Raw genomic sequence first — 139470 nt, 5'->3', positions numbered from 1 at the left:
TAAAAATTAAAATTTTAAATGTAAATTATAAAATGAATAAATATACCAGAATGAGCAGTCTTTACCCACAGCTCCTGGGGCTGAGGCTGGACGTTCTGCTCCCGGCTCTGCTGGGCGCCCCAGGCCGCCCCCATTCATAAAGTCCCCCGAGTCCCGCCCCGGGAGTGGGCGGGCAGAGGTGCTGGCGGGCGGCCAGGGCGGAGCTGGTGAGGCCAGTGGCCTCCTGCGCCCACGCCTCCGTGGCCGCGGACCTTCCACCCCGACTACAGGGCCTGTGGACCCCAAACCTGCTGGCATGGCCTCAGCTGTGGGCACCCTAACACGACCCCACGTTGGGATGAAACCAAAGACCCCCCCAGCTCAGGAATGGGTTCCCCCCGAGGTGCCCACCGCCGGGCTGTGTGACCTTGGGGGGCTCACTGAACCTCTCTGAGCCTCGGTCCCCCAACCCCCAGGATCGCCAGTCCAGTGAGAAAAGGCTGGAAGGGCTCGTGCACACGGGCCCCAATCCCACACCAGCGCCTGGGGGCTCGGGCTCCGGTCCCTGCCGTGTCCCATAAACGACCTCTCAGCTGCTGCGTCCACAGGAGGCGCACACAGCCCCCAGGGCTGCTGGGAGGTTAAAACAGGGGCTCTGGACGCTGGGGGGGTGGGGGGTCCGTGTCTGCGCCCAAGGAGATGAGCCGTCCTGGCTGATCCTGGGGGGGCCGCTGGCACCCTCTGGGGGGACGGAGAGAAGGTGACCCCTGACCTCCGCCCAGGAGCAGGGAAGAGGGAAGGGACTGAGGTACCACAGGCCTCGCGGTGGGGAGGCAGATTCACACGGAGATGCTGGCCCCGCCCGCCCCCCGCCTGGCTCCCCGACTCCCACCGCCACCTGGGCACCTCCGCAGCCTGGCTGACCCCGGGGCCGGGAAACCCCACCCTTCCCTGTCTGGCCAGGCAGCTGGCATGTCCGCTGGCTCCCACCTAATCCTCTCCTGCCGGCTCACTGGTTCTGCCCCGCCCGCCCCGCCCGGAGCCCGCGAGCGAGTTCCCAAGAGCAGCCGGTGCCCCCAGCCTGCCCGCCCAGAGCCCGCCCCGCGCACCTGCCCGGGGTTGGGGGGCAAAGGGCCTGGGAGGGCCTGAGCCGGGACAGGCGGGGGGGGGGGGGGGGGGGGCAGAGGGGAGCCCTTCCAGAGCAGCTGCCCTGCCCGCTGTGCTCAGGCCACGACCTGGCCCCGCCTTCTCAGTCCGGCTGGGCTCCCTTCATCCGTCTAATGAGCTCAGGAATGCGCTGGGGGCGCCCGTGTCTGCTCTGGCCCCTCTCCTGCAGCGGCCCTGCCCGGCTCTGCCCTCCGCCCGGGGCTGCTCAGGACACTGGGGCGGCGGGAAGCCAGGCGCCTGCATCTCATGTTCTGAAGACAAGGAGCGAGCACCAGGCCTGCCCTGCAGACCCCGCGGGGAAGCCGGGCGGCCCCGCCCTGGAGCCGTCAGCCTGTCTCTGAAGGCGCTCGGGGCTGAGGCCGGGGACAGCACCTGCGAGGTCTGATCAGAGTCAAACCGATACCCGCTCCCCTGGGAGCTGACCTTCAGGCCACTTCCCAGTGGACATGCCACTCGCTTAGACCACACGCCACCTGCTAAGGCCATTCTCTCTCCCTCCGGCTTTCCCAGCACCCGGACCTGCACAGAGTGCTCCGCCCAGAAAAAGCTGCCTCGAGTCCTTTCAAACCTCTGACTCCCCGTCTGTGGGGGCTGGTGCCGTTTTGGGGCTCAGCCATCAGGTACCCAGGTGACCTAATAAATGCAGAGTTCTTCACCCCTTTGGGGCTTCTGTGTCCCTCCTTCGGCGACCCTCTCCCTCTGAAGCCACCGGCCGGCCTGGCCCGGCCGTGCAGCTCTGGCTGGGCCTGGGACACGGAGCCACGGCCGAGCCGGGCGGTGGGCCTGGGACACGGAGCCGCAGCCGAGCCGGGCGGTGGGCCCGGGACACGGAGCCACAGCCGAGCCGGGCTATGGGACCGGGACACGGAGCCGCAGCCGAGCCGGGCTATGGGACCGGGACACGGAGCCGCAGCCGAGCCGGGCTGTGGGCCCGGAACACGGAGCAATCGCCACGGAATGAGGGGGAGAGACAAACGGGTGGAGAAGCGCCTGGGTGCCCAGACCCAGTGGATGTGGTTCTGACTGTGCTCACTCGGGGCTCCGACCGTCAGGCCACAGGGGACAGAGGGAGGGTGGGAGCCGGCACAGGAGCCGCCTCGGTGGCCGCTGTGCGCAGAGGGCGGAGGAGAAACACCTCCCCAGTCTGGCCCGGGCGCGCTGTCTCCCCAGCGGACACGTGCGCTGGGCCGGAAGCGCCCCTTGTCCAGGGGCCCAGGACAGAGCTGGCGGGGCAGCCTCGGGGCCTGGAGGGGGTGGGACGCAGGGGAACCCCTGCGGAGAGGAGCCGCTTACAAACCTGCCGTCTTCTGTTTTAGCCCCGACCTGAGGGAGGCCTGCTGCTCGGGCGGGCGGGCGGGCGGGGGGGGGGGGGGGGGGGCGGTGCGGGGGGGGGGGGCAGAAGGCCCCGGGGTGGGGGAGCGGAGAGCAAGTGTGAACCTCTGCCCGGGGGACTCCCCACCCGCGCGGGGGGGGGGGGGGGGGGGCAGAGCCGGGTGTGGTCTGGGGAGTGTCGGGGTCAAACCCTGGGTCACCCCCAGGCAATGAGAACCCCAGGTGGAGCGTCAGCGGGCGATTCTAGTAATGAGAACGGACAGGCCACACCCAGGATCAGCCGGGCGGAGCCCCTCAGACCCTCCCTGTCTGTACCCCAAGCTGAGCAGGCGCTGCCGGAAGGCGGGAGGGAGACCCCCAGCCTGGCCAGGTCTCGGGTCCCGGGCCAGTCGCTTACTGTCTCTGAGCCTCTGAGTCCGCAGCCCCCCCGTGGGAACGTCCGAGGCCCCAGGGCCACCGAGGTGAGACGTGCCAACATGAAACGCCTCCGCCTTCCCCCCGTCCTGCGGGACCTGCGGGAGCCAGAGGGGGCACTTTGGGGGAGCAGCCCTGAGAGAAACGGGGGCTTCGGGGAGAGGGGCAGCCCATCCCCAAGGCCTAGAAGGAGCTGGACCAGGGCCTACGCCCTCCAGGTCTCACCTTGTCAACCCCCATCTTCCTTTTTATAATATATTTTTATTGATTTCAGAGTGGAAGGGAGAGGGAGAGAGAGAGAGAAACATCCATGATGAGAGAGAATCACGGATCGGCTGCCTCCTGCATGCCCCTGACTGGGGATCGAGCCCACAACCCGGGCATGAGCCCCGACCGGGAATTGAACTGTGACCTCCTGGTTCACAGGTCGATGCTCAACCACTGAGCCACACCAGCCAGGCTCTCCCCCGTCTTTGAAGCTGTCCAGGGGCTGGGGAGCCCAGACAGCACCCCATCCCCCACCCCGTGAGGTCTGCAGAACCCACAGCTCAGCCACCAAGCGGGGCCACGGGGGACTGGGCTGCATCCCTGGGCCCCCGCTAGGTGCGGTGCCTTCCCAGTAATTCTCCGCGTCCCGGACCAGCCGGCGCATGTGCCAGGTGTGACTGCGAACGTGCCCCGTGCCCAGGCGGAAGCTCCTGAGATCCCCGAGCCCTGGGCGCCCCGATAGGAGCCCCTCCCAGGCAGCAGGTACAGCTCTCGCCCGCACACTGGGTGCCCGCACACGGCTCTTCACATCTCAGAGACGAAGCCCCCCGCCGGCCACGGCCACGGCCACGGCCACGGCCACCGCCACGGCTGCCACGTTAGGAATGGGGATGGGCACACACCCCCTTGGGCTGCCCAGGGGGAAGCTGAGACCCAGAGTGGGAAGGCTGGCCAGGATCACGGGCGGGGGGGGGGGGGGGGGGAGGCGGGGAGTCCTCACCTGCCTCCTCAAACCTGTAACCACAGGCGGGTCACCTGCCCAGCCTTCCCCTGAGGACACCCCCCTGCCTCAGGCTCCTCTCCGCTGCCACGGGCCCCTCCTCACCACCAGGGGGCACTGCTGCCACACGTTAGTGAGACTAAACCCCTGAGTCCCTGGAGCATCGGGTGGGCCAGCGAACTCCTCCTCCTGGTGACAGACGGGGAAACTGAGGCAGTGTCCTGAGCGAGCGTCTTCCTCCTACAACTCCCGTCTCCCCCTTCCAGTCCCAAAGGCGACGCTGGCTTTCATGGGAGGTTTGGGGGGGGACGGGGCTCGGGGACAGGGCTGTGCTCCCTCCCGGGCTCCCACGTGAAAGGCCGCGGGAACGGAGTCTGACAGCCCCTGGCCCGGGCGGGCTCCGCGGTGCCGCTGCCCCAGCACCCAGGGCACCACCCCCTCGCGGCCTCGCACCCGGACCCGCTCACGTGTCACTCGGGGCCAGGCCTGGGCCGGGAGCAGGAGCGGCTGATGAGACGCAGAAGCACAGGACACGGCGCACGTGCGGGCGGGAGCCAGCGGCCCCTCCCCGGGGGCCCCACGGGGCAGGTCCAGGTGCCATGGGACCCGAAGCTCACACAGGCGGGGGGGGGGGGGGGGGTGCCTCCCAGACGCCGGGATCGGACTTGCAGCCCAAGTGCCCTCGACGGGGAATCAAACCCAAGGCTCTCCAGTCCAGTCCGCGGCCGGGGCCCTAACCACTGAGCTGGCTGGGCAAGGGCACCTCTGTATGTCCGTCACGTGTCCGGGGGGAGGCCTGGGGGACAGCGGCTCTTTACCCCAGAATTTCAGAAGCGAGCGGAGTCCAACCCCCTCCACACACCTCAACCCTCAACCTCCCTCTTCAGGCCCCGAGGGTGTCCCCCGCCCCCCCATTAGAGTGACCCCGCCCCCCCCATTAGAGTGACCCTGCCACGGCGGGGGGGGGGGGAGGGGGCCGGGGAGAAGTCTGCCCTGAGCGCCTGGCTCAGCACCAGGAGCAGAGCCCGTGTTCCCCAGGTGGGCGTAGGGTTTACCGCCTTCGCTCACGTGGACTCGCCCGCACACCGGGAGGCAGCCAGCGGCACCATGATCCCATCTCACGGCTGAGGGCCCAGCCGCGGGGCTCATGAGTTACCTCTGGGAGGAGCCTGGGCCTGCATCGGAGCCCAGCGTCCTGCTGTCCCTCTGTCCCTCCCTCCGAGGGGGACAGCACCACGGGCCTCCCGGCCCCTCCCCCCATGTGCTGGCCCTCAGGCCCCAGCCGGTCCGAGCCTGTGCACGTCCATCCCCCAGGCCTCGCTGCCGGAATCCGTCACGCCCCGAGGAGCTAGGAGTGAGCGCTCGCGGCAGAGAAGGGGTGACTGAGGCTTCCCGTCGCTGACACTGGGCCTGGGACAGCAGAACCCCCTCAAGGGGGTTCCCTCCGCCACCTCCCCGGGGCACCCTGACGGGGGGTGCTGGCCGGACGGGCACAGCAGGGCGAGGGAGGGTCGTGGTTGGAGGTGCCCTGCCCTCCAGGGGCCTCACCGAGCAGCGTCTCGCCTGCCCCCAGGACGGCACAGGCAGCGGGTGCTGAGGGCTGACTTCCTGTCACTGAGGACCCCTCTCCCGGGAGGGTCACAGCTGGGGGCCTGGGGTGGGAACCGATGGGGCGAAATCCCAGGGCAGGGGGGTCCGCGGTGGCCTCACCCGTCGGACAGGACGGGCACCTCGGGCAGCGGCTGCTCAGGTCAGAGGGCACCGAGGAGCAGGTGGCGCTGGGCGACGGGGCTTACCCCGCGTGCGCCCGCCGTGGCCTCGGGGACTCCCCCAGGTCCCGCCGCCCTCAGGCTCCAATCAGACCCGTCTCCTGCCTGCAAAGCCGGGGGAACTCCAGCACCTCCTCTACAGGCGTGGTGTGTCCACAGGCGTGGCGTGTCCACAGGCATGGCGTGTCCGTAGGCCAAGGCGTGTTTACAGGCGTGGCATGTCCATAGGCCGTGGGTGTCTAAGGCCGTGGGTGTCTAAGGCCGTGGGTGTCTAAGGCTGTGGTGTTTACAGGTGTGGCGTGTCTGTAGGCCATGGCGTGTCCGCAGGCGTGTCGTGTCCATAGGCCGTGACGTGTCCGTAGGCCGTGGCGTGTCCGTAGGCCGTGGCGTGTCCATAGGCCGTGGCGTGTCCGTAGGCCATGGCGTGTCTACAGGCGTGGCATGTCCATAGGCCGTGACGTGTCCGCAGGCCGTGGCGTGTCCGTAGGCCATGGCGTGTCTACAGGCGTGGCGTGTCCGCAGGCCGTGGCGTGTCTACAGGCGTGGCGTGTCCGTAGGCCATGGCGTGTCTACAGGCGTGGCGTGTCCGCAGGCCGTGGCGTGTCCGTAGGCCCTGGAGTGTCTACAGGCGTGGCGTGTCCGCAGGCCGTGACGTGTCCGCAGGCCGTGACGTGTCCACAGGCCGTGGCGTGTCCGTAGGCCCTGGAGTGTCTACACGCGTGGCGTGCCCGTAGGCCATGGCGTGTCTACAGGCGTGGCGTGTCCGCAGGCCGTGGCGTGTCCGTAGGCCCTGGAGTGTCTACAGGCGTGGCGTGTCCGCAGGCCGTGACGTGTCCGCAGGCCGTGACATGTCCACAGGCCGTGGCGTGTCCGTAGGCCCTGGAGTGTCTACAGGCGTGGCATGTCCGTAGGCCATGGCGTGTCTACAGGCGTGGCGTGTCCGCAGGTGTGGCGTGTCCGCAGGCCGTGGCGTGTCTAAGGCCATGATGCGAATTCATGCCTACGAAATACTTAGGACAACACCTGGCATGCCGTGAGTCCCCTGTGAGTGCTACCGTTATTGAGATTTTTTAGAAAAGAGAACGTATTAGTAATTTTAATGAGGTCGTCTTTATTTTTTTATTTTTTGTGAATCCTCACGCGAGGATATTTTTCCATTGATTTTTAGACAGAGTGGAAGGGAGGGGGAGAGACAGAGAGAAACACTGATGTGAGACACATCCATTGGTTGCCTCCTGCACACGCCCCAGCCAGGGCCAGGGAGCCTGCACCCGAGGTCCATGCCCCTGACTCGAACCCGGGACCCTCGGCTGAGGCCACGGAGCTGACACTACCCACTGAGCCGCACCAGCGGGGCCATCACTGAGATGAACGATAACTCTGCTTGGACAGGGCCTGGGCCCCGTGCGTGTCTCACAACAGACGGTGGTGGCAGCGGCTCAGCTGAATGAGCAGCGGCCCCTGTGCTGTGTGTGCAGCGCCGTTCGCAGCTGTTACCTCATCTCACTCTCCCGGAGCCTGAGGTGGGGGCGCTGTGATCACCCCCGAGCGGAGGATGCGTCGCCCCCGGGCCACACAGCGAACAGGCGCCTGCTGTGGGCAGGAGGCCCCGAGCCCAGGCCCTCCCCCCACTCCGACCCCCGGCCCCCACGTCGTCACAGGGCTGGTCCCGTTCGCACAGACGTGGGCCTCACGAAGCACAAGGCTCTCCTCCGTCACAGCCACGGCCCACGGCCCTGCGCGCTCAGCCGTTCATTCCCACGTGGGCCGCTCGCGGGGTTTCTTGTTCTATGACTATCGCTGGCCCTGGGCCCAGGCGCGCACGCCGCGGATGTGGCCGCCGGCCGCCTGCACCTGAACTGCAAGAGGCCGCTGGGCTGGCTCGGGAGCCCGCGGGCGGCGGGCTGGCAGGTAGAGTGAGCGCTGGGGTCTTGTTCCCACGGCCCACGACACACAGCCCACGGCCCACAGCCCACAGCCCACAGCCCACGGCCCACAGCCCACGGCCCATGGCCCACAGCCCACGGCCCATAGCCCATGGCCCACAGCCCACAGCCCACAGCCAGCCCACGGCCCATAGCCCACGGCCCACAGCCCACAGCCAGCCCACGGCCCACAGCCCGCGGCCCACAGCCCACGGCCCACAGCCCACAGCCGGCCCACAGCCCACGGCCCATAGCCCATGGCCCACAGCCCACAGCCCACAGCCCACAGCCAGCTCACGGCCCACAGCCCACGGCCCACAGCCAGCCCATGGCCCACAGCCCACAGCCAGCTCACGGCCCACAGCCCACGGCCCACAGCCAGCCCACGGCCCACAGCCCACGGCCCATAGCCCACAGCCCACAGCCAGCTCACGGCCCACAGCCCACGGCCCACAGCCAGCTCACGCCCCACAGCACACGGCCCACAGCCCACAGCCCACAGCCAGCTCACGCCCCACAGCCCATGGCCCACAGCCCACGGCCCACGGCCCACAGCCCACGGCCCACGGCCCATGGCCCACAGCCCACAGCCCAGAGCCAGCCCACAGCCCACGGCCCACAGCCCACGGCCCTGATTGCACAGGACCCTGCAGAGCACAGGTGACGGGACGTCCCACCTCTGCCCACAGCCACACAACATACCAGCACCTCGAGCACCGCCAGGCGCTTTGGGGCAGCATCCACTGAGCCCCGCAGCGCCCCTGTGAGGTTCCTTCGCTGGGAAACGGAGGCTCAGAGGGGTGCGCACAGCCTAAGGCCCTGAGGAGGGAGGGAGCCCGTCCGGTCTCCTCGCACCCCCTGGGGTCACCGTGGGTCGTCTTCGCCCATCGCCCCATGAGGAAGACACGCCCCTCCCCACTCGGCAGATGAGAAAACCGAGGCCCAGAGACCTCAGACCCCACAGCCTCCGGTTCTGAAAGCCCCGCGCTCCCTCCTAGGGCCCGGGCGGGGCAGCTGGGAACTGGGAGAAGGTGGGCTCGCCACCACCCAGGGCTGCCCACACCCCCTCCCCGTTCAGGCATCTGGATTTGGGCGAGGAGGGTGGGAGCCTCCATCGGGGAGCTTCCCGGGATCATCACACAGTGAGGACAGCCCCCCCACCCCCCAGCAGAGGGCCTGCCTCCCCGCCTCCCTGGGCTCTGCCAGCTCCCAGCTCAGGGGCCAGGACTCCCCCTCCACCCCCTGAATACACAGGGCTCCTCGCTCACGGGGACGCGGTGGGATGGCCCTCGGAGACCCCGGCCCCATCCCCATGGCCCGGTTGGGGAAACTGAGGCCAGAGGAGCCGCTCGGTGCTGAAGTCCCAGCGACGGGCCAGGGCTGCGCGGGCCCACTCCTGCCCAGGCCTCCAGCCCCACCGGCCTCCGTGAAGCCAGAGGCAGCAGTGGCCCTGAGCCCGCTTTTGCGTTGTTGCCATGGTTATGGGGAACGAGGCCCATGAGAGAGAACTTCCCTCGGGCCCGTTCCATGTGGACAAGCCGCCCCCCCACGCTGGGGCACGGCTGGGGGTGGTGAGCGTGAGGCCAAGAGGGTGGCCTGAGAGCGGGCGGAGCTGCCCCAGGGCCCCCCTCCCCTCCCCCCCTCCCCTCTCCCCTCCCCACCATCCATCGGTCCCCAAACAGGAGGCAGGAGATGAAGGGAAGGCTCGAAGCCTCACAGCCTGTTCCCAGTGTCAGGGAGGGCACAGAGGGGGGAAGGGCAGGGGGGGGGGACGGTCTGAGGAAGGATGGGGAGGAGAGACTCAGGCTCCGGGAGGCCTGGCTGACCCCTCGGGGACGTCCTGTGTCCCCCCGGCCTGTGATGGCGCCGAGGCCACACCAGCCCACGCCCACGGGTCATGCAGCAGAGAACCTGCGAGTCCTCGGCCAGGCCGAGCGGCGCCCGGGACAAACGCACTTTACTCCCCGAAACCCGCGTCGCAGGCAGGGGTGGCCTCGGGCTGCCGCGGGCCGACACGCAGACAGGAGACCGCACGCATGGCTGTGACCCCTGAGGTCAGACTCCCAACATCCCCACCCCCAAATCCTCCTCTGAGGTCCCCGTCCCGGCCTGGACGCCCTCACGCATCACGGCCCGGAGACGCGGGGTGGAGGGAGGCCGGTCAGCCTGAGCCGGGGCAGGCCGCCACCTCGTTGTCATGGCAACAGGATCCGCAGGCCAGTGCCCACCTGTCACCTGCACCTGCATCGGAGCGCGTGCCCCCCCCCGCCCCGTGGGGAGGGAGGAGGCCGCGTGGAAAGGCCTTGTCGCCCAGGGGCTTCAGGGGGGTTCGGGCCAGCGTTCCGGGAGCAGGGCCCCCCTCCCCGCAGAGCCTCCCAGCTCGTCTGGGTTCTTCCATTTCTTTAAATGCTGCTCCTGAGCCACTAGCTGATTTCATGGCCCCCTAGTGAGTGGCAACTCCTAGTTTCTATTTTTTAATATATTTTTATTCATTTAAGAGAGGAAGGGAGAGGGACAAAGAGGGAGAAACATCCATGATGAGAGAGAATCCTGGATCGGCTGCCCCCTGCACGCCCCACACTGGGGATGGAGCCCGCAACCCGGGCCTGTGCCCTGACCGGGAATCGAACCCTGACCTCCTGGTTCCTAGGCCGACGCTCAGCCACTGAGCCACGCTGGCCAGGTGCAACTCCTAATTTCTAAGAACCGCTGTCAACAGGCAGCTCTGTGTCCACTGGCCTCGCGCACAGTAGGTGCTCAGGAATCCCCCGTCTGACTCCCAGGGACTCCGTGCTCTGTCCTCAGGGAGCAGCGGGTCTCCTGAAGCCGGTAGACAGGGACCCGGGGGCCCCAGAGCCATGAGGGGGACCCTGCTCCTGATGTGAAGTCCCCACAGCAAACAGGTTCCGGGGGAAGATCGGCCCCGCCCTGCCCTGCCCTGCCCCGCCCCGGGAGCACGCAGTCAGCCCTCCCAGGAACACGCAGTCAGCCCTTCCGGGAGCACAGTCAGCCCTTCTGGGAGCACACAGTCAGCCCTCCCAGGAGCACAGTCAGCCCTCCCGGGAGCACACAGTCAGCCCTCCCGGGAACACAGTCAGCCCTCCCGGGAACACAGTCAGCCCTCCCAGGAGCACACAGTCAGCCCTCCCGGGAGCACACAGTCAGCCCTCCCAGGAGCACAGTCAGCCCTTCTGGGAGCACACAGTTGGCCCTCCCGGGAGCACACAGTCAGCCCTCCCAGAAGCACAGTCAGCCCTCCTGGGAGCACACAGTCAGCCCTCCAGGGAGCACAGTCAGCCCTCCCGAGAACATGCAGTCAGCCCTCCCGGGAGCACACAGTCAGCCCTCCTGGGAGCACACAGTCAGCCCTCCCGGGAACACAGTCAGCCCTCCCAGGAGCACACAGTCAGCCCTCCCGGGAGCACACAGTCAGCCCTCCCGGGAGCACACAGTCAGCCCTTCCGGGAGCACACAGTCAGCCCTCCCAGGAGCACAGTCAGCCCTTCTGGGAGCACACAGTTGGCCCTCCCGGGAGCACACAGTCAGCCCTCCCAGAAGCACAGTCAGCCCTCCTGGGAGCACACAGTCAGCCCTCCAGGGAGCACAGTCAGCCCTCCCGAGAACATGCAGTCAGCCCTCCCGGGAGCACACAGTCAGCCCTCCTGGGAGCACACAGTCAGCCCTCCCCGAGAACATGCAGTCAGCCCTCCTGGGAGCACAGTCAGCCCTCCTGGGAGCACAGTCAGCCCTCCTGGGAGCACACAGTCAGCACTCCAGGGAGCACAGTCAGCCCTCCCGGGAACATGCAGTCAGCCCTCCCGGGAACATGCAGTCAGCCCTCCCGGCAGCACCTATGGCGCCAGCCCCAAGGCCAGGGCCGGGCCCTGGGGGTGGCGGCTGCACAGCCTGCCGGGGACGGAGAGGGGTGGCCAGGACGAGGGCGCGGACACGGGCAGGTGGATCCGTCAGGCCTGGATGTCGCTCTGACGAAGGAGGGCTGAGCTCACCCAGACACCACACCGGGTTCTAAATTTAGCACAAACTCTGGGAACCTGGCGCATGGCCCCAGCGTCGGGCACCGTGGGCTGCGTGCGAGGGTTGGCTGCGCGCTCCTCCCACTCTGCCCGGCCGTCCCGATGCCAGGGACCCGCTGCTGACTCACGGGGCCGCCCGGTGGCAGGAACAGGGACGGGGCAGGAGAGACCCCTCACAGCATCAGTGTCCAAGGCCTGGCAGGTGCCCCCACCGCCCCAACCGCCCTGACTGCAGCCCCTACGCCGCTCGGCAGGGCCTGAGCTGCACCTGCCCACCCGCCCTGTGCGGGGACCGCTGGCTGAGGGAGGGCCCGGGGCTGGGCATCCATGACTCACTGCCTCCCGTCTTCCGGCCGGAAAGCCCTTCCTCCAGGAGCGAGTGCTGCTCTGAATCGCGACTGGAACTGCCTCCCCGTCCTGGATCGTCGACCTCCATGGAGGTGCTGTGTGAACCCATTTGGCGGATTGGCAAACTGAGGCTTGCAGAGGCTAAGGAACTTGCCCGCCTTGTACAGGGATCAGCACAGCAGCAGAGCCCTGGCCTTTCGGGCTCCACCCCCCAGCTGCTCAGGCTAGGCCTGGGCACGCTCACAGGCTCTCGGGGTTCAGTTTCCCCGTCTATAGAAGAGGGTGGCTTTGCAGCATGTCACCTTGGCGAGGCTGAACTACATTTCCCCAGAATTCTCTGCTCTGTGGACTTCTGGTTGGAGCGGCCACGGGAGACCCAGGGGGGATCCTGGGGGTGGGAGAGAGGATGCCTGGCCCTGGGCAGCTCACAGAGGCGGTCGCTGCTCCGGGGGTGCATCTCTGGTGTGGGGGCTGCAGTGCCCACCTCCCCGCACCCCTTCAGCTCCTCCAACTCCTAGGCCGGGTCGGGGAGTCCAGCCCCCGCAGGTGACCATTGGGGTCCCCAGCCGGGGGACCGCCTCCTCGGGGCTCGCCTGCACGTCCCCCACGGGAAAGTGAGTCTCCACCTGGTGACCCTCAGTCCTGGGAAGACAGGCCCGTTGGTCCCCTTGTCCCTGGTCACGCTTGGGGGTCTGTCTGTTCTCGCTCTGCCCCACTTTCCACCCAGCTCCCTCCCCCGCGGCTGCTCCGTGGAATCGAAGCCCAGCGCACATGCGACAAACAGCCTTATAGAGGCTGCTTAACCAGCCTCCATGTGGAGGTCAGCCCCCTGCAAGACAGACAGACAGGGGAGTAGATAGATAGATAGATGGATGGATAGATTATAGATAGATAGATAGATAGATGATAGATGAATAAATGGAAGACTGAATGGTTAAATAGGAGGATGGTGGGTGGGTGGTGGATGGATGGATGATGGATAGATGGGTGGATGGATGATAGATGATGGATGATGGATAGATGGAAGATGGGTGGATGGATGATAGATGATGGATGATGGATAGGATGGATGGATGGATGATAGGATGATGGATGGGATGATGGATGGACGATAGATGATGGATGGATGATGGATGATTGACGGATGATAGATGATGGATGAGATGGATGGATGGTGATGGATGATGGATGGATGGATGATGGATGATGGATGATGGATGATGGATGATGGATGGATGGACGATAGATGATGGATGGATGATGGATGATTGACGGATGATGGATGATGGATGGATGGATGATGGATGGATGGATGATGGATGATGGATGGATGGATGATGGATGGATGGATGATGGATGGATGGATGGATGGATGATGGATGGATGGATGATGGATGGATGGATGGATGGATGGATGATGGATGATGGATGATGGATGGATGGATGATGGATGGGTGATGGATGGATGGATGATGGATGATGGATGGATGATGGATGCATGGATGATGGATGGATGATGGGTGATGGATGGATGGATGGATGGATGGATGGATGATGGATGGATGATGGATGGATGGATGATGGATGGATGATGGGTGATGGATGGATGGATGATGGATGGATGGATGGATGGATGGATGGATGGATGATAGATGATGGATGATGGATAGATGGATGGATGGATGATAGATGATGGATGGGTGATGGATGGACGATAGATGATGGATGGATGATGGATGATTGACGGATGATAGATGATGGATGGATGGATGATGGATGATGGATGGATGGATGGATGGATGGATGGATGATGGATGGATGGATGATGGATGGATGGATGGATGGATGGATGATGGATGATGGATGATGGATGGATGGGTGATGGATGGGGGATGGATGATGGATGATGGATGGATGATGGATGGATGGATGGATGGATGGATGGATGATGGATGGATGATGGATGGATGGATGATGGATGGATGATGGGTGATGGATGGATGGATGATGGATGGATGATGGATGGATGATGGGTGATGGATGGATGGATGATGGATGATGGATGGATGGATGGGTGATGGATGGATGGATGATGGATGGATGGATGGATGGATGGATGGTGGATGGATGGATGGATGGATGATGGATGATGGATGGATGGATGGGTGATGGATGGATGGGTGATGGATGATGGATGGATGGATGGATGGATGATGGATGATGGATGGATGGATGGATGATGGATGATGGATGATGGATGGATGATGGATGATGGGTGATGGGTGATGGATGATGGATGATGGGTGATGGGTGATGGATGGATGATGAATGGATGATGGATGGATGATGGATGATGGATGATGGATGATGGATGGGTGATGGATGGATGATGGATGGGTGATGGATGGATGATGGATGGATGATGGATGATGGATGGTGGATGATGGATGATGGATGGGTGATGGATGGATGATGGATGGGTGATGGATGGATGATGGATGGATGATGGATGATGGTGGGTGGATGATGGATGATGGATGGGTGATGGATGGATGATGGATGGGTGATGGATGGATGATGTATGGGTGATGGATGGATGATGGATGGATGATGGATGATGGATGGTGGATGATGGATGATTGATGGATGAATGGATGATGGATGGATGATGGATGGATGGATAGATGGATGATAGATGATGGATGATGGATGATTGATGGATGGATGGATGGATGATGGGTGGATATCGACAGACACCAGGCGGTAACTGTGTCTGCCTCCCAGAGTTCAGAGGGCTCCATGAGATGTGTGTGTGACAGTGCCTCGCACAGAGGACGCGATCAGCACGTACTACACGCTATTGCTGTTACTGGACCAGGGTCACAGATTGCTCATGTGGGAAACGGTGGTGACCACACACTGTCAGCAAAACTCATCGTGGGGCAGTGGTTCTCGGGCGGAGTGTGGCTCCAGAGGGAGCACGGGGAGCCCACTGGGGTGCAGGCCATGTTCTGTGTTGACGTGGTGGTAGTTGCACAGCTGTGCATACACGAAGCTTCACTGAGCTGCACTCGTCGATGTGCACGCTGCACTGCCACACGACACAATCTGATAAAGCGTTAAACCCTTTCAATGTGACGGGAGAACCGGAAATCCTACCCAACACCCCTCTCCCGCCCGAGGCTACCACCCCCTGTGCTGTTTTTGAACCTCAGTCCCCCTATCTGTGAAATGGGTAGCCCGGCCAGACGTCAGGGAACGGGTCCCCTTGACCCCTCACCCCCAAATTCTCTAGCTCTCTGTTTCAAAACAAATAAGGAAAAAGAGGCAGCTACAGAGAAGGCCTATTAAGAGTCATGATGGCCTGGCCGGTGTGGCTCAGTGGATAGAGCGTCGACCTGCAGACTGAAGGGTCCCAGGTTCGATTCCGGCCAAGGGCACACGCTGGGGTTGTGGGCTCGATCCCCAGTGTGGGGCGTGCAGGAGGCAGCCGATCCATGATTCTCATCCTGGATGTTTCTTTCCCTTCCTCTCCATTCCTCTCTGAAATCAATAACCTATTTTTAAAAAAATACTCATGATGCGGTCAAGGGTCGGGGCTCCCTTTGGGGGTGCCTGGTTCCTGCACCTCCAGGGACCAGAAACCCCTGGGAAAGCACGTCAGAGAGGCTGTGATGGGGACGAGGGCGCCGTGGGGATGGCGAGGGATGTGTGTGCCCGGGGCCTGGCCTCCCCGCCTGGGAGGACGGATCACCACCCACGACCTGAGGCCGAGGCCCAGTCCTGATGGGCACCACGGGGTGACGGGCGCCGCCTCGTTCCGCCCGGTAATGAAATGGGGCGCAGACGCATGTACTAGTACGAAGGCACTGGGTGTGTGTGTTGAATCATTTGCATTTTCGCATTTTTTTCCTGCAGTGAACCAAAAATAACTCCGGGAATTTTAAAATGAAAAGCACACGACTGTCAGAGCAGCGATGCCGTCCCCTCTGAGGGAAGGGGAGACGGTGTCCGCAGTCGGGAACCGGTCCTGAGTCAGAGCGAAGGGGGCTCCGCGGGGCCTGTCGCGGTCCCCGCCGCCCGTGTCGCCTCCGACGCTGATGAGCGGAAAGCAGGCCTGCAGGCCGGAAGCGGGGAGGCTAGGCGGGGAGAGAAAAAGTAAAAGCGCCATTAGACCCCGTTGCCATGGCAACGGCACAGCAAAGCGATCTGGCGGTTAACTCCTGAGAGAAAAGGCAGGGCCGCACTTGGTGTAGTCACTGCGACAATTTGGACCAGGCGGCACTTAACCTCCCGCACCCCCCCCCCCCCCCCCCCCCCCGGTGCTGTGCGGGCATCGGCGCGTTCCCAGCAGCTCTGACGATGCCCTTGCTGCTGGTGGGGGTGCAGCACCGGGGGTGACCCCAAAACAGCTCTTCAAACCACACGGAGCAGCCCCCGGGGACGAGTCTGACGCGCAGGCGGGTGTGGGGTGCGGGCCAACACGCTGAGCTGTAACCAGGTCTCCAGCAGCTGGACAGCCGCTCCCAGGACGCGGATGAGCCCCAAGGGGGTCCCATGCGCTTTAATTCTTTTTTAAACTTCTTTATTCCGCTGCTTTTTTTTTTAAAATCCTCACCAAGGATATTTTCCCATTGATTTTTAGAGAGCGTGGAAGGGAGAGGGAGAGACCGAGAGAAACATCGATGTGAGAGGGACATGTCTATGGGTCGCCTCCTGCACGCGCCCCGACCAGGGCCCGGGCCGGGGAGGAGCCTGCAACCGAGGTCCGTGCCCTTGACCGGAATCGAACCCGGGACCCTTTGGTCCGCAGGCCAACGCTCTATCCGCTGAGCCACACCGGCCAGGGCTTTAACATATATTTTTCTTGATTTTTAGGGAGGAAGGCAGAGGGGAGAGAGAGAGAAACATCAAGATGAGAGAGAATCACGGATCGGCTGCCTCCTGCACGCCCCACACTGAGGATGGAGCCTGCAACCCGGGCCTGTGCCCTGACTGGGAATCGAACCCGGGACCCTTCAGTCCACAGGCCGACGCTCTATCCACTGAGCCACACTGGCCGGGCATAAGCCTCTTATCTTTAATCTGTATTTGCCCTTACATGACGTGTTGGCAAAACTTGGTTTTAAAATGGTTCTTTTAAAAGATAAATCAAGAACTGCTTCTGAGGTGCGGGAAAGGTCACATTCCTTAAGGAGGCATCCTGAGGGAAGGAACCCACTGCGGGCAGGGAGGGAGGGGGGCACGTTTGCAAGGAGCACCCGCAGCGTTGCCATGGCAGTGAAGGTTGGGCGGTTCTGATGTGCGTGGTGGTGGCCGGTCCGAGGCCGCTGCTGAGGGCAGCAAGCCCTGCACCGATGGCGGGAAGGGGCTGCGCGGACCGTGCGGGAATCGGGGTGTCGCGGGGCAGACACACCGTGCGGTCTGAGCAGCCGCGAGTCAGGAAGGAGAGAAACGCAGAGAATCAGAAGGGCCGGCTCCTCCTTCCCGTGGTCCTGACTGAGGACTGCGGCCCGTGGTCACCGTGACCCAGCCGGGGATGCGGCCTGCACCCACTTCACAGATGAGAAGGGCGAGGCCTGTGACAGTCAAGGTGACCCGGCCAAGGTCACAGGGTCGGGGGCGGAGTCCGGACCAGAACGCAGGCTCTCCGCCTCCACGTGGAGGAGCTCGCAGTGTGGATCTGAGCAAGTTCAGGGAAGAAACCTGTTTTCCTCCATCTGCCCCTGGTGCTGACCTGGGCCCCCTTTAACGAGAATCGGTGCCAGAGCAAATGGGGCTCCCCCTGATGGAGAGACAGAGAGGAAACAGGGAGGAGCGGGGGGGGGGGGGGGGGGGGGGGGGGGGGGGCGGAGCAGCGGTTTCCAACCCTGTCCCGCAAGAGCTTCTAGAACTCGAGATGCCCGACTGCTCAGTCAGGGCCCGAGCTCTCTCCTTAGACCAGCGGTTCTCAACCTGTGGGTCGCGACCCCTTTGGGGGTCGAACAACCCTTTCACAGGGGTCGCCTAAGACCGTTGGAAAACACATCTATAATCACATATTGTTTTTGTGATTCATCACGATGCTTTAATGATGTTCAATTTATAACAATGAAAATACATCTTGCATATCAGATATTTACATGACGATCCATCACAGTAGCAACATGACAGTGATGAAGTAGCCACGAGAATAATGTTATGGTTGGGGGTCCCCACAGCGTGAGGAGCTGTATTAAAGGGTCGCGGCATTAGGAAGGTTGAGAACCACGGCCTTGGACGGTCAGATGAAGCGATGACAGCGGCAAACACAGCCACAGCTGTTCGGTGTGAAATGAGTCAAAATTATACCTGTTTTTTGTCCGATCAGCAAAACTATAGCAGGTCTGTGGTGCGCGGGGTGTGAGTGACGAGCTGCCGTGTGCCGGGGGGCGGACAGGGTGGAAATCGCGGGCACGGACGGGCTTCCGTGGAATGGGCCACGAGCGGGGCGAGCGTTGTGTCCCGTGTCCTGCTGGGCCTCGGGCCTCCGACAGGCTGAGCACAGAGGGGCCTCGCAGAGGCTGCTGGACGGCTGTCGGGGACTCTCAGGGACGCCCGAGGCTGAGGGGCGCAGCGGGGAGCGGCCCGGGCGGGTTCCAGGTCTCCGTGGAGACGGAAAGGGCACAGGTCAGAACCAAAACGGTCCAGGACCCGACCCGCTCACAGCAGAGGTGGCTCCCGCAGTCCGTGGGGGTGGCCGGGGATACGGGCCTCCGGCGCCCAGTGACGGCCACAGCCAGCGGCAGCGTGTGTGTCCGCGGGGGGTGTAGAGTCTCAGGGACGTGAGGATGGACCCTCTGGGGGGGGGGTCTAGGACTTCTGAGCCCAGACATCACAGCCGCAGCTCCCTCTCCTTCGTCCCCTGGGAAGCCGGCCGCCTGGCCAAGCCCTGCCCCCCTCCCCCGTCCCCCTCCCCTGAGAGGGACCAGCCGCCCCGGCTGTGGGGGGGCACGGGGGGCACGGGGAGCAGAGCTGTGAGATGTCCAGGTGGCGATGCACGACAACAGTGGGTGCAGGCAACCCCCCGCTTCCCTGAGTGGGAACCAGGCCTGTGCTGCTCGGGCAGAGGGCAGCTGCGCCATCCGAGGAGCGACAACCGTGGATGGCGAGGCTGCATGTGTGTGTGGTGTGTGTGTGTGTGTGTGGTGTGTGTGTGTGTGTGTATGCCATGTGTGTGCGCACGCATGGTGTGTGTGTGGCATGTGGTGTGTGTATACGGCAGGTGGTATGTGGTGTATGCATGTAGTGTGTGTACGTGTGTTGTGTGTGGCATGTGTGCACTATGAGTGTGGTGTGTGATGTGTGTGGTGTGTGTAGTATGTATGTGTGCATGTGGTGTGATGTGTGTGGTATGTATGTATGTGGCAGGTGTCATGTGTGTGGCGTGTGCGGTGTGTGTATGTGACGTGTGGCGTGTGGTGCGTGTGATGAGCGTCTGAAACAGGCCGTGCAGCCCCCACCCCTCGCAGCCCTCCTCCCACAGAGCAGGCCTCCGCCCCGCCGCGCAGATGCCCAGGCGGCTGCTCGCGGAGCCCAGGGCCTGGTGCGGCACCGGAGGCCCGCGCAGCCTTTCCCGTCACCCGGGGACCCTCCTCTCGGGCCAGCCTCTCCTCTGGGCTGGAGCCTCACCCTCCGGCTCCCACCACCACCTCCCCTGCTGCCGCCCCAAACCGTCCTGCTCCTCCTGCGGAGGGTGCCCTTCCCCAACACCCCTGCAGGGGCCGCTGCTGGTCCTCGGGCCTGCTCTGTGGCTCCTCCCACCCCACCCCTGCGGGCGAGCTAACCCAGGACCTCCCCGGGGAGGGTCCTGATTGCTCTGGGCTTACTAAGCCATCAGGATGCTCCCCACCCCTCCAGGGACTGGTGCTGGGTTGGAATGGGACCCGATTCCGCCCCAGGGGTGGGGGGTCTGCCCCAGGGCCTGGGGCAGATGTCCTTCCCCTAGAAGGATCCGCCCAGCTCGCCATCTGCCCAGCCTTTGGTCTCTGCGCAGAGCCGCGCACACGCCTAGGGACCCCTCTCATTAACCTGTACGAAAGCTCTACCCAGCCCTGGCCGGCTGCTCAGTGGTTAGAGCATCGCCCCTCGGACAGGAGGGTCCAGGGTTCGATTTCCAGTCAAGGGCAAGTATGTCGGCTGCAGGTTTGATCCCAGCAGGTCGGGGTGTGTGGGGGAGGCAACCAATCGACCCATCGAGGTCTGTCTGTCTCTCTTCCCCTACCCCTTCCACTCTATCTGGAAATCACTGCAAAAGATATCCCCAATGAAGATTTTTAAAAATTTATTTATTTTTTAAATATATTTTATTGATTTTTTACAGAGAGGAAGGGAGAAGGATAGAGAGTTAGAAACATGGATGGGAGAGAAACATCGATCAGCTGCCTCCTGCACACAACCCCCCGCCCCCACTGGGGATGTGCCCGCAACCCAGGTACATGCCCTTGACCGGAATCGAACCCGGGACCCTTCAGTCCGCAGGCCGACGCTCTATCCGCTGGACCAGGGCTAAACATTTTTAAAAGCTCGCTGCAGCCATAACCCTGTCCACTGGCGGCAGGGCCCCCGCCCATCAGGCCCCTGGCAGCCCCGAGCGGGGAGCCAGGCCCCGGGAGGTCTGGCTGCAGGGCGGCCCTGAGGCAGAGCGGCTCATTAGCCACAGCCCGGTGTACCCTGCCCGTCTTCTGGAGACCACGCAGGGACGGCGTGTCCAGCCTGCGGCCTCCCGTGTTTGCTTTGGGTCACGAGGGGAAGTAATTCTCTCCATAAATCATGAGCATCGGTGCGAGAGTCGGCGTCTTTTGGGTTCACCGGCTACAGCTGAGGCAGAAGCTGCCCTGGGGACTCGTCCTCGTGAGGAAACTCGCCTCCTGCCTTGTGTTCGAGGAACTCGCAGTGTGTGAGGTTCGGGAGGCGGGGCACCCTGGGAAGGTATTTACTACATGACGACCCACCTTGTTCCCGTCACTGATAACAGGGGATCCCCTCACCCGGCCGGTGTGGCTCAGTGGCTGAACACTGACCCAGGAGCCAAGAGGCCACTGGCCCGATTCCTGCTCAGGGCACATGCCTGGGCTGCCGGCTCCGTCCCAGTGTGTCAGCTGATGGATGATTCTCTCTCATCACTGATGTTTCTCTCTCTCTATCCCTCTCCCTTTCTCTCTAAAGATCAACAAAAATATAAAAATATATTTATTTAAAAATATAAATCCCCTCACTTTAAAAAAAAAAAAATTTTATTGATGGATCGGCTGCTTCCTGCACGCCCCCTACTGGGGACCAGCCCACAACCCAGGCGTGTGCCCTGACCGGGAATCAAACCTGGGACCTTTCAGTCCACAGGCCAACGCTCCACCCACTGAGCCACACCGGCTAGGGCATTTTTTTCTTTTTTTAACTTAAAATATTAAAACCAGACTAATGACAATAGGTTGGCTTTTAAATTCCTCCGAGTTCCATCTCTTAAAAGTCTCTCTCTGCTGTTTTGGCCTCTGCAGCAAACATACCCCATAGAATGAACATGGGGCCTGTGAACAACGACTCCTCGTGCAGTGACTGGGGTCGCCTCTCCCCCAGCACACCCCAGAACTCCCCAGAATGTTCCATCAGGATAGGTCCACTCTCTGAATAGCTGGTGAGCTGTCTCACTCTTTTAAGCACCAGGGGTTTTTGACTGAAAGCATTTTTCCCAAGTCTGTGTGCGTGTCCCTGTCTGTCTTATTACAAAAAGTAGCAAATACAGATTAGAAGGGAAAGAATACAATGATTCAGGTCAGATCAGCGGCCGGATCCCGGTGGAGAGGGCGGTAAGCCTTTGCCGTCTTCTCCGTCTCCTCCCACATTCAGAAGTCACCCCTCGCCTTCCATAGGCAACACATTCCAACCAGAGAGCGAGGGTGCTGGAGAGGCAGGACTGCCTCGCTAGGACCCCCGAGGCCCGGAGAGCGAGGGTGCTGGAGAGGCAGGACTGCCTCGCTAGGACCCCCGAGGCCCGGAGAGCGAGGATGCTGGAGAGGCAGGGCTGGCTCGCTAGCACCCCAGAGGCCCGGATCCTGGTTCCGGCCAGCCCTGAACTCCGCAGCCTCGGGCACGTCACTCTTCCAACCAGCTCTGAATGGGGCGGGGGCAGCAGGAGCCAAGAGAGAACATGGAACCGCATGATGTGCGAGAAGAGTGTGCAGCAGGGACGCTGCAAAGGTTAGGGCTGGGAGTAGGGAGACCACGAGAGATGATGCTCTGGCCTGCGTTGGACCAGCCGGGCCTGGGCGCCGAGGGAGGAGCGGTCCCTGGAACCCGCGGCAGGGCTGGGAGCACAGCCGGGCCAACGCCAACTCCTCACCTGGTGGTGGGCCCACCGCGCATGCTCGGAACAGGTACTCCTCACAGAGGAACTCGGTACCTACCGTTCATGGGGGACTCTGCTCTCAACTCCCTGCCCATCAACCAGATGCTGGAAGGAAGACCAGCCCCACGGGTCCTTACGCCCCGAGGAAAGACCGAGGTCACAGGGTCATTAGCTCCCCAAGAATGTCCCACGCCCGCCCCCCAGGGAATCGAGGCCTGCGCCATCGTGCCGAGAACGGGGCCCCTAAAAGTCCTCTATGGTGGGTCTCTCGGTGGCCAGTGGCACGCGAGACGTGTGTGTGTGTGTGTGTGTGTGTGTGTGCGCGCGTGCCCACGCCTTTGTGCGCGCGAATGTGCGCATTTGCGCATGTGCATGCGCGCGCGCCCTCCCAGGATGAGGAACCTCAGGTTCGGTGCTGAAAGATGGGTGTCTTTCCCTCCCCGGCTGGGCCAGGCCATCCCCCCCATGCAGACCGGAGGGAGGCCGGGCGCCCCCCTGTCCCGGTGCAGCGCTGCCTCTGCGGCAGACGGCGCCGCGCCCCACTCCGGCGCCCCGACCCGCCGGCAGCCCTCCCGGTGCAGCACGCGCGCCATGACGTTCTCGCATAAACGCCTTGTAACTGTGTAGGCGAGTGAGAGCTAAAAATAAGAGCGGAAAATCTATCATTAAGGTATCACTGCGCCAGTGCAGCTATTTGAAGGCTCCCATGGTCCCCAGCGCCGGCGTGAAGCCCGCCCTCGGGCTCTGGGGGGTATTTGCAGAAAACTCCAGCAGGCAGAGCCAGCTAGACCCCGGGGCGCTGGGGTGCGCCGGTAATCGTGGCAGCACCCCAAATAAAGGCCCGCGCCCCTCCCCCTCCGCACCTCGCCCCTGTACCGTCCTCATGCCGCTGGGAAGCCACGGGAGCGGGCTGGATGCGGACAGGGAGGTGGCCGGCCGATCGCGCCAAGACAGGCACTGCAGGCACTTTCACATGCACCTCCCTCCATCCACCTGGGACCGGACACATACACAGGCGGGAGCCTTTGGGGACAATGACAACTGCGTCCTGCAAAAAGGGTCAAGGGAACGCCAACTCTGGGATGGCGAGCCTTCGGGGCTCCGCGAGGTTAACGAAAATGGATCCGATCTGCTTTTAACCCCCGGAGGGGGGAAGGGAGGCCGAGGGCGGGGGCGCAGGGTTTGCGTTGGTGCGAGCGTGTCCCGGAGAGGGAGGAGGCGCCAAGGTACAGCCTGCGTGGCTCTGCGCCTCGCCGGCTGCGTGCGTGTGTCCCTGTCCGCGCCGCTGAAACGGGCGCTTCGAGGGATCGCGTCACATGACTCCGCCTGCCCCTCGCCAGCGCAGCGCAGCTCCCCGCTCCCTCCGTTGCCCAGGTGCCAGGGGGCAGGGTCGCGCGGCATCTCTGGGGCCCGGGGGCCCTGTGGGGCGGAATGGTACCTCTGGATTGCAGAGGCCGTGGCTCGGCGCCAGATCCCGGAGTGTAGACATTTGGGGGGGAGGGGAGCGTGAGAAGGAGCCAGCCAGCCGGCGAGCGAGCGCTGGGGAGAGGCAGCGCGCCGCGGGCACGGACGAGGGGCTGCGCGGGGAAGATGTGAGCGCGTGGGGTCCGGCTGGCCTCCGAGCACCATGCAGAAGGGGATCCGGCTGAACGATGGCCACGTCGCGTCCCTGGGGCTGCTGGCGCGCCAGGACGGCACGCGCAAGGGCTACCTGAGCAAGCGGAGCGCGGACAACACAAAATGGCAAACCAAGTGGTTCGCGCTGCTGCACAACCTGCTCTTCTACTTCGAGAGCGATTCGAGCACCAGGCCCTCGGGGCTCTACCTGCTGGAGGGCTGCGTCTGCGACCGCGCGCCCTCCCCCAAGCCCGCGCTCTCGGCCAAGGAGCCGCCCGAGAAACAGGTGAGGCCGCGCCCGGGCTCGGGGCCTTCCGCCCGCCGACAGGACCCAAACTTTGGTCCCTGGACTCAGCGCCCACCCGCCCGTGGCGCAGAGAGGGCAGGGGGTGCTCGCAGGGGGTGCGGGCAGGGGGTGCGGCTGCGGCTGCCCTCCCCCCGCCACTTCGGTGGGAGGCAGGACCGCGGGGTGGCGAGGGGGAGAGGCGAGGGGGAGGGGTCCGGGGGCCTGACCGCCATGAGGAATGTGAACCCACATCCAGCCCAAAATGGTGCTCGCCACCCCCGCTGCCACCCCTCCGACCCAGAGAGCCCGACCGTCTGCCCAGACCTGGGAGGCGTCGCTCCCACGAGGTGGCGGGGAAGGCAGAGATGGATGCTCGGGCACCGCGTCCCTGCCTCCCCGCAGCCCTGCCTCCCCGCAGCCGGGAGCGGGGGCGCCTTCGCGGGCTCTGCCAAGTTCGGGGCTGCAGCCAGCAGGGGCCGGTTGGGCGCCATCGCGTGGTGATGGTCTCCCAGCAGCACACCGAGGGGTCCCAAGCGCCCCGCTGACGCGCGGGGCCGGGGCTGCGGCGGAGGCGGAGAGCGGGACGAGTGGGCGCCCTCCTCACCCCGCCCCTGCGTCTCCACCTCCGCCCCCGCCCGCCAGTCGCCGCCACCGCCGCAGTCCGGGCTCCAGGGCTGCGCTCGCGCGTTTCCTGAGCTGCCAGGCTAAGGGCCCGGCCCGGATCTCGGGGCTTGGGCCGGCGGGGGTGGGGGTGGGGGTGCGCCCTCAGCGTGGAGGGAGGGCTGAGCACCTGCAGGCCCGAGCGGGAACAGCCAGACGGGGCGAGAGCAGTTTTCAGCTGGATGCCTCTCCAAAGGCGTCTGGCCCGCCCTCCTGCCTGGGAAGGTGAAGTGAAGGTAGTGAACCCCGACCTGCCCGCGGGAAGGGGCCGGAGGGACCCCAGGAGGCCCACCAACCGGTTACACCCAGTGAGCGCTCGGAGGACACCACTTGCTCTGTGTCCTGCCAGCAGTGGGGCTGCCTCCGAGTTGCCAGCAACTCTCAGAATACAGACCCGGGGCGGGGGGACGGGGGTGAGGGTGGGGGGGCTGGACGGGCCGAAATAAAGGCACTGCTTGAAGCTGCCTCTCCCTGCCCTGCCCTCAGCCTGGGGGCGCGGGGGCGGGGGCTGGGGAATGGATAGGATTATTTGAAGGGGGTTTCCGGGGATTGGGGCCGCTAGGGGCTCCCTGATGCCAGGGCGGAGCGCAGCGCAGCGCAGCACAGGCAGCCTGAGCTGAAAAGGCACAGGGTCTAGAGGCCCAAGGGGGAGGGCCATACCCAGGCCCCGCCAGAGACGCTGCTCTCCGCTCTCCTTGACCTGCCCCTCCCCCAGCCTTCTGAGCCTTCCAGAATGTGGCCACTCCTTGCCCGCCAAAGCCCCCCACCTCTGGGTGCCACCAGTGGCCGGCAGTGGAACCCACCTCGCCCTCAGCCCCTGCTCAGAGCCCAAGCTGAGCTCCCTGGGAGGCAGGGAGAGAGGGCGGAGGAGGCTGACCCTCTGTGGGGCTCAGCCCCTAGGGAGCCAGAAGCAGGCCTGGGACTGCTGGTCAGCTCTGCAACTTCCTGGCTGTGTGACCTCAGGGAACACACTCAACCTCTCTGAGCCTCCGTTTGTAATCCACAAAATGGGGGTCTCCACACCCAGCATTCTGGGGGGTTTGTGAATACAATTAAATAACACGTATGGACGCACGCTCGTGCCGCATATTGGATGGATCTAGATCCATCTCAGTGGGGTCTGAATTACATCCACCTGGACAGGGAATAAAGGCCTGACACAATGTAACCCCTGAGAGGAACCTCAGACACGCACCGCCCTCCTTCCCATTTCTTTATATACAGACCAGAGGCCTGGCCAGCCATGGGCAAACTACGGCCCGCGGGCCGGATCCGGCCCGTTTGAAATGAATAAAACTAAAAAGAAAAAAGACCGTACCCTTTTATGTAATGATGTTTACTTTGAATTTATATTAGTTCACACAAACACTCCATCCATGCTTTTGTTCCGGCCTCCGGTCCAGTTTAAGAACCCATTGTGGCCCTTGAGTCAAAAGGTTTGCCCACCCCTGGGCCTGGTGCACGAAATCCGTGCAAGGGGCTCGGCCCTGCAGCCCCGGCTTCGTCTGTAAGGTCCTTCAGCTGTCTGGTCTAATTAGCATATTACACTTTTATTATCATAGATCTTTTTAAAATTAATTTCAGAGAGAAAGGGAGAGGGAGAGAGATAGAAACATCAATGATGAGGATCATGGATCGCCTGCCTCCTGCACGCCCCACCCTGGGGATGGAGCCAGCAACCCTGGCCTGTGCCCTGACCGGGAATCGAACCTTGACCTCCTGGTTCACAGGTTGATGCTCAACCACTGAGCCACGCCGGCCGGGCCCTCCTTCCCGTTTCACAGAGAGAGGGACTGAAGCCCAGAGAGCAGAAGGGAGTTACCCAACGTCATCAGTGGCAGAATCAGACCTAGATCCCACCCCACGTCTAAGAATTCGTGAACATGAGATAGATCCTCCGCTGATTCCAAACCACTCAGCTCACAGCTCAGGCCCTGGCTCGGGCCAGCAGTGGATTCTGGGAGGAGCAGGAGCGCAGAACCCGCTGAGGGTCCGCACACATGTTCAGAGCCCTCTCCCCGGACCCCACCAGCCAGAGGCTCGGCGTGTTCAGGGAGGGCCCCACGCGGCACCAGGGGACAGAACAGGGAGGAAGAGGAGGCGATAGCCTGGCGCCCCCAGCTCAGGTGCGGATGCCATCAGAGCCGCCTGTCTCGGAAGACCCTGCTCCTTTAGCCTGTGTGTGTCTACAAGATGTACAGCTGGTTCCCGTCTAAAGCTTGGAGTGAAATGGGTGACCCTAGCAGTTGGAGGCTCCACAGAGCCCTGGCCGGGTGCCCGGCTGCGTGTGCCTTGCCTTGGGGCCCCCAGGAATCCTCTGACTCCAAACCTGCCAGCCCGTGGCCGAGCCCCCACACCAGGAGGCCTCCAAGAGGCTGACCACTTGACTGGACTGGCTGGTATCTGGTGAAGACGTGGTGTTAGCAAGATGTGGTTTTCATCCAGGTGTAAACAGGAAGCTTCCACCCAGAAGGGCCACGGACAGTTTCTGAAGGAACAGAAACCAAACCTTGGCAGGGAGCCCCCCCAATGGCAGAAGTGGGTCAGGGATGGAGCACGTAGTAGGTGGGCAGGAATGGGTCAGGAATGGAGCACGTAGTAGGTGCGCAGGAATGGGTGGGGAGGGGTGTAGCACATAGTAGGTGCGCAGGAATGGGTCAGGGATGGAGCACATAGTAGGTGGGCAGGAATGGGTGGGGGGGGTAGCACATAGTAGGTGCGCCGGAAATGTTTATTGAACTGAATTTGCTGGTGTATCTCATGCCAATTCCGCATTTTACGTCTTAAGGGCCAGCTGGGTTCCCTCCGGTCCTGGTCCTGTGCTGTGTCACAGGCCTAAGAAGTTGGATTTTCAGAGTCCCCAATCCCTAAATATGCGACGTTGCTCTAAGAGTGAAACAGGCAGGGTGCCGGGATGCGAAGGCATGGGGCACCATGCCCACCCTGACATGATGCATTGTGCTCTGGCTGCTTCTACACGTCCTGTGTCCAGTGCAGCCCCTGTATCCTGGAGCTCAGGTCTGGGAACCCCCAGGCCTTATGGAGCCAGATTGGCACCGCCAGGCTTCAGTGCCCACTGGCAGCTGCAAGGCCCCTCGGTGGCCTGGGCCCTGCTCACTCAGTGCCCACCCCCTCGCCTCCGGACCCTACAGCCACACACTGGAGGCACAGGCCCCTGAACTTAGAGTGTGGGTTCAGCTTCCCCACAGGGAGACCCTTGCCCCGCTTTGGCATGGAGTTACCCAAACTGGCTTTTCTCACCCTCACTCCCAGCCCCCTGAAAAAAGCTTCCAGCCCCAGCTTCTAACAGGGGGACCCCAGCACTCCCCTCACCCCCAACCAGGAGGGGTCACAATGTGGACCCCGGGCTCTCCCTGATTCACGTTGGACAGAGGGACACTGACAGGTTCCTCAGCCAGAGCGTGGGCAGCAGTGTGGGCGGAGGTTCTGGAAGCTGGGGGACCCATCGTGCCTGCTGTGCGCCCCCAGTGGGTGCCTTTCCCTGAGGCCGGAGGAAGCCCACTCCAGGCCCTCATCACAGGACACAGGACAGGGGCCCTGGTGGGTTCGGATCTACAACCGCCCTGAGGCTGTGAGCGAGCCTGGTTCACAGAGGGGGGTGGCAGTGGCTGAGATGCTCTGGCTTTATTCATTTATTTTTAAATATATTTTTGTTGATTTCAGAGAGGAAGGGAGAGGGAGAGATAGAAACATCAATGATGAGAGAATCACTGATCAGCTGCCTCCTGCACGCCCCCCACTGGGGATCGAGCGGGACACCTGGGCATGTGCCCTTGACCGGGAATGAACCGGGGACCCTTCAGTCCGCAGGCCGACGCTCTATCCACTGAGCCACACCGGCCAGGGCCATTCTCTGGCTTTCTGATCGCGCACACCCAGCCTCTAGGCCATGGAGGAAAAGGCCAACCCCCATGTAGGGGCAGAGGTTGAGCTAAGAGCAACACAGCACACACGCGGAGCCAGCCGCTCAGACCGGGGCCCATGGAGACGCCAGCCCAGCAGGCCTGAGGCCCCGGGATTAACCATGTGGGGTGCCCTTCCCCCACCTCCCACCCCCCACAGGTTGCTCGAGCTGAAATCAGGTTGCATTGCGCAGCTTGGTTCATTTTACCTTAACGGGCACAAGAAATACCAGGGCCCCGCCCCTCTGCCCCGGTGCCTAAACTCTCACACGGTTGTGTGACTACAATTTGGGGGGGCCACCGGGACCCCACCATGGGTCCCGCGACGAGGAAGCCTTGTGATCAAAGTGCTCGAGTGGAAGGGGGCCTCGGGGTCCCTCTCAGCGATGACCACGTGCGGGGAGATGCCCCCCATCCAGCCCCCTATCCAGCTGCTCCCGTGTCCCGTCAGGTCCCCCTCCGCGCATCGGGCCGCCAGAGGAACCCCCTAAGCACAGTCAGATCGAAACCAGGGCACAGAGGCTGCGGATACGTCAGGGGCACCCACCGCCCTTAGAAACGAAGCAAAACCGGAAGCAGAGCTGGAACGCCCCGCCCCCACTCGGACTAGGCCCCTCCACACACACACCTGGTCCCGCCTCCACTCGGCCTAGGCCCCGCCCCCACTCGGACTAGGCTCCGCCCACACGCCTGGTTCTGCCCCAACTCGGTTAGGCCCCGCCCCACACGCCTGGTTCTGCCCCAACTCGGTTAGGCCCCGCCCCACACGCCTGGCCCCGCCCCCACTCGGCCTAGGACCCGCCCCGCAGGCCCCGGCCACGCCCACACGCCTGGCTCCCGCCCCAATCGGCCTAGGCCACGCCCCACCCGCATGGCCCCGCCCCCAGCCCTGAGGGGTCTAGTCTCAGCTCAGCAGCCCTTGTCCTCACGCCGCCTCCCCGCTGCTCCCCTCCGCGCGCGCGCGCGGGACACTCCAGGTACCTTCCTCCCTGCGCTCACTCACCCGTGGGGGGTCCTCACGCGGATGCGGGCCGTCCACGCACGAGCTGGCACGCGGGCCTCGACTGAGGCAACTCAGGGTCCATGAGGGACCGAGGCCTGAGTGGGCGCAGGACCGATCTGTGTGAGGGGCTCTGAGAAGACCCTCGGGGGCTGTGTCCGGGCAGGACCCTGGTCACAGGCGCCCGCTATTCCCACAGCATTGGTGGTGGAGGCGGCGGCGAGGCGCGCGAAGCCAGACCAGGTGCGGCAACCAGCCATGTCTCGCGAGGTCTCAGGGTCTCGCGAGGTCTCAGGGTCCCGCGAGATCAGAGTTGGGCTGCGTGAGGGCAGGAAAGGCTCACCCCTCTCGCCGGTCACGTGAGCAGACTCACTGCCGAGGCACGTGCAAGGCACGTGCTGCGGGGCCGCGCCTGTCAATCAGAGCATCCCGCTTCTGCCTGCAGCTTGGACAAGGGGTCCACACGCACGTTCTTGTTTATTAGCTTTAAAAAGCCACCTCCGGCCCTGGCAGGTGTGGCTCAGCGGATAGAGCGTTGGCCTGCTGACTCAAGGGTCCCGGGTTCGATTCCCGTCAAAGGCACATGCCCGGGTTTTGGGCTGGATCCGCAATGGGAGGCATGCAGGAGGCAGCCGATCCATGATTCTCTCTCATTATTGGTGTTTCTAGCTCCCTCTCCCTCTCCCTTCCTCTCTGAAATAAAAATATATATTAAAAATAATAATAATTAAAGAAAAATAAAAAGTCGCCCTCACCCACACTCACTGCTACGTGCCCTTCAGCCCCAATGGGGCGTGAGTGCGGGCTTGGGCTTAGATGGGTATTGTTAGCAAGAGCTTCAAAAACCAGACCAAACGTACCTGGTCCCAGGAAACACAATTTATTGAGCACCTACTGTGTGGCCGGCCCTTCTGTGTGCCTGCCCGGCGCCAGAGAGCATGTTTGACACGCGGCACCTGCCTTAGTCATCCCAACAGCCCTCGGCGGGGGCGGGGGCAGGGGCGGGGGAGGGGGGGAGCGGGGTTATCACTGTTGACCCATTTTTTTTTTAATATATTTTATTGATTTTTTACAGAGAGGAAGGGAGAGAGAGAGTTAGAAACATCGATGAGAGAGAAACATCGATCAGCTGCCTCCTGCACATATCCTACTGGGGATGTGCCCACAACTCAGGTACATGCCCTTGACCGGGATCGAACCCGGGACCTTTCAGTCCGCAGGCTGATGCTCTATCCACTGAGCCAAACCGGTTTCGGCTGTTGACCCATTTTTGAGATGACAAAACTGAGGCCCGGAGATGTTCAAGTCCCCTGTTCACAGTTACAGAGCCTGCACCGGAACCCAGGCTGTCTGACTCCAAAACCCGAGCTTCTGTTGTTTTGTTTTGAATATATTTGTACTGATTCCAGAGAGGGAGGGAGACAGAGAGAGAGAGAGAGAGAGAGAGAGAGAGAAACATCCTTGATGAGAGAGAATCATGGATCGGCTGCCTCCTGCACACCCACTACTGGGGATCCAGCCTGCAACCCGGGCCTGTGCCCTGACTGGGAATCGAACCCGGGACCACCCTTTAGTCCGCAAGCTCACACTCTATTATCCACTGAGCCACACTGGCCAGGGCCAACACCTGAGCTTTTGGCCCACCAACCACATAAAGATATGGGCTGGTGTGTGTGTGGGGGGGGGGGCGGGGGGTTGAGTTTATCATTCTCTGCCAAGATACATAGAGGGGCGGGGGGAGAGAAACACAATTAACCGCCGTGAAAACGTGTCACCGTGACTTCTGCCAGGTGGCTCCTGTGTCTGCCGGGGTCCCACGAGTGTTAGGGAACACTCACCGAGGCGTCCGCAGCCCACGGTCCCGATGCCCGGACTCCGTGGGAGCCTGGAGCCGGGGCCCGCGTGCAAGCAGCCAAGAACAGAGCTCGGCCCCCGGTGTTGATGTAGGAGCTGTGCCCGTGGACTGGGCAGGAGCCCAGAATGCTGCCAACGCCCAGACTCCTCCGGGAGGGCCACCGTCGTGCAGGGAGCAGCTGGGAGCCCTGGCCGCCCCCGCGGCCTGTCGCCCGCGCGGAGCGGGCCCTGCAGCCCCTCCATGGCACAGCCTCTGCTCCCCGCTCATCCCTGAGCGGCTCCGTGACTCCGCCTCTGACCACAGGTCTCCAGCCACACAGACTGGCTCGGGGTCCTGCTTCTGCCGCCTCCTGCAGAGCTCTCTGGGCCTCAGTTTCCCCATCGGCGAGATGGAGGCCGAAAGAGAGCCCCACCTGGCAGCCCTGTCCCGAGTAGTAACCTGGGTGCTGTGTGCCAAGTCCTAGCACAACACACAGTAGGTCTTCTCCATAAACTGCAGCTGGCACACAGCTTCCACCTTACAACCGGGTCCTCCTCGGGGACGCAGCGGCTCACCTGGGCCTCTGGCACGTCAACGCCGAGCCCAGACCCTGGACATAAAAATAGAATGGCTTGCCCTGGCTGATTTGGCTCAGTGGATAGAGTGTTGGCCTGCGGAATGAGGGGTCCCAGGTTCGATTCCGGTCAAGGGCATGTGCCTTGGTTGCGGGCACATCCCCAGTGAGGGATGTGCAGGAGGCAGCTGATCGATGTTTCTCTCTCATCGATGTTTCTGACTCTCTATCCTTCTCCCTTCCTCTCTGTAAAAAAACCAATAAAATATATTTTTTAAAAAAAGAAGAAGAAAGGGGGTTGCCCGGGGAGCCTGCTTCCTCCCTGGTGGCCACACAGCCCCCGGCCTGTTCGTCCGACCTCCTAAGTCCCTCTCAGACGCACCCACGTGCGTCCCCCTCTCCCTCCACCGCTCTAGCCCAGGCTGCTGTCGCCTCCCATCCGGACTTAGGTGTATTAGTCAGGACGGGCCGGGTTCTGCTGCAGTGACAACTGAGCCGCACCCTGAGCTTCGTGGGCAGCGGCGGGAGCGTCCAGTTCTCATCCCGCGAGAGCTCCGGGTGCGTGTCCGTGCCTTCCTGTCCAGCCGCCACCCAGATAGGCACCTTTGCAGGTGGCACCCTTGTGTCGATGAGCATGTCTGGGCGGCACCACGGCCACCCTGCAGTTGCTGGGGGGCGGAGGGAGACAGGCCCCTCGTTTGGCACACGGGGCTCAGATACACGGAGCTCATCTCAGATAGACGGATGAAGGGTCTCCTGCGTCCAGGCCCCGAGAGTCAGAGCTGGAACCCGGCCTCCCGGTTCCAGGGCCTTCGGATGAATGGACATCCAGGCCGACTGCTAACCTCAGCCATTCACCCACGGTCAAGACTCGATCTGGCCCGGCCGGCAGGGCTCAGCAGTTGAGCGTCGACCTGTGAACCAGGAGGTCAGGGTTCGATTCCCGGTCAGGGCACAGGCCCAGGTTGCAGGCTCCATCCCCAGTGGGGAGCGTGCAGAAGGCAGCCGGTCCATGATTCTCTCTCATCACTGATGTTTCTCTCTCCCTTCCTCTCTCTTCCTCTCTAAAATCAATAAAAATATTTTTTTATAAAAAAACCCAATCTCACTAACCCGGCCAAGCAAATGCAGAGCCAGCCTTTCCCCTGAAGAGTGAGCTAATTGTTTTCAACGAGGCACTTTTCCGAGTGGAGTTTTTATGTTTTCCAAATTGGGAAGTCCAACCCAGACCTGAAAATAAAAGCTGTTCGAAATTAATTTTAGAAGCGCGCGTGAATGGCATCTCTTGCTTCGACACACGGAAGCGGAAGGGCCGATGTGTCCAGGCAGGTTCCTTCGGCAAATGCCCAGAGAGGCGGCTGGAGGGAGGGGAGCGGCGGGCAGTGAGCGGGGTGACAGACGGGCAGAGGTGGGCGTGGGACTAGCCGGGTGTGACATCCGGGGTCTGGAGTCGTTCCTACGCACTAACACCGGGACCGCTCAGCGGGCCCCCAGGCTGTGGGTCAGGCCTCCTCCAAGGTTAACCCTGAGGGCTGGGGATATATATATGTGTATATATGTATATATGTATATACACACACACACACACATATATATACACAGACACACACATATACACACATACATACACAGACACACACATATACATACACACACACACATGCTTTGCCCTGGCCAGTATGGCTCAGTGGCTAGTGCGTCGGCCTGCGGACCAAAGGGTCCCGGGTTCGATTCTGGTCAAGGGCACGTACCTGGGTTGCAGGCTCCTCCCCGGCCCGGGCCCTGGTCGGGGCGCGTGCAGGAGGCAACCCATCGATGTGTCTCTCTCACATCGATGTTTCTCTCTGTCTCTCCCTCTCTCTTCCATTCTCTCAAAATCAATGGGAAAATATCCTCGGGGGAGGATTTAAAATAAATAAAATAAGTATATATGTTTTTATCGATGTCAGAGAGGAAGGGAGAGGGGGACTGAGATAAAGACATCCATGATGAGAGAGAATCACCGATCAGCTGCCTCCTGCACGCCCCCCACTGGGGATCGAGCCCACAACCTGGGCCTGTGCCCTGACCGGGAGTCGAACCGTGACCTCCTGGTTCATCGATCGAAGCTCAGCCACTGAGCCACGCCAGCCGGCCGGACAGGGCTGGGCTGGGTTTTGCCCGGGCTTTCCCGACCTCACATTACCCCCCCAGGCAGGTGGCGGGTAGAGCAGCCAGCGGCTCAGGCCAGGTGGGAGCCTGGGAGCCAGACGGGGGCTGAGCCAGGCACTCAGCTCCTAGCGGGGGGAGAGGATCATGAAGTGGGCCTAGCCCCCCTGTGCGGTCATATCAGGTGGGGGTTGGGGGGCAGGCGGGCACAGCCGGCGAGCAGGCCTTTGGGACACGCTGTGCCTGCGGCCCCACTGTGTACCAAGCACCGGGCGGGCAGTACAGCCAGGCCGGGAGGGGCCGCAGCGGGGAGCAAGCTGTGGAAGGGGTGAGAGGTCAGAAGACGCTCTTGGGGCGCCTGGCTGGGGTCAGGATGGGCTCCCCCTACAAGGGCTGCAGAGGAGAGTGGCTCCCCTGGGACCCTAAGGGTGAGGTGGAAAGGGGACCGGGGGTGTCTAGGAGGATGCAAGGAGGACCTGCATGGATGGCCCCTTAGGGAGGGAGGAGGGGAGAGAGAGGGATTCCAGGCCAGGGCATGTGCGTGCACACATATATGTGTGCGTGCACGTGCATGCACAGACATGCACACACATACGCGCACATGTGCATGCACACACATACACACGCACATGCACATACACATGTGCATGCACAGACATGCACGCACATACGCGCACATGTGCAAATACACACGCGCACACATACACATGTGCATGCACACACATACACGCACATGTGCACACACAGGCATGTGCGTATACACACGCACATGTGCATGCACAGACATGCACACACACACACCTGCATGGGACATGGGGCAGCATCTGGTAGGAGGGCTGCTGAGGCAGTGCCAGCCGGGACCGCAGCCCCCGAGGTGCCCAGCGGGGAGAGGCCGCCCTGGCTGACCTGGGCACTGGAGTGGGGCCTGGCAAGGGGCAGGGGGACCACGAGTGAGGGCACCCCCCCCCTCACCGACCCCCAGCCTCACGATATGACCTGCGAGGTGGGCGGTATCCTCCCCGAGTCGCGAAGAAGAGAAAACGCAGGAGCGAAGAGACCTAAAGAATAAACTCGAACCCCGGTCCCCATGGGACTCCCGGGAACACCGGGAGTGTTCTTCCGACAGATGCAAGTGGCAGGGTTCCATGGGGAACCGAGTTTGGGAACAGGTTCCCTTGCCGCAGGACTTGTCAGCGCCTTTACCGCGTGATGGAGCGTCGCGGGCGTGGTTCATGGAGCCCCGGGGGGGCCCACCCCCCGCTGGCCACTGTCACCACCAACATCTGCGGGGCCAAGCCGGTGCCCCCTGTGTGTGGCTCTTGCTGTCAATCAACAAAGAAGCCCGGCTCCTGCGGGCGGCGTTTCCTGGTCAGGAATCACACATTTGAGGGAACGGGAGGCCATTCAGAGCAGCTTATGCGACAGCAAGGACGGACTCTCTTGGAACCTGAGTCTCCGAGGCCTGGATATTAAGCAGCCGCGCCCACCCCTCCTCCACTCCAGTTCCCCGGTGCCCACCCCTCTGCTCCCCAGAACCGGGCCTCCTGTCGCCGAGAGGGCCTCGTTTCCGAGCGTGGCCCCCCGTCTCACCTGCCCACAGCCTCCTTCCCCTTCACACCCCAAGGCCACATCCGGGGCCCGACCGGGCGGTGGGTGCCCCGTGAAGGTTTATCATCCGGGCTCCTCTCTCTGCCTTCTCGCTGTGTGGCCTTAAGCAGGTGGCTCAACCTCTCTGAGCCTCAGACAATCATACCGGTTCCAGTGGGGGAAGGTGGGAATGCACAGGCCCTGGGAGACGAGCGTGAGAGCGTGAGAGAGGGGGGAGCGCTTGGGGACCCCCCGCGGCCCTGTGTTCTCCCTGCTTCCGTCTCGAGGGGGAGGGGCGCCCATTGGAGCCCCCCAACCCAGCAGATGACATTTCATGCTATCGCCCCAAGTATCTGTTTCCCAGGAAACAGGTGAGAGAGGGTGGCTGCGGCAACCCACAGGCTCACGCGCACACGCACGCACACATGCACACACGCACGCACACGCACCCTGGCTGCCACCCAGACTGACAGTTAACGGAAATGCAGTAATGTCAGCAGGAGCCGCCTCGGCCTGCTGCTCCCTGCCGCCCGGACACCCAGGGGACACCCAGGGATGGGGGACCAGGACGGCGCCCTCTCTGACCCATGGCCCCGCCATGACCTCTTCCGGATGGGTGGGCTGGCTTGAGGGTCCCGGCCTGCCCCCCACCCCCTGCCTGTCTCCTCTGGTTTCTCCAAGGGCCCCTACAGGCTGCCCCTAGCACATGACCGGTCACTCTGTCTCCTAGTTCCCTCTCAGCTAAAAGGCTGGCCCCTCAGCCCCAGTTTTTTCTCTTTTTTTATAAATTAACTAGAGGCCCGGTGCACGAATTTGTGCACCAGTCAGGTCCCTCGGCCTGGCCTGTGGGATTGGGCTGAAACGGGCTCTCAGACATCCCCCTAGGGGTCCCGGATTGCGAGGGGGCTCAGGCCAGGCCGAGGGACCCCACCGGTGCACAATCGGGGCTGGGGAGGGACCTGGGAGGTTGGACAGCTGGGGAGGGACCAAGGAAGGGCTCTGGGGCGTGTCTAGCCCATCTCACTCAATCCCGATCAGCCGGACCCCAGCAGCAAGCTAACCTACTGGTCAGAGTGTCTGCCCCCTGGTGGTCAGTGCATGTCATAGCGAGCGGTTGAGCGGCCTTAGCATATCATTAGCATATTACCCTTTGATTGGTTGAATGGACAACCAGACACTTAGCATATTAGGCTTTTATTATATAGGATGTTATTTTTTAACATTTTTATTGATTTCAGAGAGAGGAAGGGAGAGGGAGAGAGAGGTAAAACATCCATGATGAGAGAGAATCGTGGATCGGCTGCCTCCTGCACGCCCACACTGGGGGTCGGGCCCACAACCCGGGCAGGTGCCCTGGCCGGGAATCGAACAGTGACCTCCTGGTTCCTAGGTCGATGCTCATCGAGAGGGTGAGCGTGCTCCCCGGGCCCACGTCCCCACAGCCGCGGATAAGGAACCCGTGCCCGGCTGGGTGGCAGCGAGCGCTCTGCCAACAGCTCGCGGGGCAGGAGCCGCTGGTTCCGCGGACGCCCCGGTAACCGGAGCTCTCTTCTCGGTGCAGCATTATTTCACCGTGAACTTCAGCCACGAGAACCAGAAGGCCTTGGAGCTGCGGACTGAGGATGCCAAGGACTGTGACGAGTGGGTGGCGGCCATCGCTCATGCCAGGTGGGTCTCCCCCAGCCCCGGGGTCTGGGCACGAGTGGCAGAACCCTGATCCCGAGGGCCCGATCGGGCAGACCCCCGCCTTAGGACGAGGGAGGAAAACAGCGGAGGAGAGGAGGGGGGATGGGAGCTTGACAGAGACAAAGCTTTGGCATCAGAAGGTACCTGAGGTTCACCCTGGCTGGTGTAGCTCAGTGGGCAGAGCGTCGGCCAGGGGACGGAAGGGTCCCGGGTTCGATTCCGGTCAAGGGCACAGACCTCGGTTGCAGGCTCCTCCCTGGCCCGGACCGGGTCAGGGCGCATGCAGGAGGCAACCCATCGATGTGTTTTGATGTTTCTCTGTCTTTCCCTCTCTCTTCCACTCTTTCTAAAATTAATGGAAAAATATCCTCGGGTGAGGATAAGGAAAAAAAGAAAGAAAAGTTAAAAAAATATATATCAGTCCAGCCGATGCTGTGGTAGTGAAAGCCGAGGGTGTTTCTGGGACACCCCACCCGGTCGAGGCGAGGGTGGGGGGCAGGGAAAGTTCCGGGGACCCAGAGCTAAGCTAGGAAAGAGGACGGAGCTGGTCCAGGGAAGGGGGGGGCGGGCAGAGGATGCTTCAGACAGAAGATCTGTCTGTGCAAAGGCCCTGGGGTGTATGGGGTGGGGCAGGGGGCCAGGGCCCGTGGGAGGAAGCAGAGGTCAGAGTGCGGGGAAGGGGCTGGGCGACCAGTAGCAGCGTCCGGGGGAGACCCAGCGTTGTGCCCCTCTCCGGAGGGCAGTGGTGGGATCTCGGGGGCCGAGCGGGCCGAGTCTGACCCGCCGCCGCGGCCGTGTGCCCACAGCTACCGAGCGCTGGCCACGGAGCACGAGGCGCTGATGCAGAAGTACCTGCACCTGCTGCAGATCGTGGAGACGGAGAAGACGGTGGCCAAGCAGCTGCGGAGGCAGATCGAGGACGGGGAGGTCGAGATCGAGCGGCTGAAGGCAGAGGTGACTGCCCCGGGCCCCACGCCTGGCACCCAGGTTCCTCGGGATCAGGGGTGGGGGAGGGGAGGCCCTAGGATGGGCCGGGGGGGGGGCGGCTCCCCACCGCTGCCCTGCCAGCCTCCACCCCTGAAACCGGTGATGCTGGCCGAGTGGGACGGTCCATGGGGTCGGAGCTGGATTCAGATCCCACTTCTGACACCTAAACCTGCAACCCGGAGCGAACCCCCAACCTCTGTGTGCTGTGTGCCCCCCCTTATTTTTCTTTTAACACTAGAGGCCCGGTGCACAACATTTGTGCACTGGGGGCGGGGGGGGCTCTCGGCCTGGCCTGTGCCCTCTAAGCCAGTAGGCGGACATCCCCCAAGGGGTCCTCAGTGCTGCCTGGAACCTGCCTCTGGCTGAGCAGCGCTCCCCCTGTGGTGGCACTCCTCCTGCGTTGAGCATCTGCCCCCTCGTGGTCAGTGAATGTCATAGCAACCAATCCTTCCACCGTTCAGGCAATTTGCATATTAGCCTTTTATTATATAGGATATTTGTATTGACTTCAGAGAGGAAGGGAGAGGGAGAGAGAAACATCCATGATGAGAGAGAACCATGGATCGGCCACCTCCTGCACGCCCCACGCTGGGGACCGAGCCCGCAACCCGGGCCTGTGCCCTGACCGGGAATCGAACCCTGACCTCCTGGTTCCTAGGTCGACGCTCAGCCACTGAGCCACGCCAGCCGAGCATCTGTGCCTCCCCTTCTTATGGGCTTTTTTTTTTTACATCTAACCCTCAAGGCTGCGAGGTTATGTCTGGGTAGATTCCTAGTTTCTGTGACGACACGCACATTGAGTCAGCCTTCCGTGTTACCAGTCCAAGGCTCCGGGGGAGGGCGCTGCATGGCTTCTGGGCCTGCCGGCACCCGACCGCAATGCCCTTGTCACCCCCAGGCGTCCGTGCCTGGGGAACCCTCCCAGGCTCAGAGGCCCCCTCCTGGGGACTCCCTGCCCTGCCCGCCCCCCAGCCTGGCACATAGTAGGTGCTCAATAAGGGCGTTGGGCACATAGTAGGTGCTCGGTCAGGGCGCCGGGCTCTGAGGTGGGCACCAGAGAAGCAGAGGTCTGACTGTGGGTCACGGGGCGCAGTCGGCATGAGCATAGAGCTCAGGGGCTCCCGGCTCCGGAAGTGAGTCATTTCGTGGCCGACGTGGGTGTGGGCTGGTGTCGCTTCTGCCCTAAAGGGACTCGGGGGTTGGATTCGGGGGTTTGGAGGGCAGAGAAGGGGCGGGCGCAGGGGTGGTTGTGAGCCTGTGCGGGAGCGGAAGCCCATTTGTGGGAATTTCTTTTTTTTTTTTTTTTAATGTTTTTATTGATCTCAGAGAGGAAGGGAGAGGGAGAGAGAGAGAGAAACATCCACGATGAGAGAGCATCATGGATCAGCTGCCTCCTGCACGCCCCACACTGGGCATCGAGCCCACAACCCGGGCCTGTGCCCTGACCGGGAATCGAACCGTGACCTCCTGGTTCATGGGTCGATGCCCAACCCCTGGGTCCATTTGTGGGCGTTAGGAGCAATGTTTCCAACTGAGCGCCTCGCCCTCGGGGCAGAGACTCTGCAGGGCCGGCTGGTGGAGCTCTAGGGCCACCGTGGCTCAGTGGCTCTCGCACACGCACACCCCGCGGGGCGCCTGTCCGCTCTGGACCGGCTCCAGGACGCGGAAGCACAGAGCCCACGGCCCGGGAGGTGGCCGCCAGGTGGCAGGAGGCACCGAGAAGCCGGGGAGTGACAGGCGGCCCCGTGACAAAGCAAGGTCTTACCAGGTCAGAGCTGGGAGGGCTCTGAAGACATGGAGGGCCTCAGGTCACCATCCGCACTGGAGGCCGGGCCCAGACCTGGACCTTGCGGCTCAGACGCCCTGCAAGTTACCTCTCCCCGCGGCGAAGGTCAGCGGATTAAAGGGTGCACGTTAGGCCCGGCCGGCGTGGCTCGGTAGTTGAACGCTGACCTATGAACCAGGAGGTCACGGTTCGATTTCCAGTCAGGGCACATGTCCTGGTTGCAGGCATGTGATCCCAGCAGGGGAGCGTGCAGGAGGCAGCCCATCCATGATTCTCTCTCATCATTGATGTTTCTCTCCCTCTCTCCCTTCCTCTTTAAATCGATAAAAATATATATATAAAAAAAAAAGCCAGTCTTGGGGGAGAGGGGGGAGACAAGTGGGCAACTGAGACTCAAGGTACACACCATCCCTTCTGCTCAAATTCCTCCTGTGCCAGAGCCACCTGTTGGGCTCCTATCTGCCCTGCAAAACCTCTTGTGGAAAGCCCTTCCCATTTCCGCGGGGGCAGCCAGAGCTGGGCGCTCGCCGGCGAGCTGGGCTGTGAGCCAGTCCCAGCTCCCCACGGCCTCCACGGACGAGGTCAGCAGGGCAGCTCCGGATGCCACGCCAGCAAACCAGGGTCCAAAGCCGGCCCATCCACCCCCAAGGGGGCCTGCCAGGGTGAGAGCAAGGCTGGCTCCCTGAGCTCCCCGGGGCTCCTCCCAGGGGTGGGCCCTGGGTGGCCCAGACCCCTGGAGGGCCCCCTCCCTGCTGGCTCCCCGCTTTGCAGAGCTCTGCCCGCCCAGCCTGATGCTTAACTAAGGCTCCGGGCTGCCCGCTTCGCTGAGCACAGAGTGGAGAGCCTGGCCTAATTACATCTATTTTTTGACCTGGTCCCTGCTGAGTGGGTGTCCTGGAATACCTCTTCCCTTAGAGGAGTGCCACTGATTTTAAATACATACACACGCACACACATGTACGCACACATACACGGACACACGCATGCACACGCACACACACGTCACCCAACTAAAGGGAAAAGGGTGCCAGGCGCAAATCCCAAAACTTGTGAAGAGCCCTAGCCGGCTTGGCTCAGTGGATAGAGCCCGGCCTGCAGACTGAAGGGTTGCAGGTTCGATTCCGGTCAAGGGCACAGGCCTGGGTTGCGGGCTCAGTCCCCAGTGGGGGGGTGCAGGAGGCAGCTGATCGATGATTCTCTCTCATCATTGCTGTTTCTGTCTCTCTCTCCCTTTCCCTTCCTCTCTGAAATCAATAAAAATATATTTAAAAAAAAAAAAAAAAAAAAACTCGTGAAGAAAGCAGACTACCAGCCCCGGCCGACATGGCTCAGGGGTTGAGCGTCGACCTAGGAACCAGGAGGTCAGGGTTTGATTCCCGGTCAGGGCACAGGCCTGGGTTGCGGGCTCCATCCCCAGTGGGAGGTGTGCAGGAGGCAAGTGGTCGATGATTCTATCTCATCATGGATGTTTCTCTCGCTCTCTTCCTCTCCCTTCCTCTCTCAGAAATCAATAAAAACATATTTTATTTTTTAAAATATATTTTACTGATTTCCGAGAGAGGAACGGAGAGGGAGAGAAAGAGAAACATCAATGATGAGAATCATGGACAGGCTGCCTCCTGCACGTCTCCCACTGGGGACTGAGCCCGCAACCCAGGCACGTGCCCGGAGTTGAATTGAACCCGGGACCCTTCAGTCCGCAGGCCGACGCTCTATCCACTGAGCCACACTGGCCAGGGCAATAAAAACATATTTTTTAAAAACTGGCTAAGATGGCAAACTATGTTGCAGACATCTGACCCCAATAAAAACCCAAACGTAAAGGCAGCCATAGTTGAGGCATCGGGCACAGATCCAGGCCCGGCTCCCAGGGCACAGGGGACAGGTGCTGCCTGCAGCCCAGGGAGCTGAAGGGCATTGCCCAAGGTCACTCGGAGCCAGAGCCCAGCAGCCTGGGACGCAGGTGGGCTGGTCCCCGCCTCCGCCCCGCTCAGATGTCTGGCTCAAGGACCTCCCACAGAGCCAGGGGCCTCAGCTTCCCACGCGGCCGTGACCCTCGGGGCGGCTGACCTCTGTTTCTTCACAGATCGCGTCCCTGCTCAAGGACAACGAGCGGATCCAGTCCACCCAGACCACCGTGACCAGTGACCCCGGCGACGAGGACAGCGACATCAAGAAGATTAAGAAGGTCTGTACCGCCCAGCCCTCTGCCCACCCGTGGGCCAGGCCTGGAGTCCAGTGGCCCACAGGCTCAGAGGCACCCAGCACCTTGCCCGTGACCTTGCACTCCCGAGCCCTGGTCCCCGAGTGTGCGCCCTGGTCCCCGTGTGTATCCCCTGGTCCCCGCATGTGCGCCCTGGTCCCCGAGTGTGAGCCCTGGTCCCTGCTCACCTTGGTCCCCGCGTGTGCGCCCTGGTCCCCGCCTGTGCGCCCTGGTCCCTGCGTGTGCGCCCTGGTCCCCGTGTGTGCGCCCTGGTCCCCGCGCGTGCGCCCTGGTCCCCGCGTGTGCGCCCTGGTCCCCGTGTGTGCGCCCTGGTCCCTGTGTGTGCACCCTGGTCCCCGCGTGTGCGCCCTGGTCCCTGCTCACTTTGGTCCCCGCGTGTGCGCCCTGGTCCCTGCTCACTTTGGTCCCCGCGTGTGCGCCCTGGTCCCTGCTCACTTTGGTCCCCGCGTGTGCGCCCTGGTCCCTGCTCACTTTGGTCCCCGCGTGTGCGCCCTGGTCCCTGTGTGTGTCCCCTGGTCCCCGCGCGCCCGAGGGTGTGGGGCAGGCACTGGGTGGTCCCGCCCTGGGCGGGGTGGGGGGCTCCCTGCCCACCCCGTCGACCCCGCAGCACTGAGGCCCCGCCCCGCACGCCCAGGTGCAGAGCTTCCTGCGCGGCTGGCTGTGCCGCCGCAAGTGGAAGACGGTGATCCAGGACTACATCCGGTCGCCGCACGCCGACAGCATGCGCAAGCGCAACCAGCTGGTGTTCAGCATGCTGGAGGCCGAGGCCGAGTACGTGCAGCAGCTGCACATCCTGGTCAACAACTTCCTGCGCCCGCTGCGCATGGCCGCCAGCTCCAAGCGGCCGCCCATCACGCACGACGACGTCAGCAGCATCTTCCTCAACAGGTGGGCGGGCCCCAACCCCCACGCCAAACCCCCACTCCAACCCCCACCCCAAACCCCCCACCCGGTGCCCCACCGCGGGGGCCGCACCCGCGCCGGCCTCCCGGGGACCCCGGCGCGCACAGCCGCGTCCCACCCGGTGCGGAGGTGGGCGCAGAGGAGGAAACCGAGGCCTGGGAGGAAGGCCGGCGCCCAGGCCACGTGGAGGAAGCCACGCCCCCCAACCGTGTGGATTGGGGGGCAGGAGGGCAAAGGGGGCCCCCACGGTGTACGTCTAAGGGCTGGTTCTGAGCGCGGCCAGGATCGCGCCCCCTCCCCCCATCAGGGGACATGTGTCCATGTTCGGGGACGTTTTAAAAATATTTTTTTTTTATTGATTTCAGAGCGGAAGGGAGAGAGAGAGAGAGAGAGAGACATCCATGATGAGAGAGAAACATCAACATGGACCGGCTGCCTCCTGCACGCCCCCCACTTGGGGATGGAGCCCCAATCCGGGCCTGTGCCCCGAGGGGAACCGAACCCTGACCTCCTGGTTCATGGGTCGATGCTCAGCCCCTGAGCCGCGCGGCCGGGCCCCTCTGTGGCAGCAGCCACCACACTGAGTGGTGGTGTCCTTCGTGCCTGGTCCCCACGGGTGTGCGATGGTGCTGTGGGCAGAGGCAGGGCCGTGGAGGCAGCTGCCCCCAGATGCACAAATCAGCGGCTCCCCTCACACCGGCCAGGGACCCCCCAGCTTCCGAGAGGCCACACCGTAAGCGTGTGAGACCTTGTGGGCCAGTGGGGCTCTGTCAAAACTGACCATTCAGCCCCGGCCGGGCAGCTCAGTCGGCGAGAGGGTCTGTCACGAAGCACCAAGCTTTCGGGTTCGATCCCCGGTCAGGGCGCAGACGAGAATCCACCGACGAATGCATCCGTCGGGAACAACAAATCAATGTTTCTCTCTCTCTCTCCTAAATCAATACATTAAAAAGAAAAAAAAAAACTGCCCTGGCCGTGTGGCTCAGTGGATAGCGTGTCGGCCTGCAGACCCACGGATCCCGGGTTCGATTCCAGTCAAGGGCACATACCTCCATCGCAGGCTCCTCCCCGGCCCGGGGTGCCCTGGTCGGGGCGCGTGCAGGAGGCAGCCCATCGAGGTGTCTCTCCCACATCGATGTTTCTCTCTGTCTCTCCCTCTCGCTTCCACTCTCCCTAAAAATCCATGGAAAATACCCTCAGGGGAGGATTAAAAAAAAAAAAAACCTCGCCCTGGCCAGCGAGTGACAACGGGTTCGACCCCAGGTCTCGCCTGTGATGCCCCAGCCCCTCGGGGGGCCTCCCTCCCGGGCGGGCGACCCCAACGCTCTGATGTCTCCTCTGGAAACTCCTAGTCCTTTTTGAACAGGGGGCTCCCGTATTCCCTCCGCTCCGGGCCCCCCCAAATTACAGTCCGGGGGACCCAAGGGGTTTTCATAGCAGGTCTCGCTGGGAAAGGGGTTTGCTGCTGGAGTCTCCCCGGGACCCCCGAGCTGTGTACACCTGGGGGGGAGGCACCCCGGGGCAGGAGCTCTGGGGGTCCCCCCTGACCCCCCCTTTTCCCTCCAGCGAGACCATCATGTTCCTGCACCAGATCTTCTACCAGGGCCTGAAGGCGCGGATCTCCAACTGGCCCACGCTGGTCCTGGGTGAGTCCCGGCCCCCCATCCGCGGGGTCCCCCCCTCCAGGGCCACCCTCCAGGCCGGGGCACGTCCCTCCTTCCGGGGGGGACACCCAGAGGCCCCTGAGGAGCCCCCGGAAGCCCTGAGAGGGATCCGGGAGGACAGACAAGTCGGACAGAAGAAGCTGTTACTGGAGGAGGTGACAGCATCTCCCGTTTATAAATAACTGGAGGCCCGGTGCAGGAATTCATGCACAGGTGGGGTCCCTCGGCCTGGCCGGTGATCGAGGCCTATTGGGGGGCTGGCCGGCCTGGGGGAGGGGCCGTGAGAGGTTGGCTGTGGGAGCGCACTGACCGCCAGGGGGCAGCTCCTGCCTTGAGCATCTGCCCCCTGGTGGTCAGTGCACGTCATAGCGACCGGTCGTTCAGGTCATACAGTTGTAATGGTCCCTTAGGCTTTTATATATATAGATGTCCGTGTGCCCGTGGCTCTGCCTCCCAGGACCCCGCTGTGCACGGGGTTTCCTTCCAGGGCCTCTCTGTGCGTGGGTCTCAGGACTGTTGTCCCCCCCCCCCTGGCCCCCCATTTTGCGTGATTGTGAACGCACTGCATACGGGATTCGGGTCTTGCTGTGGGCATTTGTAACGGGTCTGCGAGGCGGGGTGCACGGCACAGCACCCCCTACACCTGTCCCCCGGGCCACGTGTCAGACTCGACAGGGCCCAGCTCTCCAAATACGGTGTGCTCAGTGGTTAGAGCGCCGGCCCATGGACGGAAGGGTCCTGGGTTCGAGTCCAGTCACGGGCGTGTGCCTTCTTGGCAGGCTCAATCCCCGGCCCTGGTCGGGGCGGGTGCGGGAGGCAACCAATTGATGTGTCTCTCTCCCATCGACGTTCCTCTCTCTCTCTCTCCCCCTTCCCTTCCGCTCTCTCTTAAATATCAATGGGGGGGGATTAACAAAAAGATATCTGAGGTTCTGGTGGGACCCCTACGTCGGGGGCCTCCTCCCTGGCCAGCGTCGCCTCCAAAGGCAGGGTCTCTCTGGGGGGAGGGGCCTGGGGCACCTGTCTGTCTCCGGGGGGAGGGGCTGCCCGCTGCCCCCCGCCGACCCGGCTGACCCCGCCGACCCGGCTGCCCCCGCCGACCCCCGCCGACCCCCGCCGACCCCGCTGCCCCCCGCCGACCCCCGCTGCCCCCGCCGACCCCCGCCGACCCCGCTGCCCCCCGCCGACCCCGCTGACCCCCGCCGACCCCGCCCCCAGCCGACCTGTTCGACATCCTGCTGCCGATGCTGAACATCTACCAGGAGTTCGTGCGCAACCACCAGTACAGCCTGCAGATCCTGGCGCACTGCAAGCAGAACCGCGACTTCGACAAGCTGCTCAAGCACTACGAGGCCAAGCCCGACTGCGAGGAGCGGACGCTGGAGACGTTCCTCACCTACCCCATGTTCCAGGTGTGTCCCCCCCCCCCATCCCAGGTGCGTCCCTGCCCCCCACCCCATGTTCCAGGTGCGTCCACCCCCACCCCCATCCCAGGTGTGTCCTCACCTACCCCATGTTCCAGGTGCGTCCCCCCGCCCCCCATCCCAGGTGTGTCCTCACCTACCCCATGTTCCAGGTGCGTCCTCCCCCACCCCCATCCCAGGTGCGTCCCCACCCACCCCCATCCCAGGTGCGTCCCCCCCCACCCCCATCCCAGGTGCGTCCCCCCCCACCCCCATCCCAGGTGTGTCCCCCCCCCACCCCCATCCCAGGTGCGTCCCCCCCCGACCCCCCATCCCAGGTGCGTCCCCACCTACCCCATGTTCCAGGTGCGTCCCCACCACCCCCATCCCAGGTGTGTCCCCACCCACCCCATGTTCCAGGTGTGTCCCCCCCACCCCCATCCCAGGTGCGTCCCCACCTACCCCATGTTCCAGGTGTGTCCCCCCCCCACCCCCATCCCAGGTGCGTCCCCACCCACCCCATGTTCCAGGTGCGTCCCCACCACCCCCATCCCAGGTGCGTCCCCACCTACCCCATGTTCCAGGTGTGTCCCCCCCCCACCCCCATCCCAGGTGCGTCCCCACCCACCCCATGTTCCAGGTGTGTCCCCCCCACCCCCATCCCAGGTGCGTCCTCACCTACCCCATGTTCCAGGTGCGTCCCCCCCCCACCCCCATCCCAGGTGCGTCCTCACCTACCCCATGTTCCAGGTGCGTCCCCCCCACCCCCATCCCAGGTGCGTCCCCCCCCCACCCCCATCCCAGGTGCGTCCTCACCTACCCCATGTTCCAGGTGCATCCCCCCCCACCCCCATCCCAGGTGCGTCCCCCCCACCCCCATCCCAGGTGCGTCCTCACCTACCCCGTGTTCCAGGTGCATCCCCCCACCACCCCCATCCCAGGTGCGTCCCAGCCCCCCATGTTCCAGGTGTGCCCTCCCCCCACCCCCCATCCCAGGTGCGTCCCAGCCCCCCATGTTCCAGGTGTGCCCTCCCCCCACCCCCATCCCAGGTGCGTCCCAGCCCCCCATGTTCCAGGTGTGCCCTCACCCCACCCCCATCCCAGGTGCGTCCCAGCCCCCCATGTTCCAGGTGTGCCCTCACCCCACCCCCCCACCCCAGGTGCGTCCCAGCCCCCCATGTTCCAGGTGTGCCCTCACCCCACCCCCCCACCCCAGGTGCGTCCCAGCCCCCCATGTTCCAGGTGTGCCCTCACCCCACCCCCCACCCCAGGTGCGTCCCAGCCCCCCATGTTCCAGGTGTGCCCTCCCCCCACCCCCATCCCAGGTGCGTCCCAGCCCCCCATGTTCCAGGTGTGCCCTCACCCCACCCCCCATCCCAGGTGCGTCCCAGCCCCCCATGTTCCAGGTGTGCCCTCCCCCACCACCCCCATCCCAGGTGCGTCCCAGCCCCCCATGTTCCAGGTGTGCCCTCCCCCCACCCCCACCCCAGATGCGTCCTCACCTACCCCGTGTCCCAGGTGGGCCGCCCTGTGGGGCTCCCGTAGCCACGCAGGGAGAGCCCAGGCCCTGCCATGCCTGCTCGGGGCTGGAGGACAGCGGGGCTGGGGGAGGGTGCCCCACAGCGCAGGCGTGGTGGGAAGGCCGGGGCAGCTCCCTCAGGGGCCCTGTCCCTCCTGGCCCCAGGCACCCCAGGCCCTGCCCCTGCAGGTGTCCTCGGAGCTGAGCGAACCTTCCCAATGCTGCCCTGTCCCTCCGTCCCTCACCCCCCGCCCCCCGCCCCCCCAGATCCCCAGGTACATCCTGACGCTGCACGAGCTCCTGGCGCACACCCCCTACGAGCACGTGGAGCGGAACAGCCTGGACTACGCCAAGTCCAAGCTGGAGGAGCTGTCCCGGTGAGCGCAGCCCGACCCCACCCGGGTGCCCCCTGACCCCCCGCCCCGGGGTGCTGGGCCCACAGGGGAGCTCCTGCTCAGGGCAGGATTCGAGGTGACGGAGGGCGGGGGGAGCAGTGCCTGGTTCACAGCCCAGGCCCACGTGGGCGGAAGGCCCAGCTCACTCGGGGTCAGGTCCCAGGCAGGGCCACCTCCTCCATCTCCGGTGTCAGCATGTCCCGGGGGGGGGGGCCTGGGGGCGGGCCTTCCTGTGCCCAAGGCCCCCATCACCCCAGACCGTGTCCAAGGGGGACACGCCAAGGCCCCTCTCAGCCCCTGAAGCCTGGGGGCCTCCTGCCGGGCAGAGGGGGGCAGGGGAGACCAGGGAGGGGGCGCTGCCCACCCCAGGCCGCAGGGTCGCCGCCTGCACCCCGGTGGCCCGGTGGCGGGGGAGGTGAGCAGGAGGGTCCGGCCCCTGGGCGTGTGTTGAAGCTGGAGTTGCTGACGGGTCCGACGTGGGGAGGGAGACAGGCCGAGTCAGGGCCGGGTGAGCAGACGAGAAGGGTGGGGGAGGGTGTGCAGGGAGGAGGGACCACGAACCCGGGTACCAGATCCCACACACACGTTCCAACGGGGGCTCCCGGCCCAGAGGGACGCCTGACCCAGGGCACCTGTCACAGGGCGGGCACAGGTGCAGGCACAGGGCGGGCACAGGTGCAGGCACAGGGCGGGCACAGGGCGGGCACAGGTGCAGGCACAGGGCGGGCACAGGGCGGGCACAGGTGCAGGCACAGGGCGGGCACAGGGCCGGCACAGGTGCGGGCACAGGGCGGGCACAGGGCAGGCACAGGTGCAGGCACAGGGCGGGCACAGGGCGGGCACAGGTGCAGGCACAGGGCGGGCACAGGGCGGGCACAGGGCAGGCACAGGTGCAGGCACAGGGCGGGCACAGGGCGGGCACAGGTGCAGGCACAGGGCGGGCACAGGGCGGGCACAGGTGCAGGCACAGGGCGGGCACAGGGCGGGCACAGGTGCAGGCACAGGGCGGGCACAGGGCGGGCACAGGTGCAGGCACAGGGCGGGCACAGGGCAGGGAGCACCTAGCTGCCCAAGCATGTGGCCTAAGAAGCTGACCGGGTCCCCCAGGGCCCCCGCGTGCAGCCCACTCTGTGTCCTCTCGGATCAGGGGCTAAGGTGACCCGCCTCCCTCCCTCATGTGCCGGCACCGCCCTGGCCGGGTTGCTCAGTGGATAGAGCCCCGGCCCTCGGACTGAAGGGTCCCGGGTTCTGTATCTCGGATTAGGAACCAGCTGTGTGTCCAGCGTCCCTCCCACACCGGCCTGAACCTACAAGTTCACCGAGGTCAGACTCAGCTGAACTAGAGCTGCATCGCCAGGCCCTCCCGTAATGAGCCCGTTTAGAGCCGGGATCTTAAAAACCAACATAGAAGAGGGTTCCTGGGGAAAAAAAAAAAAAAATACCAAGGCCCTGAGACGGAGTCGGCGGGAAACTTGTTCAGACCGTCGCTCAAAAACGACAAACCAGCCCTGGCCGGTGTTGCTCAGTGGATAGAGCGTCAGCCTGCGGACTGAGGGGTCCCGGGTTCCATCCCGGTCCAGGGCACAGGCCCTGATTGTGGGCTCCATCCCCAGTGGGGGGGCGTGCAGGAGGCAGCCGATCCATGATTCTCTCTCACCATGGATGTTTCTATAACTCTCTCTCCCTTCCTCTCTGAAATCAGTAAAAATATATTTTTAAAAAGTGACAAACTGGCCAAAACCGGTTTGGCTCGGTGGATAGAGCATCGGCCTGCGGATTGAAGGGTCCCAGGTTCGATTCCGGTCAAGGGCATATACCTTGGTTGCCGGCACATCCCCAGTAGGAGGTGTGCAGGAGGCAGCTGATCGATGTTTCTCTCTCATCGATGTTTCTAACTCTCTATCCCTCTCCCTTCCTCTCTGTAAAAAATCAATAAAAATATATTTAAAAAAAAAAAAAAAGTGACAAACTGGTTTCTGAAACCAAGTTTGCACAGTTGGCCACGAACTTGTGTGTTCCGCCTTCACAAATGGGCATTTTTTTTCCCCAAAAAAAGTGAGTGAATGCTGCCGCCCTGTGGACAGGAGCGGTATTGCAGGGACAGAAAAGAGGGGGGACTTGATCTGTTTCTCAGACGGGGACGCACGCAGCCAAGTCCCCTCCCAGCCCCGGCAGCACCTACAAAACCCACCCAGTGGGTTTGTCCCTGCGCCGGCGGCACTGCCGTGGCCTCTGACAATAAGCCAAGCCCCAGCCAGGATTTTTTAAAAAAAACAGCCAAAGCCCGGCCGGTGTGGCTCAGTGGATAGAGCGTCGGCCTGCGGACTGAAGGGTCCCGGGTTCGATTCCGGTCAAGGGCATGTACCTTGGTTGCGGGCACATCCCCAGTGGGAGATGTGCAGGAGGCAGCTGATCGATGTTTCTAACTCTCTATCCCTCTCCCTTCCTCTCTGTAAAATATCAAAATACATTTTTAAAAAATATAGCCGAAGCCCAGCTGGCATGGCTCAGTGGTTGAGCGTCGACCCAGGAACCCAGAGGTCATGGGTTCGATTCCCGGTCAGGGCACAGGCCCGGGTTGCGGGCTCGATCCCCAGGGTGAGCCGTGCAGGAGGCAGTTGATCCATGATGTTTTTCTCTCACCCGTGTTTTTATCTCTGTTCCTCTCCCTCCCTCTCTCTCTAAAAGTCAACTTAAACGTTATTTTAAAAAATAATAAGTTTAAAAACAGCCATATAAGAGAATTCAGTGGGGATGGGACCACAAGTATAGAAGCCCTCAGGAGGGGTGAGAAGGGAGAGGGAGAGAGAGAGAAACATCCATGATGAGAGAGAACCATGGACCGGCTGCCTCCTGCACGCCCCACACTGGGGATCGAGCCGGCAACCTGGGAATGTGCCCTGAGCGGGAATCGAACCCTGACCTCCTAGTTCCTAGGTCGGCGCTCAACCACTGAGCCACGCCGGCCAACTTCCCTCCCCGACGCACCGGAACCCACAGAACTAAGTAAAGTCATTCTTGCCTGAGCCGGCTGCATTGCCGGGTTCTCCAACAATAAGCCATCCCGGAGCCAGGATAAAGGAAACAGCCCCATGAAGGGCTCAGAAGGGGGAAGGAGTAAGTGCAAAGGCCCTGGGGCACGTCTCCAGATTTCTCCTCCCCCGCCACCCCCCAATGACCCACTGCTTTCCTCAGGCTCCTGGGAACTCATGGAGGCTCTGAGCAAAGTCCAAGACGCTGGCCCTCTTACCCAATAGTCTTTGTAAAAAGCAGGTCGATGGCGCCACCTCGTGGACACAAGCGAAATGCAGCCATCAGAACAGGGATAGTTGTCCGTGTTCTCAGACTGGGGGGGAGCTGTGTCCTATTTCTCTCTCAGACGAGCCAGAATTCACAGAAATAACTGAAGTTGGTGCTCCCCGAGCCAGCTGCGGTGCCCTGTCCTCCAGAAATAAGCCATTCCAGACCCATTATTAACGAAAACGGCCGCATATAGAGCATCGAGGGGCACTGCACAGGACGTGCAAAGGCCCTGGGGCAGAAATGAAGCCGGTTTCTTCTGTGGGTGGACAGGGCTGGTGGTCAGATGGACGAGGGGCCAGTTAATGAACTAGGGACGTCTCCTGTACGTCCATCTTCCTCCCCCTGCTGCTGTCTCTGCCTCCCACGTTTCAGACTTTTAAATCCCAGAGGCCAGCGTCTTAGCTGTTCACCCCCCATCTCCTTTTCTCGGACACATCGCCCGCCTCCTGGGCTGTGGGAGACAATATGAGATCAGACCTCAGTGCCCAGCACACTGGGCTCTTTCCTGCTCCCGACCCCTTTGTGGGGGGCCCCGCTGAGAATTGGGGGTGCCAGGCTTTCTCCCCAGACCTGGCTGGGCCCGGCACCCCTCCCTCCCGGGGCGGCTGCCCGAGCTGCGTCCGACCGCGCCACCCCCCCCGCCCCCCGTCCGTCCCCCAGGATCATGCATGACGAGGTGAGCGAGACAGAGAACATCCGGAAGAACCTGGCCATCGAGCGCATGATCATCGAGGGCTGCGAGATCCTGCTGGACACCAGCCAGACCTTCGTCAGGCAAGGTGGGCCCTGCGCCAGCCCGGGCTGGGGGGGCGGGGGGCTCGGCCTCTCTGGCTGCTGTGGCTCCCGCGCCTGCCAGCGTGACCGCGGGTCCCCAGGGCTGGGGGGAGTGGCCGCGGGTCCCCAGGGCTGGGGGGAGTGACCGCGGGTCCCCAGGGCTGGGGGGGAGTGACCACAGGGTCCCCAGGGTGGGGGGAGTGACCACAGGGTCCCAGGGTGGGGGAGTGACCGCGGGTCCCCAGGGTGGGGGGAGTGACCGCGGGTCCCCAGGGTGGGGGGAGTGACCGCGGGTCCCCAGGGTGGGGGGAGTGACCGCGGGTTCCCAGGGTGGGGGGAGTGACCACAGGGTCCCCAGGGTGGGGGAGTGACCACAGGGTCCCCAGGGTGGGGGGGAGTGACCTCGGGTCCCCAGGGTGGGGGGGAGTGACCTCGGGTCCCCAGGGTGGGGGGAGTGACCGCGGGTCCCCAGGGTGGGGGGAGTGACCTCGGGTCCCCAGGGTGGGGGGAGTGACCTCGGGTCCCCAGGGTGGGGGGAGTGACCACGGGTCCCCAGGGCTGGGGGGAGTGACCACAGGGTCCCCAGGGTGGGGGGAGTGACCGCGGGTCCCCAGGGTGGGGGAGTGACCACAGGGTCCCCAGGGTGGGGGAGTGACCGCGGGTCCCCAGGGTGGGGGGAGTGACCACAGGGTCCCCAGGGTGGGGGAGTGACCGCGGGTCCCCAGGGCGGGGGAGTGACCTCGGGTCCCCAGGGTGGGGGGAGTGACCTCGGGTCCCCAGGGTGGGGGGAGTGACCGCGGGTCCCCAGGGTGGGGGGGAGTGACCTCGGGTCCCCAGGGTGGGGGGAGTGACCTCGGGTCCCCAGGGTGGGGGGAGTGACCGCGGGTCCCCAGGGTGGGGGGAGTGACCGCGGGTCCCCAGGGTGGGGGGAGTGACCACGGGTCCCCAGGGCTGGGGGGAGTGACCACAGGGTCCCCAGGGTGGGGGGAGTGACCGCGGGTCCCCAGGGTGGGGGGAGTGACCTCGGGTCCCCAGGGTGGGGGGAGTGACCTCGGGTCCCCAGGGTGGGGGGAGTGACCACGGGTCCCCAGGGCTGGGGGGAGTGACCACAGGGTCCCCAGGGTGGGGGGAGTGACCGCGGGTCCCCAGGGCGGGGGGAGTGACCGCGGGTCCCCAGGGTGGGGGGAGTGACCGCGGGTCCCCAGGGTGGGGGGAGTGACCACAGGGTCCCAGGGTGGGGGAGTGACCACAGGGTCCCCAGGGCTGGGGGGAGTGACCTCGGGTCCCCAGGGTGGGGGGGAGTGACCTCGGGTCCCCAGGGTGGGGGGGAGTGACCGCGGGTCCCCAGGGTGGGGGGAGTGACCTCGGGTCCCCAGGGTGGGGGGAGTGACCTCGGGTCCCCAGGGTGGGGGGAGTGACCACGGGTCCCCAGGGCTGGGGGGAGTGACCACAGGGTCCCCAGGGTGGGGGGAGTGACCGCGGGTCCCCAGGGCGGGGGAGTGACCGCGGGTCCCCAGGGCGGGGGAGTGACCGCGGGTCCCCAGGGTGGGGGGAGTGACCGCGGGTCCCCAGGGTGGGGGAGTGACCACAGGGTCCCCAGGGTGGGGGGAGTGACCGCGGGTCCCCAGGGCGGGGGAGTGACCGCGGGTCCCCAGGGTGGGGGGAGTGACCTCGGGTCCCCAGGGTGGGGGGGAGTGACCTCGGGTCCCCAGGGTGGGGGGAGTGACCGCGGGTCCCCAGGGTGGGGGGAGTGACCGCGGGTCCCCAGGGTGGGGGGAGTGACCGCGGGTCCCCAGGGTGGGGGGAGTGACCGCGGGTCCCCAGGGCGGGGGGAGTGACCACAGGGTCCCAGGGTGGGGGAGTGACCACAGGGTCCCAGGGTGGGGGAGTGACCACAGGGTCCCAGGGTGGGGGAGTGACCACAGGGTCCCAGGGTGGGGGAGTGACCACAGGGTCCCAGGGTGGGGGAGTGACCACAGGTCCCCAGGCTCCGTCCCGGCTCCTCGTCTTCCTGTTTCTTGTTCGTCCCCCTGGGCCGGAGCCAGCCCCTCCCCTCCCACCCCCATCAGCCTCCTGCCAGCCTCTCCCGGGGGTCCGAGTCCTGAGGGCTTCCTGCTGCCCAGGCCTGGCCCTGGCCGGGGGGCCACGGGGTGCCACACGGCGCCTCTCTGATCCACCCAGCCCTGTCCCCCCCCCCTGGCCCGGGGGAGGGGCTGGGGGGCCGCTGCCAGGACTGGGGTCGCCCTGATCCTAAGCTCAGTCCCACACTCCACTCCCATGGTGCTCAGAGGCCAGGGCCACCCTGGAGACGGGGTCAGCCAGAGGTCAGGGGTCAGCCAGGGGTCAGTCAGGGGTCACCCTGGAGATGGGGTCAGCCAGGGGTCAGTCAGGGGTCACCCTGGAGAGGGTTCAGCCAGGGGTTAGCCAGGGGTCAGAGGTCAGGGATCAACCTGGAGATGAGGTAAGTCAGTAGTCATCCAGGGGTCAGCCAGGGGTCAGTCAGGGGTCAGCCAGGGGTCAGTCCAGAGATGGGTCACCCAGGGGTCAGCCGGGCCTCTCCCCTCTGCCCGCAGGGTCCCTCATCCAGGTGCCCATGTCCGAGAAGGGCAAGATCCCGCGGGGCCGCCTGGGGTCGCTGTCCCTGAGGAAGGAGGGGCGAGCGGCAGTGCTTCCTGTTCTCCAAGCACCTGATCATCTGCACGCGCGGCTCCGGCGGGAAGCTGCACCTGACCAAGGTGAGGGGGGGGGTGGTGTGGGGGGGGGCGGGGGGGGCTGCCCCTGACCAAGGTGAGCAGGCCGGGGGGGGGGGGCTGCCCCTGACCAAGGTGAGCGGGGGGGGGGGGGGGGGATTGGCCTGACCAAGGTGAGGGGGGGGGTGGGGGGGGCTGCCCCGACCAAGGTGAGCGGGCCGGCGGGGGGGGCGGGGGGCTGCCCCTGACCAAGGTGAGCAGGCCGGGGGGGGGGGGGGCGGCTGCCCCTGACCAAGGTGAGCAGGCCGGGGCGGGGGGGGGGGCTGCCCCTGACCAAGGTGAGCAGGCCGGGGCGGGGGGGGGGGCTGCCCCTGACCAAGGTGAGCAGGCCGGGGGGGGGGGGCGGCTGCCCCTGACCAAGGTGAGCAGGCCGGGGCGGGGGGGGGGCTGCCCCTGACCAAGGTGAGCAGGCCGGGGCGGGGGGGGGGCTGCCCCTGACCAAGGTGAGCGGGCCGGCGGGGGGGGCGGGGGGCTGCCCCTGACCAAGGTGAGCAGGCCGGGGGGGGGGGGGCGGCTGCCCCTGACCAAGGTGAGCAGGCCGGGGGGGGGGGGGCGGCTGCCCCTGACCAAGGTGAGCGGGCCGGGGGGGGGGGGGGGGGTGGGCCTGACCAAGGTGAGCGGGCCGGGCGGGGCTGGGCTCTCGGCATCACTGTCCGGACCTCGCACCCGGCACCTGGCCCCCCCGAGCCCCGGTATGTGGGTCCGCACAGTGGGGCTGAGAACCCCTCCGTCGGAAAACCCCGAATCCTCGATCCCCAGTGGGGGGCGTGCGGGAGGCGGCCGGTCCATGATTCTCTCTCATCACGGATGTTTCTAAGAGAGAGAAACATCAGTGGATAAAGCCAATAGAAACGCATGTTTTCAACGCCACTGGGAGTAGAACACGCCGTGGCTGCCCCCGGTCAGGGCCCCGGCCGACCCCTGGGCCGCTCTCTTGCAGAACGGGGTGGTGTCCCTCATCGAGTGCACCCTGCTGGAGGACCCGGAGAGCACGGAGGAGGAAGGTCGGTGTGGGAGCTGCTCGTGCATTCACACGCGTGTGCACACACACACGCACACGCATATACACACACACTCACTCACCTGAAGGCTGGGCCCGGACATGGTCCTGGGGGGGGGTGGGGGAGGCCCCCCCTGGACCCGGGAAGCGGCCACACGCCTGTGCCCCGGATGCCCCGCCCCCCCCCGCGCGGGCAGAGATTAGGGGCCCGGCCCAGCCAGGCCCACGCTCACTGGGCTGCCTGCGTGTTTTGCACCCTGAAGCCAAAGGGTCCGGCCAGGACATGGACCACCTGGACTTCAAGATCGGGGTGGAGCCCAAGGAGGCCCCGCCCTTCACCGTCATCCTGGTGGCCTCGTCCCGGCAGGAGAAGGCAGCCTGGACCAGCGACATCAGCCAGGTGAGCCCGTGACCCGTTCCCCAGAGCCTGGGCCCTCCAAGCCTCAGCCCTCCACGCCTGAGCCCTCCATACCTGGACCCCTCCACCCCTGAGCCCTCCACCCCTGAGCCCTCCACCCCTGGACCCCTCCACCCCTGAGCCCCTCCACTCCTGGGCCCCTCCACCCCTGGGCCCCTCCACCCCTGAGCCCCTCCACCCCTGAGCCCCTCCACCCCTGGGCCCCTCCACCCCTGAGCCCCTCCACCCCTGAGCCCCTCCACCCCTGGGCCCCTCCACCCCTGAGCCCCTCCACCCCTGGACCCCTCCACCCCTGAGCCTAACCCTGAGCCCTCCACCCCTGAGCCCTCCCCCCTGGGCCCTCCACCCCTGGACCCCTCCACCCCTGAGCCCCTCCACCCCTGGGCCCTCATCCCTGGGCCCCTCCACCCCTGAGCCCTCCACCCCTGGACCCCTCCACCCTGAGCCCTCCACCCCTGGACCCCTCCACCCTGAGCCCTCCACCCCTGGACCCCTCCACCCCTGGGCCCCTCCACCCTGAGCCCTCCACCCCTGGACCCCTCCACCCCTGGACCCCTCCACCCTGAGCCCTCCACCCCTGGACCCCTCCACCCCTGAGCCCTCCACCCCTGGACCCCTCCACCCTGAGCCCTCCACCCCTGAGCCCCTCCACCCCTGGGCCCTCATCCCTGGGCCCCTCCACCCCTGGGCCCCTCCACCCCTGGGCCCCTCCACCCCTGAGCCCTCACCCCTGAACCACTCCACCCCTGGGCCCCTCCACCCCTGAGCCCCCCCACACCTGAGCCCCCCCCACGCCTGGGCGGTTCCGATGGACAAGGCTTGTGTCCTCCAGGCCGGCCGTCCATTCCCTGGGCCGCCCACCAAGCCGGGTCTGGGAACCCCTGCCTCTGGGTCAGCCGCCCTGTGATGCATGTCGGGGCTGTGGCAGGAGCCGGGCTGGGGAGGGTCCAAGAGTGCGGGCTGCAAAACTGGGGTGCAGGGGGTCCCAGCCTTGACCTCCCACTGCACCACCTGTCTGCTGCACCCCAGTGACGCCCACTGCCACCACGTGCATCCTTGAAACCAGAGGATTCTGGGATATGACCCAATGCAGCCCCCTCCCCCCTTCCCCCAGCCAAGGAGGAACCCTCTCCGGGCGGAAACGTGGGCTTGGGGCAGAGGAATGAAAGGGAAAAGGTCACACTTTTCTCTGGGTCCGTGTGGGTACTTCCCATTCAGAGCAGACTTTGCAAACAGCCCAGCCTCAGTTTGTCCCCATTTTGCAGGTAGACAAACTGAGGCTCAGGCTGTCAGGGGAACCCCCACAAGGTCCCTGAGCAGGGGCCTGGCTTCTGACCAACATTCATGGGTGGCTATGCATCGACCCTGCCCCTGCCCGGACGCACGGGGCCCTCGGGGGCCAGGCACCTATATCGCAGGGGGAGGAGACCATGTGCATGGCTCTCGCTGGGCGGAGCCCCCGCTGGGCCGGGTCCCGGGATGGGGACGGAGGCTCTGACTCGGGGCCCCCTGTGCTTCCAGTGTGTGGACAACATCCGGTGCAACGGCCTCATGATGAACGCCTTCGAGGAGAATTCTAAGGTCACGGTGCCACAGATGATCAAGTGAGTGCCCCTGACCCGTCGGCCCGGCCGCGGGGCCACACGTTGCGGCAGGGACGCTGGGCCGGCCGTGCTGGCTCCAATACCCAGTTTTCGTCTTTTGGGTATTTGTTGTCTGTTTTGAGTTTATATCTGTTGGGGTTTTGTGGGTTTTGTTATTATTACTAGAGGCCCGGTGCACAAAAATTTGTGCACTCGGGAAGGTCCCTCAGCCCGGCCTGTGCCCTCTCGCAGTCTGGGACCCCTCAGGGGATGTCCACCTGCTGACTTAGGCCTGCTCCCTGGGGGATCAGGCCTAAGCTGGCAGTCAGACATCCCTCTGGAAGCCCGGCAGCCCTCGGGGGATGTCCACTTACCAGCGGGGAGCAGACCTAAGCTGCAGTCGGACATCCTTAGTGCTGCTGAGGAGGTGAGAGAGGCTCCCACCACCACCGCTGTACTGGCAGCCGTCAGCCTGGCTTGTGGCTGAGCAGAGCTCCCCCATGTGGGAGCACACTGACCACCAGAGGGCAGCTCCTGCATTGAGCATCTGCCCCCTGGTGGTCAGTGTGTGTCATAGTGACCAGTCATTCCCAGTCGTTCTGTTGTTAGGGCCAATTTGCATATTACCCTTTTATTATATAGGATAGAGGCCTGGTGCATGGGTGGGGGCCGGCTGGTTTGCCCTGAAGGATGTCCCAGATCAGGGTGAGGGTCCCGCTGGGGTGCCTGGCCAGCCTGGGTGAGGGGCTGATGGCTGTTTGCAGGCTGGTCAAGCCCCCCAGTGGGGACCCTCACCCCATGGGGGTGTGGCCAGCCTGAGTGAGGGGCTAAGGGCTGTTTTCAGGCTGGCCACACCCCCTTCAGGGTCGGGGTCCCTACTGGGATTCCTGGCCAGCATGGGTGAGGGGCTGATGGCTATTTGCAGGCTGACCAAGCCCCCCAGTGGGGACCCTCACCCCATGAGGTGTGGCCAGCCTGGTTGAGGGGCTGATGACCGTTTTCAGGCTGGCCACGCCCCCCGGCAACCCAAGCTCCCAATCTCTCCTTTTTTTCTTTTTTCTGGGATTTATTTATTTTCTATAATTGAAACTTTGTAGCCTTGAGCATAGCCCAGGGCCTGCCAGGGCAGGTGGGAAGCTTGGCTTCCTCCATCGCCAGGGGCAACCCAAGCCTCCTGCTTGCTCCAGCTCCATGGCCGCTGCCATCTTAGTTGGGTTAATTTGCATACTTGCTCCTGATTGGCTTGTGGGGTGGCTTTGCTTGTAGTGGAGGGATGGTTAATTTGCATGTTTCTCTTTTATTATATAGGATTATTTATTGATTTTAGAGGGGTGGGGGAGAGAGAAACATCAATGTGTTGTCCCACTGATGGATGCGTTCATTGCTTGATTTTTGTATGTGCCCTGACCGGGGACCGAACATGCAACCTTGGAGTGCAGGGACGACACTAACCCACTGAGCCACGCGGTCAGGGCTAGTTCATGTCTATTTGGAAGACGGCTTTGGCTCAGTGGGTTTTTGCATGAGGCTGTTTAAAATATAACAGTGGAGCCCGGCTGGCGTGGCTCAGTGGTTGAGTGTCAACCTATGAACCAGGAGGTCACGGTTCGATTCCTGGTCAGGGCACATGCCCGGGTTGTGGGCTCCACCCCAGTGTGGGGTATGCATGATTCTCTCCCATCATTTTTTTAAGTATACATATCCTATATAATAAAAGCCTAATATGCAAGTTGACCGAAATGCGGAATGACCAGTTGCTATGACATGCACTGACCACCAGGGGGCAGACGCTCAATGCAGGAGCTGCCCCCAGCCCGCAGGCCCCAGGCCAGCCAAGGCAGGTGCCAGCAGGGACACCCCCCCCCCATCACCCTGCCACTTGCCCCACACATTGGCCCTGATCACCGGCCAGGCCTAGGGAACCCTACCTGTGCACAAATTTGTACACCGGGCCTCTAGTGTGTGTGTGTATGTGTGTGTGTATGTGTGTATTTTTTTTTCAGAGAGGAAGGGAGAGGGAGAGGGAGAGAGAGAAATATCAGTGATGAGAAAAATCATGGATCGGCTGCCTTCTGCATGCCCCCCATGGGGATCGAGCCGGCAACCCGGGCTTGTGCCCTTGACTGGGAATCGAACCCAGGACCCTTCAGTCTGCAGGCCGACGCTCTATCCACTGAGCCACACCAGCCAGGCCTCTCTCACCACTGATGTTTCTATCCCTCTCCCTTCGTCTCTGAAATCAATAAAAATGTTTTTAAAAAAATAATAATGATAGTGGCCGGTTTCTAAGATTATCGTTGCCAAAAAAATAAATAAGTCGCAGCCCCTTCTTCCTCTCGGTGTCCTTCTCCCAAAGTTCTCCTTGTTCCATGAGCAGCCCGTCTGTCTGTCCGTCTGTCCGCCCTGGCTGTCAGTGCATCGGAGACAGCGATGCCCGGTGGCGAGCCCCTCCCCCGCCCCGGCCCTGTGTGACCCGGTGCCCCTCCCCCGCCCCCCGCAGGTCGGACGCCTCGCTGTACTGTGACGACGTGGACATCCGCTTCAGCAAGACCATGAACTCCTGCAAGGTGCTGCAGATCCGCTACGCCAGCGTGGGCCGGCTGCTGGAGCGGCTCACCGACCTGCGCTTCCTCAGCATCGACTTCCTCAACACCTTCCTGCACTCCTACCGCGTCTTCACCTCCGCCGCCGTGGTCCTGGACAAGCTGATCGCCATCTACCGCCGGCCCATCAGCGCCATCCCCGCCAGGTGGGCGCCGCCGCCTCCCGCAGAGCCACACTCTCCCCCCCCCCCCCCCCCCCGGGCCCCGGAGCGGCCTGAGCAGAGGAGGCAGGCACCCCCAGAACCAAGCCGAGCGGCGGGGGGTGTGGGGTGTGGGGCTGACCCCTTCCCTCGGGCTCCCGGGTGGGGTCCGCTGCAGGCAGACACCTGCTCTGTCCTCCACCGTCTCACCTCTCAGCCCCTCCGTGAAGCTGGGCCCACCCCTCTCCAAGGGTCAGAGTTCCACACCTTCCCCATTGAAGAAAGAAAGAGCCTGGCCCGGCCGGCCTGGCTCAGGGGCTGAGCGTCTACGTAGGAACCAGGAGGTCAGGGTTCGATTCCCGGTCGGGGCACAGGCCCAGGTTGCGGGCTCCATCCCCAGGTTGGGGGGTGCAGGAGGCGGCCGATCCATGGTTCTCTCTCATCACTGATGTTTCTCTCTCTCTCCCTCCCTTCCTCTTGGAAATCAATACAAATATTTAAAGAAAGAAAAAGGAAGGGATGGAGGGAAGGAGACTGGGAACGTATTCCCGCTCTCTGAGCCCGCATCCTGCTCTGAGGAGAAGTGGGGTCCCTCTGTGGGGTCCCACAGAGGAGTCCGTGGCTGAGGGGGCGCCTGCACCCGGGACCCTGGTCTCACTGAGCCCGAGGGTGCCCGGCCGGCCGAGTCTGGGGGACAGTGTGGACGCTGTGCTCCCCATGCCCCCAGGCACGACATGGGGCTGGAGCTGGGCCCCCGGCTGTCGGGGCAGGCCTCCTGCACGACCCCACCTGCCAGGGCCCCGGGGAGGCCAGGCGGGTCCCGAATGCAGCCAGAGCCATGAGGAGGACCAGGGCCCCCCACCCGCGCCCACTGTCCACCAGCTCAGGCCCCACGGGCGGCTCTGACCTCGGCACCAGCCCCCCAGAGCCCCTGAGAGCAGGAGAGACCCCGTCCAGGATGGGCACGTGCCCGGGGGCCCAGCAGGCATGGGGGACCCCGACCCCCTGCCCGGGCCACGCCGACCCTCCTCCCTCCCCCTGCCACCCCCCCCCACCGCAGGTCGCTGGAGCTCCTGTTCGCCAGCGGCCAGAACAACAAGCTGCTGTACGGGGATCCCCCCAAGTCCCCGCGCGCCACCCGCAAGTTCTCCTCGCCGCCCCCGCTGTCGCTCACCACCAAGACGTCCTCGCCCAGCCGCCGGCGCAAGCTGTCCCTCAACATCCCCATCATCACGGGCGGCAAGGCCCTGGAGCTGGCCGCGCTCGGCTGCGGCTCCAACGGCTACTCCCCCGTCTACTCGGCCGTGGCGCCCCTCGGCAAGGCCGCGCTGGACACCGGCAAGCTCTGCCTGTCCGGCGGCTTCGCCAGCAAGATCGCCGACGAGGCCGAGGCGGCCGCCGAGAAGCCCGAGGAGCCCTCGGCCCCCGGCAAGCAGAGTGAGTGGCGCATGGGACCACGAGATGGGGGGGCAGGCGGAAAGGCAGGGGGGGCCTCCGAGTCCCTGGGGTGTCGTCTCCACAGGGGACACATCCGGGGCCAGGCCACAGTCACCACCAGACTAGTCCCGCCCTCCAGACTGTGTGTGTGCATGTATGTGTGTGCATGCAAGTGCGTGTGCATGTGCTTGTGTGTACACGTGCCCGTGTGCACGCATACCTGTGTGTGCTTTGTGTGCGAGTGCATGTGCATGTGTGTATATATGGTGGTGTGTGTATGGGTGTTCGTGTTTGCACACATGCTTGTATGTTCATGTGTGTGCTTTGTGTGCGCGCATCGTGTTTGTGTTTGCATACGTGCTTGTGCTCGTGTGTGTTGTGTGTGCATATTTGCATATGTGCTTTGTGCGTGTGCACGTGTATTTGTGTTTGCATACATGCTTGTGTGTACAAGTGTGTGTGCGCACACATGTTGGACACCATTTTCTGAAGAGAAGGCCTGGCGTCCCGTGAGCTCTCTAACGCGTCCAGGTTCAACTCCGCTTGCTCTGTAGTTGGGGAAACTGAGGGCCGGAGAGGCCCTTTCTGAGCAGGACCCCCCCGCCTCCACGTGGGAGCTGATCTCTCCGTGTACCCCGCCAGCTTCCCCCACATGCCTGATCACGGGTCTCCCCGGATCGGGGAGCCTGTGAGTTCCTGGCCAGGCCCCGGTGCACGGGCCGGTGGGAAGCCCGGCTCCCCGGGCAGGTGTTCGCGCACACACCCGCGCTGCTCCCAGTGTGGCCCGTGGACCAGCCGGGGGCGCCCCCTGGGAGCCTGTCGGCCACGCAGGCCCCGGCCCGGCCCTCTGCTCGGACTCTGCGGCCAGCGCGCTCCCAGGGGGGCCCGGCAGGTGTGAGGGGCCCCGGGAGGGCAGAGCCGCCGGGAGGTCACAGCGCCCGCTCCCACGTGCAAGGGCGGAGGGGCCCGAGGGAGCCGCTCACGCTTCCCGCACGGAGAACCCCCCACGAATTCTGTTTCATCCGGAACTCCAGGCCCGAATCCAAAAATCGGGGACCGTCTGGGAGACCTCAGGCCGTCGCCGCCCCTCCCAGGCTCCGACGTCTCCGTGAGGGAGGAGTCGGACACGGACCAGACCCAGAGTGACGAGGCCGACCCCGAGACGTCGCCCACCAAGTCCCCGACGACACCCAAGACCGTCAGGAGCAAAAACCCCTCAGGTACCGCTCACCAGGGTTCGATTCCCGGTCAGGGCACATGCCCGGGCGTGCGGGGCCGGGCAGGGACCAGGTGGCTGGGCAGGAGAGAGAGAGAGAGAGAGAGAGAGAGAGAGAGAGCCAGTGGGCCCCACGCCCTGTAACCCGGGGTGACCATGGGGCACCCTGGCCCCAGACAGGATGCGCAACCCGCCCCACAGGGGACGGGAGGGCCAGCACCCAGGGCCACTCCTGGGAGCCCCATCGAGGGGCCCGGTTATTCCCATTTTTCTTCTTTTCCTTTTTTTAATTTTTTTCAGAGGGAGGAAAGGAGGAGGGAGAGAGAGAAACATCCATGATGAGAGAGAATCGCCAATCGGCTGCCTCCTGCACCCCCCACACTGGGGATGGAGCCCGCCACCCGGGCATGTGCCCTGACCGGGAATCGAACCCTGACCTCCTGGTTCACAGGTTGACGCTCAACCACTGAGCCACGCCGGCCGGGCCTAACAGGCATTATTGATAGCATCTGCAGACAGAGCTTTTTGTCCGGTCCCAATGCCTCCTTTCACCTTCACATGCCCCCTTGAGGGCGTGTTCCTACCCCCACTATCCAGAGATTGATTGCCTCCTGAGACCAGAGAGGTTAAGTAGCTACCCGAGGCCACACAGCACGTAGGGGAGGACGCGGCGTGCAGGGCTCTGTATTCCGCCGTGCCCGGCCTGTGCCCGGCTGGATCTCAGCGGCAACTGGGTCTGGGACAGAAGGGAGAGGCGGGGAGATGGCGGGGAGATGGAGAGGGTGGCACGGGGGCGAGGGGGAGGAGGGGGGGCGGGCAGGGCACACACCCCTCCCCAGCTCAGCCCTGTCCCCGCCCTGGGACCCTGGCCTTCCTTCCTCCCCAGAGTTCCCCCTCTTTTCCTACAACAACGGGGTGGTCATGCGGTCCTGTCGCGAGCTGGACAACAGCCGCAGCGGCCTGTCGGCGGCCTCCGCCTTCGCCATCGCCACCTCGGGCGCCAACGAGGGGACCCCGAACAAGGAGAAGTACCGCCGGATGTCCTTGGCCAGCACAGGTGCGGGGTGGGGGCTCGCTCCCGGGGCCCTTCCTGCCGCCACCCCCCTCCTCGTGGGCAGCCTGTGCCCGAGGGAGGCCTGCTCCCCACGGCGCCCGGGCACCCCCTCCCACCCGCGCACGTGGGGTGCCCCGGTGGGCGGGGACGGGCTCTGCCCGCCAGGCCCGGGGTAGGAGGTGAGGCGAGTGGGAGGCGGGTTCCGGGTCCCCGTGACCCCCTGCTCTGCGCCGCCAGGCTTCCCCCCGGACCAGAGGAACGGAGACAAGGAGTTCGTGATCCGCAGGGCGGCCACCAACCGCGTGCTCAACGTGCTGCGGCACTGGGTGTCCAAGCACGCGCAGGTGGGCGGGGCCGGGGCAGGTGGGCGGGGCCAGGTGGGCGGGGGCGGGCACTGGGTGTCCAAGCAGGTGCAAGTGGGCGGGGACAGGATAGGTGGGCGGGGCCTGTCACTGGGTGTCCAAGCACGCGCAGGTGGGCGGGGCCGGGGCAGGTGGGCGGGGCAGAAAGTGGGTGGGCGGGGCCGGGCACTGGGTGTCCAAGCATGCGCGATGGGCGGGGCCTGGATAGGTGGGCGGGGCCTGGCACTGGGTACCCAGCACACAGGTGGGCGGGGCTGGGACCGGTGGGCGGGGCAAGGGATGGGTGGGCGGGGGCGGGCACTGGGTGTCCCAGCATGTGCAGGTGGGCGGGGCTGGGGACCAGTGGGCGGAGCCGGGCACTGGGCGTCCCAGCAAGCGCAGGTGGGCGGGGCCATGGGCGGGACGAGGGACGGGGGGGGGGGGCGGTGGGCACAGATCTGGGGAGAGGGGGCGGTGGGGGCAGCGGGCGGGGAAGCCAGGGCGCCAGCTGCCGTCTCAGATCCCGCGGAGGGGACCAGGGACATTCAAGGGCAGGCGCACCCCAGCCTCTGGGACGTGGGAAGCAGGGCTGCCGGGCTCCTGTCTCGGGTGCAAGGAGGGTCTGCCTCCCAGGGCCCCGCCCAGCCCCGGGCTCCCAGGCACCGGCAGCCACGCGTGAGCCTTTCACGGAAGGTGTGCGGGCGCCGCAGGGGCCCGGTGAGAAGGGAGTGAGGGGGCGCCTCCGCGGGTGGGACTGGAAACCGCCGCCTCCCCGGGCCTGAGCCGGGACCCCTCGGGCAGCTGGGACGGAGCGGCCACAGCCCACGCCTCTCCCGCAGGACTTTGAGACCAACAAGGAGCTCAAGAGCAAGGTGGTTGGCTTCCTGGAGGAGGTGACGCGCAACCCCGAGCTGCTGACCCAGGAGCGGAAGGCGGCCGCCAACATCGTGCGGTGGGGCCTGGGGCTGGACGAGCTGGGACGGGCTGGGGGGCTGGGATTAGCCGGCCACTGAGGGGTGGCCAGCAGCCTGGGGCGGTCACCCCTGGAGCAGCCAGGCAGGAGAGCCTGCAGGGCGTCTGTGCAGGGGCCGGCGGGGCTGCCCCGGAAGAGAGGTGGGTGCCTGGAGGCCAGGTGGGTGCAGACAGCTCATCTCCGCGTCTGGCCCCCAGGACTCTGACGCAGGAGGACCCCGGGGACAACCAGATCACGCTGGAGGAGATCACGCAGCTGGTGAGCCGGGCCTGCCCTGCCCCCGCCCGCTGCCCCCCAGGCCTCCTGAGCAAGCACAGCCACCCTGCCCAGATCCTGCCCCCTCCCCAGGGCAGCTCAGGGGCTCGTGCTGGAACCCACCCTCACCGCTGGGGCGGGAAGGGGGTTGCACAGACACGGCTCCTCGCAGACTGGCCCTGGGAGAAGGGGTCGCCCTGCACCTCCCTGCAGGGGAGCGGCTGCCCTGGGCCCCTGCCCCCCAATGGGGTCCGGCTGGACTGTTCACCCCTCGAGGGCAACAGCCTGAGACTCTGCCCGACCAAGTGCCCCTGAGCTGCCGGGCCCTGGGAGCCCGTGTGCGGCACGTCCCGCTTGGAGGAGGCCCCGGTGGCCTCAGAGCGCCTTCTTGCGTGAGGGCTCCGCCAAGCCCTGCGAAGGGGGAAGGAGGCTGTACCCCAACCCTGCCCCCCGCCCCGCCTCTGCTCCCAGGCTCACCCTCTTTCCTAGGCCCCAGCAAAGGGAGCAGAGGGAGCCCTGGCCGGTGTGGCTCAGTGGATAGAGCATCGGCCTGCGGACTGAAGGGTCCCGGGTTCGATTCCGGTCAAGGGCACATGCCTTGGTTGCCGGCACATCCCCAGTGGGGGGCTGTGCAGGAGGCAGCTGATCGATGTTTCTCTCTCATCCATGTTTCTAACTCTCTATCCCTCTCCCTTCCTCTCTGTAGAAAATCAATAAAACATAAAAAAAAGAATAACTATTAAAAGAATATAGGTTATAAAAAAGAGGGGGGGGGAGCCGAGGGGGCAGCCTGCGCCTCCTGCCCAGCACACCATCTCCCAGCCGGGCCTCCCAGCCACACCCCTCCATCCACCTGCCCTCCCCCGCCCCGGGATCCGTGGCGATCCCCTAGGGAAGTGTCTGGAAGCCAGGAGGTGGCCTGGGGGGGGGGGGGGGCGGCTCAGCGGGGCTACCGGGGCTAAGAGCGGACCTGGCCCCCCTCAGGCCGCGGGCGTGAAGGCCGAGCCCTTTGAGAACCACTCGGCCCTGGAGATCGCGGAGCAGCTGACGCTGCTGGACCACCTGGTCTTCAAGAAGATCCCTTACGAGTGAGTGAGTGGGCGGGTGCTGGCCTCCCCCCCTTTCTCCTCCCCCCCCCCCCAGATGACAGCCTCGAAAGCAGAGGGATCGGAGGGCCGCCTGACCGCTCCGTCCTGGGGGCCCTCCGTCTCCTGCAGGGAGTTCTTCGGACAAGGCTGGATGAAACTGGAGAAGAACGAGAGGACGCCCTACATCATGAAAACCACGAAGCATTTCAACGACGTGAGTGTGGGCGGTGGCGGCCCTTTCTCTCTGGTTTGGCCCCCGCAGGAGCCGCGAGGGGCTGGGCGGAGAACGGACACACACACACACACCCCACACCCCACACCCCACACCCCCCGCCCCATCCCTGCTCCTCTGAGCAACTTCCTGGTGAGACCACTCACATGAGGGAAGGAGATTGGGAGGGACAGGGTGAGGGAGAGAGACAGAAACATCCATGATGAGAGAGAATCACCGATCGGCCGCCTCCTGCACGCCCCACACTGGGGATGGAGCCTGCAACCCAGGCCTGTGCCCTTGACCGGGAATCGAACCCTGACCTCCTGGTTCGTAGGTCGACGCTGAGCCACTGAGCCCCGCCGGCTCTTCCGTTTCTTTCTGACACAGTATACGCTCCTCCGTGGCGGGTTAACCGTGGCCTGAGACTGGTTCATCTCCTGGCTCAGCCATTTCTGCTGTTTCCGGTCCCTCCGGCCTCAGGTCCTCTCTCTGCCTGACAGACTGGCGAGCACCTCCTTCAGGGCCAGCACCCGGGAGGGCGAGGCAGGCAGGTGCCCCGGGGCGGATCCCAAGGAGCCGCCACCCTTCCCGTGGCTGTTGCTGCCCCACCAGCGGCCTCCAGTCCAGGCCCCTAAGACAGTGCATCTCATTCTTGGATTTAGTGAGAGGCCTCCCCTATGTCCCCATTTAGGATAACGTGCGTCAGGCGTTGCGTTTGGAAAATGGCGTCTTGCCCTGGCCAGTGTGGCTCAGTGGATAGAGCGTCGGCCCTCGAATGGAGGGGTCCCGGGTTCGATTCCGGTCGGGGCCGCATGCCCGGGATGAGGGCTCCATCCCCAGTGGGGGGCGTGTAGGAGGCAGCCGATCAGTGGCTCTCTCTCATCATGGATGTTTCTGTCTCCCCCTCTCCCTTCCTCTCTGAAATCAATCCTATATAATAAAAACCTAATGTGCAAATCGACTGAACGGCAGAACCACCGGTGGAAGGACTGGTTGCTATGATGCACACTGACCACCAGGGGGCAGGCGCTCAACACAGGACCTGCCCCCAGCCTGCAGGCCCCAGGCCAGCCAAAGTGGGTGCCAGCAGGGCCCCCCCCTCCCCGATCGCCCCCCCAGTCACCCCACAGATGGCCCTGATCACCGGCCAGGCCTAGGGACCCTACCCATGCACGAATTTCGTGCATTGGGCTTCTAGTAAAAAAATATTTTTAAAAAAAGAAAAGAGTCCTAACCGGTGTGGCTCAGTGGATAGAGTGTCGGCCTGTGAACTCAAGGGTCCCAGGTTCGATTCCGGTCAAGGGCATGTACCTTGGTTGCGGGCACATCCCCAGTGGGGAGTGTGCAGGAGGCAGCTTGATCTAGGTTTCTCTCTCATCCATGTTTCTAACTCTCTATCCCTCTCCCTGCCTCTCTGTAAAAAAATCAATAAAATAGATTTTTTTAAAAATAAAAGAAAAATGGCATTTCTATATTTCCCTTTGGGAATCTGACCTTTTTCTTCATTATTCATACCTGTGTTAGCCTTCAGTGCCTGTTTTTTACTTGTTTGTTTTTCATATCCCGTCCTGCCTGCATCCCAGGTGATTCACAGATTCCCGCCGGTGGTTTGAAGATAATCGGTTTCCCCTGTATCCTCTCCTCGGTCTGCCTCTTACTGAGAAAAGCTTTTCATGCCGGTCTGTGGAGTCCTCAGCTGCTCTTTCGGGATTTTCAGATCGTCCGCAGATCCCGGTGACCTGTCCCCTTGACGACACTCCTTCCTCTCACCCTTTTTTTTTTTTCTTGTCGTATCGCATGGGCTTCAAGATCAGTAACCTGATCGCGTCCGAAATCATCCGGAACGAGGACATCGGCGCCCGGGCGAGCGCCATCGAGAAGTGGGTGGCCGTGGCCGACATCTGCCGCTGCCTGCACAACTACAACGCCGTCCTGGAGATCACCTCCTCCATGAACCGCAGCGCCATCTTCCGGCTGAAGAAGACCTGGCTCAAAGTCTCCAAGCAGGTGTGGGCGGGCGGCTGGGGCTGGGCCAGGGCAGGGAGTCCAGGGCGCTGGACACTGGGCAGCCGTAGGTGGACGAAGGACAGAGTGAGGGCCAGCACTCCTGGGTACCACAGAGGCCCTCTCCTCCTGCATCGCCTGGGACCAGGTAGCAGGCCCCCCGGCGTGGTACGGGGGCCCGGGCGTCCGTAACTCCCACTTGAAGAATGAATACCCCAGCCCTAGCCGGCTTGGCTCAGTGGATAGAGCGTCAGCCTGCGGACTGAAGGGTCCCAGGTTCCATTCCAGCCAGGGACACATACCCGGGTTGCAGGCTCGATCCCCAGTGGGGGGTGTGCAGGAGGCAGCCGGTCCGTGATTCTCTCTCATCACTGATGTTTCTCTCTCTCTCCCTTCCTCTCTGAAATTAAAAAAAAAAAATGAATGAATGAATACCCCAAAGTGGGGACTATAAGGGTGTGACTGTTGGTCCCAACAGTCTTCTCCTTGAGCTGGGACAAGCGTGGGGGCTTCGTGGGGACCCCAGCCCACACCTGGGACATCCTGCCGGTGGCTGAGATGGTGCCCGGGGATCCCGAGGCCCCTCCGCAGGACCCTGACCTCCCCAGGCCCCTGCCCACCAGAGCACCAGTCGGTCCCTGCTACCCACCGGCCAGCTGGCCATCTTCAGTGGGGGCTTGATCTTGATTTCTTCAAAACACAGTGTTGAAGACCCAGAGGCGGGTCCCGCCTGGGGCCTGAGTGTCCTGCCTGGGTCCGAGGGGCAGTTCTGAAAGCTGGGGGTGTCCTTGGCACCTGGGGGGGTGCCCCAGCCACAGCCACAGCCACGGCGGGCATGTGTGCAGGGGCAGGACGGGCACCACAGAGGCCAGGGCCGGCCTCCAGGGCCCCGGTGCCTTTTTGTCTTGTTCTATTTGTTAATCCTCCCCCGGGGATATTCTTCCATTGGTTTATAGAGAGAGGAAGGGAGGGGAGAGACAGACAGAAACATCGATGGGTTGCCTCCTGCATGTGCCCCCACCAGGGACAGCGATCAAGCCTGCAATCGGGGTACGTGCCCTTGACCGGGAATTGAACCCGAGACCCTTCGGTCAGCGGGGCAACACGCTAACCACCGAGCCACACCGCCAGGGCGCCTGGTGACTTTCCTTAATTCCTGAATGTGGGCGGGGTCCCGATAGAGGAACGTGAAGGTGTGAGAAGCCCGTCACTTCCTCTGCGGGCCAGCTGCCCGGGATGACCCCCGGGTCCTCCTCCAACCTCCGGGTCTCGGGGTCCCTCCGCGCCCCACTTCCCTGTGTGTGCGCACAAGGGTCCTCAGGAGTTCGGGGGTCCCGGCTCCCAGGCCCAGGAAGGGCACGAGCCGCTGAGTCCACCTGCCCACGGAGGGCAGAGCACCTGGTCCTGGAGCCGCCTTCGAGGCACAGGGCGGGGAGTGGGGGGCGCGCGGAGTGGGGGGCGCGCGGAGTGGGGCTGCGGGGAGTGGGGGCGCGTGGAGTGGGGGTGCGGGGAGTGGGGTGCGCGGAGTGGGGGGCGCGCGGAGTGGGGGCGCGCGGAGTGGGGGCGCGCGGAGTGGGGCTGCGGGGAGTGGGGGCGCGTGGAGTGGGGGTGCGGGGAGTGGGGTGCGCGGAGTGGGGGTGCGGGGAGTGGGGTGCGCGGAGTGGGGGTGCGGGGAGTGGGGGGGCGCGGAGTGGGGGGTGCGCAGAGTGGGGGCGCGCGGAGTGGGGGGCGCGCGGAGTGGGGTGCAGGGAGTGGGGGCGCGCGGAGTGGGGCTGCAGGGAGTGGGGGCACGTGGAGTGGGGCTGCGGGGAGTGGGGGCGCGCAGAGTGGGGGTGCAGGGAGTGGGGGCGCGCGGAGTGGGGGTGCAGGGAGTGGGGGTGCGGGGAGTGGGGTGCAGGAAGTGGGGGCACGCGGAGTGGGGGCGGGCGGAGTGGGGCTGCGGGGAGTGGGGGCGGGTGGAGTGGGGCTGCGGGGAGTGGGGGCGCGGAGTGGGGCTGCGGGGAGTGGGGTCACGCGGAGTGGGGTGCGCGGAGTGGGGGTGCGGGGAGTAGGGTGCGGGGAGTGGGTTGCAGCGAGTGGGGGTGCAGCGAGTGGGGGTGCAGGGAGTGGGGGCGCGTGGAGTGGGGCTGCGGGGAATGGGGGGAGCGCGGAGGGGGGCTGCGGGGAGTGGGGGCGCGTGGAGTGGGGCTGCGGGGAGTGGGGGTGCGCGGAGTGGGGCTGCGGGGAATGGGGGCGCGCGGAGTGGGGCTGCGGGGAGTGGGGGCACGCAGAGTGGGGTGCGCGGAGTGGGGGTGCGGGGAGTGGGGTGCAGGAAGTGGGGGCACGCGGAGTGGGGGCGGACGGAGTGGGGCGAGCGGGGGAGTGGGGCTGCGGGGAGTAGGGGCTGGCGGAGTGGGGGGCGCGCGGAGTGGGGCGCGCGGAGTGGGGGCGCGGAGTGGAGTGCAGGGAGTGGGGCGCACAGGGTGGGGTGCAGGGAGTGGGGCGCACAGGGTGGGGTGCAGGGAGTGGGGGCGCGCGGAGTGGGGGCGCGGAGTGGAGTGCAGGGAGTGGGGCGCACAGGGTGGGGTGCAGGGAGTGGGGCGCACAGGGTGGGGTGCAGGGAGTGGGGGGCGCGCGGAGTGGGGGCGCGGAGTGGGGCGCGGGCCGCGGGCTAGCGAGCGCCTCTACCTCCCCGCAGACCAAGGCGCTGATCGACAAGCTGCAGAAGCTGGTGTCCTCGGACGGCAGGTTTAAGAACCTGCGGGAGGCGCTGAAGAAGTGAGTGTGTCCCCCACGTCACCTCCTCGCGCGGGGCTGCGCCCGCGGCATTCACCCCCACACCCCATCTGGCTGGAGCAGGCGTCTGTCTGTCTGTCCGTGTGTCTGCGTGTCCGTCTGTCCACCCCCAGGGCGGGTCCGCCTTGTCCTCCATCCTCTGCCCGAGAAGCTCCCGGGCCCCGCGGCGTCAGAGTCCTTGGTTCTAAAATGCACGGTTTTGGGATTTTTTTTCTTGAACATTTTAGTATTTGTGACAGTGGGATGCGTCTTAAAGGCGCCGTCTCCCTCGAATAGCAGCGTGCTTTCACTTCCTGTACTTGGGAGTCGGGCCTCAAAACACAAGTACCGCCTGGCCCGTGTGGCCCAGTGGTTAGAGCGTCGGCCGCGGGGTGGACTCCTGGTCAAGGGCAGGTACCTCGGTTGCAGATTTTTAGAAATTACTTTTATTTATTTATTTGGTTCATCCTCACCTGAGGATATTTTTCCATTGATTTTTGTTGTTGTTTAGAGAGAGTCGAAGGGAGGGGGAGAGACGGAGAGAGAGAAACATCGGTGTGAGAGAGACACATCCATTGGCTGCCTCCCCCTGCACCCGGGCCGGGATCGAGCCTGAAACCGAGGTACGTGCCCTTGACCGGCATTGAACCCGAGACCCTCCGGTCCGCAGGCCGGTGCGCTATCCACTGAGCCACACCAGCCAGGGCTCGGTTTGGGGTTTGATCGCCAGTCCTGGCGGGGATGTGCCTCTCTCACATCGATGTTTCTCTCTCTATCTTCCTCTCCACTCTCTCTGAAATCAATGAAAAAAACAGCCTGGGGTGAGGATTAAACAGTAAGTCCCTTCACAGACAGTGAGTGCATCTTAGAATCAAAGAAACGCCCTTCGGCCCATCACTGCCCCTCGGTCTGCAGAACCCCCGCCCCCCCCCCACACACACACCCCCCACCCCCACCCCCACCCCCGCTCCTGCAGCTCGTCCCCGAGCCCCTGAGGCGGCTCTCAGCCCCGGCGGGTCCCCGAGAGCAGGTGGGGGTCCGCCTGTGCCCTGCAGGGCGGCCAGCAGCCTCCTGGCCCCGCCCCCGAGATGCCAGCGACCCACCCCCAGTGACCCCGCCCTGAGTGACCCCGCCCCCAGCGACCCCGCCCTGAGTGACCCCGCCCCCAGCGACCCCCACCCCACTGACCCCGCCCTGAGTGACCCCGCCCCCAGCGACCCCGCCCTGAGTGACCCCGCCCCCAGCGACCCCACCCCAGTGACCCCGCCCCCAGTGACCCCCGCCCCCAACGACGACCCCAGGAGAGCCCCGACATTGCCAAACGCCCCCTGGAGGCCAATCTGCCCTGACAGCCCCCCCCCACACACACACCAGGACCCCGGAGCCGGCCTCCGCCCAGGGCAGCAGGGGGGCCCCAGCTCACAGGAGGGGGGCTGCCATGCCCTCGGGCGGCTCTGCCCGTCCCCAATCTCCCCGCCCGACTGGCTACCCCGGGCCCTGGAGAGACACCGGGAGACCCTGGTTACCATGGAGACCCTGGGTTACCATGGAGACCCGGACGCCTCCGGTCTCTCCAGGGGCCCCCGGTTGCCTGCCAATGGGGAGCCCCGCTCCGGGCTCAGCACCCCCGGATTCAGCGCCCCTCGGGCGTCAGCACGGGGCCCGCCTGTCCGTCTGTCCCTCCCGTGTCCTCCCGCGTCTGGTCTGTCCGCCGGCTCCGTGTCCATGGCCTGACCATCGCCCTCTGTTTGTGTCCTCAGACCGCGTTGCCCCTCCGTGCTGCCCGCCGTGTGTCCCCCGCCCGGGCTCCCGGAGCCCCGTGGACGGTGCTTGTGGGGAGCTCCCCTCCGTGCATTCACCACCCGTGCGTCCGCGCGTCCGTCCGCCCGCCCGCCCACCCCGGCGCCTCCATCCGCCTCCTTCACATGGCTTCTCGGCCGCCGCTGCCTCCGCCTCCAGGCCCGCGGGCCCCATTCTGTCTGCGTCCCCCCCTCCCCGTCCCTCCCCAGGGCCCCTGGGCCCCTGTAAGTGCCTCTCCCGACGCCCGGCCCTGCCACGAGGGGCGCCCCCAGACCTGTGCGCAGAGGGGTTCTCGCTTCAGGGACACGCGGCCCGCCCTGCAGAGGGGGGCGAGGTTGGGGCCACCTGAGGCCCTGGCTTCCCAGACAGCGAGCTGCGTGGGCACCGGGTGGGTCTCCCCAGGCCGGGCACAGCGGGCAGAGGGCAGGAGGGGGCAGGAGGGGCAGTTGTGGGCGCAGACAGGGAGCTGGGGGGGGCCCTTTCACTAAAATACTCAGTGTTGTCCCAGCACCTGGGCGCGGGAGCGGGTCTTCCTGCCTTTGCCCGCCAAGACTGCACCCCAAGTCTCCCTCCCTCCCCCCCAGCCTCTCTTCTATTTTTTTAAATATATTTTTATTGATTTCAGAGAGGAAAGGAGAGAGAGAATCATGGACCGGCTGCCTCCTGCACGCCCCGCACTGGGGATCGGCCTGCAACCCGGGCCTGTGCCCTTGACCGGGAATCGAACCCTGACCTCCTGGTTCCTAGGCCCCGATGCTCAACCACGGAGCCCTGCCGGCCGGACAGTTCTACTACTATTCTAGAAACAATATTTTTATTTTCACCTGGTCCACGCCCACGGCATTGGAAGGGTCAAGAGCTGGGGCTTGAAACGCTCTCCCGTCCCTGGTCCCCAAACTCCGCACGACTCGGTGGGAGCCCGCCGAGCCCCGTAACCGTCTCGAACCCGTAACCGAGGGGCCCGTGTGTGAGTGAAAACCTCTGTCCCTGCCGTTTGCCTCCAAGTTGCGACCCGCCCTGCGTCCCTTACCTGGGCATGTACCTCACCGACCTGGCCTTCATCGAGGAGGGGACCCCCAACTACACGGAGGACGGCCTGGTCAACTTCTCCAAGATGCGGATGGTGCGTTCCCAGGGGCCCCCACCCGGCCCCGGCCCCTCCCGTGAGAACCGGGGACCGGGCAGCGAGCGCTGGCCTGTGGCCGCCCGGGCAGCCTTCCCGCTTCCTCCTGTGCTGCCCGCCCCACAGACCTGCACACTGAGGCTGGGGGGGCGGGACCGGCCCCGGGGACCCCTCCGTCCAGGGCAGAGCGGGGACCAGAGCCCTGTCTGTCTGACCCCGGCCACGCCTTCCTCCAGGCCCCGTCCCCTGTGCACGGCCCTCGGGGGGTCACGGCCGGGCGAGCAGCCTGGGCTCTCGGGGAGAGGGGAACCCCAGAGCGGGGGCCGGGGGGCGCCTGGCTGCTCGCCGTCCCTCCCCCTCTGCCCTCCCCCGCTGGAGCCCCCGCCTGTATCGGGCTCCCCGCTTAATAGAGGGGCCTCTTGGGAGCCTGCACACAGTAGGCCCTCAGGACGGGAGGGAGGCGGAGGCCTTTAACCGTGGCCAGGACGCTGCCTGCAGCCTGGGCTGTGGCTGCTGGTCTGCCCTGCGGAGTAGGGGTGCCCGTCTGCCCTGCGGAGTGGGGGTGTCCGTCTGCCCTGTGGAGTGGGGGTGCCCGTCTGCCCTGTGGAGTGGGGTGCCCGTCTGCCCTGGGGAGTGGGGGTGCCCGTCTGCCCTGCGGAGTGGGGGTGCCCATCTGGCCTGTGGGATGGGGGTGCCTGTCTGCCCTGTGGAGTGGGAGTGCCCGTCTGCCCTGCAGAGTCAGGGTGGCACTGAGAGGGGAGCCTGTCTCCCTCCAGCACCCCCTCCCTCCCCGCAGATATCCCACATTATCCGAGAGATTCGCCAGTTCCAGCAAACCGCCTACAAGATAGAGCACCAGGCGAAGGTAAGGGGCGACGCCACATCTGTTTTGGTTTTGTTTTTTGTGGGTTTTTTAATTTTTTTTTTTTAATTGATTTCAGGGAGGAAGGGAGAGGGAGAGAGAGAGAGAGAGAGAAACATCCATGATGAGAGAGAATCATGGATTGGCCGCCTCCTGCACCCCCCACACTGGGGATGGAGCCTGCAACCCGGGCCTGTGCCCTGACCGGGAATCGAACCCTGACCTCCTGGTTCACAGGTCAACGTTCAACCACCGAGCCACACCGGCTGGGCTTAAAAATTCCTGCAGCCCCCGGCTGAACATCGCTGGCCTAACCATTGGGCAACATCTCCCTCGCTCTGCATTCATTCATTCTCTCAGGCCAGCATTTACTGAGCACCTACTGTGTGCCGGGCTCGGCGTTGGGCCTGGGCCCCTTGCCTTACACTCTCCCGCGAGCCCCGTCGGCGATGCCAGGGACCCTCCCTGCTCTCTCAGACCCTCTCACCCCCTAAAGCAGAACCTGAGCGGGAGTGACCCTGAGGCACGTGACCTTGAAGGAGATTTGACCTTGAGCCAGCTCACTGTGGAGGAGGGGTTGGGAGGGTGCAGACCTCTGTGCTCCGAGCAGGGCCGTCCCGGAAGCGACCGGCGGGGCATAAAAGACGAGTCTGCCTCCCCGGGGCCAGGAGGCGCCCCACCCCGTCTTTCCCAGGGGTTACGGGTTCACCAGACCCCATCTGAGCTGTCTGCCTGCCGGGGCCGGCGGGAGCCACCGGCAGACCTGTAACCGCTCGTCGGTGGCTGGTGACCAGCCCACGTGACCTCGGGCTCCAGCCCTCCCTCAGCAGCCGGCCGGCCGCACCCAGGAGACCCGATGTATTTGATTTTTATTGTTAATCCTCACTGGAGGGCATTGTTCCCATTGATCCTTAGAGGGAGCAAGAGGGAGGGCCGGGGAAGAGAGAGAGAATCGGTGAGAGACACATGGATTGGTTGCCACACACACACACACACACACATACACACACACACTGACCCAGGCCAGGGGTCACACCTGCAACCCAGGGACACGCCTTGACCAAGAACGGACCCTTCTGTGTGCAGGCTGGTGCGCTAACCATTGTGCCACCGGCCCAGCCAAGAGGTGGTTTTCCTAAGGGAGCCATCAGAAGAGTCCCAGCCGGCCGGTGCAGTCCAGTGGTTAGAGCGCCGGGCCGCCGACTGAAGGGTCGCGGGTTTGATTCTGGTCAAGGGTGTGTGCCCTGGTTGCAGGCTCCATTCCCGGTGCCGGTCAGGGCCCGGGCAGGAGGCAGCCGATCAAGGCGTCCCTCTCACATCGATGTTTCTCTCTCTCTGTCTCGCCCCCTCCCTCACACTCGCTCTAAAAATCAATCCATGGAAAACATAGACTCGGGTGAGGACGAACAACGGCAAATCTATAAAAATAAAAGGGTAATATGCTCATTAGACCAGATGTCCTTCCAGACATCACTCCGGACGTCCTTCCGGACAAAGCGAGGACCGGAGGGAAGCCAGCCCGGTCCCGGGTGCCAGAGGGAAGCCGATGCCGGCAGCTGGGGGAAGGAAGGCCTGCTCTTGCACGAATTTCGTGCACCGGGCCTCTAGTAATATTAATAATAAGACAAGACCCCGCTTCACCCCCTTTGGCTGCCGGTGCCTGGCTCCCGGGAGACCCCGGTGCCCACAGTCACGGGTTACGGAGGCCCCTCCCACCACCCCCTCGCCCTCTCCCGTCCCTCCCCCAGGTCACCCAGTACCTGCTGGACCGGTCCTTCGTGATGGACGAGGAGAGCCTCTATGAGGCCTCCCTCCGCATCGAACCCAAGCTCCCCACCTGAGGCCGCCCCGCCCGCCCGCCCGCGCCCCCCGAGGCCGCCGGGCCCCCTGTACATACTCGTCCGTCTCTCCGGATCCTCCTCCTCCGTGTGCTTCTCCAAGAACACAGACCCGGCCCGTCTTCGTCCCGAACTGTGACTGCTCCAGCCCCCCCGACGCCGCCCACCCAGCCCTCGTCCACCTGCGGGGCCTGGTCCCTGCTCCCCGCCCCTCCCGCCCGGCCCCACGGGCAGCAGGGCCGTGCGCCCACGAACCCTCGGACACGTCCGGCTTCTGTCCTCCCCCAGCCGGGCCCAGGCGGCCACCAGCACCTCCCAGCATGTCCCATGTAGTCGCTACAACGGGGTGGGGTGGGGTGGGGGAGGTGGGACGGGGGGGGGCCATACCCCGAAGCCCAGCCATCGACAGATCTCCCCGCAGGCCTGGGGACTCCTCGCCCCCCATCTCCCGGGCACCTGGACGCAAGGGGGCCCCCCACCCGGGGAGACCCAGGCTCCGCGACACCAACACCCGTCCTCCTTCGCTCTGGGAATCACACCAGACGGACGGACAGACAGACGGACAGACAGCGGGCACCAGGCCCCGAAACTCGCCGAGGAAAACGCAGTCACATCGCCAAGTCGACGCCAGCCGACCGATCGCTGTCCCAGGTCCCTGCGAGCCGGGAACACGCACACACACGCCACTTCTCCTCCATCAGACGCCTCATGCCCCCCCTGCCCCCCAGCCTCCCTGAGATGCTCCCAGTCCGTGTCTGCCTCCTGACAGTGGCTCCCGCCGTAGCGTTTAGAGCCCCGTCCGGAGTGTGTCCTCCCGCCCAAGGCCCCTCGAGGCACACAGGCCCCGTGCTCACCCTGTGACCACCACCCCCCTTTTCTACGCGGGACAGCGGGAGGGTTGGGGGGGGGGCGGGCAGGCGCTGTGGCGGCCCCAGGCCACGTCTGCCGTGAGCAATACCCACTGGTCTGAGGATTCTAGTTCCAGTCCTACACACTCTTTCCACGTCCGGCTCCTTTGGAGAAAAAAAACAAAACAAAACAAAACAAAACAAAAAAACACAGAAAAGGAACTTTCCGTTTTTTGTAAAGATGTACGTTTCCTGATTACCTCTTGCTAAATAAATCTATTCTATCTCAGGGTGAACAGTGAGTTTGGGGGTGTCCTTCCTTCCCGGGGGGGCCTGGGGGGGCACTTGGTCCCTATGGCGGGGCGGGGGGGGGGGGGGGCGGGTAGGCGTCGGGACCAGAACACAACCCAACAAAATGAAGCCAAGCGGTTGCCTTAGTGTGTTATTGTTGTCAATATTGTGGGTGTGACGTTCTGGGCATCCTGAGGCCAGACCCTGAGAAGCCTGGCAGCCTCTGCCTGTTTTTATTTTTTATTTTTTAAAATATATAGGGTGTCCCAAAATTCACGCAAGAAGTAATTTTGATAGAAAACTCAGGTTTATAATTAAAATTGTAAATGTTTTATTGATTCATAAAGGATACAGTCTAGGGTTATGTGTGGAACAGCACATCGGGTCAATGGCCTCCCCGGCTTTGCTGGCACAGACGCAAAGCCGTGGTCTTCATGGGTCTTCCTTGTCCCTGCTCCTGGGCCGTCATTGGTCCTTGGTGATGCTGATCCAATGGAAGGGATTGACATCAAAGGGCCACAGATATGAGAATCTGATTCAATCAACCCAGTAAAATTAGGCTTTTATTTTTTGTTGTTGTTGTTGTTAATGCTCACGCAGAATTCAAATCTTGCGTGAATTTTGGGACTCCCTATATTTTTATTGATTTCAGAGAGGAAGGGAGAGAAACATCCATGATGAGAGAGAACCATGGACCGGCTGCCTCCTGCACACCCCGCACTGGGGATGGAGCCCGCCACCCGGGCCTGTGCCCTGACCGGGAATGGAACCCTGACCTCCTGGTTCCTAGGTCGATGCTCAACCACTGAGCCACACTGGCCGGCTGCGGCGAGGATGTGTTTTTATTGATTTTAGACAGGAAGGGAGAGGGAGAGAAACGTAACATCGCACGGCTTCCTCCCGTACACGCCCCAACTAGGGGTGTGCCCTGACCGGGAATCGAACCTGCAACCCTGGTGGACAGGGTGACGGCCAACCACCTGAGCCCCCGGCCGGGCCTCGCCCTGTGCTCCCCGATCCTGGTCCCTTTCCCGACGGTGCCCTGCGGAGGCCTCGATGCTGTGGGGGCAGGAGGCCCAGTGGCTGCTGTCACAGGGACAGGAGGTGCCACCAGGCATCATCGGGCCCTGCGTGTGGTGTGCACAGCTCGCCACACACGGCCACACGCACCCACACGCACCCACACCCACCCACACGCACAGCCACATGCACCCACACGCGGCCACACGCACCCACACACACAGCCACACGCACCCACACACACAGCTACACCCACCCACACGCGGCCACACGCACCCACACACACCCACACGCACCCACACGCACCCACACACACAGCCACACGCACCCACACACACAGCCACACACGCACCCACACGCACCCACACCCACCCACACGCACCCACACCCACCCACACACACAGCCACACACGCACCCACACGCACCCACACCCACCCACACACACAGCCACACACGCACCCACACACACAGCCACATGCACCCACATGCGGCCACACGCACCCACACACACAGCCACACGCACCCACACACACCCACACGCACCCACACCCACCCACACGCACCCACACCCACTCACACACACAGCCACACACGCACCCACACGCACCCACACCCACCCACACAGCCACACACGCACCCACACGCACAGCCACACACACCCACACACACAGCCACATGCACCCACACGCGGCCACACGCACCCACACACGGCCACATGCACCCACACGCACCCACACACACAGCCACATGCACCCACGCGCACCCACGCGCACCCACACACACAGCCACATGCACCCACATGCACAGCCACATGCACCCACACGCGGCCACACGCACCCACACACACAGCCACACGCACCCACACGCACAGCCACACGCACCCACACGCGGCCACATGCACCCACACGCGGCCACACGCACCCACACACACAGCCACACGCACCCACACGCACAGCCACATGCACCCACACGCGGCCACATGCACCCACATGCGGCCACACGCACCCACACACGGCCACATGCACCCACACGCACCCACACACACAGCCACACGCACCCACGTGCACCCACACACGCACCCACGCGCACCCACGCGCACCCACACACGCAGCCACACGCACCCACACACACAGCCACATGCACCCACACGCGGCCACACGCACCCACACACGGCCACATGCACCCACACGCACCCACACACACAGCCACACGCACCCACACACAGCCACATGCACCCACACGCACAGCCACATGCACCCACACGCGGCCACACGCACCCACACACACAGCCACACGCACCCACACGCACAGCCACACGCACCCACACACACAGCCATATGCACCCACACGCACCCAGCCCCAAGCCTGAGTCCCCAACTGCCAAGGGCACCTGCCCAGCGAGGGGGACACCCACAAAGCAAAGAGCCCTCGTTCCAGCTCCAGCCCACACCGCCCTGCAGGCTCCAGGCCCTCGCAGCCGACGCCCTGGAAGCCGCCCCCATGTGGGTGCCCTCCCGCCGCCTCACACTCAGCTGGACCCGCTGACCTAGTCAACTCCAGCCACACCCGCCGGGATGCGCCAGCCAGAACCCCGGAGGCACCGTGCCTCCACCTCCAGGGACTCACCGGGTCCCGGCGAGGTCATCCTCCTGCTCACCCTGCAGCCGGCGACAGCTCCTCCCACCTCTGCCACCACCCTGCACCGCAGTTCCCAAACTTCCTGGCCAAGGGGACCCCTCAACGCTCTTCTGAATTAATGAGAACCTCACGGGAAAGCTCACACACACGGTTACACCTGGCAATCTAACTGCATTCCTGACTCGTGTGCTCAAAAGTGAACCTTGGGGAAACTTTAAAAATCATGATTGTCCGGCCGGCGTGGCTCAGTGGTTGAGCGTCCACCTAGGAACCAGGAGGTCAGGGTTCGATTCCCCGTCAAGGGCACAGGCCGGGGTTGCAGGCTCGATCCCCAGTGGGGGGCGTGCAGGAGGCGGCCGATCCATGATTCTCTCTCATCGTGGATGCTTCTATCTCTCTCCCTCCCTCCCCCTTCCTCTCTGAAATCAGTAAAAATCTATACTAATAAAAGGGTAATATGCTAATTAGACCGGGAGACCTTCCTGACGTCCTTCTGGACAAAGCCACGGTGGCGGGGCCGGGGCAGAGGCGGTTAGGAGCGATCAGGCCAGCAGGGGAGGGCAGTTAGGGGGCGATCAGGCAGGCAGGGGAGCAGTTAGGGGGTGATCAGGCAGGCAGACAGGTGAGCAGTTAGGAGCCAGCGGTCCCGGATTGTGAGAGGGATGTCCGACTGCTGGTTTAATGGGATCGGGCCTAAACCGGCAGTTGGACTTCCCCCGAGGGGTCCCAGATTGGAGAGGGTGCAGGCCGGGCTGAGGGACACCCCTCCCATGCACAAATTTCGTGCACCGGCCATTAATATGTGTGTATATATATATATATTTAAAAGTCCTTCCAAAAAAGCAGATTAGCGGTTACTGAATGGGTGAAGGGTGCTCTTTTGGGGTGAATACGGTTTGAGACTAAAGAGAGGGGGCGGTTGCACAACACCATGAAGGCACTCAACGCCCCAGAACGAGACACTTTAAAATGCTTGACTGCATGTGATGGGAACTGAACCCCAAGAAAAACAAATAAGGGGAGGAACTGAAGGCAGCCCTTAGCTCGTGGAAAAGTCCTCGTGACCGGAGACGAGTCAGGTCGGCTGATGGGAGAAGTCTGAACGGCACACCTCAGCACGGCTAATTGTATGTTCTGTAGACTTCACACCAGTTAGACAAACAACAGTGGCCCGGCCCGGCGTGGCTCCGTGGCCGAGCAGCGACCTATGTATGAACCAGGAGGTCAGGGTTCGATTCCCGGTCAGGGCACAGGCCCGGGTTATGGGTTCCATCCCCAGTGGGGGGCGTGCAGGAGGCGGCCGGTCCATGATCCTCTCTTGTCATGGATGTTTCTATCTCTCTACCTCTGCGATTGATGTCAGAGAGGAAGGGAGAAGGAAAGAGAAACATCCGTGATGAGAGAGAACCATGGACCGGCGGCCTCCTGCACGCCCCCCACTGGGGGTGGAGCCTGCCACCCGGGCATGTGCCTTGATTGGGAATCGAACCCTGACCTCCTGGTTCCTAGGTCAACACTCAACCACTGAGCCACAGCAGCCGAGCTAAAAATTAAAAAAAGGGGGGGGGGGTGCAGGGGGCCCTGGCCAGTTTGGCTCAGTGGATAGAGCATCAGTTGTGGGCTCGATCCCCAGTGGGGGGCGTGCAGGAGGCAGCTGATCCATGACTCTCTCTCATCATGGATGTTTCTCTCTCTCTCTTCCTTCCTCTCTGAAATCAATAAAAATATATATTTTTTAAAAAGGGGGCAGGGGGCGGGGTTGCTGGTCACAAAAGTGTCTCTAACTGGGCCTGGGGGGGCCTGGGGGGGGGGCCCGGGGTGGGTAGGGGGACAGCCAGGGTTCCTGGCTGGGAGGAGGGGAGGGAGGCGGGACTCCGATGAGTGACAGCTCCGCACGGGGACGGTGAGGACCCGGGAGCCGGTGGGAGGGGCCGGCCGGTGCCACCACGCAGGGCGGGATGGCGAAATCGCCGGGGCTCCTGGCCCAGCCTGATTCCACTTCCGCCTGCGGCCCTTGATCAGCTCTTATCGCTCCCGCCGCAGGTGTGTTTACTGGGCAATTAGGACCCACACGCGTGACACATGACCCAGGAATGCTCAGGCCCATTTCTCACTGCCGGGAAGGGCAGGCGGGGTGCCCAGCTCACGCAGGAGGGTGGGGGCAGGGGGCAGGGGCAGTGAGAGGGGGAGGGGACAGGGGCAGAGGGAAGGGGGCAGGGGGCAGGGGCAGAGGGTAGGGGCCAGGGGGCAGGGGCAGAGGGTAGGGGGCAGGGCCAGGGGGCAGGGGGCAGGGGGCAGGGGGCAGGGGCAAGGGGTAAGGGGCAGGGGGCAGGGGCAGAGGGTAGGGGGCAGGGGCAGGGGGCAGGGGGTGGGGGCGGGGACAGGGGCAGAGGGTAGGGGCAGGGGCAGAGGGCAGGGGCAGGGGCAGAGGGCAGGGGGCAGGGGCAGAGGGTAGGGGGCAGGGGCAGGGGGAGGGGACAGGGGCAGAGGGTAGGGGCAGAGGGTAGGGGGCAGGGGCAGGGGGAGGGGACAGGGGCAGAGGGCAGGGGCAGGGGCAGAGGGCAGGGGCAGGGGCAGGGGCAGAGGGTAGGGGGCAGGGGCAGGGGGTTGGGGCAGGAGGGAGGGGGTTGGGGCAGATGGCAGATGGCAGGGGCAGAGGGAAGGGGGCAGGGGCAAGGGCAGGGTCCGGGCACCTTGCTGACCCTCTCCAGGCACCGCCTTGCCTGGCGCCGGGCCCTCCCTGGGGCCCCAGCTGCTGCCGCTGAGCCTCCCGCCCCGACTCCGAGCCCCTCCTGTGAGAACAGCACCTCCCGCTCCACCCGGAGCCCCTCCGTCACCTCCAGAACCGCCAGCCTCTGAGCTCCGACGTGAACAGTGACGACGCGGGCCGGGCCTGCCCGGTTCTCACCCGGCCACGGAGGACGGCGGGCACAGGACACGCGATTTTCTCTTCTTTTTCTGAAATACATTTTAACTGATTTGGGAGAGGGAGGGAGAGAGAAACATCCATGAGAGAGAGAACCACGGACCGGCTGCCTCCTGCACGCCCCACACTGGGGATGGAGCCCGCAACCCGGGCCTGTGCCCTGGCCGGGAATCGAACCCTGACCTCCTGGTTCATAGGTGGATGTTCAACCACTGAGCCACACCGGCCGGGTGGGAAACACGATTTTCAAAATATTTAGCCGCACAGGCGCTGACCACTCAGACTCCCCGCCACACATGGGCCGAGAATGCCTGACTCGCCACACACCCCCCTACACGCAGTGGGGGGCAGTGTGCGGGGCGGCGTGCGGTCAGGGGCAGTGTGCGGGGCGGTGTGCGGGGCGGTGTGCGGGGCAGTGTGCGGGGCGGTGTGCGGGGCGGTGTGCGGGGCGGTGTGCGGTCAGGGGCAGAGCAGTCGTTGGGAACTTCAGGAAGAGGATGTGCCTGTGGCGGGGAGAGGACAGGCAGGAGGGAAGGGATGGGGCGGAGCTGAGTGCGGGACAGGGGCTCACCGGCCAGCGGCGGTGGTGGGGGCGGTGGTGGGTGGTGGTGGTGGGGGGGGGGAATTTCCAAGCGGGACAGGGATGTATTCTGGAAGGTCTCCAGCCACAGCCTATGCACCTGCATTCACTCCTTTCTCACTCGACAAACTCTCTGGTTAATCATCTCTACATCCACCCACCCACCCACCCACCCACCCACCTATCCGTCCACCCATCCATCCATCCATCCATCTACCCACCCACTCGTCCGTCCACCCATCTGTCCATCCACCCACCCACCCGTCTGTCCAGCCATCTGTCCATCCACCCACCCACCTATCCGTCCACCCATCCATCCATCCATCCATCCATCTACCCACCCACCCGTCCGTCCACCCATCTGTCCATCCACCTACCCACCTATCCGTCCACCCATCCATCCATCCACCCATCCACCCACCAACCCACCCGTCCATCCACCCATCTGTCCATCCATCCATCCATCCATCCATCCATCCTTCCATCCTTCCATCCATCCATCCACCCACCAACCCACCCGTCAGTCCACCCATCTGTCCATCCATCCATCCACCCACCCATCTGTCCATCCATCCATCCATCCATCCATCCACCTGTCCGTCCATCTGTCCATCCATCCATCCACCCATCAACCCACCCGTCCGTCCACCCATCTGTCCAACCATCCATCCATCCATCCATCTATCCATCCACCCGTCCGTCCGTCCATCCATCCATCTATCCAGCCAGCCATCCATCCTTCTAACCTTCCATCCGTCTACCCACCCAGGCCCCGCCCCCACCTCCCTGCGCCCAGAGCAGAGCCAGGAGCCCCGCCCCTGCCCGCCAGGCCCCGCCCTCCCCTCCTGGCCCCGCCCCTGCCCGCCAGGCCCCGCCCCCGCCATCCGGCCCCCGCCCCCTCCTGGCCCCGCCCCCGCGCCTGGCCCGCACCCTGACCTCCGCGCGGGAGGAGCAGAGCCCGGAGCCGCCGCCGCGATGTGGTCCGCGCTGCCGCTGCTCTGCGCCGGGGCCTGGCTGCTGGGACCCCCCGGCCCCCGGCGCCGCCGCTCCGTACGTGGGCTTCTCAGGTGCGTGGGGAGGGGTCCCGGGGAGGATAGCGGGGTGCGGGCCGGGCGCCGACATCCAGACCCGCGGGGCCGTGGACGGTGCCCGGGCCCCCCCGCCCCGCGGGGTGCAGAGGCCGGGGCGCCAGGGGAGCCCGCAGCCCCCGGTGGCCTCCACCCCGACCGGGGACCGGGGACCGGGGACCGGGGACCCGGGGAGCTCGGATCTGCGCCTGCGGGGCGCGCGCGCGGCCTTCCCGGCCTCTCCCGGCGGCTCCTCCCCGGCCGGCGCCGGGGAATCCCCATCCCGCCCGCCCGGACCGACCGACCGCGGGCAGAGGGGGCGGGACGGCAGCTTCAGCCCCTGAAAACGGGGGTCATGGGGTCAAGGGGAGCCCCAGGGGTCCCCGTCTGAGCTGCTTGTTCCCCCCCCCAACCCCTGCTCCCCTGCGCTCGGCCTCAGGCCCCCACCCCCACCCAGCACCCACCACCCAGCACCCACCACCCACCCCCACCCAGCACCGAGCACCCACCACCCACCACCCACCCCCCACCCAGCACCGAGCACCCACCACCCACCACCCACCCCCACCCAGCACCCAGCACCGAGCACCCACCACCCACCACCCACCCCCACCCAGCACCCACCACCCAGCACCGAGCACCCACCACCCAGCACCCAGCACCCAGAGGCCCCCTCCCTCCCCCGGGGCAGGAGCTTGGAGACCGAGGCTGGGCCTGGTCTGCCTAGGACCCTGCCTTCCTCCCCCCGAACCCCCTTCATACAAGAAAGACCCCAATCTTGCAAACTTGGACCCCCGCTGCCCCCCCACCCCCACCCCCAGGGCTATGCCAGGCCCTGGTGGTGAGGCCGGCCTGGGAGGGTGCCCCAGGGACCCCTCCTAACTCCAGGGCTGGGCTGGGCTTCCCGGTGCCAGGCCGGAGGGTAAACATTGGGGGGTTTGTGGGCCATGTGTTCGGCCTCCGTGGCGGCCGGTGCACACGGGTGAGGTCCAGCTCACGGGCCCTGGAGTCGGAATTCCACACCGATGTCCAGGGACCACAAAGTCTAATCCCCCCCCACCCCCCCCCACCCCGCAAGCCGCTCAAAACGGTAAAAACAGGCCCCGGCCGGTGTGGCTCAGTGGATAGCGCATCGGTTGGCCCGTGGACCGAAGGGTCCCGGGTGCGTTCCGGGCCAGGGCATGGACCTCGGTGGCAGGCTCCATCCCTAGCCCTGGCCGGAGGGGCGTGCGGGAGGCAACCAGTGGATGTATCTCTCTCACATCGATGTGTCTCTCTCTCTCTCTCTCTCTCTCTCTCTCTCCCCCTCCCTTCCACTCTCTCTTTAAACCAGGGGTCCTCAAACTTTTTAAACGGGGGGGCCAGTTCACTGTCCCTCAGACCGCTGGAGGGCCGGACTATAGTTTAAAAAAAAACTATGAACAAATTCCTATGCACACGGCACAGATCTTATTTTGAAGTGAAAAAAAACAAAACGGGAACAAATACAATATTTGTATTTGCATGTGGCCCGCGGGCCGTAGTTTGAGGACCCCTGCTTTAAATCAATGGAAAAATATCCTCAGGCCCTGACTGGTGTGGCTCAGTGGGCAGAGCGTCGGCCTGCGGACTCAAGGGTCCCGGGTTCGATTCCGGTCCAGGGCATGTGCCTTGGTTGCGGGCACATACCCGGTGGGGAGTGTGCAGGAGGCGGCTGATCGAGGTTTATAACTCTCTGTCCCTCTCCCTTCCTCTCTGTAAAAAATCAATAAAATATATTTTTTTAAAAACTGTAAAAATGGATAAAACCAGGCAGCAGGCCAGATGGGTGCCCCTGTTCTAGGCCGTCCCCAGGCAGTCTCCCCCCATCTTCCCCCAACCCCCCAACCCCAGGACCCGTCTTCCCTCCATCACAGGCTGTGGCTATGGGTGTAGCTGGGCTGGGCTTTCCCTGGCTTCTCCCACTGACCTCCCTCCCACCCTCCCGGGTTTTCACACCCACGTGTTGCTTTGAAAACCCCCCCAGCGGCCAACGCACGCCAGCCGCCAGCCCAGCCGGGGGCCCCCCAATTCCACCTGCTCCCAACGCCGGTCCTGGGCCCCCTCTGAGACCTCAGGCAGCTGGAACCCAGTCTGCGGACCTCCCTCTGACGCCAGCCTCCGGGCAGGAGTTGGGGGGACGTGCATTTCCCCCCAGGGTTCCAGGACGGGTCTGTGACCCCCAGAGCGAGATCTAGATTGTGTACAGCAGAGATCTTCAAACTGGGGGGCGGGCGCGGATCTGCAGGGGAACATAAAGGAATTCCAGGCGATTCCGCACAGACTGGGGGTGCGTTTCCAGGCATTTGACTTCCGGGAAAGCGCCCTGGGGTGGGGGACCCCTCCTTCCATTGGCCCTAAATCGGAACTCGGGGGGCAGCAAACACAACGGCTCATGGTGACAGATCTAGGCTGGGTGAGTTCTTTTTTTTTTTTTTAATATATTTTATTGATTTTTTACAGAGAGGAAGGGAGAGAGATAGAGAGTTAGAAACATCGATGAGAGAGAAACATCGATCAGCCGCCTCCTGCACATCTCCCACTGGGGATGTGCCCGCAACCCAGGTACATGCCCTTGACCGGAATCGAACCTGGGACCCTTCAGTCCCTAGGCCGATGCTCTAACCACTGAGCCAAACCGGTTTCGGCAAGGGGTGAGTTCTTTTTAAAAAAATATATATTTTATTGATTTTTTACAGAGAGGAAGGGAGAGGGATAGAGAGTTAGAAACATCGATGAGAGAGAAACATCCATCAGCTGCCTCCTGCACACTCCCCACTGGGGATGTGCCAACCACCCAGGTACGTGCCCTTGACCGGAATCGAACCGGGGACCCTTCAGTCTGCAGGCCGGCGCTCTATCCACAGAGCCACACCGGCCAGGGTTGGGTCAGTTCTTGAAGGAAGCTGATTTTCAGGAGGGAGGACCTCACGGGGTGTCAGCTGACGGGGTCCCGGGAGCAGGGCTGAGTGGTTAGGGCGCCATGTGATCTGGGCGGGGTGAGGAATGCCAGGCCTTGAGCAACGCCGTTCTAAAAAGGGCTTTGCGGAGGCGGGAGGTGGTGGGTGGGACGGAATCCACCAGGGACCGTGTATGCAGTAGGTACGGCCCCTGGAGGCAGACAGTGGGGAGGTGAGGGCCTGGCGGGGGGTGGGGGGGACGGGGATGGGCGGGGGGAAGAAGACATATGCAATACTTTCAACTATAAAGAATTATAGCCAGAACCGGTGTGGCTCAGTGGATAGAGCGTCGGCCTGCGGACTGAAAGGTCCCAGGTTCGATTCCGGTCAAGGGCATGTACCTGGGTTGTGGGCACATCCCCAGTAGGAAGTGTGCAGGAGGCAGCTGATGGATGTTTCTAACTCTCTCTCTCTCTCCCTTCCTCTCTGTAAAAAATCAATAAAATATATATTTTTTAAAAAATTATATTTTTTAATGGCCTTCCTGGTCCCAAGAGCAATAAGCAATAATGTTTTCATTGCTTGTTGTTGTTTTTTAATTTTATTTTTATGGATTTCAGAGAAGAAGGAGGAGGGAGAGAGGGAGAGAAACATCCATGATGAGAGAGGGTCATGGATCGGCCGCCTCCTGCATGCCTCTGACTGGGGATCGAGGCCGCAACCCGGGCCTGTGCCCTTGACCGGGAATCGAACCCGGGACCCTTCGGTCCGCAGGCCGGCGCGCTATCCACTGAGCCCCACCGGCCGGGGCGGAAATATACACTTTTTGTCCTTGTTGCCCGGAGCGAGGTGAGGGCCGGAGATCGGTATAAACAGATGGTCCCTTGGGGTCCAGTTCTGAGGCGCGTGTGGGTGCAGATGGGGTTCAGGAGGAAGAGAAACTGTGTGAGGCGCCCGCGGCCGCCGGGAAGGGCCTGTCTGGGTGCCGGGTGTTAATTAAATCGCCCGGACTTGCCACCCACCGCCCGTCACGCGATGTCAGTCTCATTTCTCAGTGTCGGTGTGTGCATGAAGCTGGAATACATCCCTTGTAGGTCTTTCCATTTAAAATGAAGTTTTAGAGCCCTGGCCAGTGTGGCTCAGTGGATAGAGTGTCAGCCTGCGGACTGAAGGGTCCCGGGTTCGATTCCCGGTCAGGGCACCAGCCTGGGTTACGGGCTTGATCCCCAGTGAGGGGCGTGCAGGAGGCAACCGATCCATGATTCTCTCTCATCATGGATGTTTCTCTCTCTCTCTCCTTCTCCCTTCCTCGCTGAAATCAATAAATATATTTTTAAAAGTAAAATGAATTATTAGAGCTCTGGCCGGTGTGGCTAAGTGGGCAGAGCATCCGCAAAACCTGCCTGTGGACCGAAGGGTCCCGGGTTCGATTCCGGTCCAGGGCACATACCTGGGTTGCAGGCTCCTCCCTGGCCCGGGCCCTGGTCGGGGCGCATGCAGGAGGCGACCCATCGATGTGTCTCTCTCACGTCGATGTTTCTCTCTGCCTCTCCCTCTCACTTCCTCTCTCTAAAAATAATGGAAAAATACCCTCGATTAAAAAGAAATGAGTTTTTAGAGAACTTAAACATAAGGGGGTGAGGGGTGGGGGACAGAGCCGGGGCCCGCGGACGACGGGCTGGCCCGGGTTTGTAAATAGGGTTTTGCTGGAACACCCGCCGCGGTGCGGCCAGGGCAGCGCTGAGAGGCTGTGACATAGAGCACGGGGCTCGTGCAAAGGCTAAGATGTTTACTGTCCGACCTTTTCTCCCAAAAACTGCTCATCGTTGGGAGTCTATAGATTTATTTTTAATTATACTTTTATTGATTTCAGAGAGGAAGGGAGAGGGAAGGAGAGATAGGAACATTAATGATGAGAGAGAATCACGGATCGGCCGCCTCCTGCACGCCCCACACTGGGGATCGAGCCCCCAACCCGGGCCTGTGTCCTGACCGGGAATCGAACCCGTGACCACCTGGTTCCTAGGTCGATGCTCAACCCTTGAGCCACGCCGGCCGGGAGGAAGCATACTGATTTTTTTTTTTAAATATAGTTTATTGGTTTTTTACAGAGAGGAAGGGAGAGGGATAGAGAGTCAGAAACATCGATGAGAAAGAAACACCGATCAGCTGCCTCCTGCACGCCCCCCACTGGGGATGTGCCCGCAACCCAGGTACATGCCCTTGACCGGAATCGAACCCGGGACCCTTGAGTCCGCAGACTGATGCTCTGTCCACTGAGCCACACCCGTTAGGGCCAGATTTTTTAAATTAACTTCCTATCGAGCGTCTCCTACAGAATAGGACACAGATCATTGCACACGCCTTGCGGTGACCGGCCGTGTCCTGGCCTGCGCGCCACCGGCTCAGGGCGCGAGCGTTTCCAAGCCGACGTGGGTGCCAACGCCGCCGCCCGCCTCGCCTCCCCTGTGGTGCTGGGCGTGAGGTGGCACCATTTTGGGGGCTTTAACTGTAGCCCAGTTTCCTGAAATGCAAATAGGTTCTCGAGCGCCTCCTCGGCCGTGACGCGCTGTCAAGGTCGCCGCCGCCGGGCGCCCAGGCCTGATCCCTCGTTTTCTTTCCGCAGAGATGGTTCGCTTTAAGTCCTGGATGCTGCAGGTCAGTGCCCAACTTCTTCTTTCTGGGGTTTCGCCTGCCTCAGGGGCTTCCTGTTCCCAGGCCGGGCCCTGCCAGATGGGGGGCGGGGTGAGGGGAGTTTCCCGCTGTGGACTCCGGGTCTTTCCATCGTGGGGAAGGGGCAGCTGAATGACCTCCTTCCAGGGTCCCCAGGAGGGATGTGGGCCTTCCAAGCCTCGGGGTTCATTCCCCATTTTGGGTCGTTTTTTTAATATATTTTTTATTGATGTCAGAGAGGAAGAAGGAAGAGGGAGAGAGAGAGAAACATCCATGATGAGAGAGAGAATCATGGATCGGCTGCCTCCTGCACGCCCCCCGAATGGGGATGGAGCCTGCAACCCGGGCAGGTGCCCTGAGCGGGAATCGAACCCAGGACCCGTCAGTCCGCAGGCCGACACTCTATCCACTGAGCCACACCGGCCGGGCCGTATTTTGTATTCAAATCGCACTGCGTGCTGGCTGCGAGGTTGACTGGAGGGCGCCAGTGCGTGTGCTTTTGAAAAACGGTGACTCTTGCAGCCGACTTTTTTTCCTTTTTAAAGAAATCTTTATTCGTTTCAGAGCAGGAGGAGGAGGGAGAGAGAGAGAGAGAAACATCCATGATGAGAGAGAATCCTGGATCGGCCGCCTCCTGCACGCCCCACACTGGGGATCGAGCCCACCACCCGGGCCTGTGCCCTGACCGGGAATCAAACCGTGACCTCCTGGTTCGTAGGCCGAGGCTCAGCCACTGAGCCACGCCGGCCGGGCACCTTTGCCGTAAACGGGACCAGCACAGCGGTGGTGCCCACGGCTGACGGCACTGGCAGGTCCCTGTTCCGGGGCCCCTGGGGTTGGGGGGGCGATCAGGTGGCCGCCTGGGCTCCATCCCGGCCGCAGGTCCCTGGGGGCCGGTTGCTCTGTAACGTCCTGATGTTGGCATCTGAGCCCCAGGATGGCAGTGGGCCGCTGCCTGGGGCCGGGCCTGAGAATGGTCATCAGCAGAAGTGACCCCCATCGGCCGTCCTCGTAGGAAAGGGCGCCGACTCCTCCGGGAGCCGCGTCCGGTTCCGGGACTGAGCGCTGCTGTGTTCCGTTTCAGCACCAGAAGGCGTACAGCACGCTCGAGTACCAGCACAGGCTGCAGACCTTCGCCAGCAACCGGAGGAAGATCGAGGCCCACAACGCCAAGAACCGCACGTTTAAAAGTACCTGGGGGTGGGGGCGGCCTGGGCTGCGGGTCTGGCTCCCTCTGGGGAGAGGGAGCCTCTGGGTGCCGGGAGGAAACCCATCAGCGACACCCTCTCCTTCCACTTATTATCTTTTATAAGGTTTTTGTCGTTTTTTTAAAATCCTCCCCCGAGGATATTTTCCCACTGATTTTTAGAGAGAGTGGAAGGGAGAGGGAGAGACAGAGAGAAACATCGATGTGAGAGAGACACGTCGATGGGTTGCCTCCTGCACACGCCCCCACCAGGGCCCGGGCCGGGGAGGAGCCTGCCACCGAGGTCCATGCCCTTGACCGGACTCGAACCCAGGACCCTTCGGTCCACAGGCCGGTGCTCTATCCACTGAGCCACACTGGCTGGGGCCCTCCGGGGGATTCTGAGGCACAGCCAGGCTTGACCTCGGGGCCCTCGGCTGTGACGCTGGACAGTGTGACTCGGTCGAGGTGTCCGCGGAGCCGCCAAGAGGACCGAGGGAGCAGGGGTTTCATTGTCTCTGTGTCCGTATTCACGAAGCAGAACTTGGTCTTTTGTTGTAATTTCTCACTTTGGTCTGTTTTTTCTTCTTCTCTCGTTCAGTGGGGATAAACCCGTTCTCAGACATGACCTTCGCGGAATTCAAGCACAAATACCTGTGGTCAGAGCCTCAGGTGGGGGCCGCGTACGACCGAGCCTGACACCTTCCGCCCCGACCTTGGGAACGACCGCACGGCCCCCCCACCCCCACCCCCCACCCAGCCGCCGCCGTGGGGGGCCCGGGTCTGCGGGGGGCCCGAGAGGCCAGGTCCCAGCAGCCCGCCCTCAGCCACGCTCTCGGCCTCAGCGCCGCAGGCCCTGAACTTAGGGCTGCCGGGTTACATGCAGGTGCCGGGTTAAAAGTCAGATTTCAGATTAAAAGAAAAAAAAGGGTAATATTTTAGCACAAGTGTATCCTGAGCCTTGCATGGGGCACACACCACAGAGCTGGTCTTCCTCTGCCTCAAATCCAGGTTTAACTGGAGGAACTGTGTCCTTTAAAAATATATATATTTTTATTGATGTTAGAGAGGAAGGGAGAAGGAGAGAGAGAGAGAGAAACATCCATGATGAGAGAGAATCACGGACCGGCTGCCTCCTGCACGCCCCCCACTGGGGATGGAGCCGCCACCCGGGCCTGTGCCCTGACGGGGAATCGAACCCCGACCTCCTGGCTCATAGGTAGACGCTCAGCCACGGAGCCACGCCGGGCGGGCGGGCGGGGATTCCACCTTAAGGACCCGTATTTCCGTGGAAACGGTCGTGTTTGTTGTTCCAGAACTGCTCGGCCACCAAGAGCAACTACCTCCGGGGCCGAGGCCCCTACCCGGTGTCCGTGGACTGGAGGAAGAAAGGCCACTTCGTCTCCAACGTGAAGAACCAGGTGCGCCCGCCCCCCACCCCCACCCTGTCCCGTGGGGAACCGGGGGACAGGCAGGCAGGGCCTTATCGCCCCTCGCAGCCCCGTGAGGCAAGCACCGTCCTTCCGTTGAACAAGTGATGAAACAGAGAGGACGGAACGGCCCGGGCACAGGGCTGGGGGGCAGGGCCGCCGCGGGGAGCGCGGACCGTGAGCCAGGAGGCCGGGCAGCGGCAGGGGCACAGCAGAGGCTGCTGGGATGGCGGGACGGGGCCGGACAGGTGGGGTCAGGTGTGTGTGTGGTGGGGGGAAGGTTGTCTAGGAGACAGACAGGCCGGCTGGGCCTGGGCAGCCCGTGGTAGGGTCTGGGGAGTTGTTGGGGGTTTTTTGTTTGTTTTTCAAATACTAGAGGCCCGGTGCACGACACTGGTGCACTGGGGAGGGGGGGTCCCCTGAGCCCTCTCGCAGCCCGGGACCAGCCGTGAGCCTGGCTTCTGGCTGAGCGGCGCTCCCGCTGTGGGCGGGCACTGACCATCAGGGGGAAGCCCCTGTGCTGAGCCTCTGCCCCCTGGTGGTCAGCGCACGTCATAGTGACCGGTCGTTCTGTCGTTCGGTCGATTTGCATATCAGGGTTTTATTATATAGGATTGATTTTAGAGAAAGAGAGAGATGGAAACATCCATGATGAGAGAGAACATGGACCGGCTGCCCCCTGCACGGCCCCCACTGGGGATGGAGCCCACAACCTGGGCCTGTGCCCTGACCGGGAATCGAACTGTGACCTCCTGGTTCATGGGTCAATGCTCTATCCACTGAGCCACGCCGGCCGGGCATGGGGAGTTGTTAAAGTTAGGACTGTGGGTGGCACGCGATGGGTGGTGGAAAGGTGAGACAGAAGGTTCTAGAAACAGGACTTTGGTGAGTCCCGCTGGGAAGAGGGATCAGAGCTGGGGCCACGGGGAGGGAGGGGGCTGGCCCTGGCGGGACAGAGGCCAGCACTGAGCATGCCCGGGCGCCTCCTCTGTGACGGGGGAGGAGGCGGTGAGGGTCAGAGGGGCCGGGGTGGGTGGGAGCCCGGGTCCCCGGGGGCTGCCTCACGCGGGGGCCCAGTCACAGACCCAGTCACAGACCCCGCCCCCCCTCCAGGGCGGCTGTGGCAGCTGCTGGACCTTCTCCACCACGGGCGCCCTGGAGTCGGCCATCGCCATCAAGACGGGCAAGATGCTCTCGTTGGTAAGCAGCCGGCCACGGGGTGGGGCACGGGGGGCCTTTGCGTGGCTCCGGGCTTCAGCGAAGGCCACCAGGCCGCCAGGCTGTCCACAGAGCAGAGCTGGGCACCCCCCGACCCCCAGCGTGAGGGCCCCGCCCCTGAAGGCTGTGCCAACCCCCCCCTCGGTGTGGGTACCAGGGCAAGGGGAGCAGGGGAGCAGGCCCCTCCCTGTCCGTGTGCCACCACGGGACCCGGGACCGCACGCTCGCACGTGCACGCCCGCAGCACGGCCCGCCCACCTGTCGGCTGCCCGGCTGCCAGTCGGCTGCCCGGCCCCTCCCACTCCTGTTGGTACTTCAGACACAGGGACGGCCCCTGCCTTCGGGGACTTGTTCTCCATCTCAGACCCGGAGCCGGTGGGTGTGGCTCAGCGGGCGGCTCGGCGCCTGTGCCAGGGCCCCACCGCGCTCAGGGTCGGCGTTCGCTCCCGCAGTCGGAGCAGCAGCTGGTGGACTGCGCCCAGAACTTCAACAACCACGGCTGCCAGGGGTACGTCCCGCCGGGAGGCCCGGCCCCTCCTTTCCCGCCCGGCGCTCCGAGGGGACCTGGGATGGGCCCGGGGTGGGGAGGGAGGGTGGCCTGACACGCCCAGGGTCCCTCGGGCACAGGGTGAGCCCAGACACGCCCCGTGCCCGGGACCAGCCGGGCCCCCGCGGGGGCGACCGTCCGCGAGCTCCGGCCCGCAGGCCCGCCTGCCACCTCGGTGTGTGCCTCTCGCAGGGGCCTCCCCAGCCAGGCCTTCGAGTACATCCGCTACAACAAGGGCATCATGGGCGAGGACACCTACCCCTACAAGGGCCAGGTAACTCGGCACGCCTCCCCCACCCGGACACGTCCCTCCCACCCCTCCCTCAGGCCCGGGGCCGCCCCTCCGGCCGGAACGCAGCACCCTCTGCCTCTTCAGGGCCACCCCTCCTCCTGCTCTTTTTTTTTTTTTTAATATATATTTTACTAGTGGCCCGGTGCACAAAAATTCGTGCACTCAGCCCGGCCTGCGCCCTCTCTCAGTCCAGGAGCCCTTGGGGGATGTCTGACTGACGGCTTAGGCCCGCTCTTCTGCGGAAGGCAACTGGCGGGCCGATCTCACCACTGTCGCTCCAGTGGCCTCCGTCTGCGTGAGGGGACCGGGGGGCCGATTGGGGGACGGCGAGTGGCCGGCCCTGCCCCCGAGCGCCCCTCCGCCACCACCAGTCGCCACCGCCCGCCCCCTGATCGCGTCCCCTCCCTCTGTCTACTGGCACCTGCCTTGGCTGACCTGGCGCTGCCTCCTTGCCAGCCCCGCCCCCCAATGACCGGTCATTCAGTCGATTTGCATATTAGGCTTTTGTTATATAGGATTGATTTCAGAGAGGAAGGGAGAGGGAGAGAGAGAGAGAGAGAGAAACATCCATGATGAGAGAGAATCACGGATCGGCTGCCTCCGGCACGCCCCACACTGGGGATGGAGCCCACAACCCGGGCCTGTGCCCTGAGCGGGAATCGAACCATGACCTCCTGGTTCATAGGTCGACGCTCAACCACTGAGCCACACTGGCCGGGCCAGGTCCTCCTGTCCCTCCACGTGACCTCCCGGGACTGAGACTGGCGCATCCCCCCCGCCCCCTGCCTTGAGCTCCATCTCCCCGTGTCCTGGGCCAGGGTTATGCGCCCCTCCCCCCCCCCCCCCCCCCCCCCCCGCCACCGCTCCCACCTAGCGCCCAGTGGGCCCCCTCGGCGTGGCCGGTGCAGGCCCGTCTCCTGCCGCTGGACTGTGAGCTCCTGCGAAACGGACGCCTCGCAGGCCCTGCGCCGACCCCAGGCCCGGCCCACCCAGCGTCTGCTCCGTCCGTGCTGCCAGGCGGCGTGGGGGAGGCCCTCACCTCCGCCCCCCGCCCTTTGCCCTCAACAGGACGGCAAATGCAAGTTCCAGCCCGAGAAGGCCATCGCGTTCGTCAAGGACGTGGCCAACATCACCCTGGTGAGCGCCAGGCCCTCCGTCCCACGTGGAGGCCGCCGCCATCGCCCGCGGGCACGGCCGGCTCACGTCCCTTAGATAACGGTGACGGGTCCCAGGAGGGCAACGGGGCAGGACCGCGGGCGGGCAGACGCTCTGGCCCGGGTCTCCCAGTGTCCAGTGTCCTCAGTTTTCTTGTCTGTAAAATGGGTTCAGTCATCGCCACCCTGCAGATGAGGGTGTGAGCGTGTGTGACAGCGGCGGGCAGGGGGCCAGGGGTGGGGTGGGGGGGGAGGGTGGGTTGGCCTGAGAGCACGAACGTGACCTCACTGAGCGGGAACGCGTCCCTAGGACCAGCCAGGTTCCGCTGCAGTGACGTCGCCCGGCCTGAACGGCTGAACGCGGAGTTTCAGCCTCTCTCGTGGGCGCGTCCCCGGCTCAGGCAGGGCCGGGCCAGGAGGCGGGCAGAGGGGTGCACCCATCACGCCCCCCAAAGTCTCCCAGCCAGGCCTCACCCCATGTGGGTGGGGAGGTGCAGGCGCCCCGTTTCTCCGCGGGGGAGCCGTTGTGAGCCGAGCTCACGCCATCCCAGACCCCACGCCCTGTCGCAGGGATGAGTGTGAATTTATCTCCCCAACATTGCCGGGCGGCTCAGGGTGTGGATATCCTGCTCGGAGGGGAATCGGGGCTCCGTGGAACCCCTCTGCCTGGTTCCCAGGGGAGCCCTGTCCGTGGCCTCCCTGGCCGGGCCGCCGGAATGCGGGCAGGAATGCGGACACTCGCTCCTGCTGGGCCGGCCGCCCGCTTCCCGGCCTCCCTCTGCCCTGCCCGGTCCGGCTCCGGGCCTTGGCAGCTGGATCTCAGCCCGGCCCCTGGTCTGGCCCCAGCTCGGCTGAGCCCCACCCTCAAGTCCACTCCCCAGCCCCCAGCCGGGGGCCGGCTCCTTAGCTCGGCGACACCAGTGGGTTCCCAGCGTCCGGGACCCACCCCGAGGCGCCGATGACACACGGGGCTGCGGCCAGGGCCCGGGGACGTCCTGAAAACTCCCCCGGGGGTTTCGGCGGCTGCTGGGCCGCAGCCCTGACCCAAAGCCTCGCACTTCCTCCCGCGGCCTCCCCGGCCGAAGGGGACACGTCCTCTGGGCACTGGGCCTGGCTGGGCCTCCTTGTCCACCCCCCCCCCCGCCCCCCCACCAGGTTCTACCAGCTCATGGCTCCTAACCCGGGGTCCCCCGTGAAAGCTCCCCAGCCTGGCTTTGCGGGGGGGGGGGGGGGGGCAGGGACAGCGTGTTGGGGGGTCACTGTCCGTGGCTCATGAGGGCCCAGCGAGCGGTCAGGAGTGACTGGGTGCAGGTCCCCCAGGAACTGAGCAGAGGGGGGGGAGAGAGGGGGCCAGGCCGACCTGCCCAGGCAAGGCTGGGAGGTCAGGGGGCCAGGCTTCGAGGAGGGACGTGGGAGCCAGACAGAAAACCCAGCGCAACCTGGCCCTTCCGGCATTAGGAGAGTGGGGGCCCCCACACTCGCCCCCACATCTGCTGTGAGGGGCAGCTGGCGGCCCTTGGCGGCTGCGTTTTGGTCTGAAACAGGGGTCGGGCCTGCAGAACCACCCGGTCCGGTCCGGCCCCGCCCAGGCTGCGGGGTGAGTCCCTGAAATGCTTGACCCAGCGGAGCCGGCTCATGTCCAGGTGGATGATTCTGAACGGCCCCCAGGGACGCGACCAGTGTCCCCACGGCCCTCGGAGAGAAAAGGCTCCCCACCCCCGACCTCTCCCCCCTCGGCCGGGCCGCTCGACGGACGGTGGGGTGAGGAGCCGCGGCTTGGGGTGGGGCGGGGAGGGGACCCCTGTCCACCTGTCCGTCCGCCCCCAGAACGACGAGGAGGCCATGGTGGAGGCCGTGGCCCTGTACAACCCCGTGAGCTTTGCCTTCGAGGTGACGGGCGACTTCATGCAGTATCGGAAGGGCATCTACTCCAGGTGAGACCGCCCTCTGGCTACGCCCTCAGCCCCACCGCCCCCGGCACCGTCCAGACGCTGAGCGGGCCAGGGGGTCGGGCCCAGGCCCAGTGGTGCCAGGAACGCAGTTACACGTCAGCTGAACTAACACAGGGCCCCACAGCCTGTCCTCGGGACGGCTTGCCATGTCTTTTATTTTTTTAATTGATGTCAGAGAGGAAGGGAGAGGGAGAGGAACATCCATGATGAGAGAGGATCAGGGACTGGCTGCCTCCTGCACGCCCGCCCCCCTGGGGATGGAGCCCGCCACCCGGGCCTGTGCCCTGACCGGGAATCGAACCCGGGACCCGTCCGTCCGCAGGCTGACGCTCTATCCACTGAGCCACACCAGCCCTTGATGGAAACTGGTTCACTGTGGTCACGGGAAGCCTGTTGTTGGCTTGGAGATAAGCACCAGGGCGGCCAAGCCCTTGCACAGGGAGCCCTTCTGTCCTCTCCGCACAGAAGGCTGAGGGCGATGACAGGCGGGGTGAGGGACGCCCCTGTGCGTGAGCACAGCTGAGAGCGGGGTCTCTGACCCCCGGGTGGAGGAGCTGATGCGGCCAGGGCGCCCCCTTCTGGAAGCACCGCGCGCCGCTGACGGGAGCGTGTCCTCCCGCCTCTGTGTGTCCCCAGCACTTCCTGCCACAAAACCCCCGACAAGGTGAACCACGCGGTGCTGGCCGTGGGGTACGGAGAGGAGAACGGGACGCCCTACTGGATCGTCAAGAACTCCTGGGGCCCCCAGTGGGGGATGAACGGGTAGGCGGCCGGTCCCTGTGCTGGGGGGAGGGGGTGGGGCAGGTCCCTGTGCTGGGGGGGAAGGCAGGGTAGGTCCCTGTGCTGGGGGGAGGGGGGCAGGGGCAGGTCCCTGTGCTGGGGGGGAAGGCAGGGTAGGTCCCTGTGCTGGGGGGAGGGGGTGGGGCAGGTCCCTGTGCTGGGGGGGAAGGCAGGGTAGGTCCCTGTGCTGGGGGGAGGGGGTAGGGCAGGTCCCTGTGCTGGGGGGGAAGGCAGGGTAGGTCCCTGTGCTGGGGGGAGGGGGTGGGGGGCGGAGGCAGGCAGGGGCGGGCCTGCTCAGGTGGGGGAGCCCTGGGGGGGAGGGGCTGGGCGGGAGGAGGAGACCTCCACGCCTAGGCCCCTCTAGCAGCCCCTCCCCTGTCCCTGTCCCTGTCCCGGGCCCAGGTCTGAACAGTCCAGTCCAGGCAGCGAGTCTGTCCCTGACGGAGGCTGACAGCCCCTCCTTGTGGGAGAAAAGGGCTGGAACCAGGTGCTGGGCACGTCGCAAGGTTTTTATTGGTATTAGAGCGAGAGGAGCGAGAGGAGCGAGAGGAGGGAGAGGGAGGGAGAGAGAAACATCCACGATGAGAGGGAATCGCGGACCGGCTGCCTCCTGCACGCCCCCCACTGGGGATGGAGCCCGCCACCCGGGCCGGTGCCCTGAGCGGGGATGGAACCCTGACCTCCTGGTTCATGGGTCGATGCTCAGCCCCTGAGCCGCGCCGGCCGGGCCCCAGAAGTGACTTTGTCCGTGTCCTCACTTTGGGGGGACCCTGTGGTAATGGAATAACTACAAGAGGGGGGTAGGGAGGGCTCCCGGGGCCCTCAGGGAATTCTGGGGGAAGTGAGAGACGGGGGAGCCACCAAGTCAGGCCAGTGAGTTCCTGGAGATAAACAAGCCACGGCCACCATTTTAGCCTCAATCCAGGGCTATTCGTGGAGTCGGGTCTCGGGGAGCAGCAGACACCCCGGGAAGGCCCGCCCGCCCGCCAGGCCTCAGCCCGCCCTCCCGTCTCGCAGGTACTTCCTCATCGAGCGCGGGAAGAACATGTGCGGTCTGGCCGCCTGCGCCTCCTACCCCATCCCGCAGGTGTGAGCGGCCGCAGCGGGGACGCCGGGGACGCCGGGCACTGCCCCCGAGGACATGGGGGAGCCCCCAGGCCTCGCTCTGCTGCGTCCTCACCCCCGAGGGGGGAGGAGGAGGAAGAGGAGGAGCAGGAGGAGGAGTTCAGCCACCAGCCCACCTGCCTCCAACCAAAGCCACCACCAGCCGTGCCTTAGGCCTGGATTTAAGGGCTCTCTATTATATTCTTTATTTCCGAGGCCGCGTGCGCCCCGCAGGGAGCACTGGGACCTCCTGTGGCCTTTACCCAATAAACACTCAGCGAGCACCTCCCGGCCAGGCCTGAGCTGTGTGCCCTGCAGCCGGGGGCCAACCGGGACCCAATGGGCCGGCCCTCGGGGGGGAGGGAGGCCAGAGGGGCTGCCCAGGGGTCTGGCTGGGCGACAGTGGGGTGGTGGGTGCTGTCCCGTCTGCCAGGCGGGGCCCAGAGGGGAGAGATTTCATGACACACGTGCCTGGGGCCTCGTCCCCCCTCCCACCGCCTCCCTGTGCAGACACTGTGCCTTCGGTCCTGGGGTGACGTGGGAGAAAGCCCAGCCCACCTGCGGGGACCCGGCCCCCACAACAAACCCTCCAGTTTGTTGAGTTTATTCCACAAACCCGCCAACGGGCCCAAACCCGCTGACTCCTTCCCACACGCTCCTCGCTCCACGGACAGCGAGCCAGCGTGCGCCGTGCAGATGCCCCCACGGGGAGCCCTGCGTGTTTCTGAGTTACAGATGCTCGTTAAACCCATGAGCGCCTCCCTCGCTCCGGGCTCCCCTCACATCAACACCCCAAGTTCTCTAATCCCCCCAGGTTCTCTAGCCCCCCCCGGGTTCTCTAGCCACCCCCCGGGTTCTCTAGCCCCCCCCCAGATTCTCTAGCCCCCCCCGGGTTCTCTAGGCCCCCCCGGGTTCTCTAGCCCCCCCCCCGGGTTCTCTAGCCCCCCCCCAGATTCTCTAGCCCCCCCCGGGTTCTCTAGCCCCCCCCCGGGTTCTCTAGCCCCCCCCGGGTTCTCTAGCCCCCCCCAGATTCTCTAGCCCCCCCCGGGTTCTCTAGCCACCCCCCGGGTTCTCTAGCCACCCCCAGATTCTCTAGCCCCCCCAGATTCTCTAGCCCCCCCCGGGTTCTCTAGCCCCCCCCCCAGGTTCTCTAGCCCCCCCCGGGTTTTCTAGCCCCCCCCACCCTGCTTCTCTAACGGCAACAGCCCGGCTGGTCCACACGCTGAGCTGAATGAGGGTTCGGCCGACTTCCACCCGCGGGCAGTGAGTCCAGGGAACGAAGTTCACACGTTCAGTGACTGTTTCAGCATCCAGGGCGTCGGGAGGGGCAGGCGGACTTGGTTTCCCACAGGTCTGGGTGGGAGGCTGTGTCACAGGGACTGGCTTGGGGGGATCGCGGCGGGGGGGGGGGGGGGGTGCGGACTGGACAGACGGGGGATCTTTCTGGAACACCCTGGCTGCCAAGCCCCAGGCTGCTTTGCCCGCAGAGGGGAAGGGGTGGTAAGGCGGCAGGAAATCCTGCTACAGCCCCCAGGGGTGAGCCCGGGACCCGGGAGTCCATGGCCTCCCTCCGTGGCAGCCACGCCGCCCACGTCAGCACCTCCCACAGACCCTCTCTCCCCAGCGAGGCACCACCTTGTCCCACACGCGCACCCGCTCCTCACGGCTCCCCCGCGAGGCAGACACTGTATGACACCCCCGCCCCCGCCCCCGGTTTTCAGAGGAGGAAACTGAGGCACCGAGTGTGGCCAAGCAACATGCCCGCCCACAGCATCGGCACAGGGTCGGGGTCCGCTCGAGTCGGCTCGCGGCCCCTCCCCACTGCCGCCTCCAGAGAGGCCCAGAACCCCGACTTGGAAAGTAATTTGAAGCAACTCACACGGCGCCCAGGGAACGGGCCCAGGGGGGCCAAGCCCACCAGCAGGAACCCAACCCCCAGTCAAGGTTAAGATTAGGTACTTTCCTTATATAATTCTTGGTATGTTTTTTTAATTTTTTTTTTTTTTAATTAAGAGAGGAAGGGAGAGCCCTGACCGGTGTGGCTCAGTGGATAGAGCGTCAGCCTGCGGACTGAAGGGTCCCGGGTTCGATTCCGGTCAAGGGCATGTACCTTGGTTGCGGGCTCATCCCCAATAGGGAGTGTGCAGGAGGCAGCTGATCGATGTTTCTCATCAATGCTTCTAACTCTCTATCCCTCTCCCTCTCTGTAAAAAATCAATAAAATATATTTTTTTTTTTAAAAAAGGGAGAGGGAGAGAGAGAAACATCCACGATGAGAGAGAATCACAGATCAGCCGCCTCCTGCACGCCCCCCACTGGGGAGGGAGCCCACAACCCGGGCCTGTGCCCTGACCGGGAATCGCACCTCGACCTCCTGGCTCACAGGTCGGCGCTCAACCACTGAGCCACACCAGCTGGGCTCTATTTTTAAATATTTTAACGTGAGAGAAGGCGAGTCTGGGGGAGCCGCCCTTTGACCAGCCCCGTGGCCGTGGGGATGGAAACCCAGCGGCTTGCTCCAGGGAGAACGGGGCCCTGGCCCGGCTGCGTGCAGCTCTCCCAGACCCACGGTGTGGGGTGAGGGTGCCGGCAGGGCCAGCCCTGGGGGCACAGGCTGTCGGCAGGAAAGGCCCGCAGGGGACTGCCCGGGGGAGGAGGCCGGACCCCAAGGCTGACCCAGGCCCGGAGCTGAGGGCCCAGGGGACAGGGGCCCCCAGGGGGCAGGCGGCTGCAGCCCCAGGGGACGTGGGGCTCCCGGGGGACGTCCTGCCCCGAGGAGCAAAGGCTGAGCGTGTGACGCTGAGAGCAGTTTAGGGCGCCATGTGGGGGGCCCTGCCCCCAGGGTGGGGAGACCCTCGCAAAAGGGACAGCTGTGGTCCCCACGACCACTCAGCGTGCACACCTGTTGGGTCGCCGTGTGGCTGTGGAGGGGGGAGTGGCCCCAATTTCCCCGACAACAGGGGTCGGGGAGAGAGGAACAAGACTCCCTGCTTATCCGTCACCCGGGAAGCTGGGGGGGAAGGCGCGTGTCCCGAGTGGGTGACACGGATCACATCGGGGCCCTGCGCCCCAGGCCCGCCCTCCATCCGGCTCTGGGGTCTCGGCTTTGGGGTCCGCAGGGCGGTCGGAGCGCGTGCCGAGCACAGGTCCGGGAGGAACCAAACCGCCCCTTGTCCTGACGCTCACACACACACAGCTCAGCTGGGTGCCAGGGTGTCCACACACCGTGGGCCCCACCCCTCCCGGGAGCGGGAACCCGTCCCGGCTCAGCTGCCCCGTCCGTCCGTCTGTCTGTCCAGACAGAAGCCTCACCCATCTGTTCTTCCGAAACCACGGGAGCTCTCGGTTCTCCTTTCCTCACTTTCAATTCCTCTTTTTCTATTATTGTTCCCAATCTCCTAAATGTCCAAATATGAGCAACACTCCCCAAGAGATGTTTCTCTTACTTTCCCTTCTCCCCACGGGCACCGGGGCCACCGCGCCCTCTGCTGGGCTCATGGGCCGGAGCAGGACGGCTGACTGCTCGTACCTCCCTCTGCGGGGTCCCCACAGGGCTGCACGCTGCCCCCGGCCCAGCCCCGACCCCAGGGAACAGCCCGGGGGGGACCTGCACCCGCCACGAACAGGCTCCACTCGGCGTGGGAACGGGCGACGGGACTTTCCTCCCACCCAGTGCACATTCCTGCTACCCCTGGAGCGCTGGGCGCAGGAGCCACAGGGACAAACACAGGCTCTGCTTCACTGCTTGGACCTCACGGCCAGGGCCCACCCCACCGGAACCCGGGACCCAGGGCCCACCCCACCCGGAACCCGGGACCCAGGGCCCACCCCACCCGGAACCCGGGACCCAGGGCCCAGCTCACCCGGAACCCGGGACCCAGGGCCCACCCCACCCAGAACCCGGGACCCAGGGCCACACCAGCAGGCACAGAGGGTCAGCCAGGGCCCCAGCTCGTCTCTGTCCCCCTGGCCTCAGTGGGAAGGGGAAGGCGGGGTGGCCATGGTCGTTGGCCGGGGACCAGCCCAGGGATACACACAAATGTGTCGACGCTCCCCAACGGTCCCACACACACATCTCGCCCAACTGTTAACAAACGTGGAGCCGACACCTTTACACACGCGTGAACAGCGAGCGCTACTCAGACCGTGCTGAAGCGCTAGTCACTGCCCAGGGCACCACTTCAGCAGCGATGGTCTGGAAAGTTAACTTTCATTATTATATTTTTAAAATATATTTTATTGATTCTAGAAAGGGAGAGGGAGAGAGATATAGAAACATCAATGATGAGAGAGAATCATTGATTGGCTGCCTCCTGCACGTCCGCCACTGGGGATCAAGCCCACAGCCCAGGCACATGCCCTTGGCGGGAATCGAACCCGGGACCCTTCAGCCCGCAGGCCGACACTCTATGCATCGAGCCAAACCAGCCAGGGCTGAAAAGTTACCTTTTAAAAGAACTGCCCGTCGGTACCAATGTGAACGCACGCCCGGTGTGGTAGGCACCCCTGAACCGAAGGCAATGGATGTGCGCTGTCCAGGGTGGGGCAAAAGTAGGTTTACAGCCGTGAGCAGCGGAAGTTTATTCTTCTTATTTACTAGAGGCCCAGCACGCGACATCGCGCGAGACCCAGACCTGCCGTGCCGGGGGGGACCCAGAAACCCGCCGCACCGCCAGCCTGAGGACTGAAGGGTCCCAGGTTTGACTCCAGTCAAGGGCATGGACCTTGGTTGCGGGCACATCCCCAGTGGGCGGGCACATCCCCAGTGGGGAGTGTGCAGGAGGCATGGGCCACCAAGTTTCAATCGCACTGTCCGTGCGCAACCACATGTGGTATTTTGTGGAAGAGCCACACTCAAGGGGCCAAAGAGCCACATGTGGCTCGTGAGCGGCAGTTTGCCAACCACGGCCCTAAATGATGGACAGCAAGCTGTCACTCAGGTGAAAATCCCTCAATGCTCAGAATGAGTGACAGTTTAGGAAAAACACAGCCACAGCCGCGTGAACCTCTGACTTCTGAGCCGGAACTCGACAGAACGGGACGGGGAACCGCCAGCTGCTGCGGGTCAGGGCAGGTGCCGGAGCCACGCGTCTCGTCCCCGAGGCCAGGCAGGAAGACCCCCGCCTGAGACCGGTCTCCACACGAGGGGAACACAGACACGAAGGGTGTGTAACGCAGCCACACAAGCACACCGCTCTTTGAAATTTAAAGAAAAATTTATTGAAGATCTGAAAAACAATCCCTAAAAGACTGGCTGTCCCGGAAAACCGCAGCTACACAACGCGTGGCGTCTATTGTGGGCAGACGTGCATCGGACACAAACACAAAACCGTGAACAAGCCGCCATCTCAGCATCTGAGCAAAGACCAAGGCCCAGGGCACCGCGGGCGCGACTTGCAGAGGAGAAGCTCTTACTGTCAGCACCAGTAAAAACAAAGGAGAACAGACGGATGGACGGGGTTATGTACACGGGGCGAACCTTTGGCACTGGGGACAGCGTTTGTCATCGAGCAGAAACACGTGTTATAAAAGTGCGTAGTGTCAAAGGAGGAGGACCACCAGCATTAAAGCAGCTTCGCCAACTAGGCACAGAAGACTACAGTCCGTCTCTCCGTGGTCTGTCGATACACTGGTAGCGACTTTCAAATGAAAAAGGAAAAAGGAAAAGGAAAAAGGAGCTGGAACCCCTTTTATTTTCTCTGTTTAAAATCCAACAGAAAACAAACACCGATTCATTATACACGGACATGTTCAAGGTGAGCATTTGTACAGGAGGATAAGGACGGGGCTGCAGACCCCGCGGAGCCTCACACGGCCTTCCGGTGGTACTCGGGGGGGGCCACCTCGTAGTCGCTGGCGCTGAACAACGTCGCCGAGTTCTTTGCCAGGTACCTGCGAACAGAGGTCACTCGTCACACAGGCAGGTCCTGACCCAAATCGCTTCTCCCTTGTTATAGAAACGAGCCACACAGAACGCCTGTGAACACGTAGCGCACAGTAACACCACAGAATTACAGCGCAAGTAGTGTGAGATCCCGAGGAGAAAGAAGAAAGTCCTGAATTCTCCCCCACTTCCAATCGGCGAGAAGCGTTACCTTCAGAAAACCAACTTGAGTTTGGACTGTTTCTTTTAAGCAACTGTTGGTGTGATCTCCAAGAATAACATTTTGGCGTTTTCTTAGCTCCTTAAGACTATTTAAAGCTATTTCCATTCCCAGGCTCACATGGCAGCCTTCAATTCTTTTATTATAAAACAGACGGTGTTAAGAAAATTCAAATACAGAAATGTGTGAAGTAGCAATAGAAAACGTCACCCTTTCTTCCCAGGACCACACCAAGAAATAATCCACGGTTAAGCTGAACCAGACTCCCCCAGATGTTTGTGGATTGAAAATGTTGCTCTAGCCCTGACCGGTGTGGCTCAGTGGACAGAGCGTCGGCCTGTGGACTGGAAGGTCCTGGTTTGATTCCAGGCAAGGGCACAGGTGCGGGCTGCGCACTCGATCCCCAGTGGGGGGTGTGCGGGAGGCAGCTGGTCCATGATTCTCTCCCATCATTGATGTTTCTATTTCTCTCTCCCTCTCCCCTCCTCTCTGAAATCAATACAAATATAGTAAAAAAAGAAAAAAGATTGAAGATGCGTCTCTACAAATGAGGGGTCACAGCGCCCTCTCCATTGCAACCTGCTTGGAAATCTTTGTGCGTCCAAGTATTTCTATCTTTGAGTTCCCAAAAGCCCAACTTCCCAGTCAAAGAGGAAGCATGTGTAAAAACTGCATATGCACTGCCAAATGCCCCCCAAAACCTATAGAAATAGACGTCTTCCCCCCAGTTTTTCTATCTTTGTACTCGTAGCGAACCCGACAAGAGCTATGTTAACTGTCACCGTGTGGGACATTCTTTGTACTCCCACGTCTGTGAATTCCCAACGTGCTCTCATCACTGCTTTGTTCGTCTTTCCCTATTGCACACTCTGTACACTCAGGGCACCAGGTCCTCTATCCTACGGAGCATCCCATCGCCCGTCACCTTCACGAGCAGAGTCTTACACGTAGAATTCTCAGTGTTTGCAGTCGAATTTATCAATCATTTCCTGTATTATTCTGTAGAAAGGCCGTTCTCACAACAAAAATCATGAACACTCTGTGCTACATGTTCCCCTTCGCTACCTCACGGTTGAAGTTTTTGATTCACTGTTTTCACGCGTGACAGTGCGTATCTGAGCTCCGTCCCCTCCCAGCCCAGCCGGCTGCTGCCCTCACTGCCCCCTCCGCCGTGTGAGAGGCCCGTGCATCTGCACGAATCTGTTCCATCACCGTCTCTACTCCGGCGCCACCACCACCGTCTTTACTTCCGTTTGACGGTTTAACACCGAGGGCCCGCCCACCACGGAGGCATGTTCAGGGGACTGTGCTCACTCTGGTCTTCACCTCAAGCACCGCTCAGACTTACTTGAGGAAATCGTGCAGGTAATTCAGTAACAAAGCCAGGCTCTTCTCGTCCAGCGGCGTGTAGGCCAGCATCGCTCCGATGCGCACTGTTCAGACAAAGCAATTCCGTCAGAGTTACCTCCACGGGAGCACCACCTGCTTAGTCTAATTACGGCAGCAAATGCCACCATCACCAACACCTTTAAAATACGTAATTTTAGACAGAAGTCCCAATGGGAATGCGATGTTTTAGAGCGTCATTTTGTGTCACTCCTCGATATCAGTGAGGAAAGAAAAGAATATGAAAGGCCCAGATGGTGTGGCTCAGCGGTCTGGTGCTAACCCAGGACCCAGGTCAGGGCTCCATTCCGTCAGGCCACACGCCCGGGTTGCGGGCTCGATCCCCAGGAGGGGGTATGCCGGAGGCAGCTGATTCATGATGTTTCTGATGGATGTTTCTCGCTATCCCTCTCCCGTCCTCTCTCTCTAAAATAAATAAATAAATAAATAAGAACTTTTTTTTTTTAATTAAAGGCCCCAGGGGAAAAGTGACATTTTGTGTCCAGAAGGCGCGTTACCGAACAGCCTGAGCAGGTGCGGGGCTCCGTACACCTGGGACATGGGCGCGTCGGGGTGGTCGGCGAGGATCTCGGCGTACTGCGGCCGCTCGAACTTGTAGAGCAGCTGCGTGCCCAGCATGACATTGAAGTACTCCTTGATCCCGGCCACCACTTCGTTCACGGCGTACTCCCTGGCAAACGAGCAGAGACCAGTCACACCCAAAACAGCCACGGAAAAGAACTGAGAGGTGGGCACTGATTCGATCACGGTGCGTGCCAGGGATGAAGGTAAAGGTTAAATAATGAGATGAGGGTCAGGGTAAAATATGTGTATTTACAAATAAAATGAGATGAAATCTTTACTAAACAGATTTCTTTAAAAAGGGATCTAGCGCCCTAACCGGTATGGATAAGTGGATAGAGCGTCGGCCTGCAGACTCAAGGGTCCCGGGTTCGATTCCGGTCAAGGGCATGTACCTGGGTTGCGGGCACATCCCCAGTGGGGGGTGTGCAGGAGGCAGCTGATCGATGTTTCTCTCTCATTGATGTTTCTAACTCTCTATTCCTCTCCTTTCCCCTCTGTAAAAAATCAGTAACATATATATTAAAAAAAAAAAAGAGGGGGGGGGGGGAAACCTAGCAAGCACACAGAAAACCAATTCCACAAATAAACCTCTCAGGCTGAAAGTGATTTTTTACCTAAAATGTTACTATCTGCTCTGTAAGAAAAAGCTTGCAGCCAAAGCCTTGTGTCAAGCCAGTGAAATTCTATTTTGTTAGTGTTTGATAGTGTTTTTTTTAAAGTAGGTACACATTTCACATAATCGATTTGGAAATAAGACTATTTGAAAACAGATAAAGAACTCTTTGGATCTAGTTCAAACAGGAGTATATTCCTACTTATTATCCGTGTTCCCGCGAGATTTCTTGTAATTCGCATAGTCCTCCAGGATGGAGTCCACGTTCTTCTTGGCAGGAAGATAGAAGAGCTACGAAAACAGAAACACACTTACATACCACACTATCCTTTTTAAAGGATAATTACACTGGCCAAGCTTTAATGATAAAAAAAATCCCTCAACAGTATCACAAAAGAGGAAAAGGCATGTTCATCCTGAAAACATGGCTACTGTGGCCGAGGACATTTAATTTTCCTGACCGTTGATTAAACAGCCAAACGCGGCCGGCGACGGCCATGGACACACGTAACCACCACGGCACGGGGGTCCTGCCCCACGGAGGGACTCGCATGCTGCCCATCACCGACTGTCGGCGTGCCGGGCGCCAGTCCTTGTTCAGCCCGTTATCCACGCTGAGACGGTGCCTTTCCACTCCAGGTGGGACTAAAGTACAAACACCTGGAACCTGTGCCACCACAGACGGTCCATGGCAGAGCCAAGGCTCGGTCCTGGCGGTGTAGCCAGACCCACGTCAGAAATGAATGCAGCCCACGTTGTTCGTGCCCCATGGCTCCGGTCGCACAGCACGCAGGAGTCCGTCCGTCCCCGCCGCCCCTGCCGTCCGTCACAGGACACGGGCTCCCTGTCCGAGCCTCATTCTGGAGCAGCTGTGGGGGTCCCACAGGCACCTCCTCACAAGGCCCCCACTTCCTGTCCACTAGTCCCCAGACCCAGCAAGGGGACTGGTTCTGGTTCTGGGGGAGGCCACGCACACCCGCAGGCGGCGCTGTGCGCTTCCTATGGCGTCTCACTGGGGGCTCATGTGAGGACAGGAAACGGGCTCCTTTGTCTTTACCAGTTTCCAGAACAATCCCTGCGCCAGCAGCTCCCCAAATGAACCCTCTCCACCTTTCTGCGTCCTTACACACACACTTTTATGTGCTCTGTTCTATTCACTCTCTCTGAATGACAGCGTTCACCAGTGACACCTCCTTCGACAGCGGTTTGTTTCCCACAACAGAAAGCACAGCCCGTTATGACCAGAGGGGCTCCCCGTTACCTGCTTCTGGCGGGTAATTAAGTCCCAGTCATCAACCAGCCATGGTTTCAGCTCTTCAGGAATCTTTACTTTGACTTCAACTCTGTTCATGAATGTTTCCTCCTGAAAGGAAGGGAAAGGCACTTTGCAATGTCCTCTCTGGCGCTTCCTCTCCACCCGGAGAGGCACCGGGTGTAAATCTTTCCGGGGCTCAGGGCCGCCTCCCTGTCTTTTCAGAGTCAGAATGAAAAGACCATAAAGCAGCCGCGGGGAGCCAGGAATCTTCTCCCGATAGAAAAGCAGCTGACTCGGTGCCAGTTCCCGTGAAGGCAGCAGCCCCTCAGCTGTTCCCTTCTCTTCTGTGAGATCACCCTTCCAGGGCTCACTTGTTGAGCTGTCAGTGTTTCCGTATTTGTGATATTCAATGACCATCCCAAACACAACTAACGAGGAGTTACAACATCAAGTTAAGTGCACTGACGGCCAAGGGCGTCTGCAGTGACTCCTCGAGGTGCCCGATTTGCAGAGCACACCCTGTGAGTACATCACTGCCCTGGAGCCTCAGCGTCAGACACGCAAACGGTGTCAGTTAGCAGTAACATCCCCGCTGCCCGTCCAATGTGACTCCACAGTGGAACTGACCCTCAAACCAGGTCGTGGTTCGGTCCGGGGTCAGGGCACATGCCCAGCTGTGGGCTCGATCCCCACTGGGGGGCGTGCAGGAGGCAGCCAAGTGATGATACTCTCTCATCATTCATGTTTCTGTTTCTCTCTCTCTCTCTCCCCCACCTTCTTCTCTGAAAAACGTTAAAAAATACTAACCTTGCTTTTAGGGTTATAATTCAAAATTTTGGAAGTTATCCTATATAATAAAAGACTATTATGCAAATCAACCAAACAGCGGAACGACCGGTCACTACGACGCGCACTGACCACCAGGGGGAGCGCCGGTCAGCCAGAAGCTGGGCTCAGGGTAGGCGGACATCCCCCAGGGGTCCCGGACTGCAAGAGGGCGCAGGCCAAGCTGAGGGACACTCCCCGACCACCACCACCACCAGTGCATGAATGTCGTGCACTGCGCCTCTAGTAAATATAATTGGAAATAAGACTTTTTATCACTTAACAACTCAAAGCTAGCCTTAGCCGGTGTGGCTCAGTGGATAGAGTGTTGGCCTGCGGACTGAAGGGTCCCAGATTCAATTCCGGTCATGGGCATATGCCTGGGTTGCAGGCTCGATCCCCAGTGTGGGGGCGTGTAGATGGCAGCCGATCAATGATTCTCTCCCATCATTGTTTCTATCTCTCTCTCCCTCTTCTTTCCTCTCTGAAATCAACAAAAATATAGTTTAAAAAAATTAAAAAATTCAAAGCTATTACACACACACACTTAATAGTTTTCTGGGTTTATGGAGTCACCTTGTCACACACTAAGCCATTCAATGTGACCTAATCAATCTATACTGCAAGCTCTCAATGTCATTAATAAGTTCTCCGACTTTGAGCAAAACGACATAAAACAGAACCAGCTGCACCACAGGGAAACGGATATAAACAAGAGTTAAGTACTAGCTGGTTTGGCTCAGCAGATAGAGCGTCGGCCTGCAGACTGAAGGGTCCCGGGTTTGGGTTCAATTCCGGTCAAGGGCACATGCCCAGGTTTCGGGCTTGGTCCCCAGTAGGGGGCCTGCAGGAGGCAGCCAATCCATGATTCTCTCTCATCGTTGATGTTTCTCTTTCTCTCCCTCTCCCTCCTCTCTGAAATCAAATATATATAAAAAGAGCTCAGTTCCCACAGCATCTCTGCAGCGTTGGACAAGGTGACGTTACTGGAGACCTGATGCACTGACACCACAGAAACTTCAATCTTGGGCAGAAACACAAACTCGTCACCGTAGGATAAGCTGAGGGGGGGGGGGGGGGGGGTGTATCGAACAAAGACACACCTAGAATTACAAGCAAAACCACACACACAAACCCCCTGCATCCCTACAATAGGAGGGTTTTCCTTCCAGCAGCGAACCCGGTAGCAGCTCGGAGCCTCGGTCCCGGCCACCTGACTGCACTGGCACCGGCCCGGAGACCAGCCACTCGGACGTGCTGTTGCTGAGATGGAGGGGAACTCACGTTTTCCACAGTCGGGTCCACTCGCGCTCTCTTCTTGCGAGGAGGCTGGGGGGTCTCGCTGGTGCTGCCGCCGTCTCCATTCCCAGGTGCTAAAAACACACGAGGGTGAGAGACGTGTAAGTGATTAAATGACACATTCATCAGAAAAAGTCTCTCAGAACACACCCTTCTTTTCATTTTCCCATGACACAAGGTTACCTGAATCTGTTAAAGAATCACATTCCTACCACAAACGTGACCTCTGTGAACATCTACAATGCTGCCTCTACAAGGTATCTTCAGGGTCAGTCACTGAGAATGAAGGTGATGGAGGTAACTGCTCTCAGGCTTCCCCAGGGTAAATGAGCGCCAGGTGCACTGGAGCTAGTGTGTCCCTACGGTGCTGATGTTCACACGCGAGGCATCAGCAGGCATGAGCTCACTCTAGGAAAAGCTCCCGCCCGGTCGGTGTGGCTCCGTAGGTGAGCACCAACCTTTGAACCGGGACTGATGTTTCTCCCCCTCCCTCCCTCTCCTTTTCTGAAATCAATAAAAAACTAAAATAATAAGGAAATAAAAATAAATGTTAAAAAAACTTCCTAACTTAAATTCAAATCAATTTAAAATTCAATATTGTAAAACTAAAATAATGTTAATTATAATAATGTTAACAAAATATGCTTACTTTTCTGTTTGTTCTTTTTTGTTTTCCTGAAAAGAAAAGGGAGAAAGATAAATAATTATCGCCAGTAAGACTGCCTCTGTTCCAACTCCTTTTTATCAGGGTAAGCTCCTAGGGAAATACGGCCTCGAATGATAAAATCAGGCAGGAATAGTTCCCGCTCAGACACAGGATTCTTATTGGTGGCTGGTTAAATCCACCTCTCCCTCCACATTGATGTTTCTCACCCCCCCCCCCCACCCCCCCCAAGTCTATGGAAAAGAATATTCTCAGGTGAGAATGAAAAAAAGAAAGTTGCCACATTCCAGCGTCTATGACCCACAAGCCCCAGTGCAGGGTAACGGCGCCGACAGGACGCTCGTGGACGGAGCCGTGCGCATGGGACACAGAGCCTCGCTTACACTTCCACACTCTTTTGCTGCAGGCCCGCCGTCTTCTTCCCTGGGGCCGCCCCTCTCATCTTCCCCTCCGCATACTGCTCCCTGCAAAGACAAGCACAATGCAGTCGTCATAAAGCGAGTCCTTAGATGGAAAAGTCAATTGTGACAGCTTGATTTCATCTTGAAATTTATATTCAAACTAGAGGCCTGGTGCACAAAGATTCGTGCAAGAATAGGCCTTCCTTCCCCTGGCTGCCAGTACCGGTTTCCCTCCGGCACCCAGGACCCGGGCCTTGTCGCATTAATTTGCATATTCCCTTTATTGTCTGTTGGCGCCGTCATCTTTGTCATAGAGTGACGGTCAATTTGCATATTCCCTCTATTGGCTGGGCTGGTAGTCCCAGGTCTAGACATACATACATATTCTGATAGTTTCTCACACGTTGGACAGATGATATATTTACAGAAATGAAACCACTCACGAAGACTAAAAGGCCTCAGAAGTTGCTCTCTGTATCTACCAGAATTAAAGCAAATGTAGCAGAAGGTGATTATAATAGATTGTCTCACATAACTGAAAATTCCATTTGTTTTGGAATTCACTAATCCCAATGTTTTATTTGGCCACTTTTATTTCAATTTTGACATACGTTTCAGCTTTGAAATGAAGAGAAAACAATGACCCCACAGACCGCCCAGTCTCCTGGGTTCCTTTTCCCCGTGCGCTCCTACCGCTGCAGGAGAACGGGGTGCCCCTCTCCTCGATTACCCCACGCACAGCTGCACCTTCCTGAGCCCACAAGCGCAGGTGACCGTGAGCTTGCCAATCACAGGAGCTCCTGTGACATCCTGTTTCCCACCTGCCTCTAAGGACGACTCGGGAACTCACAGCTGTGCTCCGTTTTCCCAGGAGAGGCTTCTCGGCTGTGTGAGGTCAAAGCCGTCACCCAGCACCCGACAAGCACCAGGAACCGCCTCAGAGCCAGGCCGCCAGTGTGGTCTCTACTGTTCACTCCATTTCCAAAGGTTAACCCACAGGCCCGTCTCCTTCTCCTCGTGCTGCGCCCAGACTTACTGGTTGGCCTTCTGGAGCTCCCGCTGCTTCTGCAGGTTGGTGTCCACGTACTTGAGCACTCTGCTCTCCGGGACCCACTCATCCCAACTGGAAGAGAGAAGGGAAACGTCACTCAGAAGCATCTTCACCTTCACTCAGACTCTCCTCCAATGACTTTTCAGAAATTACGGGACAAGACTTGGATGAACTAGGACTAAAGCGAAAATCTCTCTTCTGTAAAGAAGTAAACTTCCTATTCTCAAAAGCGACATCCCACCTCTAAACTGCCAGTTTGTCCTGGCTGGTGTGGCTCAGTGGATAGAGCGTTGCCCTGCAGACCGAAGGGTCCGGGGTTCGATTCCACTCAAGGGCTCGATCCCCAGTGGGGGGCGTGCAGGAGGCAGCCAATCAATGATTCTTTCTCATCATTGATGTTTCTACTTCTCTCTCTCCCTTCCTCTATGAAATCAATAAAAATATATTTTAAAAAAATAATAAATAAACTGCCAGAGTTCAAAACCAAATTATTCAAATCACTTTTTCGAAACAGCATACGAGTCTGGCATGTGGGAGTGGTGAGCGCGCCGGGGCCTCACAGCACATCTGACACGGAAGCAGAGCACAGAGGAGTCCCTGTCACCAGGTGGCATGTCCCTAAGCAATTATCCTCACAGAACGGAGATACCGTCACCAACTGTCATTTCAAAAAAGGAGGCGCCCAGAGACCACAGCTGCCTTTGTAAAGAGCTAACAGTAAGCCGCCCCTTGGCTGGAACAGCGAAGTCACAGAATTCTGTGCCTTAGCTCTGTCGCCTTCAAACGGGGACACAGGACCCACACCGCCGCGGGCCCCACACCTGAGAGTTTAATACACACAAATAAACACCCGAGCTATGTCAGGGACGTGCAATACTCATGACCACATCGGTGGGCTGGGCCAACACTGAAAATCAAAGCATCACAGATAACGGTTTATCAGACAACATCCTCTTGAACCTTCACTCACAAGGGAATATACTGACTTCCAGGCATAGCTGAAAAGAGGCTTCTAAACATCAAAAGGTAGAATCGCCCCCTCTGCTGAAACAGCTGACTGCTAAGGCGTTCTGGCCGTTAGAAAAAGCTCCTTCAAAACGGGATTCCTGCCCTGGCTGGTGGCTCAGTGGTTAGAGCGTTATTCCACGCACCAAAGGGCCGCGGGTCAATCCCTGGTCTGGGTGTGTGCGTGAGGCAATGAATAGATGTGTGTGTGTGTGTGTGTGTCCCCCCCCCACCTTCCTCTCTCTCTCTCATCAATGAAAAACATATCCTCAGGTGTTTAACATGGTTAAAAAAAATCAACAAAAAAACCCATGATTTCTGACCCGACCGGGAATAGCACAGTGAGACGCCCACGCACTGAGCCACGCCGGCGGGCCTGCCGGGTTCTGTCCGGTTCTGTCCGCGGGGACATGAAGCCGGCTCCTCCCTGGGGGGCGTGCCCAGTGCCTCGTTCCTCCTCCGAGGGAGCTCCCCTGCCAAGGCTTCCCGCCAGCGCCTTCCCCCTCTGACCTCTGGTGAAAATGGCCGGAAGGAGAATAAAGCAAACAACCCTCCACACGATTCCTAGAAGAAACTGTAAAACATGCATTTACCTAGAGGTCAGGAGGGGGTGGCGGACTGAGGGAGCTCCTTCAGGAACAGGAAAAGGGGCTACAATATCCTCCCGTGTCCTCCAAGTGTGGTCAGAGCGCCTGGGCCTCCCGGCACCTCTGATGCAGAAGCACAGCAGAGTCTCAGTCACCAGCGCACAGCGAGCTGACGCTTACGATTCAGGTACAACTGCTAACTTACTTCAAGGTCTGGGTCAACACGTTCTGACAAGGTGTTTGACAATTGAGAAAGATCTTACCTACTGAGCCTTTAAAGACCACGCATAAATTTACGCAAGTTTAAGAAAATTCCAATTTGGGGATTGAGCTTTAGTTGTAAATTGTTCTAAAAGTAAGATATCCTACAAACCACTTTTGAAATGAGGGTTTTACTTACGTATCTACTTATAGCCATTCTAATTCTCTCCCAAAGGGAACTGGCTGACTTACCGCAAAGTTCATTCAGAACCTTGCAACCCCTTCCCCCCGACATAGAAACACGTCGAATGAGCACCTTGGGCCTGGCCAGGGGGCTCTGCTGCCTAGAGCCGCCCCGATACCCCAAGGTCCGGGTTCGATCCCTGGTCAGGGCACATACAAGAGTCAACCAGCGAATGCATCAGTAAGGGGAACCACGAATCAATGTTTCTCTTTTTCTCTCTCCCCTCCCTAAAGGTTAACCATTTTTTTAATTAAAAAAAAAAAAAAAAAAAGGACTTTGATCTAAAGAACACAATCAACTCTGAGTTTCTTTGTCTGCCAGGAGCTGACACCCTCGCTGAGCCACAGGGACATGAGAGGACGTGTTCTGCTCTGAGGAACATAGATCACTCATTATTAAGGTTGTAGCTAACGGGCAAATACTCAGAAATTGTGTGTGTAGATAAGTCAAGAGACTGAAGGAGGTTCCTACAGGCAGCGCGGGAGGAACCCACGGCCACGGGGAGGCTGGCCCTGCGCGCAGCTCCAGTGACCCGACGCCGGGCCCGGAATAGCCCCCCCAAAATGGGTTCCTTTAGGCTTCCCTAAACACTGAGGATGATCACTTTCAAAACTACATCTACTGACCTACAAACCAAATCAAACACAGAACACACCTTGATATGTTAATATTCCTCAGAATATCTACACGGTATGAATAAAAATCTCTAATATTTATTGCCATTTTTCTTCTATTTCAAGGAACCAATTAATATTTGATATAAAGTTAGCTGAAAACTAGACTATAACATTACAAAGTAAAAAGTGTTCTTAATATATTTTGAAGCAGCGAAATGAGAAACTCTAAGAATTTGGTATTTTCACAATTTCTTAAACTATAAACACCACTTAAAACCCATCTTTAAGCTGTACACATCAACACATAATTTTATGCAAAATATCTCTTACACACGAAAGAGTTAGGCTCAAAGCTATGTCCTCAGCTCATGGTCCCGGGTCACTATTACCTGCCTATCACTGTTAGAACTGTTCCCATTATCACCAACGGGGGGATTCCTACGTTGTCAGAATGTGCTTCTAGATTCCCGCCTTTCTACAATTACACTCACCGAAGAGGAGTGAAGGGTCTGTTGTTTGTTTTGCTGTGTTTTCTCTTTTTAGCTAAAAGCATTTGTGGAGCCCTGGCCGGTGTGGCTCAGTGGATAGAGCACTGGCCTGCGGACTGAAGGGTCCGGGTTCGATTCCCGTCAAGGGCACATGCCTGGATTGTGGGCTTGATCCCCAGAAGGGGGCGGGCAGGAGGCAGCGATCCATGATTCTCTTTCATCATTGATGTTTCTCTCTCTCTCCCTCTCCCTTCCTCTCTGAAATCAATAAAGATATATTTAAAGATAAATAAATGAAAGCGTTTTTGGAAAACGTTTCTCACTGGTCTAACTCCTGGGCTGGTCACTGGAGAGGGAACTGTGGAAACAAGACCACAGAGCGAGCCCCCCCCCAGCAAGAGCCCCGGCCAGTCAGGGGGCAGTGCCACGGGGAGGCCCGGGCACCACGCGCGGCTCAGGCACACGGAGCAGGAGCAGCTGCTAGAGAGCAACTCCGGGAGAGCCGCACTTTCCGGCAGCGCCATCTTTGAGGATAAAACGCCCTGACCAACTAAAGCAACTGACCACCTCTCACAGTAAAAGCCAGCAGCACACCAGGCGTAAACCGAGACGTGGCGTCTGTGGCCCCAGGTGAAGGGCTGTCACTGGAGAGACACTCGCTGGACATTCTAGAACGAGTTCAATTTATGCACCATCCACTCCCAGGAACACACCAACACACAGCAGCTTAAAAAGATGATCTCGCCCTGGCCGGTGTGGTTCAGTGGATAGAGCATCGACCTGCGTTGCGGACTAAAGGGTCCCGGGTTCGATTCCAGTCAAGGGCACATGCCCAGGCTGCTGGCTCGATCCCCAGAAGGGGGCGTGCAGGAGGCAACGGATCAACGATTCTCTCTCATCATTGAGGTTCCTCTCTCTCTCTCCCTTCCTCTCTGAAATCAATAAAAATATCTTTAAAAAAAAAAAATACTAACTTTTCAAGGTGGAAAGTTAAGTCCTGTAATTAAATTCCTGTGTCTGTATTAGACCATGTGGTAAAAATGGAAATACATGAAATCACATTCTGTCAACCTAAGTTCAGACCTAAGTTGGTCATTACTTCGAGATCAGACAACCTTTATCCTTTTCCCTTTTCTGGGTAGAAAAATCCAACTCACTTTGACTGTAACTGCTGGACATAACATACATAGTGACTGAGTTTGTGCTAAGGGCAAAATATATATATATATCAAACTATCCTAAAATATCCCAAAATGTGAGGGGGGAGTTGTGGGGGAGGAGGCTTGTAGGGTGGAGGGATTGAGCAAAAAAAGAAAAAAAGAGAAACTCGTGGACAACAGTGTGGTGACTGGGGGGGCAGGGCGGGCGGTGAGAGGTGGAAGAGGGCAGGGGGTAGATGGTGATGGGGACAAATTAAGTAAATATAAAATAACGGGACCAAAACCCAAAAGAGGGTGGCTGGTTGACCAATGATTATCAGACATGACACTAGAACACAAGAATTACTCCAAAAAATGTAAAATAAAATGGCTGCGCCCTAATTTCTATTATATTCCCATCACACTCAAACGGCTCACCCTTGCTGCAAAATATGTCACGTTCAAACTGCACACTTAAGAAGCATGCTGTGCCAGTCTATGATACACGTTACTTTGAAAATTATAAATAGAAGATTGCTTTTAAAGATCTAATACTCACTTTTTATTCCAACCACTGTAATGTATGAAGTATTTCACTTGTTTGTCCTTTATGGCAACCTTTACACACTGAAATAAAAAAGGAAAAATGTCACTTAGGGATATTAAAGAAGAGATGATTTTAAAGTAGCCAATCTTTCAAAGATTCTTTCTACACTTAAACTCTTAGGTGGCCAAAATGAACCCCCCAAAAATGTGCCTCTCTAAAACAGCGGTTCTCAACCTGTGGGTCGCGACCCCTTTGGGGGTCGAACGACCCTTTCACAGGGGTCGCCTAAGACCATCGGAAAACACATACATAATTACATATTGTTTTGTGATGAATCACGATGCTTTAATTATGTTCAACTTGTAACAATGAAAATACATCCTGCATATCAGGTATTTACATGACGATTCATCACAGTAGCAACATGACAGTGATGAAGTAGCCACGAGAATAATGTTATGGTTGGGGGTCACCATAAGGTGACTGTATTTAAGGGTTGCGGCATTAGGAAGGTTGAGAACCACTGCTCTAAAAGAACATTATTAAAAAAATAAAAGAACATTATTTAAAGTTGTGTAAGTATTAAGAATTCTGAAATTGCCGAAACGTCACAAGTTGCTGGAGTCAGTCTCACAAAGCAAAGAACCGTGAGCATAAGGGGCCCCCTAACCCTGAACGCAAGGGGCTGGACAAGCTCCCCAACAACAGCTAAGGAAGGTTGTTTTTTATTTTCTCAAAGTCTAAATAGCCAGAAACTGTAATTTCAAAAACAAATTCAGCTAAAGACAAACATTGACAACGTGTGTGAAAGTCTGACGAGCTTGTGGAAAGGCTGTAGTATGTTTGGGTGCAGAACATCAGCAAGGAGCAGAGTGACAAAGTAAAAATGTTTTGTTCTTAAAAGCAGCCAAACCGATCAGAACGGACACAGGAGGCTGTCACCTATGTCAAGTGATAAATACCTGCGTTTAGATTTATTGTTTACATTTTTTAATTGATTTCAGAGAGGAAGGGAGAAGAGAGAAACATCCATGATGAGAGAGAACCACTGATGGGATCGAGCCCACAACGCAGGCACGTGCCCTGACCGGGAATCAAACCATGACCTCCTGGTTCCTAGACCGACACCAACCACTGAGCCCCTCCAGGGGGCCTGGTTTTTAACTTAAAACTCTTGACAAAGAGAAACACGAACATGTGAACTGCTCCATGCCATGACGGCTGTGGCTCAGTTGGCTGGGGCACAGGCCTGGATTGTGGGCTCCATCCTGTAGGGGGCATGCAGGAGGCAGCAGCTGATCGATGTTTCTCTCTACCCTTCTCCTTTCCTCTCTCAGAAATAATCAATGAAAGTATTAAACATATACAGCTTGCTGTTTTGTATACCGTGGTGCATTTTCTTAAAAAATAAAACAAAACAACTGTTAAAAATAGTCACATCCTAGTATCTGTCCTAAAGAAGTTTACAGGAAGAAAATACTAGAAATACTTTTGATTTTGGAACGCATTATCCCATTCACCTTTGGCTAAATGTAAAGTCAGTTTTTATCATCTCAGCACACACAGGTGGAGGAAAGGGACCCCCCTCAGGGTTCAAACAACAAATAAAAGTTAAATGGACTCATTTTTAACCCTTTTCGGTCCAACCTCGAGGCTGACTCGACAGATCAGGCGCTAGAAGGAGGTCCAATGTCGAGCAATAAGAATGTTAAAAAGTTCAGCATTCAATCCCGTCAATTAATTTGGACCAGACTGTTTGAATTCCAAAAATAACATTGGACCGCAAAGGGTTAATGTTAGCTTTTACCTTTAACATACTTTAGCTCAGTGCATACTTAGCATACTGCAATTGCATATAAAATTGACCTTGGGGGGAAAAAATAATAATAATAAAAAAATTTGACCTTGAACCCTAGACGGTTTGGCTCAGTGGATAGACCACCTGCCTGCGGACTGAAGGGTCCCGGGATCACTCTGGTCCAGGGCACAGACCTCGGTTGCAGGCTGGATCCCTGGCCCTGGGAGGCAACCAATCGACTTTTCTCTCTCACATCATGTTTCCTCTCTCCCCCTCCTTTCCACTCTCCCTACAAAATCAATGGAAAATATCCTCAGATGAGGATTTAAAAATAAAATTGATCTTGGTAGTGTTTTCTCACAAGTCAGTCATTGATTACAAATGCTATCGCTCCCATCAATAACCATCTTCTGCCAGAACCGGTGTGGCTCAGTGGATAGAGCGTCAGCCTGCGACTGAAGGGTCCCGGGTTCGATTCCGGTCAAGGGCATGTACCTGGGTTGCGGGCACATCCCCAGTGGGAGATGTGCAGGAGGCAGCTGATCGATGTTTCTCTCTCATCGATGTTTCTAACTCTCTGTCTCTCTCCCTTCCTCTCTGTAAAAAATCAATAAAATATATATAAAAAAAAATAACCATCTTCTCTCCTCAAATGCGCCTTCCATCTCCTGGGTGAACGGGGCAGGACAGCAATGACTGACCTGACCCTAAGCAAGCGGGAAACACCCAGTCACAGAAGGTGGGAACTCCTCACGCCGATGGGAAAGGGGACTCACACGGTCAGACCTAACCAGCCGTTTCCGGTAACTTCTGAAAGGAAAACGGGCTTCCTACCTTTGCTTCATACAGAAGAGGCCCGTGAAAGCACAGCACGCGCTCACCTGGGGAGGAAGAGAGCAGTGGTTAGCGGTCACTTGTTGTCTCACCCGAGAGTCCGCACACCTGTACCCGGGATTTCCTCACTAAACCAGGGACGTGGGAGCGGCTATGCCTGGGTCACCACTTCAGATCAAACGTCAATATTTCACATTTAGCTATCTTCATAAACAGTAAGAGTCCTACAACAAAACACCTTAGTATCTGCTGCAAACAACAAAAACCACGTATTCGAATGTCCATCTACTTAAATCATCACCCCGCCTAGCACCTGGCTAACGGGTACAGGTAAGGTCTAGAGCTAATAAATAAAATCTCTAACGACCTGTTGGAGGGGTTGGTTTTGTCTTTCACTGTCAAATATGTATCCCAAGTTTAGAACCATATGCTCTATATAGCTCCGCTTCCAAACTTTTTATTAATTAAAATCAGTGAAATAATCTACACATTAAAATTGCTACGTGCGTCGGAAATGCCTGGGGTTTGTTTTTAAAGAGGTTCATGTTCACGACGTGTGTTCATCCATGTTCTGGGCACTGGGCTGCTCCAATGAACCCAAAACACAGGCCTGGAAGCCAGCCTGCAGCCGGCCGACCCCTCGGGCAGGCGGTCCCGGCAGCACACTGCATGTTATTGTCGCAGAAACATCTCTCCACTTGGCCAGCAGACCCACAGGGGACAAAAGTAGTCCCACACACTCAGCTCCTTTAGGTCTAAAATTAAATTAAAATAGCCTACCAGCTCAATTCCAAAGAGACTACAGAAGTTTCGCCATTGAAACATATTACTGCTGCTTTTAAGTTTTCAAAACTTACACCTTAAAACCTTCAACCTGAAACATCACACAGCAAACCTGAATATTCATTTCCCACGTTTACCCAGCGCCTGCCGTGCACCTGCCTGTATAAGCATGTCAGAGTGACGGGGCGCACGGGGAGCACCGATATGTGAGCAGGCAGTTCACACAACCCCCTGGATTTCCCGTTAACTATCTTCATAAACACGAGAGTCATCGATGAGCTGCTGGAAAGGTCACAGGGAAAGGTCCCCGTGGAGGGAACAGCTGGTCAAACGCAGAGAAACATTAAGTGACATCCTGTTTAACATAAACCATGTACCATCACTAGAGCATAGGATAAACGTGTCTATTTACAGAAAAGCCTAAGCCACCATCCAGCCATTTGACTGGTAGCTATGATGCGCACTGACCACCAGGGGGCGGGCAGACAACGCACAGACACAGAAACATGGAACAGACTGATGAATCTCAGGGGGGGGGGGGGGATTAACCGAAGATCTTATATGCACACTAGAGGCCCGGTGCACGAATCCGTGCATGGGTGGGGTCTTTTGGCCTGGCCAGCAATCGATTGGGGCTGATGGGGCCAGGGGCCAGCTGGCAGTGGGGAGGGACCACAGGAGGTTGGCTGTGGGAGCGCACTGACCACCAGGGGGCAGCTTCCGCATTGGGCGTCTGCCCCCTGGTGGTCAGTGCATCATCATACATACACACACACACACACACACACACACACAGACTAGAGCAGCAGTTCTCAAGCTGGGGGTCGAACGCCCCTTTCACAGGGGTCGCCTAAGGCCATCGGAAAACACATCTATAATTACAGATTGTTTTTGTGATTCATCACGATGCTTTAATGATGTTCAATTTGTAACAATGAAAATACACCCTGCATATCAGGTATTTCCATGACGATTCATCACAGTAGCAACATGACAGTGATGAAGTAGCCACGAGAATAATGTTATGGTTGGGGGTCCCCACAGCATGAGGAGCCGTATGAAAGGGCCGCGGCGTCAGGAAGGTTGAGAACCGCTGGACCAGAGGAATGGTGCATTCGTGCACCGGTGGGTCCCTCCGCCTGGCCTGCTTTAACTCTCGCTCTGACTCCTGTGAGTGGTCCCCCCGGAGGACAATGCCGGGGCTGCTGGGCCCTCAGAGCCCCTCAGAGCGTAAGGTGGAGCCTGGAGCAGGGAGAGCGTCACAGCTGGGGAAGCTGAAGGGGCCAGAACATAACCCAGTGGGAGGTCAGGACAGCGAAGCAGAGCCCCCGAGGGCAGGGGCCAGGCTGCTGAGCAGGAACCAGAACAGGAGTGGGCGGTTCAGATCCATCTGGGAGGGTGTCAGGGTCAGCACACCCAAAGCGGAGCCATCGAGTCGGCCGAGTGGCCGTCTGGGGCTGAGGAGAGACCTGGGGGGAGCCCGGGGTACTAGGGGAGGCACAGGGCTCATCAACAGCAGCACCGCAGACCTGGCCCGTGGCTCAATTTCCCTCCAGGGAACCTCACTGACGCTTAAAGGCACCTAAAATGCCCCCCGCCCCCATCCTTTGGCTCCTGCGGCCCAAGACAGCTGCACTGAAGCTCCAGCCCTCTGCCCTCCATTCCTGCTGCTCGGCCCTAAAAGTTTGTTGAAAATAAACAGAAGCCGGCGAGGAGCATGACCAGGCTAACAAGGCCTCATCTTCACGGAAGCGGAGGGAAAGCCCGCCCATCGGAGAACGAGCAGCCCCTGTGTTAGCTGCTCCTCACAAGCCTTCCTCCACGCTAATCCCCTCCAATATCAAACTAGTCATTCTGCCCGATGCTCCCGACGCAAGACCGATGGGCCTGCCAGCCCCGCGCTCCCTCTAGGAACACCCAGGCCAGCGTCAGCCGCGTCCTGAGCCTGGCCAGGCCGGAGCCCGCCCCTTGGGAACAGGCGCCGTCTTCACACGACGCTGCGACAGAACTTCAAGTGCCAGACACTCACGGTGCCTAAACACTGCTTTATAACACATGCTGCACCGTTACGGAATGAGAAAAATACTCTGAAGCTTAAAGGAATTATAAAAAATGCCCTTTCTGATCATTCGTATTTGCAGCATTCCTTCCGGTCAGTTCTCTGCAGTGTGTATTACAACTGCTAGGACGCTCCTTTTTCCTTACAAGGTCTTCTCGGAACTTGTCACATAAACAATTATCACTCCGTAGTGATGGTTCTGCAGCTCAGCTTTGACACGAGTAGAAAACAGCTGGAAGGGATGGTAAGGACGGAGACTCCCGAGCTTTCAAAACCTTGCTGAAAGGTACCTGGTTCCCACTTCTAACTCACTTTAGCTACGCCAGGGTTGCTCAGTGGTTAGAGCGCAGGCCTGCAGAGGGGAGGGTCTCGGGTTCGAGTCCAGGTCACGGGCAACATCTGGGTTGCAGATTTCATCCCCACCCCTGGTGGGTGCTCCTGGAAGGCAACTAGTGTTTCTCTCACACTGGTGTGTCTGTCTCTGTGTGTGTGTGTGTCTTTCTCTCTCTCTCTCTCCTTCCTCCCTCCACCGCCCCCCAAAAAAAACCAATGGGAAAAATACCCTCTCTTTGGGGGAGGATTTAAAAAATAAACCACCACTCTAGCAGCACAGGGATCCCCGTGTTGTCACCCACGCCCCTCACCCTCCATCCCTCTAGTTTAGAATTTAAGCGCTTTCTCCCGAAGGCAGAGCCTCCTGTGGGAGGACCTGTGTCACCCGCCCCGACAGTCTGATGGCACCCATCGGCCTTTCCCTAGAATGTTTCATAAACACATAAAAACGGTGTAACCAAGGAAACCACCTACACTGACAGAACAGCACGTTATTTCTATGACATTAACTCAGGTGACAGAGCAAAACATTCTGAAGTCACGAAGAGCACCATCTTCAACAACTTTATACAGAGACTATGAAAACTCTGGACCTGATACTACTGGGGGGTGGTTGTTTTCGGGGGGGGGGGGGGGGGCCACATTCCCAACTGAAACACTAGAATGAATTTCAGTTAGATCATATTTTTCCGGCCCAAGTTTGGGAACCTTCTGAATTACATCCACCGACTGAGATGATCGAGAATCCCTGCGCTCAAACCCCCCTAAGAAAAATAAACCCCAGGAGGGAGCCGATCATAAGAACAAACAGAACAGTCCATCCTTATCCAGAATGGCCGGTAGGCCCTGGCCGGTTTGGCTCAGCGGATAGAGCGCCGGCCGATCCTGGTTGAGTCCAGCCAAGGGCACAGGCCCGGGTGGCAGCTCCATCCCCAGCAGGGGGCGCGCAGGAGGCAGCTGATGGCTGTTTCTCTCCCATCAATGTTTCTAACCCTCCCTCTCCCTTCCTCTGTCAATAAAAGTATATTTTAAAAAAGAAGAAAAAAGTGGCCCCTAACCCGGGCCGGTTTAGCTCAGCGGTTGAGCATCCACCCAGGAGGCCAGGGCACAGGCCCGGGTTGCGGGCTGATCGCCAGCAGGGGGCGCGCAGGAGGCAGCCGCTCCCTGATGTTTCTCCTCATTCATGTTTCCCTCTCTCTCCCTTTCCCTTCCCCCCTCTCTGAAGAAATAATAACTAAAAACATGCATTTTAAAATATCCCTTAAAAACTTCTTCAATGTTACACTTTTACCACACGCTCGGGTCTGGGATACACAACCCTGTCCGCAACCGTAAAGCACATTCAGGTCTGAAAATCCGACTGCGAACACTTTCCGCCCCCTCCTGACACCGACGGTGAGCAAGCGCACAAGCACGTACATGCCGGCAACGAAGGGAATCTTAATTTTTTTTTAATAGATATTTTTATCGATTGCAGAGAGGAAGAGAGAGGGAGGGAGATAAAAACATCCACGATGAGATCATGGATCGGCCGCCTCCTGCGCGCCCCCTAGTGGGGATCGAGCCCGCGACCCTCCGGTCCCCAGGCCGACGCTCTACCCACTGCACCACACGGGCCAGGGCGACAAGAAGGGATTTTTAAAGCGTTTTACTGCTATTTCAGCCCACGATGAGCCCTCCCCTCTAACACTCCTTAACTGTGAAATCAAAGCGCTGTCTTACGGGATGGGGTGGGGGGTGTACTCCCAAGTTCCACCCTCTGGCCCAAAGCCCTGTCCATCAAAAGCCAATGGATAGCCCTGGCCGGTGTGGCTCAGTGGATACTGAAGGGCCCCGGGTTCCATTCCCGCCGAGGCCACATGCCCGGGTTACGGGGCTCGATCCCCAGTGTGGGGCGCCCAGGAGGCGGCCGATCCATGATTCTCTCTCATCAAGGATGTGTGTCTGTCTGTCTGTCTGTCTCCCCCCCCCCCCCCTTCCTTTCGGATACCAATCAAGAAATAAAACAGCCCTGACCGGTGTGGCTCAGTGGGTAGAGCGTCGGCCTGCGGACTCAAGGGTCCCGGGTTCGATTCCGGTCAAGGGCATGGACCTTGGTTGCGGGCACATCCCCAGTGGGGGGCCTGCAGGAGGCAGCTGGTCGATGTTTCTCTCTCATCGATGTTTCTAACTCTCTATCCCCCTCCCTTCCTCTCTGTAAAAAAAAAAAAATCAATAAAATATTTTTTAAAAAATAAAATAAAAATAAAAAGCCAAGGAACACACACACACACTCTAAGGGCCCGGCCGGTGTGGCTCAGTGGTTGGGCCTCCATCCGGGCACCCACGGGAGGGTCCCCGGTTCGGCTCCCGCTCGGGGCACAGGGGCCCCGGGGAGCGGGCGCGGCCCCCACCCAGCAGGGGGCGTGCAGGAGGCGGCCCCGCCGCATGTCTCTCTCTCCCCCCGCCCCCCCCCCCCCGCCTTCCTCTAAAAAAGCCAACAAAAACAGATTTTTAAAAAACAAAATACACTAAACTCACGGGGGCGCCCCCATCGCTGCTCATCCGACGCCGCCGCCGCCAGACGCCCGGCCGCCCCGTTATTTCCACGAAAAGGGCGGCGCGGAGGCAGCGGGACCGGCCCCGCGGGCAGCACAAAGCGGCGCCCGCCCGCCCCGAGGGGAGGGGGAGGGGGAGGGGGAGGGGGACCAGGCGGGGGAGGGGGCGCGGGAGGCGCCGGCCGCCATCTTGCGGCGGCCATTTCGCGGCGCCGCTCTCCCGCCCGCCCCGCCGGGCCCGCACCCCCCTCCTCCTCCCCCACCCACGTCGCCGCCCCGAGCCCCGGCCGTTGCCCGCCCGCCCGCCCCTCCCGCCTCCGCGCCGCCACGGCGCCCGGCCCGCCCGCCGCCCGCTCCCCCGGCCGCGCCGCCGCCGCCGCGCACACAACAGCCGCCGGGACAGGCCCCGCCGCGCCCGCGCCCCCGGGGCCCTCGGCCTCCCCGCCCCCCCAACACAGCGCCCTCCCCGGGCCGCGCCCCGAACCCCGCGCCGCAGTGCGCCTCCGCACAAAGCGCCGCCGCCGCCGTTACCCGCCCCGCCCCGCCGCGCCGGGGCCCGCACTCACCCTCCTGGAATTTAGGCTTCGGGTCCTGCTTCGGCGCCATTTATAGGGATTCGCCGCCGCCGCCTCCTGCGCCCGCCGCCCCCCGCTCGCCACCCACCCGGCTGCGCGTCACACGCCGAGCGCGGCACCAGCTCTACATCCCGGGCGCGACCCGCCGGCGCCCGAACACCTCACGGAGCCGCGACTGCGCAGCCGCACTGCCAACCGCCAGTCCCCCGCCAGCGCCGCCACGCACGCGCAGGCGCCCTGCGTCGCGCCGCGCGAGGCATGCCGGGAACTGTAGTTCCGTGGGGCCACTCCTCATCCGCCTCCCATCCCCCATCCCTCTGATTCTGGGCGGTGTTTGGGGTGCGGGAGGGAGGAGGCTCGTGGGGGCGATCAAGAGCGGGAAAGGCACCGTGTGCGCAGGCCTCGGGCCGCCGGGACGTGGTGCGAGGCGGCTGGCGAGGGGAAGGGGCGTGGGCAGCATGAGGGCCCCTGAGGCCTGGAGGTGATCCACCATCAATCATCCCGGCTCACTGCGAGGCCACGTGACCTGCGGGTCCCCAGGGTTTCTGCGGGTCCCGCGGGGACGCAGGCGCGAGCTTGGCCTTGGAGCCCCTAGAGCAGGGGTGGGCAACCTTTTTGTGAGTGCGTGCCAAAACCAGCAAAATCTCTGGCTCAAAATTCTTCTGCGTGCGCCAACTCTAATTTTTTGAGAACATGTTACGCCTACTTGCTATCTCTTAAGGTGGACGCATGTGAAGAACCTTGAAGAAATAATAAAATTCACTCGAGCGACAAAAACACAGTCTGTGATGGTGACAAACACATTTATTTTTAATGGATACATATACACTGATAGTCCGACAGAAAACCTGATGACTCCGTGTGATAGTGTCAGTGGGACTTTTGCGGCTGCATCGCTGATGACGGAGATTCTGCATCAGGTTTATACTTCGTGACCTTCAGAGAGATGCACGCGCTACGACTGTCATCCGTCAGGCTACTCCTCTCACGAGACTTAACAAAGTTCATCCCTGAGAACAAAGATTCCCAAGCGCGTGTGGATGAGACCAAAACACTGGTCGGATCTAGGAAGGCGGGGAGGGTTAAGGCAGAGGCATAAAAATTGCTCTTCCCCTCTCTCATCCATCCATGTCTACGGGCTTTAAGATAACTTGTTATGTGAAATTATTTATTTATCTAAGATGCACCTACACTGAATGTATCTGAAAAATAAAAAAGTCGATATTAAGAAGAAAATTGTGCCATAACCGGTTTGGCTCAGTGGATAGAGCGTCGGTCTGCGGACTGCAGGGTCCCGGGTTCGATTCCGGTCAAAGACATGTACCTTGGTTGCGGGCACATCCCCAGTGGGGGGTGTGCAGGAGGCAGTTGATCGATGCTTCTCTCTCATCTATATTTCTATCTCTCTATCCCTCTTCCTTCCTCTCTGTAAAAAATCAATAAAATATATTTTTTTAAAAAAGAAGAAAATTGTAAGTGGAAGATTATAACAGAGGGTTTCGAGTGCCAGCAAAAGTTAAAGGCGTGCTGTGTTTGGCACGCGTGCCAGGGGTTGCCCACCCCTGCCCTAGAATGCTGCCCAGCCCACCGTGCAGCACGCAAGTGGGGTGCACCTTGCAGCCTTTGTCACCAGTGTCCAGGGATGTGCGCACAACACGCCAAAGCGAATGCATGGCCTCACGTCGCTCTCCTGTTTCCAAGCCCCGAGCTGGCTCAGCTGCAAAATGGGTGGACAGGGAGAATTGCACAGAAAGGAGGTGACCCTAAAGGTGAACGCGTGCCCAATAAACTGACCAAACCTGACCCGCTCGGGGCAGGCCTGCCTGCATGGCGGCCTCGCAAACTCAGGGATGGGAAGCATCTACATAGGAGGGCCTGAAATTGAAACTTTCCAACCGAAAATGAGTCACGGCGGCTAGTCCTGTCCCGGCTGGTGTCTTCCTTGACAAAGGCCAACCTTCACCTGCACGGAGCCTATGAAGTCCTTTGGCACAACATCCTGTTGTAATGTGTAAAATCAGGTGCAGCCCTGGCTGGTGTGGCTCAGCGGACAGAGCACCGGCCTGCGGACTCAAGGGTCCCGGGTTCGATTCCGGTCAAGGGCGCACGTTTGGGTTGCGGGGCTCCATCCCCAGTGGGGGGCGTGCAGGAGACAGCAATGATTCTCTCTCAGCGTTGATGTTTCTCTCCCTCTCCCTTCCTCTCTGAAATCAACAAAATTATATATTTTTTAAAAATCCTTCCCTAGCCCAAACCGGTTTGGCTCAGTGGATAGAGCATCGGCCTGTGGACTCAAGTGTCCCAGGTTCGATTCCGGTCAAGGGCATGTGCCTTGGTTGCGGGCACATCCCCAGTAGGAGGTGTGCAGGAGGCGGCTGATCGATGTTTCTCTCTCATCATGGATGTTTCTCTCTCTCCTTCTCCCTTCCTCTCTCTGAATCAACAAAAACATTAAAATAGCCCTGGCCAGTTTTGCTCAGTGGATAGAGCGTCGGCCTGCGGACTGAAAGGTCCCAGGTTCGATTCCGGTCAAGGGCATGTACCTGGGTTGCGGGCACATCCCCAGGAGGGAGTGTGCAGGAGGCAGCTGATCGATGTTTCTCTCTCTCATCGATGTTTCTGACTCTCTATCCCTCTCCCTTCCTCTCTGTAAAAAATCAATAAGGTATATTAAAAGAAAAATCCTTCCCTATATAATAAAACCGTAATATGCAAATCAACTGAACCCCCAAACGACCGGTCACTATGACGCTCACTGACCAGCAGGCAGCAGATGCTCAGGGTGATCCCCCAGGGGGAGCACCGCACAGCCAGAAGCGGGGCTCACAGCTGGCGAGCTCAGTGGTGGTGGGAGCCTGCCTCCAGCAGGGCTGAGGTCCCCTGGGGGGATGTCCGCCTGCCAGCTTAGGCCCACTCCCCCGGGGACTGCGAGAGGGTGCAGGCCAGGCTGAGGGACCGCCCCCATCCCCGGTGCACGAATGTCATGCACTGGGCCTCTAGTAAGAATAATAATAATAAAACGACATAAGCTGCAAAACTGCCATTCTCTGGAGCCTTTCCTCAACCCCAAAATTGAGATTTTGCTTCCCAGCGATTGTCCTCAGGTTGACTCAAACAAACTCATAAAAAATCCTCTGCAGATGTGAACACTTCCTGCTTTGACAAGCCCCAAGTTACTTCCACAAGGGTCCCCAACATCCTCCAGGCCTTACGCTTGTCTCTCTGGCTTTTTTTTTTTTTTAATGTTTTTATTGATTTCAAAGAGGAAGGGAGAGGGACAGAGAGAGAAATACAATGATGAGAAAAAAATCATGGATCAGCTGCCTCCTGCATGCCCCATGCTGGGGGGTCTGAGCCCGCAATCCAGGCACATGCCCCTGACCGGAATCGAACCCGGGATCGTTCCGTCCCCAGGCCCTTGCTCTATCCCAGTGATGGCGAACCTTTTGAGCTCGGCGTGTCAGCATTTTGAAAAACCCTAACTTAACTCTGGTGCCGTGTCACATAGAGAAGTTTTTTGATCTTTGCAACCATAGTCAAGCAAAGACTTCTATTTTTGATATTTATCTTATATATTTAAATGCCATTTAACAAAGAAAAATCAACCAAAAAAAATGAGTTCGCGTGTCAACCAGCCAGGGCTGAAAAAGTCCCTTTCCCACCTCCGTCCCTCATCTGCCCACTCCCCCAAAGAGCAGCACAAACCATTGCTTTTCCTGAGGCTTTTGACATGAAATGAAGATACGGTGACAATTGCCTCGAGTGAGGTACAAAAACATTAAAATGAAAAATTGGCTGTAACCGGTGTGGCTCAGTGGATAGAGCGTCGGCCTGCGGACTGAAGGGTCCCAGGTTCGATTCTGGTCAAGGGCATGTGCCTTGGTTGCGGGCACATCCCCAGTGGGAGGCATGCAGGAGGCAGCTGATCGATGTTTCTCTCTCATCGATGTTTCTAACTCTCTCTCCCTTCCTCTCTGTAAAAAGTCAATAAAATATATTTAAAAATAAAAATAAAATGAAAAATCGCCTCACAGTAGAAGGCAGATTATATCCGTGGCCTGGGGTTACCGTGACAGAATACCCTAAACTGGCTTACACAGCACATGTGTTATCTGGATGGCCGAGAGGAAGAATCTGTTCCATGCCCCCCTCCTCCCCCAGCTTCTAGAAGTTTCCTGGCAATCTCCGCCCTTTCGCTGCTTGGCTTGGAAAAGCACCACCCCATCCCTGCCTTCATCTTCACAGGGTGTTCTCCTGTGTGTGTCTGTGTCCAGATTTCCCCTTTTCTTAGAGTCACCGGTCACCCTGGATGCAGAGCCCATTCTACTCTGGAATGACCAGGCGGCCTAAGGAATTACCTCTGCAGCAAACTTATGTCCAAATAAGGTCACAGCCCGGCCAGCGTGACTCAGGGGTTGAGCGTCGACCTAGGAACCAGGAGGTCACCTTCCATTCCCGGTCAGGGCACAGGCCAGGGTGGCGGGCGCCGTCCCCAGTGTGGGGCGTGCAGGAGGCAGCTGATCCGTGATTCTCTCTCATCATGGATGTTTCGATCTCTCTCTCCCTCTCCCTCCCTCTTTGAAATCAATAATATATATATATGAAATCAATAATATATATATGAAATCAATAATATATATATGAAATCAATAATATATATGAAATCAATAATATATATGAAATCAATAATATATATATGAAATCAATAATATATATGAAATCAATAATATATATATATGAAATCAATAATATATATGAAATCAATAATATATATGAAATCAATAATATATATATGAAATCAATAATATATATGAAATCAATAATATATATATGAAATCAATAATATATATATGAAATCAATAATATATATATCTATATATTTAAAGCTTCTACCGCTCCTCCCATCACCTAGTGATTAAGTACCCCTCTGTAATAAAAAGGGTATTTAGGGGCCTTCATTTCTGATGCTGAAATTTTCCGTGTGTTCCTGCCAAAGTCTGAAATTGTGCCATGAAGTGATAACAATAATAATATATGGTGATTGTGGAGGACGTCTAAGAATTGCTGGGAATGCGGGGAAAAAATGTAAGCCCAGCTAGTGTGGCTTGGCGATTGTCAACCCAGGAACCAACCGGTTTGATTGCCACCGGTTTGATTCCTGGTCAGGGCACAGGCCTGGGTTGCGGGCTTGATCCCCACGGTGGGGCCTGCTGGAGGCGGCCGATCAATGACATTTCTCTCTCATCGATGTTTCTATTTTTCCATGCCTCTCCTTCCCTCTCTCTCTAAAAATCAATAAAACATTAAAAAAGAAAGAAAGAAAGAAAGAAGATATTGTCCTAACCGGTTTGGCTCAGTGGATAGAGCATCGGCCTAGGGACTGAAGGGTCCTGGGTTCGATTCCAGTCAAGGGCTTGGTTGCAGGCACATCCCCAGTAGGGAGTGTGCAGGAGGCAGCTGATCGATGTTTCTCTCTCATCTATCTTTCTAGCTCTCTATCCCTCTCTCCTCCTTTCTGCAAAAAATCAATAAAATATATATATTTTTAAAAAGAAAATATTTAAGACAAAGAATTTGCAGATAAAAGCAACGTTTTTGCCCTGAGAAATTGAGTTATGTTAGGAAAATCTCATTATTTGCTTGGAGGTATGTTTGGAGGCTAAAATGGCCGAAGGGGGAATTTTCCGTTTGAATAACTCATTTAGGGAAAACAAAATAAAAAAAAAATCTCCCCAGGGTCTGTTCACAGGAGCCACCTGATTAAAATAAAAGCGAATGACTAAAACCAATCATGCAGAGGTTTAAAAACAGCCTGGAATAATCACCAGCCCTTCCCACAGGCAGAAAGCACGGCATTGCAAGGAATTTACAGTCAAAGCAAAAAAAATAAAACGAAGGAATTTTCAGACATGATCTTAATCTGCAGAGTACACCCCGTGAGGCCCAGCTGATCTCCGAAGGAATCTTGAGCATCGCCTGGCATTCAGCTAAAGACGTCACATTTCCCACGTTTGCACAGGGATGACCTCAGTGATATTTGCACCCACCCCCGCAATTTCATAAATGTTCCTGTCTTCTGACCTCTGGCTTCCATAGGCCACTCCCCAACCAATATTTTTTGTTTGGTTGGTTGGTTTTTTGGTTTTGTTTTTTTTTAAGTAACCAATATTTTCCTACACCAGATCACCTTTGCTTATTTCTTTCTTTCTATTTATTGGCTTATTTATTTGTTTGTTTGTTTATTTTAACCTTTGTGTATTTCTATTTATTTTTATGTATTTATTTATCTATTTATTTTAACCTTTCCGTATTTCTTTCTTTCTATGTTTTATTTATTTATTTTAACCTCTGCGTACTTCTATTTATTTTTTATGTATTTATTTATTTACTTATTTATTTTAACCTTTGCGTATTTCTATTTATTTATTTTTTATGTATCTATTTATTTACTTATTTATTTTAACCTTTGCGTATTTCTATTTATTTATTTTTTATGTATCTATTTATTTACTTATTTATTTTAACCTTTGCGTATTTCTTTCTTTTTATTCATTTATTTATTTATTTTAACCTTTGCGTATTTTTATTTATTTATTTTTTATGTATGCATTTATTTACTTATTTATTTGCCTATTAATGTATTTTGACCTTTGCGTATTTCTTGCTTTCATTCTTTTTATTTATTTATTTTCCTACTTATTTATTTATTACGTATTTATTTATTTACTTACTTATTTGCTTATTTATTTCCTTGGACCTTTGCGTTATTTCTAAGATGAGCTGCGATCTGGTTTCATGGGTTCCCTCTTCACTAGTTCCTTTCGTCTTAATAGTGTTTTTTTTTTTTTTTTTTTTTTATGTCTTGAATCGTTGGAAAAAGAAGAAACCCCGGATGAGGTCTGAGATCGAACTGGGGAAGGAAAAGATTAAAAAATAAAAATTAAAAAAAAAAAAGCGAACCGCCCAACGTGGGGCTCGAACCCACGACCCTGGGATTAAGAGTCCCATGCTCTACCGACTGAGCTAGCCGGGCAGGTGGCGGCTTTGCTCGCCTCTAGGTCTTTTCAAAGGATCACGACGCACTTCCTCCGAGACTGGCATTGTTTTTGGTCTTAGTTTTGGGTTTTTTTTTTGTTTTTTTCTTTGTTTTTCTCTTTTGGGGGGGGATCAACTTTTTTGCTTCTTTTCCTTCTCAGCCTTTTGCCCCGTTTTGCGCGCACACACCCTGTTTCCCCGACCCCCCCAAGCGGCCCCTTGCGGTCGGAAGCGCGCGGTCGGATGCAGGAGGCCCGGGGCCCCAGGACGCCATCGGGGGGCTGGGGGGCGGGGAAAGGGCAGGGGATCCCGGGTTCCCGACCCACCGAGCCCGACGCCCGAGCAGGAAAGCCCGTCCTCCGCCCGCAGAGCCCCCGGGTCCGACCCCGGCTGCACCGCTGGGCCTCCCGGCCCGGCCCGTGCGGTTCCGAGGTTCCTGGGCTCTCCCGAGGGCCCCACGGGCGGCTCCGCTCCGCCATCCCCGGTTCTGCCCACAACAGGCGATGATTAAAAAGCTAAAAAAAAAAAAAAAAAAAAAAAAAAAAGGCAGGCCCTGGCCGGTGTGGTTCAGTGGTTAGAGCGTCGGCCCGCGGGACTGAAGGGTCCCGGGTTCGATTCCGGACAAGGGCATGCGCCGCGGTTGCGGGCACGTGTGCGGGAGGCAGCTGATCCCTGTTTCTCTCTCAAATCGATGTTTCCGACCCTCTGTCCCTTTCCCTTCCTCCCTGTAAAAAAAAAAAAAAAAATCAATAAAATATATTTAAAAATAAAAAATAAAAAAAATATATAAAAAGCTCAAAGCAGGCCCTGACCTGCTCATCCCCAAAACGGAAAGGGCAGACGTGGATGAACCCGAAAAATTCCAGCTTGATTCTGGTTTTTCTTCTCCAATACGATCTTTGGCGCCCCATCCCCCCCCCCCCCCCCCCCCATATAGTCCCAGAGAAAAGGCTCTACTTTGCAATGGGGGTGGGGGGTGAAAACAAAAAAAACAGGGAGGATTAGGGGGGGAAAAAAGCAGATTTTTTTATTTCATTTTATTTTCAGATCTGTTGTTGATTTAAAGAACTCTTCCCATTCGCAACAGCAAGGGATGGACCTGCAGGGCCTCACGCTGAGCAGGTCAGCCAGGGGGGGAGGCACGTGTCCCACGGCCTCGCTCATGTGTGAAATATAATGAGCAACATACACTGATGAGCAAAAACAGACCCAGAGACAGAGAAGCAGCGAACAGACCGCCCATCCTCAGAGGGAAGGCGGGGGTGGGGGGTGGGGGTGCAGGGGTGGGGGGTGGGGGTGCAGGGGTGGGGGGGTAAGAGATCAACCAAAGGACTTGTACGCGTGCATATGAGCATATCCTATGGACACAGACACTAGGGGGTGAGGGCATGTGCTGGGGGGTGGGGGGTAGGGGTGGGGGTGCAGGGTGGGGTGGGGGTGGGGGTGCAGGGGTGGGGGTGCAGGGTGGGGTGGGGTGCAGGGGTGAGGGGTGGGGGTGCAGGGTGGGGTGGGGGTGCAGGGGTGAGGGGTGGGGTGCAGGGGTGGGGGTGTAGGGTGGGGTGGGGGTGCAGGGGTGAGGAGTGGGGGTGCAGGGGTAGGGGTGCAGGGTGGGGTGGGGGTGGGGGGTGGGGGCGGGGAGAGGTCAATGGGGGGAAGGGGAGACACAAGTCATACTTTAAGGCCCAGCGGTTCTCAACCTGTGGGTCGCAAACCCTTTGGCGGTCGAACCACCATATCAGATATTTACATGACGGTTCATCACAGGAGCCACATGACAGTGATGAAGCAGCCACGGAAATAATGTTATGGTTGGGGGTCCCCACAGCATGAGGAGCTGTATGAAAGGGCCAGAAGGTTGAGAACCACTAGTAAGCAATAAAGAATTTAATTTTTTAAATTTTTAAAAAAATATATGTTATTGATTTTTTTACAGAGAGGAAGGGAGAGGGATAGAGAGTTAGAAACATCGATGAGAGAGAAACACCGATCAGCTACCTCCTGCACGCCCCCCACTGGGGATGTGCCCGCAACCCAGGTACATGCCCTTGACCGGAATCGAACCCGGGACCTTTCAGTCCTCAGGCCGACGCTCTATCCACTGAGCCACACCGGCCAGGGCTTAATTTTTTTTTTTTTTTTTTAAAGATTGGTTGTTGATTTTTAGAGAGAGGAAGAGCCCTGGCAGGACCCCTCTGGGAATGGAACCAGCGAGCCTTGAGTGCCCAACCCACTGGGCCACACCACTGAGGGCAGGTTCCATCCATAGTTGGGGAGGAGCTGGATACTCACACGGGGTTGGACTAACACGGGTTACTTCTTAGATAGGGGGGGGGGGATGGGCAAGATGCCCTGGCTGGTGTGGCCCAGTGGATAGAGCACTGGCCTGCAGACCCAAGGGCCCCAGGTTCTATTCCGGTCCGGGGGGGCGGGGCACATGCCTGGGTTGTGGGTTTGGTCCAACGTGCAGGAGGCAGCCACTCAATAATTCCTTCTCATCATTGATGTTTCTATCTCTCTCTCTCTCCCTCTCCCTATTTCTCTAAAATCAATAAAAATATTTTTTAAAAAGGGTGGGGGAGGGAGCAATCTAAATGTATAATGAGGGGGACCCGGCTGCCAACACCCGAAAAGAAAAATTAATCTGAGCCCGGCCTGTGTGGCTCAGTGGTTGAGCGAGGGCCTATGAACCAGGAGGTCACGGTTCGATTCCCCGTCAGGGCACATGTCTGGGGTGTGGGCTTGGATATTTCTATTTCTTTTTCTTTTTTTTTTTTTTTGGATATTTCTATTTCTCTCTCCCTCTTCTTTCCTCTCTGAAATCAATGAAAATATATT

At 60.7% G+C, this 139470-nt stretch overlaps 3 protein-coding genes, 1 long non-coding RNA gene and 1 other non-coding gene across 6 annotated transcripts; 2 read left to right on the top strand and 3 right to left on the bottom strand.

Annotated features, from left to right (window-relative positions):
- Positions 1–23776: 23776 nt before the first annotated feature.
- RASGRF1 (Ras protein specific guanine nucleotide releasing factor 1) lies at positions 23777–79179 on the top strand. The gene is given in 28 exon segments (XM_070400480.1): positions 23777–24222; positions 37510–37616; positions 38441–38588; positions 42494–42595; positions 43266–43519; positions 45101–45180; positions 46417–46610; positions 48388–48497; positions 52479–52597; positions 55166–55245; positions 55247–55327; positions 56283–56346; positions 56606–56742; positions 58282–58364; positions 60844–61092; positions 62147–62523; positions 63558–63743; positions 64626–64796; positions 65031–65137; positions 65974–66086; positions 66305–66365; positions 67347–67450; positions 67580–67664; positions 69474–69671; positions 72346–72425; positions 75228–75345; positions 76142–76210; positions 77956–79179. Coding segments are annotated over 28 exon segments (3846 nt in total). The 5' UTR covers positions 23777–23946; the 3' UTR covers positions 78049–79179.
- A 312-nt stretch (positions 79180–79491) lies between these two features.
- On the bottom strand, positions 79492–84875 carry LOC138998394 (uncharacterized). The gene is made up of 2 exons (XR_011469154.1): positions 84681–84875; positions 79492–79716 (listed from the first exon to the last, which is right to left on the bottom strand). It is a non-coding gene; the product is annotated as an uncharacterized lncRNA (long non-coding RNA).
- A 1449-nt stretch (positions 84876–86324) lies between these two features.
- CTSH (cathepsin H) lies at positions 86325–101743 on the top strand. Its single transcript, XM_070400377.1, is given in 13 exon segments — positions 86325–86372; positions 86374–86416; positions 91961–91992; positions 93092–93197; positions 93795–93865; positions 94510–94614; positions 95737–95823; positions 96294–96349; positions 96581–96662; positions 97749–97817; positions 99662–99768; positions 100423–100548; positions 101584–101743. Coding segments are annotated over 13 exon segments (1008 nt in total). The 3' UTR covers positions 101660–101743.
- A 5589-nt stretch (positions 101744–107332) lies between these two features.
- MORF4L1 (mortality factor 4 like 1) lies at positions 107333–129763 on the bottom strand. 2 transcript variants are annotated; one of them, XM_070400679.1, is made up of 13 exons: positions 129592–129763; positions 123314–123360; positions 120694–120761; positions 117452–117568; positions 115839–115925; positions 114785–114865; positions 114387–114412; positions 113723–113811; positions 111620–111721; positions 110561–110649; positions 109679–109851; positions 109123–109207; positions 107333–107562 (listed from the first exon to the last, which is right to left on the bottom strand). In XM_070400679.1, exons 1-13 carry the CDS (start codon positions 129629–129631, stop codon positions 107478–107480), a joined length of 1089 nt encoding a protein of 362 aa, XP_070256780.1. In that variant the 5' UTR covers positions 129632–129763; the 3' UTR covers positions 107333–107477. The 2 variants fall into 2 exon arrangements, with proteins under 2 accessions (XP_070256780.1, XP_070256782.1); XM_070400681.1 differs by lacking the exon at positions 117452–117568 and having other exon boundaries at positions 129592–129760.
- Positions 129764–136560: 6797 nt separating this feature from the next.
- TRNAK-CUU (transfer RNA lysine (anticodon CUU)) lies at positions 136561–136633 on the bottom strand. Its single transcript has one exon. It is a non-coding gene; the product is annotated as a tRNA-Lys (tRNA).
- Positions 136634–139470: the final 2837 nt, after the last annotated feature.

This window comes from Myotis yumanensis, unplaced genomic scaffold (genome assembly GCF_028538775.1).
Source record: "Myotis yumanensis isolate MYYU_CA2020_CCGP unplaced genomic scaffold, mMyoYum1.0.hap1 SCAF_20, whole genome shotgun sequence".
Lineage (NCBI taxonomy): Eukaryota > Metazoa > Chordata > Mammalia > Chiroptera > Vespertilionidae > Myotis > Myotis yumanensis.
The sequence above is the reverse complement of the archived record's forward strand: the minus strand, read 5'-3'. Positions and strand labels throughout refer to the sequence as shown.

Coding starts and splice junctions, on each gene's coding strand:
- MORF4L1 (XM_070400679.1), bottom strand. CDS start 129,631: ATGGCGCCGAAGCAGGACCCGAAGCCTAAATTCCAGGAGG. Junction 114,866..115,838: donor GAGCTCCAGAAGGCCAACCA/GTAAGTCTGGGC, acceptor TTGTCTTTGCAG/GGAGCAGTATGCGGAGGGGA. Junction 113,812..114,386: donor AAAAAAGAACAAACAGAAAA/GTAAGCATATTT, acceptor GTGTGTTTTTAG/CACCTGGGAATGGAGACGGC.